The sequence below is a fragment of the Typopeltis vanoorti genome, chromosome 8, assembly GCF_054136105.1.
Source record: "Typopeltis vanoorti isolate ZY-2024b chromosome 8, IOZ_Tvanoo_1.0, whole genome shotgun sequence".
NCBI classification, from domain to species: domain Eukaryota; kingdom Metazoa; phylum Arthropoda; class Arachnida; order Uropygi; family Thelyphonidae; genus Typopeltis; species Typopeltis vanoorti.
The window spans coordinates 141,416,276-141,540,210 of NC_143556.1; the positions used below are offsets into that span (position 1 = coordinate 141,416,276).

Below are 123,935 nucleotides of genomic sequence, written 5' to 3' on the forward strand. Positions count from 1 at the left end.
TATTTAAGGATTTCTTTACATATGATTTCGTATACAAATTCATCTGCCACATCAACAAAATTGTCATTTTGTTGATGTGGGTCATTTTGATAAAACTGACATCGGCACTTCTTGCACTAAGTCACCGATATAACATAAAATTCCTGATATATACCCTCAGGGTTGTTTAGGATATTTGGATGGAACTGCATGAAACCTTCACATCATTCCTAACTGCGTATCGACAGTTTTCCTCAAAATTATATTTCATATTTGAAAGCCACTTCTTGGCGAATCAATCCACCTACATCTTGGTCTTCCTCTGGATATTTTCCTGCCAGCCTAGAAAAGAACATTTGCTTTTGCTAATCTTTCCTCAGCCATTCTGTTTAAGTGCTCATACCATCCGAGATTAGCTCTGCTCTCACATTCCGGAATGCTAACAATATGAAGTTCTTTCCTAATATCCTTATTTTTATATGATTCTAGCATTGATACCATCGGTTCACTCCCCTAATCCTTCTCAGGACTCTCATATCTGCGAACTTCAGTCTTTGATTAAGTGCTTTATGTTTAATCCAGATCCCATCCATAAGTTAAAATTGATTTGAACGCAGTCGTGTATACAGCTAATTTAGTATTTTGACTAATTTCTTTCTTATTCCATATGAATTTATTCATCTGACTTCCTACAATACCAGCTAATAATTCTGTTGTCTATTTCCATATTTAATTTTTACAATCTTCACTAAAAATTGGGCCTAAAATAGCTGGAATGTTTTACTTATTCTATAGGTTCACCATTCAGGATACAGTTGATATTTTCAAAGTTTCTGCCTACTTTCACAGTTTGTCTTTTTCTTGCTGATTTCCTTGCCAAAGTAATTGCAGCAGTTATCAGGAAATTCTGCAGACTTGAACTGGATTCATTCAGAAATATAACACCATCTGCATAAAGTGAAGAGCCAAGTTTAACATCAGCAATTTTGATATTAGATTTAACACTGCTTTCCTTCATAATATGATCCAAATAGATAATGAATAACAGTGAAGATAATATGCACGATTGTCTGACACCAGATTTAACATTAAACAACCTTCCCGTACTTCTTTCAATTCTAATTCCCGTACTTCTTTCAATTCTAATTCCCGTACTTCTTTCAATTCTAATTGCTAACTTACAACTCAAATATAGACTATGTGTTGCTCGATATAATGTCCCATTTAAACTGTGTGTGTAGATTTTTCATTGATATATATATATATATATATCAATGTACACCATTGTCTGGAATGGAATGAGCATTCCATTCCCCAATGCTCCCTTCTGTGCCAGTTATGAGAAGCATCATCCAGAATACTCTCTTTCACTCTTGTCCAACCAAAAGAGTACTGACTCACTTTAAATTTTGAAGTTTTGAACTTTGCTTGATTAAAATACTTTTCATAGGTATAGGTTTGTGATATAGTTTTATTTTTGCATAGATGTGCACGTGTTTTGAGAATTTTCGGAAATATTCTTTTGGGATTCGCATTTTCAGCGTTAATCTAAGTTTATGTATACAAATGGTTGACAGAGAGCATACCACAGAATCTGCAACAGTATAATTTGCAGCGCGCTACATTGAATTCCTGAGCAAAGAAGTCCACTTTACTTATCTTGCATTTCTTCCACGATGTGCAATATGAATATGTTTTTAAAGTTTTGTCCCACTTTATGGAGAGATCCACAGCCTCGATTTTTTGAGGGATCGGTTTTAGAAACACCTTTTTTTTTTCTTTTTTTTTTTTTTTTTTGAAGGACCAGCTTTAAAACTGTTATTCCGCAAACCGTCAGCCAGATAGTATACTGGGCCGAACTAACGGTAGTGTTTTAGGAGGCAAAGAGGTGATCTGGAGTACACCTTTTCCGATGCTATTCTGTCATATGCGCTTGGAGGGACATTGCTAAGACTACGACTGGAGGAAGAGTAAACTGAAATTCTTGATGTGTTTAGTAAGAAACTATTATAGTATATTCCATTCTCCTGTCGATTTAAATTCAAATTTAAACCCTTTGAAAAAGATTGAAATTTAAATACTTGGAAAAAATTAAAATACGAAATAAACAAATTAGTATAGAAATGATTCGAGACAATCATAAAATGGTGCGTAGTGTTTAATGACATCCTTCATTATCACAGCAATCGCGTTTTTACTTTATTTTAATTATTATTTTCATGCATGTCTCAGACGTTATTTTATCGAAATAAAATTTAGATAAAATAACGTTAGTTTTGACGTTAAGATGTAAAAAAAATATTATTTTAGCATCTTTACCGCTGTGGATTTTTAGTAAAGGTCACGAATGCCAAATATCAATAAAATGTACGCGGTGAGAGATAAGAAAACAGCATGCGTTCTTATAGACCAACAAAAAAGAACAGAACATGCGCTACAAACATTTCAACGTACGAATTATGTTATATTTAATACTTAAGAAATAAAAATTCTCAACTTAATGAGAGCGAGATTTATGAAAAATGACTGTAATATAAATCTTGACATGAGGATAAGGAAGTTATTTTGCCTCTTTATAAGGCACCTCGATTATATTGAGCAGATTTGGTCCCTCAATTTCAAGGGGAGAAAGTAGCAGGGGATAAATAAGCTATAAGAGTAACAAATTTTATATGTGGATTATGGGATTTATATTATGAGGACAGATTATATGTGGATTAATCTGGTTAACAGAGAAAAAAGGGAATTATATGATAGAGGTCTATAAACTTCTGAATGGGTGTTACAGGATATCACGGGGGCATCCATGGAAGTTGAGTTCGTTCGCAGTCAAGATGGAGATAAGAACTAGGTTTTTCTCTCACAGAGCAGTCAGTGAGTGGAATAATTTGCCCTTAGGGGTAGAGAGTGCATACATCTAGTGTGAATGAATTTAAGGGAAGGTATGACAGCTGGTTTGGGTGATTTATAGCCTCCCTCGATAAGTTCTCGACTCCCTGGAGGTCTCAAATAATAAGAATGATGTAAAATACAAAAGTTTACAGAATAGTATAAATCTACCCTAAATTTAGGCAAGACAAAATATGATTGCTCTCGTCATAGCAAATCCCATAACGTTTTGCTTTATTTCTCCTTTTCAGAGATGAGGCTTCCTTTAATGTGAGGCCATGAACCCCTCCATCCCTAATACAGCACTGATCATCCACAAATAATTAAACTGTTATTAATGACTTTAGCTAGAGAGGTTGAAGCTATCTGTAAAACATGTATCACTTAAAAAAACTGACTTTGCTGCCACGTATTAAATAATACAATGCTTTACATTTAACTGAAGCACTTGTACCACATGCGAAAAAGTAAAAACGAAGATGGCCAGGTGAAGACAAATTCAGTTATTGAATTAAGGCTTCATCTTAAATGGACGCACCCCACGAGAATGAAATATTTGGTTAAACCTTAGACTAATTTATTCTTACAAATATATTAGCTTGCTGTTAAATCGTTAAAATGAGGTTCCTTCAGTTTAAAAGTTTCCTCTTGGATACAACGACCCTACAGGATCTTTACAATTTAACACACGACGAGCATTGTTTCATTAAAAAGACAGACTGACAACCTTCGAAAAGCAAGCGCTTTGTTTGTAGAAGGCTTTCATTCTTCCTACAAGTGTCCTACACATTGAAAGCCCTGCCTAAGGCTGGGCCTCATTCACGAGGTCAACAGTAACAGCTGATGCTATTTAACCATATTTTATAAATGGATTTCTCAGATGCGATCTTTTATTTCGCCAATCTGCTAGTCACATGCTGAGAGAGTGAAAACAGTTAGTAACAAAAACAGAGCAACTGCTTTTGATGTATTCATAAGGAAAAAGAAGAAAAAAGGTGTTTTGAGAAGACGAGTTTTTGGGGGACTCCTCCCGTGTTAGTCACATGCACACTCACATACATAATTGTGTCCCCACCTGTTCACCTTCCTACAGCATCCCACAGCATCTGTAATGTACACAGATTGAGCAACAGACTCACAGGAGTGGCTATAAAAAGAACTGTAGGTGGGTTACGTAAGAGCAAAATCATGGACTTTATTTTATAAGTAAAAAAAAAATATATTTCATTGAAGGGAACAACTAGTAGTTATCAATAACTTAATCACAAGCTGTACATGGACTAAAAAAATTAAATGACGGCTAGGATGCTGCATACTACTTTGTGTGCACAATCTTCTCATTGACTCATTAGCAATCATGGCCCTTCTCAATTCTGTCCCATCACACAAGCAGACTCAATCTAAATATTTAAATATAACTATTGAGAATTTTTTTTTTTTAGAAATGTGGCTATACTATTGTCCCCAAAGTATTTGGATTTACCAAGCGCTACTTGCCCTAAAAAGGCTTGTGACTACAACTAAAGATTTTTTTCTTTTCTTAAGGCAAGCCTACTTAGCCGATGGTATACAAAGATGGAAGGTGTTTTTCTTTCCTCTCTTCCTTCCCTTCCTATCAGCTCGAGTGCTGACTACATTAAACAGGTCAGTGAATATATCAGAGAGATAATTCTAGGAAAGAGGATAAACGATCTTATCGCGCTTAGGTCAGGTCAGATGCTCATAAACCATTCAGCACTTTACAAGTAAAAGGACTTGGATTAAGAATAGGGTATTAACTATCATATATTTACTATATCTCGGACACGATTACACCACATCTGCAATAGAATGAAATTTTGTACGTTCTTCCACCTTCATGGAAAGGAAAAGAGCCATTAAGCGCACTTCTCGAAAGTAAACACTGGATTTGTTATTACCGCCAACATTTAACGGAAACTAGTCAATCTTAAACATTAGGCGATCTAGGATGCGGATTCCCGAATAGGCTGAGGGTTGTCAGTAGTGAGAGATATTTCTTCCTCCCAGAAGACGTTAAATATTTGTTCGGAGTAAGTTGCTGACAATAAACACTAGAAAAAAGCGTGGAGTGCTTATAATTACGTCAATCAAAACTGAGCATGTTCATCATCTACTTTGTCGGCTTTGAGGAAGGATTGAACCAGCATCTTTGGGAGAAACAATACTATCCTCTCAGGATGAGAAAAGGAGGCGGCGGCCAGCAATCTGAGAAACTGGTAGCGTAATATTAAGAAGTAGAGTATTAGTATAAGACTCTAAACGCTGCAAACCGTTATAATAATGCGTGAATTATTATTCTAATAATTAAGCAAAGAGTCAAACTAATTAAAAAATATGTGATCCACATTAGCCTCATTAAATTAGATCAGTTGCATTTCTCCTATGACTTGGTAAATCCAAGAAAGTTAATTTCAGAATAAAATTTATTTGCGTTTTTAATATAGCATTCGTACCCCTAAAAGTAAAATCAAAAATTATTTAAATCAAACAAGAAAATGGAATAATAATTGAATTGTTAACCAAACGTCAAACTGTTAATCCAGATATGAGGTTGAATGAAAAATACATAAAAAGAGATATAAAATTAAAAAAAAAAAGTGAAAGGTCTTGAAGAGACAAGGGCACCACGAAAAAAAGATTTATAATATAAGTTATTATCAACCTTTTCTTAACTTCTGGTGGATTTAGAGGTTGGAAAGGTTTCTTTCAAATGAGAAGAATGACATCTACTCTTCCTTCCTCTTGATTTTTGATCAATTTTTTAAACGTGAACGAGAAATTCCATACTCTGTTTGAAGAATACTGTGCTGTGTGTGGGGGGAGGGGGGGGAGGCGAATTAATCCGTGAGATTTAACGTTTTCTATTAAATTAATCGGCAACGAAACTATAATACTTAAAAACGAGGTTTGTTTCTTGTGTGCGCTCAAGCATATGCATTTACTCCATTACATATGATGAATATACCACAAAAATGTTAAAATGTATTTTAACATTTTAACCGCATTTAGCCTTCATTAATCATGTTAATGTGTTAGTAACACTGGCACACCACCGATTTTCCCGCAGTCCATAGCCTTGCCGGATTAGTTGTTTTGTGTAACAACGGATGTTAGGTAATAATAATTGGTCAGAAGATTCCATTAATAGCATGGTTAACCCTGTTTGCTTTCACAACTAGAACATGTTTCGAGTAATTGGGCGAAAATTCTTTTGTCGATCCATTTTAAGACTTACTCCTGCCAGATGGTCTTAGTTCATCTGAAAGTCTTGTGAAAAATTTAAAAACTTTTCGTAACTTATTTCTAATCGGTTGTTCTCAGCCACTTCCTTAGCCAACTGATATGCTCTCTCATTTCTGCAATTCCAGTACAGCTATCCCAACAGAGCTCAATTTCCCATCAATCTACAATTAGAACCCTTTCTAGATTTCTTGCTTGTTCTATTAATGCCAAGTGGTTTTTTCATGCTCTCTGTAGTGATCCTACTGTCACTGGAAATGATTAAAGTCTTTTGTTGAATTCTAATTCCTGGAAAAAAGTAGACCGCAGCTGTGCTGTCAGATTTAATTATACGGACAGACGGGAGTGAAATTTAAAGCCATGCTCTACTACTAAGGCTAAGATTTAGATTACAAAGTGAAGCGGAAATGTGTACATTTTGAAATCGAAGTTGGCATTTCCATTCTGTCTTGTGGAAGTAATTTCATTGTTTAGGTAGAATTTTTACGTTTTTAACAATCCCTATTCAATTGGTAAAAAGACGATGTCTCGAAACAGAGCGCTTCCGTGTCCTCTAATTATGAATATGATTACAAACAGTTGGACCGTCAATTTCGTTGATTGCTCCTGGGCTTTAGTCTCCAAGTGGGTGCACCATGCGTCATCAATGATAAAAAGGCTTCCATATATATGTCTTCAGATATCGTTGCCATAATCTCCAATTTAGCCTCGATTTCTCTAGAAGACTTTTTTTTTATTGATTTATTTGCAAGCTTTTGTGAAAGTTGGATTTAAAGCTAATAATTACTCCCTAGTGTTTAATCTCACCGACTAATTTCCCCGCTCAAGAAAATCATTGTGTGTGGTGATAGTTTTATTGGGTACATGACATAATCTTACGACGAAACTCTTGTATGATTAAATGTTTCACTCGAACTCAATATGGAAAAGGTTGATTGTGGGCACCATAATCGGAAAATCTGAATAATTCAAAAACGAACCACTTTCGACTCGGGTTATTTTAGTAGAGTTACTTTAATAGAGGAATCGAATGACATGTTAGTACTACTGTTTTCATTATTTCACCTGTAACTACATGAAGTCCTTAACTTATTGCTTGACTCTACCCAATCCACTATATTTTTGTCTATTTACTGTGCGTGCTACCCACACAGTAAACGGTTTGCCTGTCTTGCAAGCAAACCGTGTTTAGCTAGCTCGCTTTCATCAAAAAAAAAAAAAAAAAACTATTATAGTGACTTCTCATGGCTTACCCAGATTCGAACTCAAAGAGCACACGTACCATCGTCCTTCCGACTGGGCCACATAGGCGCAGTTTTATTATTCCATTTTATATTTAATCACGATATCCCAAGCCAGCACTGTGTGTACGAATGAAATGGTGAAGGGCAAACTCACGAAACATGCAATGGCCAAGGCGTTTGATTGCTTTAAGTAAGAGGATCATTTCCAATTTATTTTTCAAGCGACACACTCAAGCGACAAAAATGAGTTTCGGAAAGTTAAGGTTACTGTATAGGAAGTGAAGGCCATCAAAATACGAGTGGAACTGGTTTCCACCCTCCCTTCTTAATGTTTCGTATAATTCAGATAAGAAATTCTTTATGAATATTCTCCTAAGCATCTTGGATTAAATAATTGGCGTTTCATACCTACCTACTACTACTGTTCATGATGGGGGTAAAAATGTGGTTTCGGCTAGTCAGTGGCTCTTTCGATCCCCTCCCCACCTCTCTTGCTGCTATTCTGTGCGATGTCATTACGACTAGAAATGCCATCATGTCGGGATGTTTACAATAAAATAAATTTTCTGCTTGAAAAGTAACTCTCTGATCTACCTGCAGTCCCATTCACTGCAGGTAGACTAAGGAAACTCGTAGAGCCAAGCTGAAAGCGTGAATGGTTTCAGCTTGGCTGCTTGTTTAGATTACACCAAACCAACTATAAGGAAAGTACAGAGTGGCTGTGAATGGTCTGAGATCTCTGGCGGGATTGCATGCGGAATCGTTGCCACAAATTTTCTCTTTATTCTACTACTAGAAAGTCACCGTCCCACGCAAACCGTATTTTGCACTTCCTGTAATTTTACGCAGAAATGTTCCTCAGAAAGAGCCAATTTAAAAAATACTATTCGATATTATTGATCTTCTTTGTTTACATCTGTGCATGGTAAAGATTAGTGTCATTCGTAAGGAATGTTTGTGAACAAGCATTTTTATGAAGTGATTCCACCAAACACCACTGTTCTACTCCTTCTTGTAGGTTGCACATCAAAGTTTGAAGTGAAATTTCTATATTTGACTTTTTTTTCCCCTTTAAGAAATCCGATTTCGAATCACGGAATTTGCAATACCGAATTTCCTTAGCTGATGAAATATGATTCTTTAAAGATTGTATTACGAAGTCTTGAATATTAACACCATGCCATTAAGGAATCAGCCTAAACATCGTCAGAATACGACTTATAGGAGCAGTCCAAGATTGCATCTCTTTAAGTTGATGTCCACTTGCATATTAAATATTGCGTCATTTAAGAGAAAAGTAATTTTTATTTTATTTTAAATTTGCTTGCCATAACAGTGAATAATTTTAAATTTCACACTTCGCTTTTTAGAGATTATAGTGTATATGCGGTGGTGGTGGTGGGGATTCACACTTTAAAAATACCTTCAATCGTTTAAATTGAGCCTTAAAGAAAAACTGAGTTTTGGGCATTACATAAATAAAAATATAATAGATATACAACAAAATTCCATCCATATTTTCTCCGTAGCGTGGGCTCAATGAATCGTATTTCGATATTAAGAGTTATCCTGTTACTCATTCTGCCCAGGCCTAATATATATATATAATGATATAGTCACCACTTTGGCAACCCAGCTCTGAGCGCGTATCAACAGCACACTCGTCGATCAAACTGTTTGCACGTCACACAGCATCTGTGTGATTTTTGCAGCATTTCCTTCCTTCTTATTCACGCTTTTCCTCTCTTCCCATCGTTACTGCTCGTGATGGTTTACAACCTGATTAAAAACTTGATTTAAGTGACGTCATGTCCCCCTTCACTTCCTGCAATGATAACAGTGGCGTCGCTGCTTTCTTCAACGATGCTATGAAGTTAGTTTAGGATTGCGATATTCAGAACCGAGTTATTGTGCTCGCAATATCTCCAAGTTCATTCAGCATCATTAGCACATACAAATTAAAATCTGTGCGAACTGTTATTACTGTTACTTTTTAAAGGTCATTTTGCCTTTGGTTTCGTAACGATTTTTTAGGTTTTGTTAAAATGTTTACTTGATGAATAAAGACCCGTTTTAATTTTCGCTCAGAGTAGTCCATGATAGCAAAACTTTGTTCGGGCTGTTTACACACATAAACAGGGAATGCGCGTAACCTATTTCGATTTTCAAAGGGTGTTACCAAATAGCTAAAACAGGATGTGAGTAGATGAGCAGAAGGAAAGTCGCATAAGTTCGTTTCTAAAAAGAAAGTTGAGGAGCCCTTTGAAGCTGGTTCTCGATTTAGTCGATCCTTGGTGCAGGTAAGACTTTTCATACAAAATCAGATTGGGTTTTTAACCCAACAAGTTCAGAGCACTCGAACTTAGCATACAAAGGATTAGTAATATAATATAGCCTCAGGTTGTCTGCCGTATTTTCCTCTCCCTTTCATCCGCCGGTTAAAAATTGCAGTAACCTTCCGCCAATGATGAAACTTTTAGACTAGCAGTCAAGCGAGTCTTAGAAAAAAATAATGGACGACCTGCGCACATCTAGAAATACTGAAGCGAGAGATAAGTTAGTCGGGTTGCACTTGAAGTCTACATCGAACTTGTTCGCCTCAAAGGAAAAAAAAAAATCTTTGATGTGATGGTTCTCAAGTTAGCTGAAACTTTGGTGCTGGATAGCAGGTCCAACTCCTTTAGAAATTTGTTTCTTTAACTCTCATAATCCAGGAAAATCGATTGTAAAACCCCGTTTCATACAATAATAGTAGTTAAATTTGGGCACACGAGATGATATATCAGTGGGTCTGCCTTCATCTAGTCAGGAATTGTCGGTTAGCTAACTTCAATTACCGATTAACAAAAGTTAGGACTAATGAGTTCAGCTTATTGCCTTTCGAAAAATAAAAGCATTTGGAAGATTTTTATTTATGTAACTGTCCTTCACAATGTACGTCACTGCTCCCCTCCCTCCTAATGTAGGAATCCCCTCACTTTCGATTTGTTCGACACTGATGGCTGAGTTTATCATCTGCGTAAGGTACTTGACGCCGTGTTTTCTTAATAACCAGCTATGCTAATATGTACGTGGAAGTGTAAAAACGAAGGTGCTCTGAGGTAATTCAGCCTTGAAAAGCGTTTCATTTTCCAGTTTTGGATTCTCGTTCATTGATAATTTGATTCGAGCAACAGGAATCAAGTAAAAGGCAGTAGCCGTGGAATTTCGTCATGTGACGAGTCGCGACGTAGTTTTTATTTTTCTTTTCAAAGTGTTAGTTGAGACAGTAAACAAATTATGCCGCAATCTCATCGTTTACTTTCCGATCCTACATCGCTGGACTCCAATTCCGTTACCTAAATTCCGTTACGCTATGCACTGATATTCAGACCTGCCTCGTATTTATACAAACTATCGCACATAACATAAAATATTTCTTTGAAAAACCAGAAAAAAAAAAATTCCGGTTCAGTAATATTTTTAGATCCATGCTTTCTGTTCTTACAAATTGACAAATTGATATGCCCACCCAAAAGCGTAATTGATTAAAAAAAAAAAAAAAAAAAAAATTGAGAAGTTAACATTCTATTTTCCCGTATGATTATCCTTCCCCCTCACATACGCACTCTTCTACACTGCTGATCCAATTACAACATTTTTTTTTTTCCAGATTGGTGGATTGCTTAAGACGACGCCAATGCAGCTAAGCCTAGACGAGTATCTGTCAGTAAATCGTAGTTAGCGCATGAAAAATCTTCCATTTCGGGAGGAAATACTCTGCCACTTGCATATGAAACTACTAATTCATGTTAGTCCAAACGCCTTTATAAATGTTCCTTTCCTACTACGACGGGGAATCGAAACTCAAATCTTCCCATTCAAAGAGAGCGGTCGCAACAAAGCACGCTTCTCTTCCATTACTGAGATCGGAGCTCACCTCTCTTCTCTATAAATGATCTACTGAGTATCTAATACACCTCGTGAGGTAACAGCTCAGCTTAGATTTAGAATACGACTGCTACAGAAGAATGAGTGAAATAGAAATAAGTAAAATGATTTCTTTGGATTAAAAAAAAATTGAAGAAAACTGATCATATAAAATATCGCTACAGATGACATTACTGCAGTTAGCACAAAGCTTCTCCGCTAGGCGTATGTGGAAGTAAAATATACCAACTACAGATAACAATGAAGTCTGAGGAATACGAGATTATGGAAATGAATCACAGTTGAATTTGGAAAGCAATAAATACTCCTTGTTGGTATGTTTTTAAATCTAAATATTAGTTTCTTCTAGATTTTATTGTCCACACAATTCACTCCCCATACTTAAAATGGCATCACTTCAAAACATGCAACTTACGTTACGTTTTTTCGGATTATATTTTCCTTATTTTTATTTATTATTCCCCCCCCACACACACAGATCCACCTTTCAAATTACGGATGCATATTGTGTATAAGTGAATGCAGTATATATTTTAATTTATTTTTGGTAGACCATTTGATTTTTTTAAAAAAAAACTTAATTTATCAAATAACAATTCCTCCTCTCATCTTTTGGAGAAGAAATAGTGAGAAGAATATAAACATTGGATTGGCTTTGAGTTTAGAAGACGTGCTTTGTTGATCCTCAACACGTAATGCTCAACAGATATAGCATTACGAATTCGTTTCCAAGGGTCAAATTCTCAACCAACATTTCGATTTGAATGAGCCTGGACTTAAAGGGAAACATTTTCTGAGAAAATAATCCGAGAAGCGATGCTCTGAAGATTGCTTTCTCTGCCACTACAAGAATATTCTATTTTGCTCTAAGTTGTCTAGACAAGAGTTTCTATCGGGCAGCACGGTTTTGTACACCCTTCAATTTCCGAGATCGTGCTCCTTGCGAATTTTTCTTTTTCCGGAAGTCAAGATAGTATCGAAGGCAAAACATTTAATAACATCTTCGATTCACAAAACAGGATTAATGCGATTTTTTCCCTCTTCCAACAATGAACGCTGCACTCATACCATACTCCGGTCACGAGGAAACAACTTCGAAAGAAAAGCACGAAATCGCAGAAATGTCACCATGCTGGGGGAAATCTCACATATCGTTACGCTTTATATTATTATTGTCTGATAAATTCATAATTCTGAAGTAAAATATGAAGGATTTCTGCATGATAACTATGACTACCAAAATGTTGATCAAATCAAATATTTTCAATGTCGATTTTCTTTAACCAGTATTCTAAACCAGTACAAGAGCAGTGCTAGAAATCTTGTGTACAAGTTCGACATCCCTTCCACGAATAAAAACATTGCTTTGAATGGAGGTCTGCTCTATTTTCTGTAAGTATTGTGGAAAAAATTACTTTCCTGAAAAGCGATTTGGCCTAAAATTTCATTCGTTACTCTATTTAAACATCAGGATTAGAAAAGTTGCATAAAATATATTTTTTACATACACCTGTATATGAGCGTCCATAAATACGAGATCCTAAAACTAGTTTTAGTGATATCATTCCTATAAATCGCCACTTCTATGACCACCTTTCCCTTCGTGATTATTCCCTTTCAAGTTTGCGACGAAAGCTAGTTTTGCAGCTTTCAAGGTTACTTTAAGCAAATAATCACGTCTGTTAACTCCGTGGACATATTTAGTGTGATATAAAAATAGAAAACACATCGCTGTGAACAGATTTTAATGATTTTCCTTATAAGCTGCCAGTGTACTTGAACAATAGACCTGAAGTGTCGAATGGTTTGTCCCCATTCTTTCTTTTAAAGCGTGCTTAGTCCCACTGCTTAAGATTGAGGCCACCGCCATACCCTGATAATGAGAACATACAGTATACAATGCTCAAGTAACCAGAAAAAATAAATTCAAAACAAGGAATGCAAACTCCAACATATTTTGAAAATTCGTTACCTCCATATGATGCTGTAAATTTAGCACAGACGCATGAGTGAAGCCTCTTTATGCATACTACAGGCTTTGTTTTCATATTTTAGCTATTTTTAATGAATTGGCTGAACTTAATAGTAAATATACAATAATCAAAAGTAATTTGAATATTTAATTTCCTTTGCAAAATATAATTTATCATATCTGTTCTGCAAGTTCTGTTATACCTACCCAACACAATGCGGCGAAATTGTGATTAATTGAAATTGCGTTAAGATTAATTACAATATTATAGTAATGCTCGAACCACTTTTATAGAATTGTTTGGAAATGTGAAGATACTACGATGTTTACAAATTAAGTTATTATTTGCAACCACCTGATGGAATTCGACTCATCTAGAGAATCATGTAGTAATTAAGTTTTACTTCAATCATAGATTTTTTCGCAGTGTAGCTAACCATTTTTAAGCGAAAATTTTATTCTTTACATGCCTTCAAGTAATCTGAAAAAAAAAGTAACATTTGATATATCGCTTCAATGGTTTAACTAAGCTTTATGAATAAATGTTCGAAACGTGGAATATTATTTGAAGAAACACTCGATTTGAGTTTGGCAAACAAGTTTTACAAATGAAGTTAATGTTGCTTATTATTCTGCTCGAACGCTTGGCATGTGGAAACAAAAAAAAAAAAGTTATCCATTATGGTTAGCTAAAGCTTCAACTTACATTGTCTAGCAGAGCGAAAAACCACTTTCAACAGATCATTCAACTGCCTGCGATGAGATAATAAACAAAATTTATTTATTCGGGAAGACACACACACACACACACACACACACACACAAAAAAAGAAATATCGAAGTTCTTAGTTTAGGGAGAGTGTGCGATAATTAAAGTCATTCACAGTTAAAAATTAGTTTCATGAATCTATAAAAATGTATTTAACGCTCCTCCTCTCTCCCTTCGAGCGCTATTTTCATGTTTTTCCATGAATGCATGAGTATCACGTTTAAGAGAAAAGCAGTCTATTTTTAAACTAACACTTCACCTTAAATAATAGTATTGAAATGACCATGAAAATAGTAAACCGAAGAAACCTGTCTTACCTCATCTTGTTTCGGATTACATGACGAGTCCCTGTTCCAAGTTTATCTGCAATTAACAAGTCGCCACTTTCTCCCCTGTCACTTTCATTCACCGCCACCTCACAGCTTCTGTTTCTGTGTGTGTGCGCAACACAATCGCATGCTGCACTCTTCTCGCTCGTTGAGGCTTAACCCCCACTACGACTTCGTCCGACAAAAGTGTGCTGTCGGCACGCACGAGGCCAACCTCCCGTGATTACGAGAAAACCCGGAGTATACACTTGCCCTACACACATACATACACGCGTGTGCACATACACCAGTGGTGCCGTAAAGCTGTCGTCATCAAGCACTATCCAACACGCAACAAGAGCACGCAACACTGGTTAGGCTTCCTCATTACTTTCTTCATTGGCATATACGAGGGGATTCCAAGGTCTGGGAGCTTGGTTGGCAGCACCTTGGCGAACTCCCAAAAGTGTCCTCTCAATATTCTCTTTCCTATTATATTCTCACGTCACGGTTCTATAAGTCCAAGATGTGATTATAATTATCGTCATTAATTAGCGAGATGAACAACACGTGGAGTAGAATTCTGACTCATGCTAAATGTCGTTTCTCATTAAGCGGATAAAGGTGAACTCGTTGCGTGTAATTTCTTTAAGTCTTGACTACGAGTATTCATGATGGCAGGTTCAAAGAGAGTCATCTAATTAACCCATTTTCAGCGCAGAATCTGCAATTAATTGGATTTCTTTATACAGAGAATAAGTTGAAAGTACATTGAAAAACCTTTAAGAAAGGAATAAATAAACGTTTCTCCCTAAGGTTTCGTTATTTCTGACATTTAAAAAAAATACTCTATGATTAATCTCCATTGAAGCAAATGTGCACATCAAAATTATTATAAAAGTGATTTTCTTTTTTTTTTCACCAGCTTTACTATTGAAACATCTGTCTAACTGGAACCAAAAAAGTAATATATCATATGACCTTACAAAAAAAAGTAGAGAACTATTTCAGCAGCCTGATTACTCTTCATAAGAAAGTTGGTTTCTGTCGCTTCGCTTCCAGTAGGATTATGTATGCACATTTTACTACTGTAGTAAAAGTCTCATTTCATAGATGAACGTGTACACGCTACGCGATTCTAAATTAAACCGACTACCATGATAATTAAATAAGCCATATGGGAAAAAAAAAGTTCGCTATTTGATTGCGGAGTTGTATTATCTGATCCTTTGATCTGCAGATTTTGAAGAGCAACTGCAGATCTAGGATTGGCTTGCTGGTGGATTGGAATAATAAGCACCTGAGGCAACGAGGCTAGTATAGTGTGGAGGTTAATTCCCCCATCGGTTCGCTGTTTTTCACGAAACTTTTTTTTTCCCAGAAATTTTTTTTTAAATTTCCAGAAGAAAAAAAAACATCACTGCCATAGGAGGTTGAGAATCTCGTCTTCACTCACCTTTATAATGAAAGACGTTATTCCAATCTACTTTCTTACAACTGAAGGACAAAAAATACGTTGTCCTTGCAACCCCGTTACTGACGCCCAGTTAAAAGTAAGCAAGGTCAGAAAATTGTAAGCCTATCGTATATTTTAGTACTATGGGGTGGGTTAAGGGTTAGATAATCCGGAAAGTTTCCTCCAAGCCAAATACTTTTTAAAGCCCTTCAAGCCTCCAATAAAGCACGATGGGAGTTTAACACCAGAAATGAAAACCATCTGCCTTCTAAAGATGTTCGCAAACACCCATATCGCAAGGATTCAACCTAACAGACTGCTCGAAAAGCGGAAAAGCAATCTTTTCCAGGCCTTTTAAAAAGTCGACTTAAAACAGAAAAAAAATATTTCCTGAAAGGGCCTTGTGTTATAACTAGTCTCGAACTGTATGAAGAAATTCGAAATATAACATATTAATTCCAAAAGAAATGAGTAATCTATTAAAATATTAAATTTTATGAAGTTCAATAATTTAAAAGGGCCTCGGTCATTTCTTGACACTTTCGAATAGCCTGTTAATCCAAAACTATATAACAGTTTTCGATAAACTGAAAACCCTACTTAAAGTGAACTGTTAACAAAAACAGATTCACCTCGCCAGATCAACTTGAATCTGCAAGTTTTACAGCTGGAAGGGGGAGGGGGGCGATAATTGGTTTAAAGATTTATGTTGTTTAAATATTTAAGATTTAAATTTTAAAATATTTAGCACTAAGTGTTTTATTTTATTTTAGTATAGTTACGAACCTTTTCTAATAAAAATCTTGTAAACATTGATTACAAAACTGTCTATTTTTTATTTGTAAGGGAATTAATTATCATTATATTCATTTAAAAAAAACCTTAATACAAAGTAAGCATTAATTCCATTTTTGCAGCATACATATTGAATAAAAAATGATTAATGTTATACAAATTGCAAACAGATATGTTAATGTGCATTTTCTGATTGTTATGGTAGTCACTGTTTTCAGTAAACATGCACACGCACACCAGAGTAATATTGCAGTAACTTTACGACGAACATCGAGAGAAGAGCGGTTGAATGCTTGAAAAGATTACGTAGCTGAGAAGAACATATCCGATCTCTAGAAGAGTCTTCAAATTATCTAATTAAATCTCTGAAGTTAAATGACTTGGCTGAAATGCCCAAATTGTCTGAGACGCCTGACAAACGCCGAAGCAGGTCGCCTCCTAGAAGTGGAACCTGGAAATCATAGCGAAGTAGACAACTGAGTTACGTTGGCACTCCCAGCAGGGTTTATTCTATCGCTAATTCAGCTAAGCAGAGTGAGGACCCTCTCTCGCCGAGGAAGGGACCATGGAGCACTCCTATGACTGACCTTCCTCTTGGGTGATGACAACTCAGTCACTCCAACGCCTGCAGAGTAACTTCGATCATCTCCATGAGGAGACCAGCCACTAGATCAACAAGGAATTGTTGAATGAACGTGAACCAAGCGGCAACCTGCTGGAGTAGTAAACTTCTTACTGCAAATGAGATAGCATATCTATCCCATTTGCAGTAAGAAGTTTACTACTCCAGCAGGTCTGAATATGCATCGACGAGAACAACACGTTGCCACCTCTGCGACTCCTTCTGCAACTTTAATATTTCGTTCAACATCAAATTATCAAAATGCCTTCGTCCAGCCGGAACCATCATCTCAGAGACACTTTGTCTATTCATAATGTCAACGAGCTTTATCACCTCTATCGGTACTGGTGTTCATCGCCTTACAAAACATTCTATTGCGATTAATGCTGAAATTGGTATTGAACGTGCAAAGGTACGATGGGCTGCTGAAGATAAACATCTCCTTGTCTTCTGTGAAGCGTCATTAGGAGCAGAAGGTATAGTAAATATTAATGAAATTTTGGCAGAGGATCTGACTAAGCGAACAATAGCAGCAATCAGGTCGCATTATAAATTACCATCCTACAAATAACTGGTGATGCGAATGCAGCCCTCTGTGTTAGAAATTCCCACAAGAGCAGGTAATACCGCCATATCTCCTACTCTGTGGTTATTATTTTCTTAGTAACCATCTCAAGAGAGGAGTAGGATTAGTAGTATGCTACTCCAAGCTTCTTCAAGGACGTCTTGCAATATTTCGAGATCAACCTCCTCTCTCTCTCTCTCTCTCTCTCAAGAGTCACAGGATTTTAAGGAAAATTATTAGAATGTCACTCAGCGAAGTATCTATCGCAACTCAAATGAATCATTTTTAGAGTCAGAATGTGATGTGCCAAGAAATATATCCACCTTCTCAGTAAAATATCATTCTACGTCACCTGTTCGATTCAGGTAGAAAGAGAGCGAAAGCGTCTTTAAGAACAAATGTAAGCATTACACAGAAGTGCAAGGACGATACCGGATGGAACATCTCCTTTTCCCTCTCCAAGTGAGATGCATGAGGGGTTTACCTGCTTGTCAAGGATTTTATCTTCCACTCCACACCATATCTACCTAATTTAGTCCTTCATTCTATCTCAAAGTTCATTCCATAAACAAAACTCTTTCCATTATCTTTCTTTTGAAGAAATAAAGGATTCACATCCAGCTATTTCATCAGTCGCGGGACCAGACGTAAAAGCCACAGCAGTAAAAGCTGCGGCTTTTACTGCTGCGGCAATGAAGACTCTTTACACTGGTTTTTCAATAAATTAAAGAACAAAGGGAAAAATCATATGATAACTCAAAAAATGAATTTTTATGTTATTCAATGAAAAGCAGTATTCAGTAACAAATGGGAACATGAAGAACGGCCTAAAACGAGAGATCAAAGTAACTGTCAAAGTGCCTCCATGAGAAATGAGGTCATACCTCACAGGAATAGCACTCACAACGATGGTTCACACGTTTATGATGGTGTTCAGGTGCTCGGTAGGTAATCACAACCATTGCTCCTGCATAACTCACTTAAATCCTTCAAGTTGTCGAGAGGTGTTGAAAGCAGCAACACATCTAACTAGAGCATCCTGGACATGCTCAATAAGATTAAGGTCAAGACGCCTGGTTGACCAGTCTATACATGCAGTAATCGTTTCTTGAAGATATTGGTTCACGAACTTCGCTCGATGAGGAAGAGCATTATCATCTTGTAGGATCAATATGTTCCCTATGACACTACATACGGACGAACATAGGGGTTCAGGACCTCGTCTCTGTAAGTTTCAGCATTCATGTTTCCGCTAGCAAGCACATACAGATCGGTGCATCCACCCAACGAGATACCTTCCCCAAACTATCGCATCACCTCCATCATAAGCGTCCCTTTCACGGATATTAGAGGATGATAACTTGCCACTGGGTTCTTTCCAGATCAGGTGTCATTTTGTAGAGCAAATCAACACTCGTCTGTAAGCAATTCCGAAACTCTACTGCTATTGGGTCCAGTTGACGTGGAGTCTGACATATTTCGAAGATTCTCTCCTGTGGCATGTAGATAGGATCATGCAATCTACTAGTCGCCAATTATGAAGTCTTCTGTGCACAGCAGAAGCAGACACCTGTATTTCTGTATCCGACACGAGGTCAGATCGTAAATGATTAGCGGTAATACTCTTGTTTTGCGAGCAGATAATCGGAGAGATCGGTCATCTACTATGGTTGTAGCTGGTGATGTTCCTTCAATATCTCCGGAATACTGTGCGACTGTTGGAATTGATTCCACAGTCTGTGAACCATAGAACCGCTCACATGCAGCCATTTGACCACCTCCGCCTTATTTTGATGGCGGAAGTGGTCAAAATGGTGGCGAGCCGACCATGATGGCTCGTCACCTGAATTCATAGGTTAATTTATGTCTTGTTGCCATATCCAATAATTTTGCTATCACAAAATGTCCTGTTCTCACTCCAGACACAAAATGAAAAACAACTCGCAAACGCCCCCTTTTATAGTGCGCTTCATTTAAATATACAGCTACAGCACCCTTTATTTGTACATGATAAGCAGAGGGCATCACTTTTAACTAATGTACCTGGTGTACAGATGTTTTCCCCCTTTTCTTTCCAAGGTATCGTGATTTTTTTCTTTGTTTCTTAAGCTGGAGATCAGTGTAATGGAACTAATTGTGTTTACCAAATGTATATCATCGTATCGTTGCCAAGCTCTTCCAAATAAGAAAAATACATCTGCACCCTCTGACTTCCTTCCAGTTACAGCTGTTTCTGCTTTCTTTCGTCTTTTTCATAAAATGTTAGCTAAACGTTTTCAGCCATACATCGAGCATGATTACAGTTTCTCTCTTCTTCATCTGCTTCTCTGGGCCTACGTTAAGAGTTTGACAATGTCTCCCTTCTACTTCTGTTGCAGGATGTCCAGAAACTGTGCTCGCTTTCCTATGTTTCAGAGATTTATTCTACAAATTCCCATTACTCTGGGTTCCAGATCGACGTCCATCCCACCATTTTGGGGTTTTCATCAAGGAGACCTTCTTTCTCTCTTGTTTTCTTCAAGTGCATCATTTATGAATTTCTTCACTCTCTCTCTTCCAAGCCATGTTGGCTACTTACTTGGGACAACCACAGTTAAATCTATAGTTTGCCTATAATCTTACCGTCAATATCTATTAAAGGAGCTTACTGGAAATGCTCCACCAAGCAATCCAAGTCTTCCCAATGTGAAGCCTAGACATCAACGTGACAAAGTTGAATACTCTTTCTGTTGGCCCCTCAGGTAGAGACAAGAAAACGAAGGTGGAGAACTTTGAGTATTTCCTGCATGGCATATCCTTGTATTCTGTTTCGATTCTGGAGGGGGAAATTCCTTGCTGATCTCTCTGACAGGCCACTCCCCTTTCCCATCCATTATAGGATATTTTCTCTCTTCTTTCCGAAAATCCCCACTTAAACCTCAACAGCGGATTTTCAATCTGAATTACTTCCTTCTTTCGAGACTCTACCTCAGGTTAGTCCCAGGTAAAGTCTCTCTCTCTCTCTCTCTCTCTCTCTCTCTCTCTCTCATTCTCTTTATTTCTTTCAGTGCGCCTTCCCGGATGAATGTAGCTGTTCTCTCAGCAGTTCACTCTTGGTTACGTCTTCATCACAGTGTGCTATTAGCCTTTTCTAACACGCTACAGTAAATCATGAAGTTCATGAATTCCCTCGTTCCTATGCTTAGTGTCTAGATTTATGCCTACCCAGACTAAAGAAAATTGCTTTCTCCACTTCAGAATCATATCATACCCACTAGGCTATCCGCGCGGTTAGCCTAGTGGCTTTGCGCTTCGCAACCATATGCCTGGGGAAGGAGTGTCCTAGGTTCGATTCCCGTCGGAGACGTGAGGAGCTGAAGGATCTTTCTCAGCCATAGCCAAGTTAGCCGGTCTTGGGCGCGGGTAGTAGGGTTTTTTCCGTCAGTTTATCTGGTGTTTTTCATCCCGCAAGCAGGCAAACCGGCCCCGTGAACACACAGGGATACAGCCAAGAATACCTTGAGGCATAGGAGTGACCATTCTATCCTCGTATTTCGGTTACGAAATCCAAGCATGCTTGGAAGATTGTGGCCTTAAAGGCCTGTTAAAGCCATTGGGATAGACTTCAGAATCATATCTTGCTGATTCTAGGACTTCATGTATTGAATGTTTATCGATATTCCTCGGGATGGGTGCTGGATGGAAGGACACCGATTACAATTACCTCAGCTGAACAAAGGAAATGGGCTTTAATGCAGAAACATTCAGTCGATGGAGCTACAGTACAAGAATCTAAACATGTTCCCTCTCAAACATCTCATTTCTGTTGAGATGGACAGGACTCGCCTCCTACCTGGATTTGAATATATGATAATTAAAAATATTTTTAATTAAAACAAGAAGCAGTGCTCTGTTGGCTCGCGTTCGTACAACTTTGGGAAGACGTCATGACAAGAAAGCAGAGCAGGCTGTTACAGTGTAAAATCTTTTGCTCATGTTACTCAATGTTGTTATCGCACACAAATGAGTAGGTGACAAAAGACACGATGCATTAGTGAGGGTTGTAGAGAATACGTTAAAAACAACAGTTAGATAACAACTATAGAACCTCGCGATAGAACTAACATTGGATGGAGGAAGCCTGATCTTGTAGTAAAAAGAAGAAATAAATTAATCGTAATCGATTTACACGTTTACAGGTAGATATTATCCTTCACAGCACCGTATGGTGACGTTCGGTGCGTCAATCCACCAACGGGTAGCACTTACAGTTGACACTCTCTGCTTTCCTCTCAGTATAGTATCACTGGTTGTTGGCCTAGAACGACCCAATTTGTCAGCAATTTGCCAAACAGATAGGCCTGCAACATGGCATCCTATCACAATGTCTCTTTCAAACTCTGCCAGTACCTTCTCGCAGCTATTTCACCCGGGCAAAGTTGCATGCGTCGCAAGTCGAAGACGATTTGTATATGTACTGCTTGGAAAGAATTCAACGGACAACTCCATGGGCACACTGTATGTGATTATATGATGACATATTGTTTAAGAAATACTTTTTCTCGGTTATTACTGCTACTGAAGGTGAGAAAACCCTTTGGCTTTTTTGAAAGAGTATAATATCTTCCATTGCACAAAGATATACATGCAGATGCAGTATCGAGTGAGGTGACAGCAGAATGTATGAATGATTTGATGGAAATGCTGAAAATGCATCCACAGGATTCGACAAAGCGTTACAAGAGATTGGTAGCAAGATAGTACTGCTGGAGGAATATTCGGATGGAAGGTTGACAATTAACATGTAGAGCAGTTGGTGGAGGCGGTGGAATATCTCGCAAATTAAGACCTTATAGGGCTAGTAATACAGACAGTTGCAGAAGCAGGAGGAGAAAAAACCTGAAGAAAAGCCAATCCTCTCAAAAATGCTTACACGGAAACAATTGTAAGAGACATTTGCCTTTGCTAATTAAGGCAGTTCGACTGTTTTAGGAAATTTATCCCAACATATAGAGATTTAGCAAGCTGGACAGAATGATCCACGCAATGCTTGCTACAGAGAAATTATGCAGGAAAAAAAAGGGTAAACTGCGCATGTGAGTTGGGCGTAGCGTACAAAATTTTAATGACTTCCATTCCTACTGTCTACTCACTCTTGATTATAAGCCTTGACTTTCCACAAATTATGCACACGGCGAGTCATCCCCTTTTCAGTTCCTAAATTTGAAGAATTCGTTGTTATGGACCTAGCCTCCCTTATCTTCTCTAATGAGTATTCCCATTAATAAAGCAGTTCCGTCGAAAATTACTCTTCAAAGGTGATTATTTTCCAATTACTGGTTACTGATTACTTTATATTAGTTTACTGGTCACTGCAAAGAACTGTACGGATGTCATTACACGTATTTATTACAAACTATACTGCATAGAGTAATTTTGTTAGAATTCGTATATCGTATCATTTTACTATAAAGAGTAAAATTCGTTAAAAGTATAATGAAACATTTATTTTAGTATTGAGTCATGGTTAAATATTAACATATTTAATATTGTTATATATTTAATTTAGTTAAATATTAACATATTTAATCTATATATGTTAAGACATTGACCCTGACTTAAGCAAAGAAATGTATCTTTTTCAGGCTTACAAGCATGGAGTAAATTCCGCAGAATAATACAAGTACATGCTAAAGCAACAGAAACTCTCAACTGGCTCTACGTTTTAATGTAATGAGTTCCTATGTTCACTTCAGAATTATGCCGTATGGCACTAGTGATGTTTCATGATGCAGAGCGCAAAATGTTTCCTCAAGCAACGCTATCTTAGGCTGCAGCACCACAACCCACCAGATGTTGACACCTGTTGATTTCTTGCACTGTCATTGAAAACTTGTTATAGCTACTTGTAACATAGTTTATTGAATAAACTATATTATAAATAGCCATAAATATTACAAACTTCATTGTACCATCTCTTTCTCTCTACGCATTTGTAACTTTCCTTACCTTAAACCTTATACTGTATTTGTATCTTTATATATCAGTGAGACAGGACTCGAGATATATACCTCTCTTGAACATGAAGTTCCTATAGAATCAAGCTCTTTCATTACAGACCCTTAACACGTGCATTTAATCGGATGAAAGATGTACAGTGTCTTGGTATTAACGTTGCGTTTTCTGTCATGGCTGCTGTTCTTGGAAGAACGGTATATATCCAATACACCAGTGAACATAACTGTAGCGATCATAATTTTGTGATATAAAGTGAAGAGACAAGAAGAATTATTTTGATGACAGTCATTAACTATTCTATGCTAAATATTTTTCTCAATTTCGAAAAAAAAAAAATTCAATCAAACAGTACTGTGCACCATGTAAATATCCGAGTTTGCTCTTGAAGATATTCAAAAGTAAATGCCGACCAAAGTTATACAATTATAGCAAAACAACAAGATTACTCAACTCGTGATTTTCTCAAGGTGATCTGGCATTAATAATTTCTTTATATAAAAAGAATAATAATCTCTAAAATTTTCATTTTCTCTTGGGTGACACTCATTTGCCCCAACTTTTAAAAATTGGTAAGATGCTACTCTTCACCAGTTGTTATACAGAGTGTGGTGTGTATTTCTGTGATGCGCTAGATAAAAATGAATTGGAATATCACAAAGAACTACTGATATCTCTTATTACTTAGCATTTATTGGTTATTGTAACTGGTATGTATATATGAAATGTATTTCAACTGTTGAGTTTGTGTAGGAACTTCAAAATTAAATCCCCAGTCCAATCTAGGAGATCAATTTCTGTTTAGTTCTACCAAAGCCCAATTTAAAAAAATAAAATAAAATAAAAGCATAGAAAAATTTACACTACATTATAACTAGAATCTAAAGCATGTCGTTCTGTAGACTCAGCACAATGAAAGTTACCACAGGAGACTGCAGAAAACTACTTGTAACGTTTCATGACATTAGAAGAAAGACCAATGTAGGTTCAGTGTAATCATTGACAAGAGGAAGCCTCATCAATGCTATTTTGTTTACATATAACCCTAGTTATGGCTTCTAAGCAAGATCCAGTAACAGTGATGTTAATTGCAAGCATAACTCCCTTATCTTGGATCGAAATGTGGAAGTGTTCAAACAACTCAATGCTGTTGATTTCTGTGTAAACAGTCACACATATACTGGTTCGACGGTTTATGACACAGAGACAAAATTCTGACATTCTTTGAAGATAGTAATTCCAAGAAGCAAATTGGTGTTAGTAAAATTACGAAATATGGTGAGCACAGAGCATGATTGAGTGATGGAATGGTTTCGATTTCAGAGTGATGGGCTAGACTTGGGTAACCTGATTATAGAACAGGATATATTGCCAGCCTGGTTGGCCGAGTGGTTAGCGTATCAGCTCTCCAGGCTGCGGGTCGAATCTCGCCGTGGGCATGGATGTTTGTGATTGTCTGTGAAAACAGTGGTGGTGGTTGGCAGTACAATGAATGGCTTATTATTGGCAAATTAACTTTATGAATGAATCAAAGGACTACAGTAACACACTTTAAGGACGGAAAAATGAGCTAATGAATTTTTATTTGATGTATGAAAACTTACACATGTTTAAAAGCATAGCAGAATGATGTGTCAGAGCAGTAGGCGTGCATCTAATACCGTGGCGTCAAGTAGTGGAGATATTTCCCTTTCAACACCACAGAATCATAATGAATCGGTTATACACAGTAATCCTGACTTTCGTGATTAGCTCTAAAACCCCACTAAAATTCTAAAGTTGGCCTCTTTGGACACAATACTATTGCACCATTCTTTGTAACTACAATACTTAATAAACCTTTCTTTTCTCATTTCTATCTGTACTGTATTTCACTAAATTATGTATCAGCAAACTGCGAACCTGATCCAGTCTTTTATTGTATGGCCTGCGAGCTAAGAATGGTTCCTAAATGAATTCAATGACAGAATCATGAAACTGCTGTTCCACTATCTATAGAATAATGTTTATGTGATGCAGCCATGCTCATTCCTTTGCGCATTGTGTATGGCAGCTTTCGCGCATACATGTACGTTAATTTTCATCGCTGGGCGCTGTAAAGACGCAGCTCGTCCTTCCAGTGGTAACTTGACAGTTTTGAGCGCCACACGTTTATTAGTCGCAAGTACGAATTTTCGTTCGCGAAAATTGGTACAAATTTGTATGTATTCAAATTTGGTGGCTCGGAAGACATTTTCGAAGACGAGGTGTGAAATTCGTTACAGATGAGCTTTATCCAATGAGTACTTGCAATCAACTTGTATGACTGCGAACACTAATCTGAACCCCGATTAAGAATGTCTCATAAAAAAGAAATCCATACTTCGAATTTCCCAAAAATCTGTTTGTACACAATTATATTCTGCATTATTGCATGACACTTTCAATGACTCATTGCAGGAGGGTACTCTGCACAACTCACTGTCTTCCCTGCTAATCCCCCATATACTCAGCTAACGCCTTTTTGTTCCCATATATAAGGAGTAGGTGAGGCCGTTTTTAAGCCCTATCTAACTTTAGGAGACTGAGTGGGCAGTTCAATCTCCACTGGTAACCAATCAGAGATAGCTGACTCAAGGCTATCTCCCCCATATACTCTTACCACAACATTGCTTCCTACTAATACTACCACAACCACCAACAGCTGCAACAGTTTTTTTTTTTGGGGGGGGGGGGGGAGTTCTGTAAACTGTCTTCTTGGCCAATTTGCCTGCATGCAGTTTCTGGGAGGTAAAAACTCTTCTCTCTCTACAAAAATAATAATATATATTTTTATTATATTATTTTTTATAAAAATAATTTTATATATAATAATAATAATAATAATAATAATAACACAATCTAACACAACAAAATAACAAAACCCTAACACAATATATTTAATGTCTGAAAATAATGTGGGTTCTACGGTCGATTTTCTTGAGTTTACAGGACGAAAAACCCGAGTTTCCGGGAGGAAAAACCTGCTTGCCCGAGTTAGTCGATCTCTGGCACGGGCAAGCAGGTTTTTCCTCCCGGAAACTCGGGTTTTTCGTCCTGTAAACTCAAGAAAATCGACCGTAGAACCCACATTATTTTCAGACATTAAATATATTGTGTTAGGGTTAGGAACCACGAGATGGCGGCACATTTGAGCCGTCTCTCTTCACTGCGTACCGCTTAATTAGTGATAGCCTTGGGCCATCTGTCTCTGATTGGGTACCAGTGGAGATTGAACTGCCCATTCAGTCTGCAAAAGTTAGATAGGGCTAAATGGCCTCGCCTACTCCCGTATACGGGAATAAAATGGCGTTAGCTGATTTTTTTTTTTATAATAATAATAATAATAATAATAATAATATATATATATATATATATATACAGGGTGTTCGGGATAAATTTGACATATTTATAATTAATTATATTTTTCCGTAAGTTACATGTATTAACACACACTTCTCTTCATTTAAAAGTTTGGACCCTTCTTCATTCACATACAAGATGTCAGAAAGGATGGATAGCTGGAACCCACCTGAATCATGGAAGAGAATAACTTGTATCATGATGATTCGTGCCCGCCATCAAAATAAGGATATTACGACTGCTGCCCAATGCTCCCTGAATACAGTAAAAACAATCAGGCATGAACTAGAGACTTGCAATGGTGACTACGAGGATGTAGCAAGAAGAAAGATCCCTAGCAGACGATCTGATTGCGTTCGTACAGCAGAATTCCTCGCAAATCTGCAGGAACAGGTGTTGAAGAACCCTGGCATTGGAATTCGGGCTTTGTTCGTGGAGTTGCTAACTGTAGTCAAGCCCTGGATAACAAGGGTAGCCAATGGTAGGCCGTATGTATGGCAGCAGGATTCGGCCCCTTGCCACACCTCTGGGAAAAGTCAAAAATGGTTGTCTGAAAATTTCTACGACTTCACCAGTCCAAATGTTTGGCCTCCAAACTCCCCAGACCTTAACCCCATGGATTATTTTGTATGGGGCGCAGTTGAAAAAGACACCAATCGCACTTCCAGTAATACAAAAGCCCAGTTAATGGATAAAATTAAAACAGTTTTTGCGGCCCTTCCCAGGGAGACTGTAGCATCAGCTTGTTCGAGGTTCCGAAGCAGAATTGAAGCTGTGATCGATGCTAATGGTGGTTATTTTGAGTAAATCTTGTTGATAGTATTGTAATTAACTCTGCCTGTAATGTTTTTTTGTCAATTCATTAAATTTAATAGATACAAAGAAGATTTTCTTTTTCCTTACGAAACTGTCAAATTTATCCCGAACACCCTGTATATATATGCATCATGTAAGATATCCTCGATTATACTCGATTTTACGCTCTTGGCCTGCGAAACGCAAAATATTTACAATTCGACTCTTCTCAGAAGGTCGACAACCGTTGTGTGGCACTCTGGAATAGAATATGTGGGTAAGTTTTGTGCAGTGCAACCGCTATTTAAATTGAATTGCTCACTTTTACTTCTAAAAGATTAGTGTAGTATTAGATGAGAAGGAAGTGCCGTAGCTGCAAGCGAGAAACAAATTTACGTATTACTTTAAAAAAAAAAGCCGTTCTTATTGTTCTTATTGCCTTAATGCAAACAGAATAAAGACACACTAGGATGGAATTTCCTGCTCTGGTTCTCTGATGAAAACAGTAAACTCTTGTTTTAACCAGGGAATACTCCCTCCTCAAAAAATTAAATGCTGACTTCTAAAAGACTCCTCATTCGATGGATGCTGATGTAAATAATGTTCCAGAAAACTTACAGATGGAACTTATTGAGCTTCAGACGGATTTTGTGTTAAAATCACAAATTAACAATATGGCTTTGACGGATTTTTATAAATTTTATTTAGTGGAAGAAAAATATACAAATTTACGCGCCTTTTCAAAAAAAATCATTTGTCTTTTCGGCAGCACACATATGTGTGAACAGTTTTTTCGAGAATGAAATACAATAAATCAAAAATTCGGACAAGAATAACGGACGAAAACCTCGAAAATTCTATGCGATTATCCTTAAGTAATAAAAAAAAAAAAAAAAAAATCAGCTAACGCCTTTTTTTTTTTTTTTTTTTTTTTTTTTTTTTTAATCCCGTATATACGGGAGTAGGCGAGGCCATTTAGCCCTATCTAACTTTTGGAGACTGAGTGGGCAGTTCAATCTCCACTGGTACCCAATCAGAGACAGATGGCCCAAGCCTATCACTAATTAAGCGGTACGCAGTGAAGAGAGACGGCTCAAATGTGCCGCCATCTCGTGGTGACTAACCCTAACACAATATATTTAATGTCTGAAATAATGTGGGTTCTACGGTCGATTTTCTTGAGTTTACAGGACGAAAAACCCGAGTTTCCGGGAGGAAAAACCTGCTTGCCCGTGCCAGAGATCGACTAACTCGGGAACCGGTCGAAAAAAGGCTTAGAAAAATTTCCTCTAGTCGCCGACTAGACTCGAAACCAAAACTTCCTTCGTGCGGCCTAGCGCGATGGTGTGCAAACGCCACATCCACTGAGCTACACAGGCTCTCAGTACACAGGCCTTAAGTAATATTAACGTCAATATTGATAGTCTCGTAGTTCAAGTACAAGGCCAATGTTCACATTAAATTGTTATGTCGTTCATTATATTATAAAATTTATGTAGAGCTTTATACCAAAGCATTATATTATAAATAAAGGAAATATGAAGTAGCAACTTGTTTTAATTAATTTAATATTAATTTATTTTATTTAATGATTTGGTCCGGCCCTTGACTCGAAGACAGAATGATAATTTGTCCCCCGAACTAGGAAAGGTTGCCCATGCCTGACCTAGACAAAAATCACTTAGAGGTAAGGTTAGAAGTTTACCGTTAACACAGAAATGTTATAATGGTGCAAAAGGTATTCCTAGTTGATGCATAGGTTTCCATAAAAATAACACTGAAATTATCAAACTAAAAAATGAATAATATGATAGAATTTAACTTGAGTGTAAAAGCTAGATAATTCGGATGAGACTGCCGCTTGCATTGCAAGGAATGTGAACAACGAACTAATTGGAGATTCCATTTTAGTATTAAAATCTTTCCATTCTTTTTGTCCGAATTTTTGATTTATTGTATTTCATTCTCGAAAAAACTGTTCACACATATGTGTGCTGCCGAAAAGACAAATGATTTTTTTTGAAAAGGCGCGTAAATTTGTATATTTTTCTTCCACTAAATAAAATTTATAAAAATCCGTCAAAGCCATATTGTTAATTTGTGATTTTAACACAAAATCCGTCTGAAGCTCAATAAGTTCCATCTGTAAGTTTTCTGGCACATTATTTATATCAGCATCCATCGAATGAGGAGTCTTTTAGAAGTCAGCAACCTTGTATCAAATTGCTCTATTGTGCACCTTGCATTAGAATAATCAAATACTCATTTTCAAAATAAAATTGCACGATTTTGGTTAGTTGTTGGGTTGTAAACTTTCCCATCATTAAGTTGTTCTAAAATATTCCCTTAAATAACTTAAAAAATTAAATAAGAAATTTAATAATCAAAAACGTTATTTACATTTTAAATCCTTTCATCTTATGGGCCACCTTATAGTTTTCAAAAATATGATACTAAAAACGTAGCAGAACAAAAGAGCAGCATCGAAAGCTATGGCAGCATGGAACCCAGCAAAGATAACCTTTATATTGATGACAGGAATAAAACTTAACATGTAAAATTTCAAAATTAAAACGAATAATTCGAAAAATAACCAGGGAGTTGGGGAAAGCAGAAAAATTTACAAGAATTGAGACAGGAAAGGAGAATTTAGAAGAAAATAACAGGAAGGAAATCACGGTTGGTCGTAAGTTGTCAATGAATAATAATAACGGTAGTGATGAAAATAATGTAAGTCAAATAAAATATAAGAAAAAAATCATATGGCAGAGCGATTTGACATTTAATTTAAATTTGCATTCAATGAAGGATGTAACAAAGGCAACAGAAAACCAAACTAGTTGGAACTAATGATTTTAACTAAAGTTTTAAGTAGTGACAAATATAGCACAAGAGAAGATATGAAAGGCTTAAGGAAGAAGCAAGAAAGAAAGGTGAAAAATTAAAAATGCTTAGTTTATTAGTGACACCTTAACAATATGTCCTCTAAACTTCAACTCTTTATTTATCCACCGTCTGAAAAAATTACTAGATTCATAAATTTTCTGGAGAACAGTTCATCAATGAAGTACATACAGCTAGATGCATAACTTTACACGTTTCCATATTAAACCAGAACCCATTATATTTGCTCCATACCATCAGCCTATTTAAATCATCCTGCAAGCTCATTACATCATCTTAACTATTATACAGCCCAATTTTGCATCAATAGCAAATAACTGAATATTTCCCTTCAAAATCATTTCCTGTATAATTTATGTGCAAATTAAACTAATGGTCTAAGCATGGAACCTTGAGGCACACCAATAGTCTCCTGCTTTCTCCTGAATGCAGGTCTCGATATAGTACTTAATAGTATCTGTCTATTATACACCCTCATATCCATCCCCCATATGAGAATGGTTAGTCTGTTGCCGCGGTATGACAGAGAGGAGTTTAGGAGGAGGGCCATAATTGCAAATGACATTATGCGTAGGTTATGCAGACGGTGTGGTGTGGTGTGGAATTCGTGGACGTGTGGAATGAGTTTGAAGGGCGAAAGGACTTATACAAGATGGATGGATGGATTTGAATGGACTTGGTGTGCGGAGACTGGAAAGAGTGTTGCGGAATGAAGTGAAAATGGATATGCAAAACCAGGGAAACTAGAACTACCAAGGAGGGGGGGGGAATGGATATGCAGACATCAGTGAGACAGATGAGTGTAAGAATGTATATAATGTACCCGAGCCAGCACTAAGGACAAAAAATGGGAATGGGTCATTTAGAATAACTTATCAATATAGGGGTGGGACTAAGGGATCACTGCATTTCATGTATACTAATGCCAGGAGTATTAGAAACAAGAAGGAAGAATTTTTGGCCTTGATTGGCTCTTGCTGGCCACAGGTTATTGGCCAGGAAGAGCCATGGCTGACGGAAGAAGATATAGTTAGTGGGATAGAATGTGTAGGTTATAGTGTGTTTAGGAGGGACAGAGAGAATAAAATGGGGGGAAGGGTATTATTAATGATAGCTGATGAACTGCAGCCAAGGAGAAATGAAGTTGTATCGCAGGATAGTGAAAGGAGCTCATTTGAGGCTATTTGGTGTGAGATTGAGACTGGCAGAATAAAATATACAGTTGGGTGCTGCTATAGACCAGGTGATGGAATAGATGGTGGAGATAGTATGCATAGGGAAATTGATGAAATGAGTGGAAGGAGGGTAATTATTATGGGGGATTTCAACTATGGTAACATTGATTGGAAGGAGAAGAGGACACATGTGAGGAAGGAAAAGGATTTTATTCAATTATTAAGGGATAACTATCTGAGACAGCATATAATTGAAAATACTAGGGGTGTGAGAGTGCTTGACCTGGTAATAGCATCTGAGAATTTGACTGTAATGAATATGACCATGTTGCCACCTATTGGTGAGAGTGATCATAAGGTCTTGATCTGGGAGGTGGCTAAAGGTGTGGAATTTTCGATTAAGACAGGGTATATGTGGAATTACCGTGCTGGCAAGTATGACAAGCTTAGGAGATTGCTTGGATCAGTGCCATGGCATGTACAACTGCAAGGGCTGGACGTCGATAGAGCATGGGAAGTGGTCAAGGAGCATTTACAGGAGGTAATGGCTGATTGTATACCTAGGGTCCGAATAGTAAAACAAGTAGGGGTTAAATGGATGAATAACACCATTAAGCTTGAGCTGCAAAAAAAGAAACAACTGTGGAGGGAATTTAAAGAAAGGGGTGACCTGCAGGCACATGAACGGTATAAAGTGCAGGCCAGAAAGGTAACGAGTGTGGTAAAAAAAAGCAAAAGCGGATTATGAAAGGAAACTAGCTTTGCAAGCAAAAGAGAATCCAAAACAGTTCTTTCAATATGCTGCAATCAAGAAAAAAACTGTACACGGTAAAATGATTTTAAGGAATGACGAAGGTAAGGAGGTCACTGAATCAGTCGATATAGTGGAGTTACTGAGCGCGCACTTTGCAAAAGCATATCATCCAGGTGGTGACATTGAAAAAATGAAGGAACCATTAGTTTATACGGGAATAGTGATGAATGAAGTGGAGGTGACTAGTCTATTACAGAACCTTAATGTGAACACATCTGTGGGATTGGATGGTATACCGGCATGGGTCTTGCGTGAAGCGGCTAAAGAATTATCAGTGCCCTTGACCGTGTTCTTTAATCTGAGTCTCAGATCTGGCTTAGTCCCGAAGGTGTGGAAAGAGGGGAAAATAGTTTCACTGCATAAAGGAGGATCCAAGACTACGGTTGCAAATTACCGACTGATCAGCATATCAGGAGTCGTTGTCAAGGTCTTAGAGAAAGTAGTCAAGGGAAAAATACAGGAATGGATTGATGAAAACGAGATACTGTACAGAGGACAGCATGGCTTTGTGAAGGGTAGATCATGCTTCAGTAACTTGCTCAAGTTTTATAACAAGGTGACGGCTGAACTGGATAAGGGAAATGGGTTTACAGTGATACTGCTGGACCTGGCAAAGGCGTTTGACAGGATACCACATGGAATACTAATCCGTAAACTACAACATATGGGAATGGATATAGGGTTGGTGAGGTGGATAGGTGGTTGGTTGATGGAGAGATATATAAGAGTAGTTTATTCAGGAGTAGAGTTCAAAAGACGGCCTGTGACTAGTGGTGTGCGCAGGATTCTGTTCTTGGACCACTGCTGTTTAATCTGTTCATTAACGATATAGGGAAGGATCTAAGTGGAACAATTCATTTGTTCGCTGATGATGCAAAGTTGGGTAGGGCAATAGTGAATGCAGAAGATGTCAAAGTCTTGCAGGATGACTTAGATAGATAGGAGTTCTGGGCTAAGGAGAATGGATGTCAATTTAATGTGACAAAATGTAAGGTTATGCCTTTTAGGGTGAAAAGATTAGCAGCAGTATACCACATTGGTGGAACTGTACTCCAGGAGATTGATGAGGCCAGGGACTTGGGAGTGTTGGTGGATAGGGACATGAAGTTTAGGGGACATATTGCAAAAGTAGCTAAATCAGCTCATCAACTCACTTGGTTGTTGAAAAATACCTTGACGAGAAGAGACAAGCAAGTTATTGTACCTACCTCGTCTCGAAGGAAATAAGACCTCATCTCGACTACTGCGCCCAGATTTGGTCACCTAGGTTCCTTCTTGATGGGGAGGAGGTGGAAAGGATCCAGAGGCGAGTGACTAAGATGATAGCAGGTCTATGGAATGAACCATATGAGAACAGGTTGAAGATTTGTGGGTTGCAGAAATTAGTTGATAGGCGGAAAAGGGGAGATATGATTGAGATATTCAAATTGCTAAAGGGATTCTATAGGATTAATTCAGAGGATATTTTTGAGATCAGGACTGGTGGTGGGAGAACTAGGGGACACCTATGGAAGCTGGGCAAGAGTGTGGTTAGCAGGGGTGTTAGAGCTGGGTTCTTTACTTTTAGAGTGGTAAATGAGTGGAATAAGCTGCCAGAGTCTGTTGTGGGTGCTATGACGGTGAACGAGTTCAAGACAAGGTATAATAGATACTGTGAGAATGTAATCGCATAGTTGTGTGGACATGATATTTAGGGCCTCCCTCGATGAGTCTAAGGACTCCTGGAGTCTCCCGAAATAATAATAATAATAATAATAATAATGATAATAATAATAATAATAAAATGAGACAAACTTACTAAGGCTAAAGAAAAAAATAAATAAAATAAATTTCAGTTACAGAAGTAGTATAAGAGCACAAACAATCGAAAGTAAAATTAATAGTGAGAGAAGGACAATCAGTTATTTATTTCTTTTTTGGCTCAGTTATTCTGATTAGAATTATATGTATCTGTTTAAAAAAACTAAAATTGTAAGCTTTTACTACAGTAACACGATCAGAATGAATAAAGTTTCACAGGTGTGTGTCACATTGGGGAAAATCACGTGAAAGAAAAAAAAAAGCAGTAAAACTGATATTCCAGTAGTTAATTATTTTAGAAAATCCGAGCATGATAGAAAGAAAAAAAATGCTTGTGTGTGTGTTGTAGTGTTTTGTGTATTCCGTGAAGTAAAAAAAAAATTGTGTCTTTTTCACTTTATTTAATTTCTCTATGTTAGAAATACAATATTGTAAATAATATTTCAGTCATATAAAAGTTAACATAGAAATTAGCAAAGTATACTACAGATCTAATATTCAACTGAAATATAAGAAAACGTTAACAAAGAGTTCCAACCCAAACACACGATTTCTCACCTAGGTACAACAAATTGCGACCGGAAATGAGACATATCTTTAAGATAAAACTAATGAAAAATCCACAGTGTGGGAAAATAAATTCACACACAATTTATTTATTTATTTTGTTCAGTTTAATATGTAGTTAACTGAATTTGAAAAGTAAAATAGTGAAAATAATTAATCAATTTGAAAAAAAAAAAAAATAGAGAGCCATATCAAAAACTCATCATCGAGAGATGTGAAGTTACCGCTCGATGGCGAATATTATTCATGAAAAAGACACGTTGAGTTTACGCTGACTACAGTGGGAAAATAACATAGTATGACCCCAGTGCGAAGGAACTTAACGAAGACTAACAAACGGACAGAAAAACTAAGGGAACAAAAGTCAACTGGCTATTCAGGAGATTTACAGAACTTTCGTTCTTTCAATCCTTCTGTTTTGTGTGTGTGTTGTGCTGTGGATATATGGTTATAATTCAACTATTTTGGTATATCTATTGGCATTCAGAAAACCTCGCTAGTTCCAAGATGCCCCATTCTGGAAAAGAATGTAAATTAATCTTTTTTTGTTTAACTTAAACATAACAAGTGACATTTGTAATTTCTACGACCATTACTCGTATGTTTTGGTAAGCGCAATTCTAATTCTAACACTGAATAGTTTTTCATAAGAATAATCATTGGGTAAATACATTAGAGAGTGTCACTATGGGATCATTAGAAAGTATCACTATGGGATACATTAGTGAGTTTTCATGTTTAAATATGTGTGATTGAGGGGACAACAGCATATAATTAATTATTCAGAAAATGTCTAAATGCTGCCACCATCTCTTTTGACTCTAAACTAAAAATTTCCATACTCATCTGTTAACAAGAAACGTAAGTGTGTATGTGTATGTGTGGGTGTGTGTGGGGGGAGTAGTGCTTAATGGAGACACCAGCATATAATTAATTATTCAGAACAGGCCTAAATGCTGCTGCCATCTCGACTCTACTCTAAGAATTCCTATAGCAGGAAAGAAATATCACACTTCTTGGAAAAGGCATGCCGCCATCTATAGATGACCAAAGACAAAACTTGATGACAATGACGGATGTGTGTCACCCTGGTAAATTCCAAGATATCTTATCTCTAAACATCACCCACAATTCCACAGACAAACCAAAACACCACATGATGTCACTGACACATGTTTCCCAGAAATTTCCAAACTCATAACGTCACGATTCCTTATCTCTAACCACACCCACAAGGGCATACGCGAACCAAACATATCACGTGATGTTCCTGACATATGGGGGCCCCGAAGAGAAATTCCAAACATTCCATACGCTATCTTATCACTACCATCACCCACAATTCCATACACAAACCAAAACACAAGACCTGACACATCTGCCCCAGGGAAATTCCAAACATTCCAATCATGATGTCACTCACAATGACGTCATCAACTGAACATCCAGTCACGTCACGATTCCTTATCTTATCTTGATCTTGATCTAATCACTAGTGGCCGGTATACTATTTGCCTCCCATCATGAAATTCTGGTTGGATTATGGAATCATCAATCAACTAACGCCTTTTATTCCCTAATAGGGAGTAGGAGAGGCCTTTATACCCTATCTAGCTTTTGGAAACTGAGTGGGCAGTTCAATCTCCACCGGTAGCCAATCAGAGATAGCTGGCCCATGTCTATCACTAATTATAGAAGCCGTCGATGAAGAGGCTGGCAAACAAGTGCTGCCATCTCTTGGTACCTAACCCTAACAAGATATGTCACTGTCTGAAATAATGTGGATACTACGGTCGATTTTCTTGAGTTTACGGGACGAAAAACCCAAGTTTCCGGGAGAAAAAGCCTGCTTGCCTGTGCCAGAGATCGACTAACTCGGGAACCAGTCGAAGATAGGCTTAGAAAAAGTTCCTCCAGTCAGCGACTAGACTAGAACCTATGTCTAACTTCAAGCGGCCAAGCACAGAGAACGCAAGCGCCACTTCCACTGAGCTACACAGGCCTGCTGGATTATTATTATTATTATTCTTATTATTATTCGTGACACCTCCAAGGAGTCCAAAGACTCATCGCGGGAGGACACCTACTGTAAAACTCTCCATCTCCACCAAGCCTCTAATACCAATCCTTGACATAAGTGCATCTACTGGCCGCCACAACTACACCTGTTATTTTTGTCTGTAAATTGCGTGTGTTCTGAAGGGCCGATTTGGGTGTATGCGGGATGAAAAACCCGAGTTTCCGGAAGAGAAACCCTGCTACCTCCGTATGAGATCGGCTAACTCACCATCGATTGAAAAAGTCCATATAAAGATTCCTCCTGTCATGACGAGAATCGAACTTATGCCTCTTTCCAATCGAAGCGCGCAACGTACCATCGTTCTTCCAATTGCGCTATGGAGGCCCTAGTAGTATGATTGGTATCTTGTGAACTGTGCTGTGTGCCTCCATGAATGAGTCATTTTACTGCCTGGAGATATCCGTTAACAATAATAATAAATATATAATACTACATGTACGCCTAATAAATTAGATTCCGTGTTATGCTTTAATGTTGGTATGCTGCTCGTTAAGGCTCCTTTCAATTCTATTGAACAGATGGTATACATAGATCATAAAAAATGTTGTGGAGCTGCTCCTTAGAACACTAGTTTTGAAATGTTCATATTTGCTCAAGGTTTTGGTTATATCCACAGTTCATCATATGTTTTCGAAATAAGACTGAAATCATAGGTGATGGAAATTTTCAGTAAAAAAGTATTCTTTCTAAACTAATTTGACTTAAAAACTAATCTAATTACAAAAATAATAATATCTTCAAGCAAGCAAAATCTACTATTCAGAGAAATGTTTCAAATACGTTCATGCATCTTACATAACTGGAAGTATTTAATTAAACAACTTTAAAGTTGATCATCGATTTGAAAGCAATTGTAAGTTTTATGTAATTGTGAATTAAACGTGTCACACCACCAGATTTCAACGCTTTCAAAAGCAGCTGAGAGCCTAATCGTGAATGGTTTAATTGGGGTCATAGGAGGACCCTGTCTTGCTAACTTAAAACAGAGTAACGTTGAAAGCCAATTGTCGGATATCGGAGATTCAGTGTCATTATTATTTGTAGATATTAGTCGGGGAGTAACGTCGAATGGTTGTGAAGTTCGCTGGAACTTATCAGCCCTAACTAATCATCCACAAACTCAGTTTTATGTTTATCAATAAATTGAGCATTATATTTTATCTCAGGAGTTTGCTCCATGAAAGAATACGGTGACAGCTAATGTCACTATTGTGTGATAATCCGAAATTTAAGAGGGCGCAATCCTCTGTAACATACTTCCGATATCCCACAAGGGCTCATGTAGTAGTCGTACGTTAGCCCCAGTCAACAGCGATTATCCTTTTCTACTAATGCTGGATTATTCAATACTCCGTCTTTCCTTGAAGTATCAGGTTCTAGTGAGGATGCAAAAACTTTGGTTCCTTCATCTGTTCCATCCAAAGCATCTGCATTATGTATTATTATACAGGATATGACTGATGTCAAGTTAGGTGCAGTGGCATTTGGTGGAAATTCTCCTGCATCACCTGCTGCTTGTTTTTCACACAGTACTCATAGTTCTAAGATAAAGGATAATACATATGGATTTTCTGTTGTATACCTCGTTCCAGTGAAACGTCAGTTTAATAAGTAGCAACTTCGTTCACAGGTGCCATAAAGGGCATCTGGAACGAGTTCGATGTTATCACAGAAAAGGAAGATTCATCGACACTTCCTTGCAGATCGACTCTCGTGTGTATTCCGCCTTTCCATGTTGAAGAGGACTGATGCACCGGTTAGCAGTTCAACAAGTAGTAAGTGTGCCAATTGATCTATATTTTATTGAAGATCAAGATTTCTGTAAGAAGACCTTGCCGTTCGTTTCTGGCTCTAAAACGTGTGAACTTTATATCGTGCAAGAGGCATTGAAAGTGCTCTGTAATGATGTGCAGGGTATGAAGACTGAACTGAGTACGATCAATAGAGAAATTAGGATCATCGAGATTACTTTAGCTGATGTAACTAGAACGAGATTAGGTAAGAGAGAGAATTTGGTGAATGAGAGTAATGAAGAGAATGACAGTGATAAGAAGTCAAGAGAATCGAAGAATGAAAAGTCGTGAGAGAGAGGGAGTAAGAAAAAGAGTGATGAGTGAAGGTCATGCAATCGGAAGACTGACGCAGAAGAGTGTAATAAAGGAGGATTTGGGAGACGCCTGTTAGGGTGTGAATGAAGTTGTGAGTGGTATAATATATGGTGATTTAATGATTAAGGGTATGGAGAGAAATTCATCAAATGACTTCGTCATTAGATGAATTTAGGATACTGCAGAATTTAAATTCACATACCGCTGTATGTTTGGATGGGATATTAGCCTAAGTATTACTTTAATGTGTAAAGGAATTGACAATGCCTCCTGGCTGTTTAACTTAAATCTGAGCTCTATACTCTGTGAAGTGGAAAAAAGATAAAATAATTCTTTTGCATAAAGTAAGTTCTAAGAGTGTGATAGAAAATTACAGTCCACTCACTATCTCGGGAGTGGTGGTAAAAGTATTGTAAAAGTTGTTTATAGGTAAAATAGGATGCTCTTTGAGGAGACCAACACAGTTTTGTTAAAGATCTGTGTTGACTTAGTAATTTATTAACTTTTTATAATAGAGTGACAGCTGAATTGGAGAAGGTGAATGTCTACACAATGATACTAATGAATTTTGCTAAGGCTTTTGACAGAATTCCCCATGAAATACGGTTATGCAAATTAGAACATATGGGGATGGAAATTAAGCTGGTTATGTGGATATAGAATGGCTATTACAAGATAGCTAATAGAATCTTAAAATTAATCCCATAACAGAATCAATGATCAAATATAGGAAAACCTCGTTAGACCACATAGCAAGAATGCAGAGAGAAAGATTACCAAAAAAGATCTCAACATATAATCCTAGACAAGGAATAGGGGACGACCAAGAAGAAAATGGACTGAGTCCAGAACAGGCCACTTGGTCTAGAACCTGGATAGGAAGACGACGACGATGACAATGGCTATGGACAGATAACAAAAGTAGTGTATGGAAGAGCAGACTCCAAGATGAAGCAGGTTATCAGCGATATGCCGCAAGGCTTTGTGCTTCGACCATTATTTTTTAATTTGTATATATAAATGATATAGGAGTCGACTCGATATATAGTTGTTTGATGATGATGCAAAGTTGGGTAGCGTAATACTTAAGCTGATGTGGAGACTTGCAGGATGATTTAAATAAACGGCAGTATGGGCAAAACACAATGGATGTCAGTTTAATGGGGAAAAGTGTCAAGTTACATTTTAGGATTAAAAGATTACAAGTTGTGTGCCACATTGTTGGAACTGTAGTCCAGGAAATTGATGAGGCTAGGGTCATGGGGAGGTTGGTGGATAGAGAGTTGAAGTTAGAGAGCATATTGCTAAGGTGTTCAAGATAGCTCATAGAATCACTTGGTTATTGAAGAACACACTAACATGCATATATAAAGAAGTTATTATTCTTCTTTATAAAACATGTCATGTTTTATAAAGAATAATAATTGCTTCCTTTCGTCGAACGCATGGCATGCATGAGATAGGTCCCGTGGTTGTTTCCCCCGGATGTGTATGGAATCGGAAATGTTTCTTCCCTTAGCCTCGGAGGTTTCCCTGTCACTTCCGGTTGTATCTATTTTTGTGCGATGGTAGTGCATATTTGTATCGAGATTTTTGTTGTAGTGGCAGAAGAGTAGGTTTTCAGTTTTCTAATTTTGCTTCTTATGGTGTGGTTTGATTTTGAGGGAATTTTTCTCGTGTTTTGTTTCTTGGGAAGGTAGCTTTGAGTGTTTGATTTGTAGAGTGTTGAATTTTATTTATCTTTAGGCAGCATCAAATGTTGATGTTATTCATTGTGAAATCAGTGCTTTCTCCAATTACAGACAGAGAAACTTCTCCATGTGTATATATATATGCATTTATTTATTATGATCATTTAATAGAAGTTGAGGTAGTTGTGCTGATAGTTTGAAAATGACAAATATTGTAATTAAAAACTACTGGCAGACGATCTCCATTCTGGCATTCTATCTATTAAGGCTGATGCCTGGAGAGGTAAAAGGACAGAGAATATCAAGTTTAGAAGTATTCTTAATTTAGATGACTTTTGGAAAATTGACCGTTGCATTGTTAAAATTACTGCGGAAATTACCCATCTTTGATAGATCGTGTTCGCAGCGTTACAGCTTTCTTTTTGCGCAGTTACTACTGCACACAGTTTTCATACATTTAGCTATGATTTTAAACTTCCCCTTCACATCTGCCCATTTTGATGCTCCGCTGTCAATCCACTGCCAATCATTGTGGGCGGAATTCTCTTTTATGTAAAGAAAGCAGTAGGTACCATCTCTCCGTCGAGTGTTTGAATATGTACAACAAAACCCAACAAAATATGTGTGCAATACCACCGTTGCAGACAGTGTTTGTTCACATTGACCAGGAGCACACTTGCCACCTCCACCAAATTACTACCACTATTGCAAAATTGTTCATGCACCTCACAAATGTTTTGTACAGAATTTCTCACCACCCAAAAAGCGGTCTCCACGTCAAAAAAATAAAATAAAATAAAATATAAAATAATAAATAAATAAATGACTTTGAATGGTTTACATATCGCCAAGTTCTTTGTGTTGCTGCTTTTCTATCCGAGAACGTGTGTTCTGGAGTAAAAACTAAATCCTATTTGTGGATAATCGTAAAATAGTGTTGATCACAATGGGAAAGAACAAAAATTCTTTCAGAGTTCGATAAAGGATTTATTGTGGATGTCTGTCTGGTTGAGCCACAATTCCGAAAATAGCAGAGCTGACTTAGTTTCTCAAAACATGAGATATGCAGTGTGCTTAATCAGTGGCAAAATAACCAAATTTGCTTGCCTAGAAACGTAACTGGTCCTAAGACAGTCTGACAGAAACGAGAACGTCGGATAATGCTTCTACGGAGAAACAGAACTTCCTGTTTTGCAGGAATTGAACGAAGCATTTAATGAAGACTGTTCCCGACCCATATTTCACCAAACTAGCAGGGAGTTGAAGTTTTTTTTTTATTTATTTTTTTTTTTATTTATGTTTGGCCCTTACACAGGAGGTTGGTTGGTCAACCTATAATACATTAGTACCGTGTATGGGTAGTGAGTTGGGAAAGGAGGAATTTGTTTACATTTGATTCGAATGCCTTTAAATTGCATTCCTTGGGAAACACAGCAGGCGGGACACTGTTCCACAGTACAGCAGTTGCAGGGATGAAGGAAGAGGAAAAGAAACTTGTTGTTTATTTCTATGTGGACTGTGAATGGATGTTGTGCAGCAGCTGCACGTGTTCCAATGAGCTTAGTACTGAGCGGAGAATTATTGATGTTATTTCAGATGAGCATTTCCCATGGGAATATTTGTAGAATATACATATTGCAGAGACCATACATCTGTGTGAGAGTGGGGGGAGAGAGTTTGCAAGGGATGAATCATTGATAAGTCTAATTGCTATCCCCTATATTAAGTCGACATTTTGAGAGAGCTTTTAGGGGCTCCACCCCATATGTGTGGAGCAGTATTCAATAGCTGGGCGGATTTGTGATTTGTATAATGTTAATAGCTGTTCGGGGGTGAAGTAACTTCTTGAGCGATAGAGAATTCCAGTTTTTTTGAGGCTGAGGATGCAATGGTTGTGATATGTTTATGCCAGGAGTGGTTTGATGTGAAGGTGACTCCAAGAAGCAAGATCTCAAACTGTCTGGAAATTTGAGTATCGTAAAAAAGGATAGTGGGAAAAATGGTTCTTTTTTATGGGAAATAGCACAGAACTGGGTTTTATTGGCGTTGAAATTTATGAGATTATCCGAACCCCATTGTAGGATGGCTTGTAGATCAGAGTTGAGGGTGATAGTGGTGGTTGATGTTCTGTAGGTTGAGATGAGTTGTGTAGGGTAAGGCTTATCAAGTGCAAGCAAGGAGTGCAGTGTGCTGTCGTCTGCATAAATGTGTATTGGGTTGGAGGTCAATTGCAGTAGGTCATTGATATATAGCAGGAAAAGAGTTGGTGAGAGGACAGAACCTTGTGGGATCCCAGCATTAATTGAGTGGTGAGAGGATAGGGAGCCGTCCACCATAATACACAGTGTGCATTCAGACAATAAGCTGGCAATCCAAGTATAGAAGTCCTGGGTCAGACCAAATGATGGTAGTTTGCCTAGTAGGCCTTTGAGCCAGAACTGGCCAAACCTTTCCATAGCATTTGTCCAGAGATGGGTGACGTACGTGAGTAGATCTCCTGTTGATCAGCAGTGGTGGTCATTTATTTGGTGAGTGTCTTCAAGATAGTGTAGGTGTTGGGAATTGATGATTTTTTCGATTACTTTTGACAGGACTGAGGTAAGCGAGATAGGGCGGTAATTGGATGGTAGTGACTTGTCACCTTCCTTAGAAATGGGCTGAATATAGGCCAATTTCAAGTTTCTGGGATAGATTCCAGTGGAGTAAGAAAGTATATATAGGTTACATAGGGGATGGAGATCAGTTCTGGAGCAAAACCTTTCAGAAGAATTGGGGGAATGCCATCAGAGCCAGGAGACATTTTTATGTCTAATTTAGACAGTAGTTTTCTGATATCTCATCCTGGTAAAAGGATATAGGGATATTGTATGTTGGGTGTCTGGAATGGTTGGAGGACATTTACCATCGTCAGTTGTGCATGCATTTGAAGCAAAGTATGAAGCCAGAAGATTGGCTTTTTCTGTGGGTGATGATACAATAGAGCCATCTGGGTATGATAGGGGTGGGAATAGTGTTGGACAGAAGTTAGTCCCATGCTTACAGATCCAACACGATATTAAATAAACGTTTCTAATTCAGTGGCCAGGAGAAAAGAAAGAAAAAAAATCAGCTAACGCCTATTTGTTCCCGTATAGGGAGTAGCCGGGGACGTTTACCGTATCGAACTTTTGGAGACTGAGTGGGCAGTTCAATCTCCACTGTGAATCAGTGGAGATTGAACTTTGAATGGTTTGAAAGGTTTTGACTTTGAATGGTTTACATATCGCCAAGTTCTTTACATAAGCCGTTTTAAGTCATATCTATCTGCGCTCCATACGCAATGTAAAGAGATGGTGGCGCTGGTAAATCTCGGAGTTTCCCCATGCTCCTCGGAGGCTCTATAATGTTCTATAGAACATTATAGAACCTCCGAGTTCTATAATGTGGTTTCATCGCGGTCTCCCAACCTTTGTTCTAAAAATGATTGTTCAAATTGGAGACTATGGCGTCATGCCTTCACACGCAGACCCCATGGGTACGGAAGCAACACTAGGCTATATGAGACGATGTTTCACTGTTGTGGCATCCAGCCCCAGTGGGCAGGGCATTGATCCTTCGATGCCATCCCTTACCCAATCATGCTGGGGAGGCACCAGATATAACTCTTTTAAAGGAGCACCATCTACAGAACAGTGCAGCAGAGATGCCCACCTCTTGTGTTCTGCAGGTGCTGACTCAATTAAGGTGCCTTGATAATGGGACCAGCTTTTAGCCCGCCTAAAGTCTTCTTGTATTAATGGGCTATAGAAAGTCTCTCTGCAGATAGGGGAAGAAGATTGTTCTAACTTCGCGATTCTGGACAGCTGGAGGCGTGGGATCAGCCATGTAAGTGATGGATCCCCAAGCCCACCATCCTTCACCCTCGCGTGGAAATATGCAATAGGGGTGTCAGGTGACAGTCGGAGTCATGGTCTCACGGCTGAACGGATAGCCGTCCATTCGGGATAGCACCGAGATATATGTCCTACTAAACACCAACTTGTGGTAAAAGCGAGGTAGGAGAAAGTCTTTGCTGGGACTTGAGAGGAGCTTTTCTCAAAGAAGCGATCCCAGCTTCTAGAATAGAAGGGACAAATCTTCCCTTTGGGGTGAACATGATACCAAGGTACCTCCACCCTTCCAGGATGGTCAAAGCATGCAACGGCCTCCCGTGCAGGGAAAAGTCTCGACCTTAAGCTTCTTTTCACGACCAGAGGGGACAAGAGCTAAAGAGGACTTCTCTACATTAATAGAAAGGCCTCGAATAGAGAAAAAGTCAACTGCCCAGTCAAGGAGTTCCTGCAAGCCTACTTTAGTAGAGGCTACGAGAATAAGATCGTCTGCAAAGGCCATAGCATTAAAGGAAGAAGCGCCTAGAGAGTAGCCTATATGGATAAGAAGAGAGTGAAGAAATTCATCTATGATGCAGTTAAAGAAAAGAGATAGAGGATCACCCTGGCAAACACTCCGCACTGAGGGAATAGAAGTCGCATGGGTCCGTGTAGTGATAGTGATGGAGCTACCCAAGTATAGCTCCATAACATAGGAAAACAAGGGTTCTGGACATCCAGCAATAGACAGTGCTCGAAGGAGAACAAGAAGGAAGATGCTATCAAAGGCCTTTTGGAGGTCCAGTGACGACATATATAAAGGCTTAAGGTGACATCGGGAATCAGATAGAAGAGAAGAAAAAAGATATATATTCTCGCACAGTCATCCGAAGGAACAAAAGTTCTATGTCTATAATCATGCTGTATATATATATATATATATGTTGCTGAAGTCGTTTAACTAAGATTTTATGATAGAGTCTAAGTATCACAGGGGAAATGGTAATGGGTCTAAAGTCTGATGTACTTGAAGTTTCATTCTTCGGAGTAAAGATAGTTCTTGAAGCAAGTAGGTATGGTAGTATTGCTTTACTGGAAAGGAGAATGTCCCATAAGTCTTGAAGAATCTTCAACAGCACCTTCAGAAGCCTAGACACAGAAAAGCCGTCAGGTCGGGAGCCAGAGAAATTGGATGGAAGAGCTGCTTTAATCTCCTGGATGGAGATAGGCTGGTATATTTGAAGGACAGGAATGGACCTCAATATCATAGGTTAGTCATCATCATCAGGAAAGTGTGGAGGAAGAGCAGAAAGACCACTGCAGAATTTAACAAAATCATCATGTAAGTCTGCTAGAGGTGGAAGCACCATCAAGGATGGTTTTGGCACATTGTCCTCTATTTTTTTATAGAGGGCCTGCATAGCTGCATAGGCCCTCTTCCTATTTGACAAAATCGTAAAACGAGACGCAGGTTACTGTTGACGAGACTTCAAGTGTTCGGAGAATTCAGCATGGAGGTAGTCATTTAACTGATCTGTGATATCCATTCCCAGAAGGATGAGTCTGGATGAGAGATTTAAGAATTTGATGGTTATATTCCGGAAGAGGAGGATCATCTAGATATGATGTCATTCTGAAAATCAAAGCCTCTTCTTCAACAGCAGGATGGTGGCTGAAAGGTGGAGAGCTAGGGACAGGAGATATTTCCTGTCCCTACTTGTGGCAGATGAGCTGCTAATTCTTGAACTAAGGCCTTTGTAACTGGCTTTCAGTCTATGACACTTGATGGCATCCAAAGATCTTAATGGGAACACCTTAAATAAAGCCTCATTGATTTCCTTTATCCCTTGAGCCTTCAACTTGATCTCATGAGCGGCGAGGATCTTTTCTTCTTCGGCAGTCCAACGTGCTTTGACGCGCTCCGTTCTTATTGCAACATTTGCTTTGGCTTGATGTTTTGTGGCAGATGGGCTGCCAATTCTTGAACTAATTCTTTGTAACTGGCTTTCAGTCTATGACACTTGATGGCATCCAAAGATCTTAATGGGAACACCTTAAATAAAGCCTCATTGATTTTCTTTATCCCTTGAGCCGTCAACTTGATCTCATGAGCGGCGAGGATCTTTTCTTCTTCGGCAGTCCAACATGCTTTGATGCGCTCTGTTCTTATTGCAACATTTGCTTCGGCTTGATGTTTCGAGGCACGATGCAAGCCAAGGCCGACTGTGGTGGAGATTGCACAACTGCAGACTTGACATAACGAAATGTCTGAGATTTGGAACTCCTTGACTGCTGGAACAAGCATGATGAGAACTTGAAGAAATGGGTTGAGTACTGGCAGAGCTTTCTTTTAACTTTCTTTCTGTGGATGCCACTGGGATGGGTGGCAGGATCACCTCCAAACAAGAACCAGACATCTGGAATCACACTCGATGAGTTTCCTGGCTTTGGCCTATAAAAGTCGGAGCCTTCATCTGATGAGCTATTGCTAGCGAGGATATTTAACCCTACCATCCATGCTAATATTGTATAACCCAAACCCATTTTCTCCAATTTATGCAGCAGTCTGCCATGCTGTATTCTGTCAAAAGCCTTAGCAAAATCCAAAAATATCACATGCATTCATTCCCGTCATCTAGTTCAATGGTAACATTGTATGGAATGTGAACAAGTTGCTAAAATATGACCTTCCCTTAGTAAACCTATGTTGTTCATTGCAAAGTAGAGATTCCCTGTCAACCCATTTCTGAATGCTGGCCCTAACCAATTTTTCCAAAATCTTCACCACCACTCCTCAGATACTAATTGGTCGATAGTTGGATACATCAGTCTTTGCACAACCCTTGTGCAATGGAATTACCATACATTCGTTCCATTCCTGCAGAATCTTCCCTGTTCTGAGACTCATATTAAACATCCTGGTCAAAGGAATGGCCGGTTCAGCCGAACATGCTTTTAGCATGCATGCTGATATTCCATCAGTCCCTAATTGCTGAATTCTTACCTGAATATTGCCGAATATCGTGAATAAGAAAATGGAGATGTAAAATATATAAAGCTCTGGCCAGAAAAGTTATTATATGGAAAGCTAAGTTGGTGTGTGAAAAGAAACTGGCTGCACAGGCTTAAGACAACCGAAAAGAATTATATTGCTATGCTGCAAGTAAAAGAAAGAATAAATGCAGAAGAATAACATTACTCAATGCAGAAGAATAACATTACTCAATGCAGATAGCAGCCTAGTATCAGAAGTAAAGCACTCATTATTTGAAGTAGTTCAAATAAAGAGTATATACTTGGACGTATATATACGTCCTGGCCGGTAGCATGGTTAAATGAAGAGATAGAGGTGCATGAGGAGGAAGTTCTAGAGCTGTTACATCCTGGATAAGAATTTGGCAAATGGGACATATGTGATATCATATGTGATAATAACATACAGACACGTATATTAAACAAGTACATGTATATGTAACATAATAATAATTGACATAAGGGTGGTGCAAAGACTGATGTATCTACCTCTCAATTATCAGTACCTCTGGACTAACTGTACATATTTTAGAGAAGTTGGTAATAACTAGCATACAGAAATAGGTGGACAAATAAGAAATGCTTTGCAAGGAACAGCATGATTACTAAAGAGTGGTCATGTCAGAGCAATTAGCTCAAAATTTATAAACTGTTATAGCTGATTTGGATAAAGGAATGAAAACACTATTTATACTGTTGGGCTTTGCAAAGGCATTTGCTAGGATACCACATGAAAGGCTGTTTCATAAGCTGGGGAATATGAGATTGGAATATAAACTATTGTCTTGGATAAGTGGGTGGGTGGGTGGCTGGCTGACAGACAGGTATCGGAAAGTGGTATATGGGCTATGCAAATCTGCCAGATTTAAGGTAACCAGTGATAGGCCACAGGGATATGTCCTGGCCCTCTGTTGTTTAATCTATACATTAATGATATTGGGATCTTCACTTTGCTAATGATGAAAAGATAGGGCAGGGCAATCATAAATGCTATCGATATACAGCACTTAAAAGAAGATTTGAAAAGTCTGGAATTGTAGGCAAATGATAATGGCCATCAATTCAATATCAGTTAGTATAAAGATATGCCCTCAGAGGTGATGCAATACCTAATAAGGATATAACAATACCTAATCTTGGAGTTATTGTGGATAGAAAGTTGAAGTTCAAAGGTCACATAACAAATATTGCATATCCAACTCAGTGGATAATTGCAATATAGACAGAAGAAATAGTGATATGATAGAGATCTATAAACTTTTGAGAAGGTGTTATAGGATATCAGTTGATAAAATTGTTCATTATATGGAAAGTGGGAGAGAGCAAGGGAGCATCTGTTAAAGCTAAGCTACTGTGCAATTAAGAAAGGGGTAAGAGCTAGGTTTTTTTCATAGAACTGTGAGTGAGTGAAACAGTTTGCATGCTGAAGTAGTGAGTGCATCTGTATGAATGAGTTTCAGAGAATGTATGAGAGCTGGTAAGGGTGATGAATGGCCTCTGTTGCTGGGTCATTGATTCCCTGGAGATCTAATAATAATAAGATAACTTATGTTTTTGCAATTCTTACTTTCAATAACACCAATTATAACAAGCACCCTCCTGGTACTTGTCTTTATTCTGCCAATTCCACTTCTCTTCTGTTGACACTTCATACATTGACGGAGATCTTCTTGACTTCTGATGTCATACGAAGTTGGAGTTTGTTTCAATAGGTGCAACATTGAAAAATAACAATAAGTGCAACATTGAAAAATAATAATAAGTGCAACATTGAAAAATAAATAATAATAATAACAAATGACTTTTAATTTGCACTGATTCTCTGATGAAAACAGTCCTCATTTTAACCAGGGAATGCAATGCTTCATCCAGCATAAAATTGGTGTTTTAATGGTGTACCAAAAGAATGTGAAGATTTTATGTCAGGATAGAATCCCAGATTTTTTTTGGTTCTTCACATTCCTTACAATGTCACGTGGAGGTCTCTTCTCAATTAAATAGCTTTACTCTTAAGCAATCCCTATCATATTTATTCACTTTAAGTTTGATAATTTTAACTGATGTGCGATTTTTATGGAAATCTAAGCATGAACTTAGGAATACATTTTACACCATTAAAACACTTCTGTTATCATCATCATCAAATTCCTGACATGTACCCTCAAAGGGTGCACTGGATATTATTATCCCAAGATCCCATGGAGTCAAAGATTTATCTAGGAGGTCCATTTGTTCATACACACAGCTCATCATAACCACACCTTAAACACACTCAAATTCTCTTCAGACAAAACACTCTCAGGCAAGGCATTCCAATTATTCACTCTGCATGCATAAAACCTACTTCTCACTCCCCTGCTCACACCCACCTTATACAGCTTCCAGAGATGACCTCTGGTTCGCTCCTGGTCTCCCACCATTTTCTGTAAAACCTCTCCAACAATGATCCTATAACATCATCTTACTAACTTGCAGGCAGGTCTCTATCATATCACCCCTCTTCCTCATATCCACTGTAATTTGTATATTCTCAACTGCTCCTCTTATTCGACATTCCAGAGATCAGAAACTACTTCAGTCAGTCGCCTCTGGACCCTTTCCAACATCTCTTCATCCTTCTGAAAACAAGATGACAAAATCTGTGCACAGTAGTCCATGTGTGGCCAATTCAAAGCCTTATAAAATGGAATAAGAATCTCCTTACTTCTACAAGTTCGTGTCCTACACATAATTCCCAGAATTCATTGCAGTCCTCACAATTTTGACAATGTGTCCCCTAAATCTTAGAACCTTATCCACTATCATCCCAAGATCTCTTATTCTCCACCTCCAACAATATATCTCCACCAAGTGTAAATTCTACATCCCGTCTTTGTTTTCCAAATTTTAAAACCTTACATTTTGCGATATTGAACTTGTATCACCATTCCCGTGTCCATTCACTCAATCTATTCAAATCTTCTTGTAATGTCACAGCATCTTTACTACTTTTCAAGAGTTCATCCCAACTTTGCTTCATCTGCAAGCAACTGAATATCCCCATCCAAATCATTGTCAATATCATTAACATACAGGTTAAACAGCAATGGCCCTAAAACAGACCCCTGAGGCATGCCACTAGTGGCTTTCCATTTCCAGGATATTGCTCCCCCATATACAACTTGCTGATATCTATCAGATAGCTAGTCTCTGATTCAATTCACTAATCTAATATCCAACTCCATCCGCTCTAGTCTGACTATCAACTTATCATGTAGTAATCTATCAAAAGCCTTTGCAAAATCTAAGTATACTACTGTGTATTCCTCTCCTCTGTCTAAGGAAGCCATCACCTTATCGTAATAAGTAAGTAGATTACTAAAACATGACCTTCTTTTAGCAAATCCATGCTGTTCATTAAAGACAATACCATTGTTGTCAATCCAATTGTGGATCCTAATTCTCACCAGCTTCTTTGACAGCTTAACCATAACACCTGCCACACAGATAGGACTATAATTTGATGTCTGAGTTCTATCATCTCCCATATGAAGTGGCACAATCTTGCCCACCTTCCACTTCTTTGGAACCCTGTGTAAGACCATATTAAAAAATATGTCAAGGCAGATGCCAACTCCCTGGCATATTCCTTCAGAATACATGGTGATATATTGTCAAGTCCTACAGCCTTATTAACCACGCTACTGGCCAAGAAGTCTATAGATGTCAAGGTTATCATGGATGTGAAGTGCATATTAAAATTGTAATACCATTGATATTATATTGAAATATATGATGGATACAAAGCATATGAGGATGCGTATTTGATCCTTAATGGCCAGTAAGGTGGTTTTATAATTTAAGTGTAAGTTAACTTATAGTGAGCAAGTGTTTATAATAACTCTTGCTCACTTACAGTCAGTCTCTCCCTCATCATCAACCGCTCTCAAACTCTCCATGATGTCACATTCACAATAATTAAAAAAAAAAAATTATGAACTGCACATTCAGTATCTCCACTATATCTTCTGCAGCAGTTGTTCTTATACCATTTTCTCCAATCAATGTCATCCTTCCATAATCTTTTTTTTTTTTGCTGGCTACATATCAAAAGAACTCCCTAGGATTATTTTTGGCTTTATTAGCATACTTCACTTTTGCTACTCTTACTAACCAAGTCACCTCTTGCTTGGTCTTTATAATCCTCATGGAATTGGTTATTACCACTTCTCTTAATCTGTCTCCATAATGCCATTCTCCTCTGTATTGCATGTTTAATCTCTTCATTCATCCATTTCACACCTACTTTATTTAATGTTCTGACCCTTGGAATACATTTAGACATTGCTTCTACTAGATAGTTCTTGAATATCATCCAAACTGCGTTGATCTCTTTTTCCAGCTAACTCCTCATTCCATGCTGCACCTGCAAGCTCCTCATAATTACCAGCACTGTATTTCTGCATTGCAGTTATCTTTTCTCAGAAAGTTCCTCACTCTGCTGGCAACCACCCAGGTAATCACTTCATGGTCAATCTCACCAAATGAAGGGTGATTGACACCTCATTTATAATTACATCCTCTAATGAGATGATCAAATCCAAGATACTAAATCCTTGTGGGCCCTCTGTTACATACTGTCTGAGGTAGTTGACCCTCAAACCTCAAGAAACTCATTTTCTTTCCTTCCAGTTGCTATCCCATTTTCCCAGGCTATATTGCCTTAATTGAAATCACCCATAATGATCACCCTTTTCTTATTTGCTTGGCTAATTTGATTATACATTTCATAGTCACCACCACCCACATTACCAGGTCTATAACAACATCCAACTAAGTATTTCATTTTGTTCACCTCTATCTCACACCTACTGCCTCAAAACCACTGCCACTATCTCTGTCTTGCATCTCTACCCTCTATGGACATTGAGTCTGTTCACCCAACAATTTTTGGGTGAACAGACTCAATTAGTGCGACCATTTCATTTGCCTTGTTTCTTACATTTCTAGCATTTGTATATAAACACAGAAGCTCATTCCTGGATCTATAGCTGGTTCCACTAATACTACTTATTTGATGTGATATCTCCATGCTTAACTTAAGCCATTTCTTTTTCTTCTTATTCATCTTCAAATTCAGCTCTTTTCCCTTGATCCCAGGTCATCCCCTTTCCTTTTTGTCTACCCATGCATCCACATCCCTTGGAGCATCTACCTTTCTCAAGCTGTGTTCCTCTGACCACCCTGAGTCTCCCCGTTTCTCTGTTTTTGTCTTCCACACCTGTTTCTCTTATTCTCTATACTGATGCCACTCACATCTTCATTCATAACCACCTCTTCAATCTCTCCTGTCTTACTCTTCCATTCTTCTACATTGCTTCCCACTCAATTAGATTCATTCTCTGCACTTGCTTCTCTACCTTCCAGCAGCAATCTCTCCAAGTAATTCACACCAAAAACACTCAAATGCAGTCCATCGCTACTATACAGTTCACTTCATCCTTCAAATTCTCACATTCAATTTTATTTCCCATTTTATATATGGGTACTATGAGAGCTCTACTCCAATCATCTGGAATTTGTCCCTCTGTCCAGACCTTCTGAACCATGCAGTGCAGCCACTGCAAGACTTTTATACCTCTATACTTGAGCATTTCTGGTTGAATATTGTCTACTCGTACTGACTTGCCACATTTCAGGCTTTTGATGGCTTTTCTACTTCATGTATGGATAAGTATTCCTGAGTGAATGCCCGCTGAGTGTTTTTTATACCAATGTGCTGTCACTGATCGTTTCATTTAGTAATTTTTCAAAGTAATTACTCCAAACTTCAAGGATATCTTTTTCTCCAGTTTTCATGTCACCTTCATCATTTCTAATTCCTTTTACAGGACTCTTTCCTCCATTTCTAATTTCAACAGTCTCCAGAATATCTTGCCACCTTCCTGATATTTAGTTTCTATGTTCTTACCAAAGTCTTCCCATGACTTTTGTTTAGCTAGGTTTACACAGTGTTTAGCTTTCTTACATTTGTCTCTGTATTGTCTAAGAGCACATGCTGACTTATTCAACAGGAACAAAAGTTCCTATTGAATAAGACAGGAACAAAATAAGACAGAACAGACAACTCTTCTCTCCATGTGAATTTGGGCACATTTTTATGTTGGAACATCATGTTAGTAATAAGTAGTCCATGTTCTGAGCAGAAATCCAACAGATATTTTCTATCATTATTAGCTTTGCTCTTTTCCCCAAATTTTTTGTATGTCTGACAATCATTTCCTACTCTGCTATTTAGATCCCCAACAATGACCAACTTTTCCTTTTTCATTGCGTCAGTTGCTTTCTCTAAAGCACAAAAAATTCCTCCATCAAAAAATTCCTTCTGTGGGACGATAGGCACAAATAAATCTCATTGTCCAATTCCCCATTCTGATATTTGCCCACATCACTCTACTTGATGTTGCCTGCCATTTCAAGAAGATTAGCCTCATATTTTGTGTTGACTACTATAGCTACTCCATTTCTCCGACTGTTACTGCCTGAATATAACATTCTGTATTTATTGCTCAGAAAGATCTCACTTTTTTTTTTTTTTTTTTCAGTCACCCCATTATGTCAATCTGGTATTCATCCAATTCCTCAGCTAGCTCCATTTCTTTGCCATCCAAGCTTCTTATTTCCTTATTAAACATCTATGTTAAAGGTAAACTTCTATCTTTAACTGTCAGTGATTTTTATCTAGGGGTTGAGAAGGTGACTGAAATGATTACATAGTGATTTGTTTAATACGCAGCACATGGAAGTCAAGTAGATAATAACACCTTGGGAGACAATGCTGTTTACTTTTAGTTCTAATACTCCTCTTGGTGACCATCTCAGTCCCTTATTGTTTTTCTGCCTATTTCTTCCCCTTAGCCCCATCCCCCATCCCAATAAGAATAGAAGAACTAGGCAGGCAAATGGCCAGGTATGCAATTATTATCCCTTTTAATATTTCTCACAAGTGAAAACCAATTTTGTCTGACTTGTATCCTGAATGGACAGTTCAAGTGCTTCACTACATTTTGAATTGAACTTAAAGACAAAAGCTTCTATCATATTAATTATTATTTTATGGTTTATCTACATTCAAGTATCTGTACCAACATTCTTTTTTAATGTTACTTTCTGCCACAATAGCTTAATAGTAACTTTCATGGTATCTTATTAGTATCTAAATTGTTCCTAGTTGAACAATGACTTGGAGTTGATTACTGAATTTTGTCTGAGATTAACTCAAAGTTTCATTAAATATCTGGAGTGAACATTGTTGTTACCTGAGTTTCTACTCTTAGCTATACAGATCATGGATATCAATACTATTACTCAATTCAATCAATACTATTATTCAATTCACTCATTTCATCATCTAAGAAACCACTCAACACTAGTGGTTTCTTAGATGATGAATCCAAGCTGGAATTATTTAATTTTGTCACTAATATATTACACTTTTAATACATAAATTCAATTCTTATTTAATGTACACTTTAATGTTGAAATTAACTTTGTTAGCAGAGATTCAGCCTGAAAAACCACATTCATCCTGGACGACAATTCATGTTACATCGATAACAATTATTTGATTATTGCTTTGTAACCTGTAATAATAACTGCTGTTGTAGATAAAACAGCATGACAATCTCATCAAATGACCGATTACTAATTAGTACTGTTTATGAAAGGTCACTAGTTAACTAATTATAGTGATATAGCTGAAGATGTTTGAAAGATGAAGAAACTGAAAAATATTAAACCTAGTTGCAATTCTGAATACAATCCTGATAAGTTTTATAATCGATAAATGATAAACACAATTTTCATGCTAGGAATTTATCAGATTCATTTTGCCTGGAAATGCATGAATACATCCAATCTCAGTTTTTTTTGGAAAAAAAGGTCTTCAAATTGGTTGATACGATTGAGACATTTGAATTACTGAAGGGTTTCTATAAGATTAATCCAGAGGATATTTTTGAGAATAGGGCTGGTGGTGGGAAGACTAGGGGCCATACATGGAAGCTGGACAAAAAATGTGGTTAACAGGGGTGTTAGAGCTAGGTTCTTTACTTGGAGAGTGGTAAATGAGTAGAATAAGCTGCCAGAGTCTGTTGTGGGTGCTATGACTGTGAATGAGTTTAAGGCGAGGTATGATAGATATTGTGTGAAAGAAAGGCGAATAGTTGTTCTTGACATGATGTTAGGGCCTCCCTCGATGAGTCTGTCGACTCCTTGGAGTTGCCCGTAATAATAATAATAACAATAAAAATATCTAGCCTAAGTATTTTGTTTCTCAACCATTATAAATAATTCTATCCAATATTATTATGTAATGAACTATCTAAAATGTTTAAATCCAATAAATGACTTAAAAATATATTAGCCATTGACCAGATTGCATATTTTCAATTAAGCAAATGTGCAGGTGCACACACATGAACTCTTACAATAATCTGGTAATCATAGCATTGTTATACTTCACATAATATATTACATATCATCATCATGCTTGTCAAGGATTTAGGCCCCTACAGAGGCCTGTTCCAGACTTAGAAGTCATCGTTGAATCTCTTAACAGTTTACTTAACAGAAAACTTAATAGTTTTCTTTTTCCTAATGGTTTGTAATTTAAGGCTTGTTTTGGTAATCTTTCTGATTTCATTCTTTCAATGTGTTCCATCCATTTATGTTTATATTTAAAAATTTTTTTCTATTACTGATTCCTGGTTTAATTCTTTCATAAGTTCTTCATTTCTTTTCTGATCGAATACAGTATACTTTGCAGTTTTTCTCATAAACTTCATTTCAGTTGTTATTAATCTTTGTCTTTTTCTTTTATTGTCCAAATTTCACTTACATACAATACGATTGGTAGGGCTAATGTATTGTATACTTTTAGTCTGGTTTGTTTTTGAACTAGGTTAGTTTTAAATATAGACTTAATTACACCTGTTATTTTTAAATATTTTGCAATTTTTAGGTTTATATCTTTTTCATTTTTATATGTAATCATACATTCTAGGTAGTCAAATGCATTCACCTGTTCTAAAATCTTGTTATCTATTACTATTTTAGTTCTTACTGAATTATGTCGTTTAAAGGCAATCATTTTATTATATATGATGATGTAAAATAAAGGAAGTTAGATTTCAAATTATCAACTGCCAGGACATGTTTATTTCCTATTCAAGATTCAGAGACCTAGATAAACTTAACTTATCTATATATATATAGATATCACATGAATAATCATACATAGAAAGCAGAGATCATATGCAGCAAATTTATAAACACACAGCTATACAAATGATTTTCTATGTATGTAGTAGATAGATTACAATATTCAGAGAGTAAGAAAGAAAAGCTTATATCTTCAGCACTGATTCCAAGTTATTCTGCATTATGTGTTCTGTAAACAGAATTTTCTGTGCAGTTAGTTTACAAAAAGTAATGTACACCTTATTCATAAAAGGAGCTAATTTACAAAATTAGGGTTTCATTTAATCTTCACCAGGAGGAACTGCATCCTCTATTCTTTTGATAAATTTTATTCGTAACTCAGTTACTGAATTATCTTTCAACTGGTCTTGAACAAACCAAGCTGCCACTTCCATTTGAACCTATAACATAGTATAATTAATATAAATAAGTGAAATCTGGCATTAACAAATTAAGAAAATTATGAGTCAACATGTACTTCACTCCTTATAAAAACTTCATATAAATTCAAATCTAATTTTGGCTGTGTTCAGATGTAATAATAATAATAAAAAAGTTGTAATTTAATTATTATTATTATTCAGGCCTCCATGGAGTCAAGAGACGCATCGTGGGAGGGCTTCCTAGGAAACACAAAGTTTATCATACCTCTCCTCGAACTCATCGATCATTCCTGCTCTCACAACTCTATCAGGCAATGGATTCCATGGTTCAACCACCCTCCACGCAAAGAAGCTACTCCTCACCCTCTTGCTCACACCTTCCTTTCGTAACTTCTAGAGATGGCCTCGTCATCGCTCCTTCCTGCAGTTTCACATAGTGAAAGAACTCCCCAGAGTCAACCCTGTAACTACCTCTCAACAGTTTAAAAGTCTCAATCATATCACCACTCCTTCTATTACTAAACTCTGTAGTCCACATTCCCTCAGCCGATCCTAATAACTAACATTGTAAAGTCCTGAAACCATCTTTGTTATCTGCCTCTGTATCCTTTCCACAGTTAATTTATCTTCTTCAAATCCTGGGGACCAAATTTAAGAAATTAGTCTAAGTGTGGTCTGATCAGGGTCTTATGCAATGGAATGATATTTTATTTCTACAAGTCAGCATCCTTCTCAGTAGTGCAGCAATCCTCTGGGGCAATCGTCTTCTGACTGCCTTCATTTCCCTCACCCTCTGCTCTGGAACAGTCTTCCCCAATGACAACAGATTTTCAAAAACACACATCAACACAGTTCTCTCTTTCTTCTAACCACCTATTCTCTCTCACACACACACACACACACACACACACACACACACACACACACACACACACAGTGTTATGTCACAGGTCTCGGGACTTCTCATGTGTGGGGCTGATAAAAATAAAAAAAAATTCATGTGATGCATTAATGTTTGACTTGTTGTTAACACTATGCTGGTGAAGTTTTTCTTTTAGACATTTTGAATAGTTATCTGAAAAAAAAAAAAAAAAAAAAAATCAACTAACGCCTTTTTATTCCCGTATATACGGGAGTAGGCGAGGCCATTTAGCCCTATCTAACTTTTGGAGACTGAGTGGGCAGTTCAATCTCCACTGGTACCCAATCAGAGACAGATGGCCCAAGGCTATCACTAATTAAGCGGTACGCAGTGAAGAGAGACGGCTCAAATGTGCCGCCATCTCGTGGTCTCTAACCCTAACACAATATATTTAATGTCTGAAATAATGTGGGTTCTACGGTCGATTTTCTTGAGTTTACAGGACGAAAAACCCGAGTTTCCGGGAGGAAAAACCTGCTTGCCCGTGCCAGAGATCGACTAACTCGGGAACCGGTCGAAAGAAGGCTTAGAAAAATTTCCTCTAGTCGTCGACTAGACTCGAAACCAAGACTTCCTTCGTGCGGCCTAGCGCGGTGGTGTGCAAACGCCACATCCACTGAGCGACACAAGCTCCAATTACTCAATAGGATGAGCAAAATCTGGATTAAAAAAAATCAATTACATCATTTGTTTTCTGTAATTCCATGCAATTTAAAAAAGTTATGGGTAGAGAATACATTGCACACCCAGTTACTTAGCCAATGTCTGCATCCTTATTTAGTGTTAACCATAATGTTACAGTTTCTTATAAAGTTTAGTGATGGATATAATCAAATGAAAATTCAGACCTATGTAGTTTATGGAGTCTGAACATGTTGAGCACACGAATCATTATTTTAACCTATACATATAGATTTGCAAAATATAATTGCTTCTTTTATATATTTTAATAAAGTAATTACTAAAATTTTATTCATGCATTTAAGCTTATTATTATTTATTACATTTACTTGTAGTTAGTGGAATGTGAAGGAAGCCAGATGCCCACAATAGCCATTATTCGGACAATGCCTTCTATTTACTGATGAGGATGCACTTTAACACTTTCAGTAACACCCATTCTACTTATTTATTCATCTCCAAGCGCAATTATAGTCATCATATTCCTGCTAAATACACTGTTATTTAACTTCTGGGAAGGGGATGGGAAGGTGGGAACTGTTTGTTCTCTCACTTCATACAACCATCAACACTCAGATGCATGGCATCTTTATGAAACCAATTCCTATTACTGATAAAACAATCTCATACATTAAAGAATCCACAATCATGCATGGTACTAAAGTCTACTTAACCAGCTTGCTGCCATTGCTCTAATTATACAATCTTACCGGATACTTATGAAATTAACTTTATTAATTCTTGATTTAGCCAAAATTGATATCTCATAATCCTATGAGGTATCTTGACCACCATAACAATATGCCCTCTGAACTTCAACTCTTTATTTATGCACCAACTCCAAAATCCTAGCTTCATCAATTTCCTGGCTGAGTGATTAGCGTATCCACTCTCTAACCAAAAGACTGCAGGTTTGAATCCTGCTGTGGGCATGGATGTTTGCGATTGTCTGTGAAAATACTACTGGTGGTGGTCAGCGGTAGATGGCATTGGTGTAGATAATGAAGGTAGTAGCAGTTCATTGCAGTTGGTGGACTGAGTGGAGATGGAGAGTTGTAGAACAGGTGTCCTCCCTCGATGAGTCTTTGGACTCCCTGCAGAGTGTCGCATAATAATAATATTAATGGAGTAGACACAGATTTTAACCCATTATCTTTGTCCCATACTATCAGCCTATTTAAACCATCCTGCAAGCTCAATTACATCATCTTAACTATTGCACCATCCAATTTTGCATGAATAGCAAACAACTGAATATTTCCCTTCAAAATCATTTCCTATATAATTTACGTACAAATTAAACTAATGGTCTAAGCACGGAGACTTGAGGCACACCACCACCAGTCACCTGCTTTCTCCCGAATTCAGGTCCTCGATATACTACTTTATAGTATCTGTCCATCATCAACCCTCATATCCATCTCCCATATGTTCCAATTTGCATAGCAGAGTTTCATGTGGCATCCTCTCAAATGCCTTTGAAATTAACCAGTATCATCATATAGCCATTGCCTTTATTCAATACAGCTGTCACACAAATGTATAAAACAGCTTCATAAAGCCTTGCTTTGTGAAAAGTCATCATTGCCCATTCTTGTAATATGCAAGTGATAGTCCACATAATCCCATGGCTGCATCTGCACTGAGATTCTGCAATATCCTAAATACTTTCAATTCATCAATCTCTATTCTCAAATAAGTACCTGTTACATCAATTACAGCAATATCCTCTCGAATGATAGACCTCTTACAAAGTGGTCATTCAGCAACTCAACTATTTCTAACATGTTGATGTTTAATGGAGAAAATGTTTAAAGATAATAATTAACTAAATTTATTTAGCTAATTAGATTACTAAGACAATATTTCACCTTGCTCACCAAGGCATCTTCATGGACACAAAGAAATATATAGGTACAGCAATAGGAAGGCAAACACAGACTTAGTGTAAAAAAGAGGGCTCTTATATTCCTAACTCAACCTCCTTGGGTGTGATGAAATCTTGCTGAAGGTCTCAAAATAACAGTCTTCTGGTTTTTTGGTAATATGATGTAGCCAAATTTGTTTAGGCATGAAAAACGTCGCAGTACTCTGGCAGATTCTAAAAATTCAGATTCTTCTTCATCTGCAGCTTTTCCCACTTAAGTAGGGTCGCTGAAAAAATATTTGTTACTGCCTTAAGATGTTTTCTTCTAGTCAAAATGTAGTCAATCTGTGAAGTGTTGTTGCCACTTCTAAATGTTATCAAATGCTTTTCCTTCTTACAAAAAAAGGAGTTCACAATTGCCAGATCAAAAACTACTGAAAAGTCCAAAATCCTCTCTCTCCTCCCTGGTTCATCATTCCCATGGCTGCCATGCACCCTTTCACAGTCCCTATTCTGTCTCTTCCGACAATCACCATCTCGTTTTCTTCCAGTTCCCTCATTTCTTCATCTAGCATGTTCCAGAATTCATCTTTCTCTTCTGCTGTACAGACAACTTGTGGGGCATATACACATAAAAGGAACAGTTGCTCTTCTCCAAGACCCAGTTTCATTCACATGATTCTGTCGTTCCTCCTACCCACTTCCAGTACCTCGCCCTTCATTCTGCCACACACCACAATTCCGACACCATTTCTTCCCTCTTTATTCGCTCCAGAATAGAACAATTTATACCCGTCGCCTAGTTCCTTCACCTTTTCTCCCTTCCACCTTGTCTCTTGCATGCATAAAATGTCCAACTTCCTCTTCATCATCATGTTTGCTACCTCTCTTCCCCTTCCAGTCATGCTTCCAATATTCAATGTTCCCACTCGCAACATTCTCTCCACAACATTCTAAAAATTAAGATTCTCAAGCTTTATATCTGTTTCTGCAAAGGAGAGAGATTTTTTCCCCACTGGATCCAGTGATCCATATCCATGGAATGGTATGCCACACCAGGAAAAAAAAAAAATTGAAATCACGAAAGATTTCAATCTTTGAACATTTGAAACTTGATGATTCATGTTAAAATGATAATTTTAACATGAATCATCCCATTGTTGGCACTGGCATGTTGTGAATCCTAGCTGTCAGGAAGATTAGCAGAAATCAAGTTTTGGCATACACATATCTGAGAAAAGCAAATTCTTTCTCCACCAACTTGAGAACAATGGCCTGAAAATAAATTCTATACGACATAGCTAACCTTCATTCCTTCTCCCCCCTACCACCAGCTTGAGAGAGTTCATGACCAATCATAGTGGATCACTACACAAGGACCATATCCACTCTCATTGAGCAATGATAGTTGTTTTCCAACTTAACTAGGACTGCCCTTTCTCCACCTCTCCTTCAGAAAAATTTGTAGAAATTACTTTTCACGAATAAATTCCACTAACTTTTAAATTTTAAATTTTTCTTGAATGAATGGTCTTTCAAAAACTATAGAATAAGCAATTTCACTTAATATGAATCTTCCTCACTTTTAAAGATTACGAATGTATAGTAGATTACTATTGTCTTCTTCTTCTTCAACCTTTTTTTTCTGTCCCCTGCTGGACGAAGGTCTCCCCCATGATTTTCCAGACCACTCGGTTTTCTGCCACTCCCATCCATCTCGCTCCTGCAATTTGTTCAGTTCATTCCTCCACCTTCTTCTTGGTCTTCCTCTTAGTCTTGCTCCATCCATTGGTCTCCACTCTGTTGTTTTTCCAGTCCATCTCCCGTCACTGCATCTGGCAATATGGCTAGCCCATCTCCACTTAGCCTGTTCAAGGTGTATTTTAACAGCCTAGTCCACTTAGATGTATTTTACAACATCCATGACAAACTGTTTGAGATCTTATCCAGGTATTTGTCTTCCTATCTCTTAATGTTATTTTTAGCATACTTCTCTCCATGCGATGTTGTTTGTTCTCAGCTTTTTGTTCAGGGCTTCTGTTAAAGTCCATGTTTCTCCTCCGTATGTTAGGACAGGAAGTATGCACTGGTCGAAAGCTTTCCTTTTTAGACTCATAGAGATGTCACTTCTGAATACGATTCTCATTTTCCCATAAGCCATCCGTCAAAGGGGAATTCTTCGTTCAATATCTTTTCTTTGGCAATCCTCAAAGGATAATAATTGGCCAAAATATACATATGAAGTAACTTGTTCTATTTCATGGTCTTCAACTTTGATAGTTCTATGGTTTATGTATTTATTAATCATTATTTTTGTTTTTTCTCTATTTATTTTTAATCCAATTACTTTGGAGGCTTCATTTAGCTGATTTAGCCTTTCTTCCAGATCTTCAAGATTATCTGCTATTAGGACAATATCATCTGCAAATTTCAGATTATTATTATTTGATGCAGCCTTTCTCCATTTATGTTTATTCCTTTTGTTTTCCAATCAAGGCTTCTAAAGACTTCCTCTAGTGCAGCTGTAAATAATTTGGGAGATATGGTGTCGCCTTGCCGGATGCCTTTATTGTAGTATGATGTTTATGTAGATGATTACTGTTGTGGGCAAGTTAAAAGTTTATATAATGTTAAACAAAGTAATTATCTTACTTAGCAGCACATATATTTCATATCGTAAACAAAATTTAAAAAAATAAAATAAAATAAAAATATATATGAGAATAACAGATATTTCTTCAAATAAAATCCATCTTGAAATAAATATTAACTCACAACTGTCTGGAAATTTGGGTATCGTCAAAACAGATACCTGGAAAAAATGGTTCTTTTTTATGAGAAATAGGACAGAACTGGGTTTTATTAGCATTGAAATTGATGAGGTTATCCGAACCCCATTGTAGGATGGCTTGGAGATCGGAATTAAGGGTGGTGGTTGATGTTCTGTAGGTTGAGGCGAGTTGTGTAGAGTAAGGTTTATCAAATGAAAGCGAGGAGCGTAGTGTGTTGTCTTCTGCAAAAATGTGTATTGGGTTGGAGGTCAACTGAAGGTCATTGGAGTTTGTCAACTGTGTCCTGTTGTATGTTATTAGGGTGATCATGTTCTACTTGTATACTTTTACTGAAAAAAAAATGCAGATTAAGTGTTTAAGTGAGAACTACATTGACAGTTTCTTTATTTAGGGTTTCTGTAACAGTGACACAAGAGTTGATGTTGCAGAATACTAATGATAACCACTCGGCCAGCCAGGCTGGCCGAGTGGTTAGTGTGTCTGCTCTCCAGCCAAAAGGCTGCAGGTTCGTATCCCACTGTGGGCATGGATGTTTGTGATTGTCTTTGGAAATACTAGTAGTGGTGGTCGGAGGTAGATGGCATTGGTGTAGTTGTGGTCAGTTGGTGGATTGAGTGGTGGTGACAGAGTTGTAGAGCAGGTGCCCTCCCTCAATGAGTCCTTGGACTCCCTGGAGGTGTCTAATAATAATAATATATAATAGGTTGCATAATTATATGATGTTAAACAAGGTAATTATCTTAACTTAGCAGTATATATATTTCATATCATAAACAAAATTTAAAAAAAATAATACTTTTAGTGTGGTGGAGATATGTAGACGATGTCTTCATAATTTGGAGGGACACAAAAACAGCTCTTTTTGACTTTTTAACCAAAATTAATTCTTTTCATCAAAAAATACAATTCACTTTGGAACTGAAAAAAGATAATTAACTACCATTTTTGGATACCCTAATCAAGAAAATAGCATATAGACATATCAAACTAACAGTCTACAGCAAACCAACACACACTGGACGCTACCTTCATTTCAAGTCAACTCACCATATTTCCCAGAAGCTCAGCATAATACATATGCTCAAAAATAGAGCTACGAACATCATCTCAGAAGAAAAAGAACTCTATGATGGAATTACTCATATATCAGAGACATTAATAAAAAAAATGGCTATCCAAAGAATCTAATCAACAAGATTCTTCATAGAAACCCCCATGACAACAACACCCTACCATCACTCAATACAGTTCATCCTTAGTTATTCCTTATGCAGATACAGTGTCCAAGAAGATCACAAAACTTTTTAAACCTTTCAATGTCAGAGTTGCATTCAAACCAGTCATGACTGTCCGTCACGTTTTAAGATTGCCAAAAGACGCTAATCCTTTCAAAAGTACATCTTGAACGCTTCTTAAGCAAGAAATATAAACATAGTTATAAGGATGTGTTATGAAATAAACAAAACTTGGCAACTTTTTAATATGAGCATGAAGCCCACAAGATGCTCACAGTCAAATGTTAATGAATAAATGCCACTGCAGCATTTTCAAACACACTGGAGTGTACAACATCCCATGTGCTTGTGGTCTAAACTATATAGACAGACGTCGAGAAGCCTCGAAATCCGAAAAAAAGAACATATAGGAGATGTTAATAACAACAGAACAGACAACTCTAGTCTATCCCATTATTTTGCGATTACTAACCATACCATTGATTGGGATAGCAGCTCCATGCCTTACCTAGAAGAAGATTTCCGTTGTAGAAATTTCAAAGAAGCCGTTGTAGTTCTCCATTCTGGAGAAAATCTCAACAGAAACCAGAAAATGATAATAGCTGACATATGGAAAACCTTAATAAGATCACTCGGTCTGCCAGAGTTTAATTTCGCTCAAAACTACAGAACATGCTCTCATAACAGTGATTAACACAACAAGCTCCATGCGTGTAATGTTACGAGTTCTGTTTTAATGTTTAATTTATACAATAGTGTTACTCCGTTTTCTCTGTACTAGCCACTTTGAGTTTTTTCTTTTACCGTTATAAGCCCTGAAGAAGCTAGACAGGCTCATCAGCGAAACTTGTTGGTATTAGATGTTTATAAATCATGGTCAATTAAAGATCAATATATATTACAATTTAATTATATATTTGAATGACCAAATATAACCTAAACAATATAATAGGTTGATTTTTCTTAAGGCAAATTATAAATAATATACTTACCATCTGAAGAGCTCCTTTAATGATTCCAACAAATACATTAGAGTACTGAAGATTATTATGGCCCTCTGGTAATTCAACAAATTCTGTTAAGGGGTTATTTTCAAACACTAAAGAAAATTCATCACCTGCTGGTCCCCAATTACTAATTATAGGACAAACACCTAAGTACATCTTGAAAGCTTCCTAAGCAAGAAATATAAACATGGTTTTAAGGATGTGTTATGAAATAAACAAAACTTAGCAACTTTTTAATATGAGCTTGAAGCCCACAAGATGCTCACAGTCAAATGTTAATGAATGAATGCTACTGCAGCATTCTCAAGTTAAAATTCATTTAACTTGATGAAATTAAAAGCAAGGGCATATATTTAGGATGTGCCTGGTGTGTGGTTCAACATCTACTGAATAGCAATATCATCAATATTATATTTTTGCATTTATTCCTGTTAAAACCTCCCCTAATTGTTTCCTGGCTTCACATGATTAAAATTAATCTTCATTAATCTAATGTTTTATGAAGTAGACACTTTTTGACATGTAAACATTGCATCACATATGTGTCAATAGTCTGGGTGTGTGTGGTCACAAATAGAGACACCTTTGATCCCTTTGAACAGATGTACAGATGATATAATGGTTCAAATTCTTAGCATTCCAATGGTTTTAAACCACCCAAAAGGCAAGGCAGGGTGTGCGCTGACATAATAGCACACAGAAATCAGTATCTGTGACTGGTTATTGTGTCAACCACGTTCAATGTGGTTGACACAATCTAATCTAATTGAACGTTGTCATTTGTCATGAGTTGCTGTTTTTGTTTTCTGAGTTACACCTGTTTTTGTGTGAGTGAAGTGTGAATTGACGTGTTTAAGACACCAATATAGACAAGTTTTTAATATATAGTTTCCTATAAATAATTTATAACTTTTTTGCCCATATGTACAATGGGAAATAGTGTTGACGATCCACTGAATATCCTGTTTTCTGCCAGAGCTTTCACAGATTGTATAATTATAGTCAAAGGAAGTTGGAAATTAAGTATAAATAAGTAATTTCACCTTTTCTTTGGTTCAATCTAGAAAAATAATAATTTCTTGATTACTTTTTCTGATTTCTGTGCATATTATATAGCTGTATCAAAATTCAAATTATTCATGTTTCATTATAAATTAAAGATGCCCAAGAAATTATATTCTTGGTTTAATCCTTTATCCAAGTGTAAGCAAACAAAGTTTGCACCTGAAGAAATTTCAGGACTGGGCAACTCGCATATAGGGGCTAATGACTTCACATCGCTTGCCTTAGTATCCCATAATGCAAAGCACATATCCTTATGGACATGTATAATGCTATGCATTATGGGAAGGGTCACTACTCAAATCAGTTTCAACCTTTATGGAGGTCTCATCAGTGGGAGCAAGACCCAGAAATGATACGATGGTTGAAGAAATACACAAGTCATATTTCCATATACAAGTAGCCAAAAGGTGTCACACCTTATTATTACTCTGGATTAATTGATAAATTAAAGTATTCAAAGTTATCCGAAAATTAATTGCACTGGACCAATTAAGATGAGCACTGATTCTTTATGCACTCAAAACTTTCATACATCAATAAAAATGCAATCATACAGTCAAACTGACGTGAATTTTGTAGTGTTCGTTGCATAAATCACACAATAGCAAACCTAACTTAAATGGGCCATTGGCATCATCTAACCTAACTTAGATGATGTCAATGATTAAAACTAATATAGTATCGGGCTTTATGTTTCTTCAAATAATCATCTAAAAAGTAATGATTATTGAGTACTATTGAGCTGCATTTGAGGTGCATGAGGCAATATATATATGTGGGCAAGAAGAATATAAGAAAGGAGGAATCTGGGAATCTGTTCACATTTTGCTTGAACAGCTGTGGGTTGTAATCTTTGGGGAAGGCAGAAGTGGGGGAGACTAAGGGACTTTGGGGAAGGCAGAAGTGGGGGAGACTAAGGGACAGAAGTAAATGGAATGAAAGAGTAGGCAGTGAAGTTGGTTTAGTGAGTTTCAAGATGGACGGTAAAAGGGTGTTTGTTAACAGTTAATATATTCTGATTAATATATTTTTGGAATGCATTCCAAAAATATATTAACACCGAACTAAAAGATGCTTAGAAATTCCTGATTTCCTTTACTGCCTTGAAAATTGACTTTTAATTTTGCTCATCAGCTAAATTTCCTAATCTTCATCCTTCTTATCCAATTTTCCTAACAGTGAGGTCATTTTCCTTGGAGATTTCAAGGTTCACAACAGCAGCTGGCTCTTCCACTCTTTATCTGTGCTTTATCTTGCACAGATAAAGCAGGTAGAGTGGCTGAGTAATTTGCCATCACCAACAACCTTACACAAATAGTACATGTCTACCAAAATACTACACAAATCCCTATGCATGATGAGATTTATCTTGTTAGAATAAGACTAACTTCAACTCTATCTCTTGGCACAATCATATTACATATATTGCCTCTTCTACATACAAAAAATTAGGTTTTCTTTTTTCCTTGAGGTGTTACTTTAACTCCAAACAACTTTTAATTTTATACAAATCACAAATCCATCTGACCACTGAATATTGCTGCCATACCCAGGGTGGTGCCCCTAAGTGCTTCCTAAAGATACTGGACTCTGTGCCCAAAAGAGCAGTCAGATTGCTTAATGATCCCTCACTCGCTCACTTTCACACAGACACTCAGTTCCCACTGTTTATATCTTCTACAAATACTTCTACAGCTGCTGTTCATCAGAATTATTATTATTAATAATAACTCTGATGAATAATACCCCACCCTGTCAAATCAGTGCAAAATGTGTGTTGCAACTAATCGACATGCCCCCACAATGCATCTCCAAATTCACATGTCTACCTCATCTAATGTTCTTGTAATAAAGTTACAAGAACATTAGATGAGGGAAAGGCATATACTGCAATTTTCTTAGAATTAGCAAAGGCATTTGACAGGGTGCCACATGATAAGCTGATATTTAAGTTGCAACACATGGGTCTGGATGTCAGATTGGTCAACTGGATTCAGGATTGGCTGTCTGATAGGTATCAGAGAGTTGTGTATGGTGGAGCAGTTTCAAGGAGACAGAGAGTTACAAGTTGGGTCCCACAGGGCTCAGTACTAGGAACTATACTGTTTAACCTTCATATAAATGACATTGCCAGTGAATTGCAAGGGGATATTCAGTTGTTTGCAGATGATGCGAAGCTGGGAAGGATTATTAGTAATAGTGCAGATGTGGTAGCCCTGCAAGAGGATTTGAATAAGCTAGATAGAGCAAATGAATGAGGGTGTCAGTTTAATGCAGCAAAATGTAAGGTCTTAAAGTTTGGGAAACACCAATGGGATGCTGCATACTCTATGGGAGGAGTTATACTGGAGGAAGTAGGCGAGACAAGAGATCTGGGGTTAATGATTGATAGAAACTTGAAGTTTAAGGGACATATTGCAAAAGTGGTGAAGGTAACACAGAGGATTGCTGCAATTATGAGAAGGACACTGACCTGCAGAGATAAGAGGGTGATCATTCCATTGTATAAGTCTCTGATCAGACCACACTTGGACTATTGTTCTCAGATTTGGTCCCCAGGATTTGAAGGGGATAAATTAACTGTGGAAAGGATACAAAGACAGATGACAAAGATGGTTTCAGGACTGTACAACATTAGTTATGAGGATCGGCTGAGGGAATGTGGACTGCAGAGTTTGGTGGATAGAAGAAGGAGAGGTGATATGATTGAGACTTTTAAACTGTTGAGAGTGGTTACAGGGTTGACACTGGGGAGTTCTTTCGCTTGGTTGAACAGTGGGAAGGAGTGATGACAAGAGGCCATCCCTGGAAGTTAGGAAAGGAAACTGTGAGCAATAGGGTGAGGAGTGGTTTCTTTGCGTGGAGGGTGGTTGAGCCGTGGAATGCATTGCCTGATGGAGTGGTGAGGGCGAGAATGGTCAATGAGTTTACCGAGTGGTATGATAGACTGTATATTCTTAGGAAGGACCTCCCACGATGAGTCTTTTGACTCCATGGAGGCCTGAATAATAATAATAAAATAATAATAATTTTACTTATGTTTGCTTTTAACATTATTATATATACTGAGTGAAAATTTCATTAATGATATTTAAGTTTTATTATATGATAAAGAAATTCAAAATATATACATATATTTATCTGCATTTATTAATGCAATTGTACACTTAGTATTATTGGAACCACCATGTGGTCAAGCAATAGCATAACAAAAGGAGACTTAAATGCATTTAACTAGTAAACTTTAGGGATTTACATAGAAATAATATTACATGTTCTAGTGGAAAGTCTTAGACATTGGTTATGCATTATTACTAAATAGCTTAGGGAAATAACAACGTAGACGTATAAGTGTTCTTATGCTGTATACTATTACAACGTGCACACACTATAGTAATGGCAACCATGATCTCACTAGTATTGCTCTGAATTTTAGTAACAGGTATGCGCATCAATTGTGAATTTTAATTCAGAACAGCTGTTGCTGAGTAACAAGAATGATAGCCACTAGCAAGCAAGCAAGAGAGAAGAGCTAGATAGGAGGAATAAACTACCGAGTTAAGTTCTGTGATCTTTTAAAAGTTTTTGTATGCATCTTTAACTACTCTCCAGTGAGGAATTTAAAGCCTTCGTATATTAGTGAGAAAGTTATATGCTTAACGAGAAGCAAGTTATAGATGTTCCAAGGAGAAAAATGGAATCTGCAGTAAAGTTCTTTTTATTGGAAGTGCATTTGGAACTGCACAATTAAGCGTATATCATTTCTTCAGCAAAATGAAGGGAAGACATGTTTAAGAGAACTTGCTTACTAAAAGACATATGCAAGTATATTAGTCATGTGAAATCTTTAACTTTTATGTGTATTCTAGGCAATTTGAGAAACAAGACAGAATAAATGAATGAGTAAAAACAAATATATAGAAGTAAATAAAACAAAGATAATGATAGCAAGTTTACATACAATCAAATAAAACTATAAAACTTTCAGCTGAAAGCTATGTTCACTTGGTTTTGTATTAGTATTTGATTATCCCTCAGAAATGAATTTTAACTGAGAGAAGGTCAGAATGCTTTCTTGAGCTCATATAATCTAGACTGGCCATGTAGTTATCTTCTGTGTTTAATCTGAATTTAAGAGTTAAATACATATAAACAATCTTGTCATAAATACTGCTAAAACTTCTGCACATTCCTGTGCTGCCCACAGAATTGTGCAAACCTGTTTCCATTAGTGGCACTGTCCTCACACTTTATGATGCTGTATAGATTAACATGAAGTGGGAAGATTATGAGAACCATGTAGCTTTAATAGCACTTCACAAGGTTGGATGGAATGCAGCCACCTGTTATTTTCAATACACTCAAGACACTCGGGATCAGTAGAATGTTTGTGTATCAGACTACTAATTGTTATAACAATACAGAAGATGTATCTGACCACCAAAAAACAGGAATGTTCTTTGAAGGCATGCCTCTGTGTAATCGTGTGAGAATGCAGAAGGCTATGTCATGAAAGTTAAACATTTCACAGAGAACAATATCACGTGTACTAAATGACCTAGGGAATAGAGCCTACCATTGTTCTACTAGATACTTCCTAACACCACAACTTATATGGCAGGTGATAAAATCAAAGCCACTTTTCCAGTGGTATGCAAACAACAGACACAGAGATATCCACTTGACAGATGAGACATTTTTCACATCGAAGAGGGTTTAACCACCAAAATGATTGGTATATGTTCCAGATGGTTGCATAGCACCCAGTATTCAGAGAGGTCATCACCATGCATCAGTGATAGTTTGGTGGGGGTATGCAAGAAAGGAGTCAAAACATCTGCCATAAGTGTATCAAGACATTGTGCTGGAACCAGTGGTAGGACCCCCGAACACATTGTTTCCCGGTAGGCAATGGACATTCCCACAAGACTCAGCCCCTGCACACAAGGTGAGGACCACGCAACAATGGTTGGAGGCAAATATGCCCAACCACATATCACCATTTGATTAGCTGTCTGGAAGTCCTAATCTGAATCCGTTGGGCTTCAAATTGTGGCTGGAGTAGCCTGCAAGAAATGATACCCCGCCATCGCCAGTCTGAAAGTGGATTTGGAGTGAGCAGCGGCAGTATTTCCACTGGAAGCTGTGTGTATCACCATTGATATGTGGTCTCACAGACTTCAGGTGGCATGAAGACAAAAAAAAGTGGATATTTTGAAAATGAGTGCAAGTATACACATTTTATACATGTGGCTTGTATGTGCAGGAAGCTGTAAATGATTTACTGATAGATTAAAGGTTTATGCACTGTTCAAGTTGTAATGGCTAGACTAGGTAGTACATAAGAATTTACTAATTGTAATTCTGTAGAGAATATGAATGTTAGATCTCCTTAGAGAGATTAAGAGAATTACTTAATATACAGAATTGAATCTGTTGTATATATTGTTAGATCCTGAATGAAGGAATCTTGCAAAAAAATCATTCATTCAGAATCCAACATATTAAACTTACTAAAAAAGAGAAATACCTGCACATCAGCTAAAATTAAAAGTGAAACTTCTTCACTTTATGTATAAAATTTGCATTCTTATTTCATGTAAGATATATTTAATCTATTGTGCTCATATTAAGATTTTATTAGAGTATGTTTTATAAGAGGAATAATCTGACTTAATTTAAGCCTCACTTAAGCTGTGTAAAATTAACTGCGAGTCATCAAATAGTTACTAAATAATAATTCTTGGAAGGTATAAAACTACACATGTACAGATAATGCTGGCAGCAGTTGCTTAAGCGGAACACGTATATTGATGTGAATTCTGGGAATACAAGAGCATAACAGCATCAGGAAAAGGCAAGGGATGAACCCAAGGGGTGAAAAGATATGAGCCGTGTGCAAAGGGGACTCCGAAAAAAAGAGGGCGCTCTATCGAAGAATATAAGGGGACGAGCACCATATCGGGGGGGGGGTCTCTTGTCGTATCGTTTTCCTGTTTGGTGGCTCGGAAGTTAGCGGGAGTTCGTGTAAAGGGGGGGAGTGTCTGTGCTAAGATAAGATGTCGGACAGCAATAGACAAGAAGTAACCAGATGTACACATGGTGCTGAAAGACGCGAAAAAAGTTCGGTAAGGTGAAATTACTCTATTTTGTGTGTAAAATTCATTAGAAGAGAGAAAATTGTTTGTGAATGTAAAAATTAAGAATAGTACTCTAAAGAACTTTGTGGACAGTCTCTAATTAGAAAGTTAACTTCCTTTGAGAGTAAGAAGAATTGTTTAGAAGAGATCTTTAGTATTGTATGTGATAGGATTAATTTAACGTGATCAGAATTGTGGATTTTAGTAACTGAGTAACATTAGAATATTTGTTTATATTATTTTATGAATAGCATTGCAGAAAGGGATTTAACTTAACTTCATATCATTTGCTATCTATCCCAATATGCAGTTATTGTGTTTCTCATGCTATATGACCTTTAATTAATTTAGAATATGTTAACCTCTTAACTCAAGTTTCATTTAGTATTGAGTCATAATTAAGTGTATGAATTTTTTGTGTATGCTGTTTAGATATTCCAATAAACATGTCATATTTACCTAAACCTGAGTCATGCCTGATTACGATTCCAAACTACCACTTATAAAAATAGAACCTATTTTGGCGGGAAGGAATTAGGAAGTGTATATAATTATAGATTTAGGTCACGACTGCAGTCTGAATCTATACAGCAGTGGTTAGTAGTTGGAAGGGGTTCAATCGTTCGATGCTGTTGGCACACTCTCCCTCGATGAGTCTTTGGACTCCCTAGAGGTGTCAAATAACAATAATAACAATAAAGAACGGCTAAGAGTCTAATATTGTCTCCCTGAGTAGGAACCTTTTCTACTATAGGATACTGGCTGGTGCAGCATAATAAAAATTTGCCAGTATCCGAAGAGGAAACAGTCTTAGATATAAATAGATGCAAGCATATTAAAAGCCCAATATCTGAAGTAAAATAGCGATAGAAAGATAGAATAGGAAGATATAAGGCAGTAAAATATAGAGAAAGCAACAACATAACAATAGAGCAGCTGATAAGATTTTAATTGAATAAGATTTTAAATGAGAAAGGATATAATCAAGTAAACAGACTAATTAAATATGAATCATATAAATAAAATATATAACAATATTCATATGTTTACAATAAATGTTTTAATTTTTTTTATATACCAGAACTTCATTCTTTGAAAAAATACAACTTGTTGATCACTGAAGTCAATGCACCATCACGGGTACGAATTTGAAACCTTCTTACCAACCATTAAACAAAAATACATGTATATATAAATACTGTTATTCGATATAAGAGTTGGGAGATATATATATATATATATATATCTTCTTCTTCCATTCAGGTATTAGGCCTAGTGGCCTGTTACGGGGCTATCCTTAGCCCTTCTAAGCTGTATCTGTCCCGAGGATAAGATGGCTAGCCCCATGCCTCCTGGTGTGTCCTATGTCTGTAGCTGTGTGTGTTCACAGGGCTGGTTTGCCTGCTTGCGGGAGGAAAAACCCCAGATAAACTGGGGAGAAAAACCCTGCAGTCCATGCCCAAGCCGGCTAACTTGGCTATGTCTGAGAAAGATCCTTAAGCTCCTCACATCGGCGATGGGAAATGAACCCAGGACACTCCTTTCCCAGGCATATGGTTGCGAAGCACATAGCCACTTGGCTAACTGGCTATAGCCACTCGGCCATATATAAAGTAAGTTGGGGAACTCCTCACCATTCTCAAGCTGGATGAAGACAACTTAGTGAATTTCAATGCTGTTAAAACTCAGTCTTGATTTTATAAGGACGAAAGATCCTACTTCACTTCCTCATACTTTTGATAATGTTTCACTATCTCTTTAAGGTCAGTTTACTCCTTCCTTCCTTCCTTCTTTAGCTTGGTATTGTGTTTTGTTTGAAACACTGCTCTTCTGCTCAAATCATAACACTTTATAAATCTCAAATCTGACTAACTTGACAATACTGTTCTCACATTTGGGGTAGTGTACTCAAAATCTTCCTAAGAATATGATTTTATTCATAGGCACTCTTTCTGCTTTTTTTTATTATTTTTTTATTTTAAATAAGCTTTCATAGGTGCTGCTCTGCTGAACTAGTTGCTATCATTCCTCAGCTTTCCTACAATTACATAACAATCTGAGTGGCCACTTCCATGCATGGTCTAAGTCCAAATATAGTTAACCAATGTCTCATCATCTTCCTTCATTCCTTCTGCCCCTGTTCTTTGGAACAGTCTTGCCATACTGTTTTCCCCAATGAGCATATTCCCTCTTTAAGAAAATGTTAGTAGATTACTTCTTTCTCCTCAGTCACATGCCTACACGCAGCGCTGTTATGTTGTAAGTTACATGACCTTTCATGTGTGTATGGTCAAAACACGCACGCACACACACAAAAATGACAAGTCCGTTTTAAAAGTTCTTTGCATCACAGATAGGATTCAAACACAGGCCTTTCTATCTAATGATTGCTGAATACTGACTGAACTATGGAGACTCTTTCACATAATTGGAACATTATTAATATTGTTGAGCATTTTACGATGCAGAAATGCAGGCAGTCAACAGCTGAACCAATGAGTAGCCATAATTATTGTAGAACATCAGATTAATTTTAACATAATCTAGTTCTTGCATAAGTCGGTCCTCAGATGAACTAATCACATAATTCCTATAGTTCATTTTTTAATAATATAAATACTAAGTTTCTGAGTGGTATATGTTGATGAGTTCATATAGATATATCTTCTTACAAAAGTGGATTTATAGTAGACTAAAATGTTGAGAGCTAACTACAGTATCAAGGAATGAGGAGTGTCATTAACCATGTTACTAGCCAAGACATCTATAGACGTCAAGGTTATCATGGATGCCAAGTGCATATTAAAATTGTAATACCATTGATATTACATTGAAATATATAATGGATACAAAGCGTATGTGGATGCATATTTGATCCATAATGGCCGGTTAGGTGGTTAACAGCTGCAGTTTCAACTGAAACTGCCCTGATATGACAAAATGGCAAGCTCATCATCATCATGAACAAAATACAGGGTGGCACATAAGTCACAAAGGGATTTATACATTTATTCAAACATTTACCTATTTTTCTTATTTATTAATTATGTTTATACTTTTTTTTTTTTTGTTCCTGGAGACCTGGAAATTGCTATATTTTTAGTGAAGATGGCAAATTAAATTTCGAAATAGACAGCAGAATTAGCAAAGCTGGTATGGTAGGAAATCAACTAAATATATGTGGAATAAGAAAGATTAGTCAAAACATAAACTAGCTGTATATAAGACAGTGTTCAAACGAATTGTAACTTAGATCTAAGAGCTGGATTAGAAATAAAACTCTTGATCAAAGACTGGTAACCAAAGATATTAGTCTTGAGAAAGATTATGAGACTGAACAGATGACATCAATTGCAGTATCATATTAAAAATGAGGATATTAGGAATGAACTTGATATTGTTAACATTCAGGAATATGTTAGCAGAACTAATCTCAGGTGGTATGGTCACTTAAACAGAATGCGAGAAAAAAGATTAGCTAAATAAGTGTTCTTTGCCAGGATGGCAAGAAAAAGACCCAGAGGAAATCAAGATGTAGGTGGACTGATGCAGTAAAAAAGTGTCTCAGAAGACAGAACTATAAGATCTGATAATATTAGAATATTGACAGATAACAGGCTAATCTGGAGGAAAATTGTTGACAGGAAGTTAGTAATGATGCAACTTTTTATGTAGTACTATCATAGGATCCTGTACCCCCCCCCCCCCCGAGTGTATATGTTAGGAATTTGATGATGACAACGATGATGAGCACCTGGAGACACAAATGTCTCCCAATGTTTGGCTTCATAAAGATGGGCCCCTTGTTCCATGCCTTATGGTCCATCCTGTATGCATATTCAAGTAAACTTTCCAAACCCAATCTAGCTTGACTAGAACCAACTGCATGTCCATCACTTATATTTAAAAGTTGTCATCAAAAGATCAAATATCTAATGACAGAATTATGTTTGTTAAACTCTGATCCATCCAGCTCTTCCTTCCCAGATGTTTCATTAACTTTTCATTTCACAGGTTTAGGCCTAAATGCTGGGTGGAACTTATGTTAGGGATTTAATGGAGTGAAACCAGCACTAAGGAAAGGATTAAAACCAAAGTTTAATGTTTTCATATTCCTCCTGCTTAAGCCTATTATCCGATTATGATAGAGAGGTGATGAGTTCTCGATTTGGATATCACACGCAGAATCAAATGGGGGGGAGGTTACCACCATGCTCCACTGCAGCAGCCCTCAAAAACCAACACAATCCAAATTAACATATGTTAAACTTCCCAAAATATAGGAAACAATTTTCAGGAATTCTGTGTTTCAACTATCATCATTCTAGAGGGTGTGCTTCCTAGTTAGGACTCTAGGCCAAAGTCTACAACTGAGTTTCACTTCGTTTTGTATTGTATTCTCTGGAGATGTCTCTATGATGAGACAAAAAAAACACTGGAAGCATTAAACACTGGTTCTAATCCTTTCCCAGTGCTATTTTCACTGTATTTCAAGCTTCTCACATGAATAACCTTTTATTTATATTTTGCATTCACTCAAACAGAGAAATGGTTTTAGTTTCTCTCTAATAGTGCACTAATTACTGCATGCATGTGGTGCATCAAATGTTACATACTCGTGTTATCTTCCAGCAATTTAATTTTTATCTTTGTGTTAACTTAACATACAAACATTCATTCTATGATGATAAGAGACACATACTGATTAAGAATTAACAAATCAGATTAAGCTACCAAGAAATTATATCCTTGTTTTATCCAAGTGTAAGTAAACAAAGTTTGTGCATGAAATACATTCATGACTAGGCTACGTTTATATAGAAGCTAATGACTTCACATTAATTGAATTTGTAAGGATAAACCTTGGTAACTTTTTGGATCTGTTTCCCACTGATGAGCCCACAATAAATGTCAAACCAGCTTAGTAGTGTCCCTTTCCATAACTTATAGCATTCTTTATGTCCAAAAAGGGCATGTGCTTTACATCATGGAATACAAAGGCAATTAATATGACGTCATTAGCTTTTATGTTTAGTCATGAATGTATTTCATGCACACTTGGATAAAAGGATACAACAAGAATATAATTTCTTGGATAGTTTTAATCTAATTTGCAATCAAGTGAAAAACCTTTTCCACAAGTATTAAATCAATTTGATTGAAAATAGATCTTTTCTGTTGTATTTTGAATCTCTCCCTCTTTCTAATTGTTTAAAAAATTTACATCCTCTATAAGGTCAATTTTTATGCAGAGTTATTATTTATTTATTTATTTTAGTTAGAATAAATTCTTCAGCTAATACACTATTGCATACATAACTATTTATTTAATCATGTATGTAATCGACATATTTATGCAAGAGAAACAGATGAAGTCCTAACCTCATATGAATTTTTTGAGGTCTGCAAACATAGCAAAATATTTTTAACTGCTATAAAAAAATACCTGAATTTTAAGTGCAGTATCTCTGAAGTCATAACACTTGCCAAGATTAGTACGTCCTAAGTAATCTTCTATTAATCTGAGTCCAATGCTATAACCCCTGAAACAGTAAAGTTAAATGTATTCAAAATTTTGTTTTAAATTAATATATAGATATATTATACATTGGTACACAGCTTTAAACATCTTTCTCAATCTCTGTTTTATATACATATGAGTTTTAGACAGCACTTATAGCACATAGTGAATGGACTAAAATAGGAATGTGTCCTGTCATTTTTTATTTTGTGTTGCAATTATTATTATTATTCAGGCCTCCATGGAGTCCAAAGACTCATTGTGGGAGGTCCTTCCTAGGAAACACAAAGTCTATCATACTACTCCTTGAACTCACTGACTGTTCTTGCTCTCATCACTCTATCAGGCAATGCATTCCATGGTTCAACCACCCTCCATGCAAAGAAACCATTCTTCACCCTCTTTCTCACAGCTTCCTTTCTTAACTTCCAGAGATGGCCTCATCATCGCCCCTTCCCGCAGTTCCACCAAGCAAAAGAACTCCCAGGTGTCAACCCTGTAACTACCTCTCAACAGTTTAAAAGTCTCTATCATATCACCTCTCCTTCTTCTCTCTACCAAACTCTGCAGTCCACATTCCCTCAGCCGATCCTCATAACTAATGTTGTACAGTCCTGAAACCATCTTTGTTATCTGCATCTGTACCCTTTCCACAGTCAATTTATCCCCTTCAAATCTCGAGGACCAAATCTGAGAACAATAGTCCAAGTGTGGTCTGATCAGGATCTTATACAATGGAACGATATTTTATCTCTGCAAGTCAGCATCCTTCTCAGTATTGGAGCAATCCTGTGGGTTAACATCACCACCTTTGCAATATGTTCCCTGAATTTCAGTTTTCTATCAATCATCACCCTCAGATCTCGTGTGTCCCCTACCTCCTCCAATCGAGAATGCAGCCTCCCATCGATGTATCCAAACTTTGAGACCTTACATTTTGCTGCATTAAACTGACATCGCCATTCATTTGCCCATCTATCTAGTTTATTCAAATCTTCTTGCAGGGCTGCCACATCTGTACTATTACTAATAAACCCTTCCCAGCTTCACATCATCTGCAAACAACTGAATATTGCCCTGCAATCCATTGACAATGTCATTGATATAAAGGTTAAACAATACAGGTTCCAGTACTGAGCTCTGTGGGACCCTACTTGTAACCTTCTGCCTCCTTGATATTGTCCCAAAATACACAACTCTCTGATACCTATCAGACAGTTAATCCTGAATCCAGTTGACTAACCCAACATCTAAACCCATGTGCTGCAACTTAAATATCAGCTTATCATGTAGCACCCTATCAAATGCCTTTGCAAAATCTGCCCCCCCCCCCCAAAAATGGTAGTGTAAGCCTTTCCCTCAAACTGCTCTCGTCACTTTGCAATGGAAGAATTGTGGATTAAAGTAGTCTAAGAACATTACAATATCTGATCTTGGTTATGCTGATAATTTGGCTTTATTCACAAATAATGTGGAAGAAAAGAATTCCTTTATTGCTGCAAATGAGGAATTTGATCATCATCATCATCATGCTTGTCAAGGATTTAGGCCCCTACAGAGGCCTGTTCCAGACTTAGAAGTCATCGTTGAATCTCTTAACAGGACATCCTGGTTTTCTTTTTCCTAATGGTTTGTAATTTAAGGCTTGTTTTGGTAATCTTTCTGTTTTCATTCTTTCAATGTATATCACCCATTTATGTTTATATTTTTTGATTGATTTTTGCTATTACTGATTCCTGGTTTAATTCTTTCATAATTTCTTCATTTCTTTTGATCGAATACAGTATACTTTTGCAGTTTTTCTCATAAACTTAATTTCAGCTGTTATTAATCTTTGTCTTTTTGTTTTATTGTCCAGATTTCACTTCCATACAATAGGAGTGGTAGGGCTAAGTATTGTATACTTTTAGCTTGGTTTGTTTTTGAACTAGGTTAGGTTTAAATATAGTTAATTACACCTGGTATTTTTAAATATTCTGCAATTTTTAGGTTTATATCTTTTTCATTTTCATATGTAATCATACTTCCTAGGTAGTTAAATAAATTCACCTGTTCTAAATTCTTGTTATCTATTACTATTTTAGGTCTTACTGGATCTTGTCCTTTAAAGGCCATTATTTTTGATTTTTCTGTTGATATTATCATGCCATAGTCTTTTACTATCTCATTTGATAAGTGATGACTTATGTCCTCTAAGAGTGGAGGCTTTGGAAGGCAGTGACACAAATGGTTTTGAAAACATATGGTCTGAGGTAGAAGTGGCCAAGACAGGATATTTAGTGGGGTGTTGCTATAAACCAAGGAGCACAGAGGGTGGGGACCAGGAGATGTTCAGGCAGTTGAGCTTGGCAAGTGCAAGAAGAATGATTGTTATGGGAGATTTTAACTACAACAGTTTAAGCTGGGAAGAGGAAAATGCAAGTAGTAAGAAGGGGATAGAATTTCTGGATTTCTTGAGGGACAAACGTCTTTGGCAGCATGTAATAAAGGGAACAAGAGGTTCAAGAGTTTTGGATTTGATCATACCATCAGAAAAGCTGATAATAAGTGAGATCACATCTCTCCCACCAGTCGGAGAAAGTGACCATATGGTTTTGACTTGGAAGGTGAATAGACATGCAGGAGTATCAAAGAAAAGGGAACATATTTGGAATTATAAGGCAGGTGATTATAATAGCCTTAGATATCAACTTGGGGAAGTTCCATGGAGTGCAGAATTGGAAGGCTCAGGATAACGTTAGTGCTTGGGAAATTGTGAAGGAATATTTGTTGGCAGCAATAGTAAGCTGTAATCCAAGATAAGGCCACGACAGCGACTAATATGGTAAGGAAGGCAAAACTGGAATATGAGAAGGGATTGGCATTAAGATCCAAAGAAAATCATAAGGAATTTTTTAGCTATGTGGCCAGTAGGCAAAGAAACAATTGTGGAAGAATGACATTGCGGGATAAAAATGGGAATAGAGTGACTGATTCAGAGGACATAGTGGAGTTGTTCAATGAGCACTTTATTGGAGTATTTCATCCCTGGAGGAGGTTGTAATAATAGAGGGATAGGGCAGGTTCAGAGTTTAGAGGCGCAAGAGGAGAGTGTGTTCCAAATACTGAGTACTCTGGATATCAGTAAAGCTGTTGGACTGGATGGTATTTCACCACGGGTTTTGAGAGAATGTGCTAAAGAACTGACAGCTCCGTTGACCTGGCTTTTCAATAAAATTCTGGCTGCGGGAAAGGTACCCAGAGAATGGAAGGAAGGTAAGAAAGTGCCGCTGCATAAGGGAGGTAGCAGACTGAAAGTGTCTAATTATAGGCCTGTTTGTGTCTCATCAGTAGTTGTTAAGGTCTTGGAGAAATTAGTGAGGGACTATATACAGCGTTGGGCACATGAGGGTAATGTTATCTGTGAGAATCAACATGGATTTGTTAAGGGGTGCTCTTGCTTTAGTAATATGATTGCCTTTTATTATAAAGTGACAAGAGCAGTTGATGAGGGAAAGGCATATACTGCCATTTTTTTGGATTTTTCAAAGGCATTTGACAGGGTGCCACATGATAAGCTGATATTTAAGTTGCAGCACATGGGTTTAAATGTTGGGTTAGTCAAATGGATTCAGGATTGGCTGACTGATAGGTATCAGAGAGTTGTGTATGGTGGGACAATATCAAGGAAGCAGAAGATTACAAGTGGGATTCCACAGGGCTCAGTACTGGGACCTGTATTGTTCAACCTTTATATGAATGATATTGTCAATGGATTGCAAGGGGACATTCAGTTGTTTGCAGATGATATGAAGCTGGGAAGGGTTATCAGTAATAGTACAGATGTGGCATCCCTGCAAGAGGATTTGAATAAACTAGACAGATTGGCAAATGAATGGGGATCGGTTCAATGCAGCAAAATGTAAAGTCTTGAGGTTTGGGATCCATCGATGGGAGGATGCATACTCAATTGGAGGCACTGTACTGGAGGTGATGATTGATAGAAAATTGAAATTCAGGTAACATATTGCAAAGGTGGTGAGGGTAACTCACAGGATTGCTGCAATACTGAGAAGGACGCTGACCTGCAGAGATAAAAAAGTTATCATTCTGTTGTATAAGACCCTGATCAGACTGCATTTAGACTACTGTTCTCAGATTTGGTCCCCAGGATTTGAAGGGGATAAATTGACTGTGGAAAGGGTACAGAGGCAGAGAATAAAGATGGTTTCAGGACTGTACAATATGATTTATGAGGATCGACTGAGGGAATGTGAACTGCAGGGTTTGGTGGATAGAAGAAGGAGAGGCGATATGATCGAGACTTTTAAACTGTTGAGAGGCAATTACAGGGTGGACATTGGAGAGTTCTTTCACTTGGTGGAACGGCAGGAAGGTGCGATGACAAGGGGCCATCCCTGGAAATTACGAAAGGAGGCTGTGCACAAGAGAGTGAGGAGTGGTTATTTTGCATGGAGGGTGGTTGAACCTTGGTATGCATTGCCTGAGAGAGTGGTTGGAGTGGCAATGATCAATGGGTTCAAGGAGTGGTATGATAAACTTTGTGCTTCCTAAAATCAACCTCCCACTATGAGTCTTTTGACTCCATAGAGCCTAGATAATAATAATAATAATAATAATAATAATATTTGAATCTAAGATATCTTTCTGTAAGTTATCTTCAGAATAATGTAATTATTATTTGGTCATCAGCAAAAAGGAAAGTGTTTAAGATCACAGTAGGAGAAAGTTTAATACCTTGATGGAAATTTTTATTCCATTTTATTATTATTTCATTTAGATAAATATTAAAAAGAGTTGCTGAAAGGGGACATCCCTGTCAGACTCCTTGGTTTATTTCTCTCGTACATGATAGTACATAATTTAATCTTATTTGTATTTGATTATTTTCATATATACTTATGATAGCTTTTTTAAATATTTGGTATTTGTCTTTCTTTTAATATATTAAATAAAATGCTTCTTTTAACTTTGTCAAATGCTTTTTCAAAGTCAAATTGTATTCCATTATTTTCTCTATTATTACTTTTTGGCTAAAGGCCATGTCTATACATGATTGTCCTTTTCTAAATCCATTCTGTACTTCTAAAATAAAGATTTCAGAATATTTATTAGTTTGTTATTTAAAATTCTGCTATATATTTTATAACAGGAATTTAGAATATTCATACCTCTATAATTTTTAAGGTCATCTCTAGTACCTTTTTTAAAGATAGGGATCAAAATTGCTTTTTTTCATTCTATCAGTGGGTTACTTGTTGAATACATTTTATTTAAGAATAATAAGAGTCTTTCTTTGAACCTTATTCATGCACGTTTATATACTTCTGAATGTAACTTATCTTCACCAGGTGATATTCCATTTCTTGTTTCTTCAGGCTGATTTCTAATTCTTTTTTAGATATTTCCTTTCATTTTCATTAAATGTTTGCCAGTTATCTTTTTTAAAATACTTATCTGTCCACAATTCTCTATAGAAATTCTTCTAATTTCAATTTGGTGTTTAATTTTATGTTTTCTTTAGTATCTGTACTTAAATGTTTCAAAATCTTATATACATTAGGTTTATTTTATATAAACCATGTTCTAAATTAGACACAAATTTGTTCTATGATTCTCTATGTCCTTTTCTGACTTCTCTTTTAGCTATGGCTCTTATTCTTTTACATTCTATTTCATCTTCTAATCTTTTAATGCTTAACCATTTATAATATGCTTCTTTTTTTGATTGTATCATCCATATTTTCAGTTTTTTCTTTTTATTGAAAATGTTTTGGTCTTTCCTAAGCTTTCATTTGCTACTGTATTTAGTATCATTTTTATATTAAGCCATTCTATTTCTATTTCTTCATTTCATTTTATCTAAACATTGGTTAATTCTTTCTTCATATAACTATTGTTGACTTATAAGAGTTGAACTGATAAGGCCTGATAGGAATGATTAGGTGGATCTTCCTCAAAGTAGAGGATAGCTCTAGCTAGAGGACCATGGGAGTGCCAATTCTCTTACAATCAAGATGATTGCCCCTTGTGGCTCTGTTGATCAATGAATCCTCATTCAATACATTCGGACCACCCCACCAGATAGGGGATCCCCTATCTGTCCCCAAGAGGAAATGCTCTCTAGAGATTACAGGGTCCCCCCCGAAAGTGAGAAAATCAAGATAATAAAATGAGACCTTTGTCTTCTTTAAAGAATGTACTTTAGAGCAAGTCTTCCAAGTTCAATTGTCTTGGTAGCTGAGTGAAATGAGAAATGTAGTGGGGAGACGATTAGAGATAGCTTTAAGAGTGTTCAAAAGATTATGGAAAGACAGCAGATTATCAACAAAAACAAAACTTAAAATCTGCAATAGTTTGGTTCTCTGTATTTTGTGTTATGAAGCTGAGACATGGGCATCATGTAAGAGTGATAATCGGAGAATTGATGCTTTTTAAGGAGTATTTCAAGAGTGAGATGGTTTGACTTTGTGGATAATGATGAGATACATCAGAAATGTGGTCAGCCACCATTAAGCACTATCTTATGTAAGGAAAAGGCTATGCTGGTTCAGCCACATTGTCAGAATGCAGGACATTTGGTTGGTCAACAAGATTATGTTGAATGATCCCGAAGGTGTTAGGAAAGAAGATAGGTCCTGAATGAGATGGATTGCAAACAAGACCTAAACAGAAATGGCATTCAGCAGTGCTCGAGGAACTTGTATCATTTTGGATAAATAATAGTCATGCTTAATTATTTAATATAAATATATCCCATAAAGTTTTCACTATTATTATTATACATATTTTCATATTTTCTATAGAAAATATGAAAATAGTTAACTTAAAGGTATTGAATTATACTATGATATATTGTGTTCATGCAACAGAAGCAGATGCAGTCTTAACCTCCTATCAATCCCCTCCCTCATTAACCTATACTATTTTTTAAAATGAGAAAACAGGTGTTTGCCATAACAGAAGGAAATGTGAAAAGAAAGAAGCAAAGATGAAGTTTTATGCATGACATAGCCACTGTATCTGAGATTAATAAATTAACCAAAATAATTATAATGAATTGTTTAGAAGAAACCAAACAGATTCTATTTTTCCCATCCTTATATTTTTTATTAAAATACAACAATGATCCACGACTAATGATGTCTTAAAAAAACATTGATCTCCTTCCCCATCTGCAGTGTAGTGAGAATAACTTCAGTGCCAAAACAAAGGTCCTGTCTCATTTTTTCATAAGAAAGAGAACATTTTACTTACCCTTATCTAATAATAGTCAGATCTCTGATCTTGACTATTTCCCTTTCTGGACTGCTTTATACTTTTTTCTCAATCACATTCCAAGCCTCATAAGCTTCTAAAAATTTCTGTTCTTCTCCATTCAAAAACACTAATTTTGATGAGTACAACTCCTAATGTTATATGCCTCCAAAATTCACTGAACTTTAAATTACTGTTCTCAACATTTGTCATGTTTTATCAAACCTCCCTAAAAAATGCTTAATACTATCAAGAGGGGGAGTCTGGTTATTAGATTATCCTTTTCTGAGGCACTGTTTCTGTTTTATGCTTTCCACAGATGCTGTTATAATGAATTGATCGTGGTCATTACTCCACTTTCCTCTAAAGTAAAACTTATAAACAGTTCATGATCAACATCAATAGAGTTCAGCCTTGAACTTTTTTTCCCCACTGTTCCATTCCATCTACCTATTCTTTCAGAATAAACTACTTAAGTACTGTCCTTCCCCCCCTCCAAAGGCTATTATCTCCAGCAATTCAAGAACCACATCAGCAGGTTACTTCTTTCTCATTAGCTAAATGCTTACAGTTGATACTGTAGTGCTGTGGGATTTGAAACTGCTTATGCATGAAGAACCAATATACAGTGGATCCTGCAGATCTGAAGAAACACTTCAGACTATAAAATTTCAACTTACAAATAACCCTCTATACTTCTATACCACTATGCTGCATAACAAAGTCATTACAAAGCGAAAAGAATCATGATTTTACATGAATACAACTCAGTTAGCTGAGAAAATGAATTGAGCCAATTACAGCACAATACATCACAAGAACTTTTTTTTTATCTATACTAATACTAACATAACTCATAGACATCATGAAATATACACATACACAAAGAAATATTAAGCATAATATAAGCCACTTATATTTTGTGATGAGCATCTATCTTATCACATCATCAGAGTGAAAACACAAAAAAGAATGGACAGTTACATGAAGTGAGAATGGAATAACATGATATAGAGATTTTTTTCTGCTGCTTCCCAGCAAGTCGCATGATACTGATTCACCATTAGGTGGCATATTGTGTGTGTGCATGTGTGTGTGTGTGTGTAGAGTGGTTTTATCGCTCCTGAAGGATAAGTAACGTTTTCTATTTTAGTTAATAATATTAGCTAAACTTAATGTAGTTTTTGTTTTAAACGGGTGTGTGATTGACTCAGATATTTAGTTTGTAAATAAATCTTGCATTTTTTTTTTTGTTTAAATATGATACTGTTGGCATGGCACCAATACATGGATGAACAGTGGTGGCAATACTTCCAAATTGTTGGGCGATTTGAATTTGAAGGGTTTTGTGTTGTGCAGTGCAGTGCAGTGTATGTGATATTTGTTGAGAAAATTAGAGAATATGTGGAAGGAAATTGAATCTGGAGAGACAGTGTGTGTATTTAGTGTTTCAAAAGTGAATGTCTATTAGGTGACAAGAATGCAGCAAATGTTAGCAGAGTGGACAGTACCAACAGTAGGATGGAAAATTATGCTATTAATGTCGAACATGTGGTTGTGGAAATAGAGGAGAACAAAATGAACATTAATAAAAGAAATAGCGCACTCAAATGTTATCCTTCAAAGGACAAAGTGCAGAACTGAAAAATTGCAGAAGCAGAAAGAGATTAGCAGGACTGAAAAGAGAAAGAAGCAGGTAGTCTGAGGGAATAATAAAGACTGATCAAACAAACAAGAAAAACAAGAAGAAAATTATGTACAGACACTCAGTGATCAGGGGAGAACTTAATGAAAGTGTTACAAAATTGTTTTCCTGGGTGCAAGAATTCACAATATTAGTCACGCCATCCAGATGCAAAAAGATAAGTCGAAGAAAATGATTGTCTTGGTTGGCACAAATGATTTGAGAGGCAAGGAGTATTCTATGAGGGAGGATGTAAAGGAGTTGTTAGAAAAGGCAAAAACTAACGAGAGAGAAGGTGAAGAATGTAAGACTCCTACCATACTATGATAGAAACTAATGGAGGAGAAGACAATTGGGAGCTAATGAATCTATACATAGATTGTGCAGAAGGAATGATGTAGGATTTGTGTATCTGTGTATTTGATGGAAAGAAGGATTTGTAGAATGCTGATGGATTACATCTAAATGGTTTTGGCATTAGGTGATAGAAAGAGCTTTGTTCACCAAGCATGAGGAAGCACAAATTCAGAGAAAAATTAAGCAATTAGGGTGGAAGCAAGTAAGTTTGTGTGAAGGCACCCATGAGGTGAGTGTGTGTAAGAATAAACAAGTGTAGAAACTAGTCTCTCGAGTCAAAATATCGAACAGGATAGTTAATGCAGGAAGTAAAGGTGGGTGGGGACCTAAAGGGATGCTGCAGTTTCTATATACTAATGCCAGAAGTATCAGAAACAAGAGGGAGGAGTTTTTTGGCATTGGTTAGTACAACGTCACCAAAAGTTATAGGCATTAGTGAGACTTGGATAACAGCAGGTGATGTAGTTACAGGGACAGAATGTGAAGGGTTAAGTATTTTCAGGGAAGACAGAGAAGATAGGATGGGGGAAGGAATACTACTGATGAAAGCAGATGAATTGCAGCCGAAAAGAATAGGAGATGGGATGGGAGGACTGGTGTGAGATTAAGGCCACTAAGACAAAATATACAGTTGGTTGTTGCTATAGGCCAGGGAGTTCCACGGATGATCTGGAAGACATGCATCACCAAATTAGTACAACGAATATAGGTTATATATTGAGTGATTATTATGGGAAACTTCAACTATGGAGATATAGACTAGAAGGAAGAAAGATCACATGGCAGGAAAGAAATAAAATTCATACACCTACTAAGAGATAATTACTTAAGGCAACATGTGATGGAGGGTACTAGGAGTAGGAGAGTACTCGATCTGGTCATACGATCAAAAGAGCTATTCATAACCAAGGTGAGCACCTCCAACTAGTGAAAGCGACCATGCATTCTTCCTCCATCACATGTTGCCTTGGGAGATTGTAAAACATGAAGAATGTTCTGTCAAGAAGAGGAATATGTGAAACGACAAGGCAGATGATTATGACAAGCTTATGAGGAAGCTTAAATCTGTGCCTTGGCATTAAACACTGCAGGGTAAGGATGGGAGATAGTTAAGGGTCATCTAGAGAAAGCAATATTAAATTGCATACCTAAGGTAAGGAGGGTTAATCAGATAGGAGTCAGATGGACGAGTAGCATCATTACGCATGAGCAGCAGAAGAAAATGCTGTGGAAGGTATATAAAGAGAAAGGAGACCAGAAAATTCATGAACAGTACAAGGCTCAGACAAGAAAGGCAATTAGCATGGCAAGGAAGGAAAACTCAGATTATGAGAAGAATCTAGCTGAGCCAAAGGAAATCCCAAAGAGATCTTTCATTATATGGCAAGTAAGGGGAAGAATGACTATGGAAGATTAACCTTAATGAGTGATGATGGTCATGAGGTGACAGAAGCAGATAAAAAGTTCCTGATTGACCACTTCATCCAAGTGAGGTTACTGCTTTAATTTATGTGACAGACATTAATGTGGGAACAGAGGTTAATGAATTGGAAGTTCTTAGGATAATGCAGAATCTCAATGTAAATAGAGCTGTCCGATTAGATGGGATATCAGCTAGGGTACTGCAAGAATGTGCAGGGGAACTGGCAATGCCTCTGACTAGGCTCTTTAAATTAGGTTTCAGCTCGGGAAAAGATCCAAATAATCCCCTTGCATAAGGAAGATTCTAAGACTGCAGTAGCAAATTATGGACCAATCAGTATCTCAGGCATGGTGGTAAAAGTACTGGAAAAATTAGCCAAAAAAAATTCAAGAGTGGTAGATAAAAATATGATACAACATGAGGGGCAACATAGTTTTGTGAAGGGCCTTAATAATTTACAAACTTTTTATAATAGAGTAACAGCTGAGTTGGATCAAGGAAATGGCTATACAATGATTTTGCAAAAGTATTTGAAGGAAACATGAAACTCTGTTATGCAAATTAGAACAAATGGGGATGGATATGACACTCATTAAATGGATAGGAGGGTGGTGAACAGATATCAAAAAGTGGTATATGGAGGGGCAGCATCAAAGCAAAAACAGGTAACTAGTGATGTGCTGCAAGGTTCAGTGCCAGGACCATTGCTTTTTAATTTGTACATAAATGATATAGGAAATAACCTAAAAAGAAATATTCAGTTGTTTGCTAATGATGTGAAATTAGGTAGAGTAATAATTAATCATTAGCAAAGAAATGAATATTTCCTTTCAGGACGATTTAAATAGGCTATCAGTGTGGGCAAAAGATAATGGGTATCAGTTTAATGTCAAGAAATATAAAATTATGCATTCTGGGATAAATAGATTACAAGCCATGTATCATATTGATGGCACTGTACTCCACAAAATAGATGAAACCAGAGATTTATAGGTAGACAGAGAGTTAAAGTTTACAAGACATATTGCTAAGGTAGCCCATAAGATTACTTGGCTATTGAAGAACACATTAACAAATAGAGATAAGGAAGTTGTTATTCCTCCTTATAAGGCCTTGATATGCAAATATCTGGATTACTGCTCAAGTCTGGTCTCTTGAGTTTCCTAAGAATTAGGAAGCAGTGGAGCGGCTTCAGGGGCGAGCAATCAAGATGGTGAGTGGTCTGTGGAATGTTCCCCATGAAGATAGATTGAGGGTGTGTAGATTGCAGAAGTTGGTTGACAAGAAAAAAAGAGGGGATATGATAGAAATAAATATTTCAGTTGCTTAAAGGGTTTAATAAGACTGGTGCAGGGGAAATGTTTCAGCACTTGTCCAGAGGGACCAGAACAAGGGGTCATCCCTGGAAGTTGAATAAAAGTGTGGTTAGTAGGGGTGTGAGGACAAGATTTTCTACTTGGAGAGTTGTGAATAAGTGGAATAGGTTGCCAAAGTCATTTGTGAGTGCTTTGTCTGTTAATGGTTCAAGGACAGGTATGATAGATTATGTAGATAGTTTGGGTCTCCCACACTGAGTCTTCAGACTCCATGGAGGTGATCATATAATAATAATATTAAGATGAATGTTTTTCCCATAATTTTCTAAAGAGTTCATTTCTGTAGTAATTGAACTGTTTAATGGTAAATGTGAAACAGTCATAATATTTTACTTCATTATCTGTTATTCTGTACGTAGTAATCTGAATTCCTAAGTATTTAAAATTCATCACCTATTATTTTTCTGTTTATACCTGATTAGTAGCCTACTAATCAGACATGCAATAACATATGCAACTGAAAAACAGAAAAGAAAAGTAAAAGATTGCAATTCTAGTAGGTAAGAGAGAACTAACTAGTAATAAGATCAGTATGAGAGAGGAAATGAAAAGGGTTGTTGGAAGAATCGAGAATGAAGAATATGAAAGTGAAAATTATAAGTATATTACCTGATATGATATAAATTAATTAAGAAAAAGGGCTATGATGGCAAATGATTCAATGCATATTAATGGATTATCAAAAAGCCTTGTGTACTGAGCAAGCACAATTTGTTCTTTTGAGTTCTACTGAAGAATTAAATAAAAAAAAACTTAATGCATACAGTGAAAACTCGATAAGAAAATAACTGATACGATAATGTTATTTTTGACTACCGAATATTATACAAGGAAACATATAAAATTGGGTTTTAACTGGTCGGAGATTTGTACAAAGATATAGCGTACTAGTTTCGCCGACTTGACTGTTGGCTTCATCTGGGCAAATAAAAAACAACAAAACAGCTTAAAACAGAACAGAAACAAGCTAAATTATCAGGTTAAAACATAATCAAATGCTAAATATTATCAAAATTCAAATGAAACATTACATCAAATGCATGGAGCGTGTGTATTAGCAGTCATTGTTATAGAGATGCGTTATGTAATTGGCTGCAAAGTTGAACTCTGATGTGCTGAATGATCTTATGAGTGTTTTCCAGATGTCACCAAGGATCATCCCTTGGTTTCTGTTAAGGCTGCCTCTTGAACAGATCACTATTGCAGCTTCTTTGATGTTGTGGGTATGAAAATCTTCTTCTAAGTACGGCATAGTACTTTTATCCTATTCAATGTTGTGACTGGTATTAGAAAAATGGAGAGATAAACCAGAATTGTCTTCTCTGTTGTTGTTGTTAACATCCCTGATGTGTTCTTTTTGTCTTATCGCTAAACTTCTAGAAGTTTTCCTATGTAATTTAAACCACAAGAGCAGGGAATGTTGTATACTCCAGGATGTTTATAGAAAGCAATCTTGTCCTTAGGTGACCGTAACAAGCTGTGAACTGTCTTCATTGGTTTGAGAAAGCCACTTGGATATCATGAGGTCTTAGAAGGTTTGCAATTTTCTGTGAAACTGTGCCAGCAAAAGGAAGTGGAAGAAGTGGAAATGGAAGACCTGTAGTGAGATTCTTAGGTTTGCTGTTGGGTGGGGTTGGAGAAAAGAATCTTTTTTTATCAATTTTTTTTGGATAACCATTGTTTGTTAAAGTTTTGAAGATAAGATCTAATCCATCTTTTAAAACTGTGTCATCTCTCTTATGATATAAACTACCCTGTTTTTCATCGTATGTATAGTACTCAACTTTTGTGAAATATGGTGTGATGAAGAAAAATGTAAGTAACGGACAGTGTGGATCGGCTTTAAATCAACATTGCCATCCATTTGTTTTGTTATTAATGTGTCTAGAAATTGTAATTTTCTTTCCCTTTCAAGTTCTAAGGTAAACTTGATTTTTTGATGAAATGAGTTTATTAAAGTTAGGAACTATTTGATTTAGCAGAACTATTTGATTTCCTAACTTCAATAAACTTGTTTCATCTAAAAATTAAAAATTAAAGGGAGGAAACTCCATACGAATAAATAAATAAATAAACCTCTATCCTTGCCTGGCGTTTATTAAATACCTTGTTCTTGTCATCTTTGCCACTTCGGACAGACTGGATGTTTTGCTATGATTAGAATCCAGGAACATCAAGATTATATAAGATTTTTGGAATCTGAAGGTTTAGACCTTGCTTCTCATGCCATCAACACCAGACAGAGTTCACTGAAGACACACTAAGGTGATGCTATACTACAGTATGTTCAAATCTATTTTTTGAATTGTGTGAAGCCTTTAACTAATGCTGTTAATTGTTTGTAATTTTTTTTAATTAAATAATTATACATCTATAATATATCATACATCAACTGCGACTGAGACACATGATATCATACACATGCTGTATAACTCGTTCTTGTATTTATAATTTAAATATTACCAATTCTTCTGCCTTCTCACTGAATGAAGCTCATGACATATTGAGTGAAATATATAGGAGTGATAAATTCTATTTAGTTTCCTCTTACATGTCTGAAGCCATTATTTAGAACATTATATGTCCAGTAACTGAGTTTCATTTTATGAAGTATGGGGAAAGGACAAGAGGGCATCCTTGGAAGTTAAGAATGAAAGTCATCAAGAAGAGGTGAGAGTTAGATTTTCTCCTGTAGAGAGGTGCATGATTGGAATGGATTGTCATTAGATGTGTGTGCAAGTAGTGCGAATGAATCCAAGAACAAGTACAACAGTTGGTGCAGGTTGCATGTGGCCTCCCATGAAGAGTCCCAGACTCCTTGGAGGTCTCTCTTAATAGTAACAATAATAATGCTTATTATTACACAAGCATCTCCATGAAGTCTGAAGACTCATCATGGAAGGCAAACACTAACCACTATTCACAAAATACCTGTCATATTCCATTCATTTTAGAAATTATGGACTTTACAACCGTGTTATAAAAAAAACTCTTTCAATATCCCAACATTTCGATCTTCATATTAAGATCATCATCTGGAGCATATACAAATATACAGGACAAGCTAAGTTACATTACATACAGTAAGCTAGAGAAACAATGAATTGAACACAAGTTATTCTACTGGCATGACCTCTAGTGAAAAAAAAAAGATAAAAGAATTATTTATAAACTACATCAAGCTAAATTCTATTTCTGATAACATAAATAAACATTCTTTCTTACAGATAGTTTTCTTTCAATAACAATGATGTCCTGCTTTTAGCATTACAATTGTTATTTTTGATTTAGGATCCTGGATTTTCTATAGTCCTGTTTATAGTTGCTCTTAGAGAGGAAAGTTCCATTGGTCGAATATATGCCTTCCACATGTTTGGGATTTTTAGACCATCATTATTGTTCAGATTGGGGTGGTTGGTAATAATCTCACAGGCTTCCTTAAATTTGCATTCATACTATGTTTTGGTGTGATGTAGACAACTAGTGCTTTTCCAGTCAATTCTATGTAAGGTGTTCAAGGGCATGATCCGAAAGGAAAAACAGAACACACTTCTGTTTCTAGATACACTTGTCACACGTCTTCCTTCTGGCAATCTTTCCTTCACTGTTTATCGGAAACTGACACATACTGGCCAATATATACACATAAACTCCTACCAACACAAAAACTGGGCGTCATTGATACTCTAAAAAACAGGGCTCTGAATATCTGCTCCAGTGAACAGGCATTGAAAGACGAATTTAAAGTTATCAGCAATACTTTAAAAAAAAATGGGTACAGCCAAAACGTTATTAACAAAATTCTCTACAAGACCTCAATGAAAAACAAAGACAAACCAGACTACAATAAAACTATAACCATTCCTTACATTAAAGGGAGATCAGATAAAATAAACAGAATACTACAAAAATACAATTCAAAGCCACCTTTAAACCTCCTGCAAAGTTAAAAAGCTTACTCAACTCATCCAAAGACCCACTTCCTCCGCTGGCCCACTCTAGAGTATACTGTATTTATTGCTTGTAACATACCATATATAGGAGAAATAGGATGCACAATTCCTATCAGACAAAAAGAACATAAATGACACATCAAATATAATAATTATGGTGAAACTGGCCTTTCAGATCATGTCCTGAACACCTTACACAGAATTGACTGGAAAAGTACTAGTTGTCTACATCACACCAAAACATGGTATGAATGGAAATTTAAGGAAGCCTGTGAGATTATTACCAACCACCCCAATCTGAACAATAATGATGGTCTAAAAATCCCAAACATATGGAAGGCATATATTCGACCCACGGAACCTTCCTCTCTAAGAGCAACTATAAACAGGACTGTAGAAAATCCAGGATCTTAAATCAAAAATAACAATTGTAATGTTAAAAGCAGGACATCATTGTTATTGAAAGAAAACTATCTGTAAGAAAGAATGTTTATTCATGTTATCAGAAATAGAATTTGGCTTGATGTAGTTTATAAATAATTATTTTTTATTTTTCACTAGAGGTCATGCCAGTAGAATAACTTGTGATCAATTCATTGTTTCTCTAGCTTACTGTATGTAATGTAACTTAGCTTGTCCTGTATATTTGAATATGCTCCAGATGATGATCTTAATACGAAGATCGAAACATCAGAATATTAAAAGAGTTATTTATAACACGGTTGTCAAGTCCATAATTTCTAAAATGAATGCTGATCACTAAAAGAAAGGGTCATATTCCATCTTTACTCTTTCACTGACAAAATCAACTGCCTAGCAACTCATTTATCTCACTCCAAGTAAACTAGTCCTCATGCTCTTGCTTACCTACTACTCATATCATCATCAAATGTTTGATATGTACTCTTGGGAAGGGAGAGGTAACAGGATATTATAATGGTACTACACAAAGAGATTACATCATCATTATCATCAACTTCCTATTTATAAGTTTCTCAAAATTAATGTTATCTGTCAACAACTCGAATATCAGATCTCACATTTTGGTGTTCTAAGGCACTTCTTCCTATATCAATTCATCTAAACATAGTCTTTTTCTGCATTCCCAACAAAAAATGTGTTTTGCTAACCTTTCTCTCACATTCTGTTCAAGTGCTTATACCATCTTAGATGAGCTCTGCTCACAAATGTTTGAAAGCTAATGTCAGGTTCCTTCCTAATATCCCCATTCATTAATACAGTTCTGCCAGTGATTCTATCTGCTCACTTCCCAATTTCTCAGAAGATGTACACAGGTAGTTTAGTGTTTTGATTAATTTCTCTCTTATTTCACATAAATTTATTCAGTTAATCTTCCTATGTTGTGCCATAACACCAACGTCAATTTCTATATTTGTCTATTTTCATATTTAGTTATACATGTTCACTAAAAACTGTGCCTATATAAATGAAATGTTTTACTTATTTTCCATTCAGAATGCCTCTGATGTTTTCAATGTTCTAGCCTATTTTCATAGTTTAAGAGCTCATTTTCATACTAATCTACCAGAGTTTGTATTCAGTTAGTTAGAGAATTCTGCAGCTTTCTGGATTTATTAGAAGTAGAATTTGTTTAGATGACTTCTCAACTTTGTAAAGAAATCAAAAGAAATGGTTTAGAAGGGTATAGGAAATTCCTCTGAAATTCTCACATTCATTGTTATTTCCCTGTTGACAGATGGGTAATACAAAAGAACTACCACAATCATCTGAAATTCTCAATTATGCACGACCACTGTAAAACTTTTATACCTCTATATACGAACATTTCTGTTGAGTATCATGAACTCCAGCTGTCTTTTCGAAAACCTTTCAGGATTTTGGTGGCTTTTTCAATCTCAATTATGTATTCCTGATTTCATTCCTCCTGACTATTTTCTACCACTGTTTTGTCACTTCTCATTTCATTCATTAATCTTTCCAAGTAATTATTCCAGACATGGTGTTCATATCAAATTTATCAGCTTTGATTTCTTTTACAGTTCTTTCCTCATTATATTGATTATATTCCAAGCTTTTTTCCCCCTCAATATCCAGAACATTTTGACACCACCTTCCTGATATTTATCTTCTATATTCTTACTTAAGTAAGAATATAGAAGATATATTCAGCTTCCCTAGCTGAACAAATGTTTTAAAACTTCAGAATTTGTCAATGAGTCTCCAAGATTTGATTCTGATCTTCAGCCTGTCATTTTCTCTTGAATAATATTTGTATATATAAGTCCACAGTCTATCTCTGAGAGAAATGAAATCTAGACGATCTCCCTGGAGAACTGCTGTGCAACATTTGCACAGCAGTTCTGTGCAAGACTGTCCTGATGATATATCACATCAGTCTGGAAACTGTACTGGCAGAAACACACCTCTAACTTGCACATCATTATTCCTGATCCAACTGCCAGAATAAAGAGTTTTGACCTTCCAAGTTGCTTCACAAATGGACTGATTCTCCACACTGTGATTGTGGAAATGTAGCCCAGACCATTAACCACAATGTTAATGACTGTCATATGTTCTCTTATCCTGGAACTTATATGGACTTTTTTTTTCATGTTAAACCTAAAACTTCATTGTGGATTCACAATATGTTAAACTATGATGTCTTTAATGTTTTATGTAATAGTGCCACCTATTTATTCTCTTATCATTCAAATGGATAACCTCTAAGAGCAGCTTGACTTGATTATTTTTAAAGCTTTAATACACACTTTTCAGTAAGATATTAAACTTTATTCTGCTCAAGACTAAATGATGATCACTTCATATTTCAAATCCTGTATACTCATGTCCTGAACCAGCATGAAGAAGGCTTTCACTAATAACACAATCAATGAGACTTATTTTGTGTCTTCTCTCCTTGAACTTGTGCACATCTTTATCCTGGAACATGGTTTCAGTAATGAGCAGAAAGTTCTGAACAGAACAGCAGGTACTTACCATTATTATTAACCTTGCTCCTTTATTCAAATTTTCTCAAAATTTATCATTATGTCTGGTATTCATTTCCTATTCTGCTATGAACTTTTCCTTTTTTTATCAACTGCCTTCTTTAATAACAAAAAACTGCTCCACTTCTTCCTTATTAAAATCTTCTGTGAGATCATTGGCACAACTGAATCTCATTCTCCATTCTGATGTTTGTCTGCACCACTTGTCTTGATATTGCCTGCCATTCAAGAAGCTTATCCTCGTGTTTAGTGTTGAATACTATACAGCTACTCCTTCCTTTCCCTGATCACTATTGTCTGAATATGACATCTTGTAATGGTTATTTAGAAGAATCTCACCTATTTTGTCTTCTTTATTTTGGTAATTATGCTGATCTGGTACTTCTCCAGTTCCACTTTTCTGTTGTTGTTGACTCTTATGTTGATGTGATCATGTTGAATATTGCTAAATGGTAATTTGGAGTTTGTTTCAGTAGCTGAAAAAACATCAGAGGATTTTGCTGAATCAGGTGATGTCCAAACCAGTATGAAATTCAACCGTACTGTATCATCATTTTGTATTTTAGTTTAAGCCAATAAGAATATAATTTGGTTGACTAAATCCCAAATCTGGTTAGCTAGCACCCATCCTTATTCATTCAGTATCTAAACAGATATCTGCTAGCAGGGTGCACCACAAGAAAGTAAAAAATGGACATCAGGACAAAAGTCCTAGTTTGTTTTCTACATTTCTTAAAAGGCTATGTGGAGATCTATTCCCAGTTATATAGCTTTAACCCTTAAGCAATAATTTTATATATAAATGACTATTTCGTGGAGGTCATCGCTGGCACCCAATATGAACTTAAGATCCCAGTTAAGCTAAGATTCATCTATGATGCCAATAGACAATGATGATCATTACGATGACAATAACATAACAATAATGGCTAAAGGAGGAGTTCTGAAATATGGCGGTAGATCAGAAAATAGCATGATCAAGTAAGGGGGGGGGGAGAATGGCTGTAGAAAGAAGCGATATGAATAAGGTAGCAATGAATGAGATGCATGAAGTTGTAAAAAAAAAAAAAAAGTTAAAAAGGGTTGCTAGTTGGAATTACGGCAAAAGCAACTAAGGTTACAAGGCTTGTGCATTGTCAGTTAACTGTGCATCTGTGTTCTTCTGACCAATTTGCCTGTTTTGCAAGACAAGATATAAAACTCTGCCACCAATGAATGAGTTAAAAAAGATAGAAATGTTATAGAAAGAGGTTCACTGAATAAAATGTTTGATAGTGTGACTATATAAAAGTCTGGTAAATGGCAAATGAGAGAATAAAAAATACATAATACATAAGAGTAGGTAAAAAGAGATAGCTTAAGATTTATAGGGATGAATGACAGCATGGAAGAAAAAAAAAAGTTTTGTCAAAATGCAAAATTCTGCAAGGCTACATGAACCTGTAGGAATGCAAAGAGAGCAAATGAAAGATGATTACAGTAGAGGCAATGAATTATTTGAAAGCTGATAAAATCCAGTATAAGAGGATGTAAACAGTGTTGCAAGTACTGAAAAGAAGAGCAAACTTGCTACAGCACATTACAAGTAAGATGTAACTGCAAATGTTTGTGTAGAGAAATGGTGTTCAGAATGTCGATATCTGAGAATGGGAGAAGAATCTGTATGAACAGATTGTATTATTATAGATGTCAGTTGAAAGTCTGACAAGTTTGGTTAAATAACATACAGCAAGTGATTGCAAATGTTTTACATTTGCAAGTAAAGAGATCAAAAATGGTGAGTGTAGAGGGATCCTCCTGACAGTTGTTAGTGAGGACAAAGGTAAGTTAACACTACATTGCTTGTTAATCAATGCAGACAGACAGTCTTATGCTTTCCCCCCCCCCCCACCTAATGCCAAAAGTGTCATGAACAAAGGAGAAGAGTTCAAGGTGAATTATCCAAAAATTATTGGCATAAGCCTGACTGACAGCATATGATTTACTACTGGTGTGCACGTGTTCAGTGGGGGGAAGAGTAGTAATATATCAGAAGAGATGACTCCAAACAAAAGTTTAGAGATTAAGTAATAACTATGGATATGAGAGTAGCAGTAGATTTGGAGTGAGCTGGAAGTTAACAGGATAAATATATAACAGTGTGTTACAGACCTAGAGTTGCAGAGGAAAATGAATGCAAAACATATGTGTAAATCAGTTCAGTATGTGCAATATGAGTATCATGGTTTTTTTTTTTTAACTAGGGACACAACAGAAGAAGGAAATAGCATATAGGAGGAAGGAAGAAAAAAGAAAAGCTGTTCAGTTGATAAGAAATGTTTACTTTCAACAGCATATGATAGAGGAGCTCGAGGATAAAGGCTGCTGAATGTGGTGATAACTTTGGGTATGCATTCTGATGTTATTTGCATGCTTCTCCAGGGAGTTAATGCTAAATGGATAGCATCTCTGCTTTGCAATGAATAGGATGCTGTGCATTTAAATCCATATTGTGCATGGATGTTTGTAAAAAAAAAAAAGTTCCATGAAGGTCTCACTCAGCAGTGAGCAATTATTTTCATCGTCCATTATGATGTCACTACCACTCTGCTTACTGAAGAAATGATGCAGTTTGAAAGACTGCAATGTTTGGTCACCAAAGCAAAATTTCGAGATTATCTAACTCTGGTGTTTATCTACAGCATAGATGGCGAACCTATAGCACGCGTGCCAGAGGTGGCATGTCAACGATTTACAGGTGATATCCTTTTATACACTTATAAATTCAACTTTATTTTTAAATTATTACAATACGTACAAATTAAATTTTGTTTTACACAAGAGAGCAGCTATGAAGACGGGCATATGATTGGTGTGGTCTTAACAAAAGATCATGCGACCCAAAGACAAAGCAACCAATAATTGTTGAGTTGAAATGCTCATTCTCTTCAACCGAATTCTATAACATCTGAAATGTCATAACAACATCCACTATATATTTCTTAGTTTTATCACATTCACGACGGGGCGTTGTTTATTGTTCCGACGAAACTTCTCATTACCAGCAGGCTCAACTCACACAAAGTTTCAACCCTTGGTTGAATTTTATTCTTGCTTGTTTGCTTTTGAACTGGCAAGCGAACTCACACACGCATTATATGTATAGTGACCATATTTTTTTGGGAAAATAAAGGAGATATCAGAAATTGTTTCATAATAATAATAAAAAAAAGATTGCGTTTATTTGTTTCACTAAAACTAAAAAGCTTTATAACGCTTATTGTAAAATATAAGCATATACATAGCATTTTAAATAATCATATTATTACTTTAAAAAAATTTAATTTTGATACTTTTCACAAGAATGAACTTTTTTTAATAAATCAGGTACGTGTTTTAAAAATTCATAAAACTGTATACAATTCATGTCAAAGTTACATTTGGTATAAAGAATGTTTCGATTTCTAATTGGGTTTTTTTCAATGGTTCCCATATTGTTCACTAATGAAAATACTCGTTCAGTGGGAGGGGGGGGGGGACATTAGATCCAGGTAGACATAAGCATAATTCAACAATTTTTAAAATGTTTTTAAAAGATACCTGTTTATCTGCGAAATATTTAAAAATTTCAACACATCCACGTCAGCAGGACTCATCATTTTGTCGCCATTCTTCGATCTTTTCACTGGTGACATAACTTTCAATACACGAAACTTCATCAAATGGTTTGCCGTCATTTATGTTTAAGTTCCAATGACTGGAAATGAACAAAACACTTTCCTCGATCTTCGCCCGCAGAGATTTCCCATAGTAGGACACATTCAAATACTTCCATTTCCATGAAACAGCTGTCCCAGTTATTTAAATAATCAATGCAGGTTTGGTAAAATTTATGAATTGCATCTTTAAATATGTTGGCATCAATATTCAATTTACTATTTCAATTCACAAAATAAAGGACAAAATGACCATTTTAGAAAAACTTAAAGGACTGTCTTCTTAAATAAAGGACGTATGGTCACTGCAATTATATGGCATGTTTCAATTTGTAGTAGAATTTTATTTGAAGTTAGCCTTTGTGATCTGTGATAATAACATCGAGAATTTCAAATGCAATAAAACAAACACTTATTTCATGTAATTGAAAAATTGGACAACAGATTTTAGTTAGATACTGTGTTTAAGTGCAATATATGGTTTTGCTTGCATCTATACAATTTGAGAATAAAAACTGCTCTAGCTAATGAATCACACTATTTTTTGAGAAATATATTACACAGACTGCCAAAGCCTCTGTACCTTATTAGGGATACAATAAAACTACACTTGTTTTTCTTGCATCTGCAACAGGGAGCAAATGCTGGTCTTCACGCTTGCATTTGTTATCATTCAGGGACTGAGAGGTGTGACTGAAGTCTGATTAGCAGAATAATGAATTACTGACCATTTAAAACTATATATTTAGAAATTTATGTACATTTAATCATACAAATGCAACATTTATTTTACAAATGATATTCTGTCTTTTTCAATTTAGCTACTTGAATACAAATTCTACCCTATGGTTCTTCTTTATGAACTGGTCAATAACATCGTCATAAAAAGCTGGTTGTAACTTAATTTTCCCAAGCAAGACACACACTTGTAAAGGCTGGCTGAAGCTCACTGGCTACAGCTACTATGACTGCGTATGGCCTGTGTTTAAGATGACGTGAAGGGAGCAGAAATGGCTATGCGCATGCATGAAATCACAGTGCTGCAGCGAGGACCTGGAATCTCCCACAACCGAGCAAGCCAAGGTAGCTTTGACTAGACGAGCAAGCATCGGCCTTCGATACACAATGCAAAGCTCAATTATTGCCGAGCAAGCTTGAGATGTTTTCTGTCTACAAAAATAAAAGTCTAAATGGAATGCTTATAAATGCATGCATTTATTAACAAATAAATTACTTCTTTCTCAAGTAATGAGTTTGTGCAGCCAGCATGAAGAATTTGCCCCTGATCTGCAGTATAATGGCTGTTGGGGAGGGCATGTTGTTACCATGGGGAGTGAGTTACTATCGCCTCGACGTGAATATGTTTAAACATTTTTCTTGAACGAAGTAATATGCAAAATTTTTTGATATCTTTTTTCGTAAAGTAAAATCAAGGGTGCGAGTTATACTCGAGGGCATGTTATATTCGAGTAAATACAGTAAGCATTTCTCCGATAAGTTGACATCCTTCTGCTGCTTGCCCTGCTCAGCTGACTTCTCAACCATTTTTTTCTTTCTTTTTTTTTTCTTTCTTTTTTTTTTCCTTTCTTTCTTTTTTTTTTTTTCAAACCAACAGCATTAAAATCAATTTAATAATACAATAATCAATTTTACACTGAATAATATTATAAATTGGTATATATTATAAATAAAATAAAATATTATTTATAAAATATTATATAATATTAATTAATTTGTTTAAGTTAAGGGATATTACATCCCATATAGTTTCTTAGCCGAATAAGAAACTCAAAGAGTTTCATGCCGAATATAGTAGGAACTGTATAAAGTTCAGCGATTCCAAGCGTAAGCAAATACCTGGATACTGCAGCACCTGACCCTAAAGGTAGTGCAAGCTGAGGCAACTCGTGTCAAAGGTGGAGCAAGCTCCGATCACTATTCTTGATATTTACCCATAATGTGAACTTAGCTCCTAGGAGCTGTATTATTGTTCGACATTATGAAAGAAGGTCACTACCCAGACCGGTTTCAACCTTTATCGAGGTCTCATCAGTGAGTAGGCAGACCTAGTTAATATCAAGTTTGTAGCAAACAGAACTTACAACCCTTCTACGAGTTTTGCCATGAGGTGTCCTAATAAATTATTAGATATATGAAGAGCCAAAGGCTTCAATTCGGCGACATATAACTTGTTTAAGTTAAGGGATATTACATCCCATATAGTTTCTTAGCCGAATAAGAAACTCAAAGAGTTTCATGCCGAATATAGTAGGAACTATATAAAGTTCGGTGATTCCAAGCGTAAGCAAATACCTGGATACTGCAGCACCTGACCCTAAAGGTAGTGCAAGCTGAGGCAACTCGTGTCAAAGGTGGAGCAAGCTCCGATCACTATTCTTGATATTTACCCATAATGTGAACTTAGCTCCTAGGAGCTGTATTATTGTTCGACATTATGAGAGAAGGTCACTACCCAGACCGGTTTCAACCTTTATTGAGGTCTCATCAGTGAGTAGGCAGACCTAGTTAATATCAAGTTTGTAGCGAACAGAACTTACAACCCTTCTACGAGTTTTGCCATGAGGTGTCCTAATAAATTATTAGATATATGAAGAGCCAAAGGCTTCAATTCGGCGACATATAACTTGTTTAAGTTAAGGGATATTACATCCCATATAATTTCTTAGCCGAATAAGAAACTCAAAGAGTTTCATGCCGAATATAGTAGGAACTATATAAAGTTCGGCGATTCCAAGCGTAAGCAAATACCTGGATACTGCAGCACCTGACCCTAAAGGTAGTGCAAGCCTTTGGCTCTTCATATATCTAATAATATTAATTAATTTTCTATTAATTTTTCCCCTACTAAAAACTGCCCAGCACATCAGCAACTTGCTTTGTAAATTTTTGGCACGCGCTGGCATGACAGTAACTCAATTTGCAAACTTTTGGCGTGTGCACATAAAAAGGTTCACCACCACTGATCTACAGTATTAAAATTTTACATCATTAAAAAATAAAATTCTCGGCATTAAAATTTTATAGCCTATCCAACATTTGGATAACTAATATCATATTAATATGATATTGATGGATACTACTATATCCATCAATATCAATTAATAAAAACATCAGTATTAACTATATTAAATTCTATAAGATTAATGAATGACTTACATTTTTTCTAATCGTGTATTGACTTCTCCATCATTTTCATAATCTTTTAAAAGCTGTGCAACAAGGGAACCATAAGTAAAGGTAAAAAGTTCAACATTCTGAAAAGACAAATGGATTATTTTTAAGTTGCTTTATTTCACTTAAATTTACCTGAAATTTAAAGATATATGGAAACAGAGCACTATACTAATACCAATCTCACAAATTAGGTCATTCCAAAAGCAAAAAAAGTATTTCTTTTGAGATAAAGAATTTAATGTGAGACTCTTTTGAGATAAAGAATTTAATGTGAGAGTTTGGAGGTGCAAACCCAGGAAAACTAGATATTAGGGAGGATGCAATCAAGCATGTGTCTGGCTATCCCTGTGATAAATAAGCATGTGTACAGAAACAATTATGTAATGCTGAATGTAACTTCCCAAGTTTCCAATTAGAATGGGTTAAAAATGACATTGCACAAGAGTAATTATGTGTACAAGGGGATGTTGAAATGCATTTACACACATGCAAGAATTATCAGGAATAAGAGAGGAATTTTTGGCAGTGGTCAGCTCTACTTGGCCAAAAATTACAGGCATTAGTGAAACCTGGTTGACAGAAAATATTACAGTTATAAGTAGAGTGTAAAGGGTATTGCATTTTCAGGGAGAATAGAGGTAACAGCACTGATGATGGATTATTGCTGGATGATAGCTGAAGAATTAAAACCAACAAAATTAGAAATTAAAGAGGATTTTAGAGATGGGGGCAGATGGTTCATTTGAGGCTGTCTGGTGTGAGATACACTTCAATAGGGATACAGCAGTACCCTATTAGAGTACCCCCACTGGGGGATCCACAGGAAGATGTAGATATCATGTATCGGCAGGCCGAACAATGATAACAGGACACTAACTATGAGGACATAAACTGCAGGGAGGAAAGGGGGCATGGCAAGATGGAAAGTGAAATTTATACAGCTGCTAAGGAGTTTGAGAGTGTTGTATCTGATAATAGCATCAGAAGATATATTCATAAGCAAGGTAGACTGCCTCCAATTAGGAAGAATGACCATGCAGTCTTGTTCTGGGAAGTTGCCAAACATGCTTTCTAGACAGAGACATGCCAAACATGTCTCTGTCTAGAAAGGATTTATGTTAAACTATACAGCTGATAACTATGACATACTTATGAGTCATCTTGGAGAAGTACCTTAGCTTGAGAAGCTCTGAAGAAAGAATGCCAGTAGTGCCTGGGAAGCGGCTACAGATTGTTTGAGAGAAGCAGTATCACACTGCATACCCAAGGTCAGGAGGATAAACCAAGTGGAAATTAAGTGGATGAGTAGAGATATAAATGAAGAGCTGGAGGCAAAAAAAAAAAACTGTGCATGGGATATAAAGAAAAAGGTGATCAGCATACTCATGAGCAGTACAAAGTACAAACAAGAAGAATGACTAGTTTGATAAGAAAGGCCAAATCAGAGGAGAGAAAATTAGCTGAGCAGGCCAAAGTAAACCTAAAAGCTTTTTTTTCATTATATAGCAAGTAAGAAAGAAAATGACTCTGATAGGATGATTTTAAACAATGTTCATGGCAGGAAGGTGACAGAGGCAAAAGAAATAGTTGAGTTGCTGATTAATCATTTTGCAAAGGTGTATCATTGAGGTGGAGACTTTGCACTTGCTGATGTGACAGAGATGCATATCAGAATTGAGGTAAATGAAGAGAAGGTGTTTAGCATATTGAAACATATGAATGTGAACAAAATCATGGGATAAGATCACATATCATTCTGTGTACTGCATGACTGTGCAAGAGAATTGGCATTGCCTCTGATGAAGTTGTTCAATCTAAATTTCAGCTCTGGAAGGGTTCCAGGGGAGTGGAAAGAGGATAAGATAGTTCCATTGTATAAAGGTGGATCTCCAAGACAGAGGGCAACAAACTACAGATCAATTAATATATCAGGAATAGTTGTTAAAGTATTGGAAAAGTTGGTTAAAAGTAAAATCCAACATTGGGTGGATAGCTATGCAATACTCTATAGTGGACAGCACGGCTTTGTAAAAGGTAGGTCCTGTCTTAGTAATTTATTCACATTTTATAATAAATGTGACAGCAGAATTGGATAAAATAGATGGCTACACCATGATATTGATGGACTTTGCAAATGACAAAATGATATATGGAAAACTATTATAAAAGTTGAAGCAAATAGAAATGGATATGAAGCTAGAAGCATGGACAAGAGGTGTGGCTGACAGACAGACAACAGGGAGTAGCATATGGTGAAGTGGAATTGGAATCTAGGAGAATGAGGGTTACTAGTGGAGTACCTCAGAGTTCTGTACTAAGGCCACTACTCTTTAATTTATATATATATCAATGATATAGGGAAAGATTTAAGAGGGATACTCAGTTGTTTGCTGATGATGTAAAACTAAGGAGAGTAACAGTAGATAAAGGTAATGTAGATATCCTGCAGGATGATTTAAATAAATTGGCATTGTGGGAAAAGGTTAAAGATTGTCAATTTAATGTTGCAAAATGTAAGGTTATGCACTTTGAGTTTAAAAGGTTGCATATGGTGTATCATATTGATGGTACTGGATTGCAGTAACTCTGTCCACATGTTGTGGAACAGAGAATTGAAGTTCAGAGGGCATATTGCAAAAGTTGGTAAAATGGCTCAAAGAATTACTTGGGTGTTGCAAAACGCGTGAACAAGTAAAGATAGAGAAGTTATTATCACTCTTTATAAGGCAATGATTTGGCTATATCTTGACTATTGTGAATGAATAGATTTGGTCACCTGGGTTTCTTAGGGATCAGGAGGTGGTAAAGAGGATTCAGAGACAAGTGACTAAGCTAGTAACAGGTCTGTGGAATGCTCTCTATGAGGAAAGCTTGAAGGTTTGTGGGTTTCAAATTTTAGTTGATAGGCAGAAAAGAGGAGACATAGAAACTTAGGATATTAAAGGGGGATTTATAAAATTGATGCACAAATAATGTTTCGATATATGACAAATAGAGAGCTAAGGGCCATCCATGAAAGTTGTGTAAGAGTGTGGTTAGTAGAGGGTGTGCAGACCATATTTTATTTTCATGGAGAGTGGTGAATGAATGGAATGGATTGCCAGAATTTGTTGAGGTCCCTGACAGTGAATGAGTTTAAGGATAGGTATGATAGGTTTTGTGTATAATACTTTGGGTCTCCAATAAGTCACCAGACTTGATGGAGATACTTTACAATAATAATATATACAGCAATCCCTCGATTGTGCCTAATGCGTTCTTTAAAATAGGCGCATTAATTGAAAATGTACTAATCGAATATAATAACCTATGGGAAAATGTATAATTCGTTCCTCAGATTTATTTTTTGACCCTTACTTTTTTTTATAAAAGAATTAAGGTATATCTCAGGGCCTAGTTAAAGGAAAAACATGAAGCTGAAAGACAATAAAACATATTCAGAATATAAATTTATTATTCTGCTTCTTAACAAAGAATTGAGCTAACGTAGTTGGGCAGGCATTCTGTTTCTTTTTTTCATACAACTGATGATATGGCCCTATTGCCTCTTTTGAAAATTTTACTGGTTCTCTCTTCACTAGGGTCAGTCTCTAAGCATTGCTGCTTAAAAACTTCGATTGTACAAAAAATATTTTCAAATTGTTTCTGTGAAACCTTTTTTTTGGGCTTGCCAGTGATTAAATTTTCTTCATATTCTTCAGGATCTTCCCACTGTGTATCTAAATTTAGTAGGTCAGAATCACTCAACTTCTCAGAATGAGATTTAATTAACTTGGATTCATTTGAAAAGCCTCTAAAATCATTTGCACAATGTGGAAGAATGTGTTTCCAAACGGCTCGCAATCATTCCGATTCAGATTTGACTAATGTAAAAGGGCTTTGCAACTTTTTTTGAAAAGGAGTTCATATTTAAAGCATTCAGTATTGTATACTAAAAGTATACAATACATTAGCCCTACCAGTCCTGTTGTATGGAAGTGAAATCTGGACAATAAAACAAAAAGAAAAGATTAATAATAGCTGAAATGAAGTTTATGAGAAAAACTGCACAGTATACTCTATTCGATCACAAAAGAAATGAAGAAATCAGGAATCAGTAATAGAAAAAAATTACAAAATATAAATATAAATGGATGGAAAATGTTGATAGAATGAAAACAGAAAGATTGTCAAAACAAGCCTTAAATTACAAACCATTAGGAAAAAGAAAACCAGGACGTCCTCTTAAGAAATATTCAATGATGACTTCTAAGGCCAGAATAGGCCACTCTAGGTCTAAATCCTTGACAAGCATGATGATGATGACCATTGTATATTGATTGGTGTTTATTCCTGGGTTACTACAGATTTTAACTTCCTTATTAGATCATCTATATATAGGATCAAGACAAGGATGCATACTCTCACCATTACTATTCAACCTTTGTAGCAAAACAATAATGAAAAGATCTCTAGAAAAGTGGAATGGAAGCATTAAATTAGGTGGCTGAATAATCACTAACCTATGCTACACAGATGACACAGTGATAATAGCCACAAACAAACAGGAATTAAAATCCATCCTAAATCAATTAGAATGGGAAAGCTTAAGCCATGGTTTAGGAATAAATTAAGATAAAATGAAAATAATGATTTTAAACAATGCAGAGGAAATAGATATAGGAGTTTGAAATTGACAATTTCAACTATCTTTGAGTGATAATAACAAAAAAAGATGTATGTAGAAAAGAGATAAGAATAGGCACTAGATAAGAAAGCAATAACTGACTTAACTAAGATCTGGAAAGATAATCACATCTCCAAAAAGACCAAAATTAAGATTGTAGAAATCTTAGTTTTTTCAATCTTTCTCTATGCTTCTAGTCATGGACAACGATAAAAGATGATAGAAGAAGAATTGAGGTGTTTGAGTTCTGGTACTGGAGAAGAAGGTTAAGAGTGTCTTGGACAGAAAAACAAACAAAAGTATCCTAGAGGAACTGAATATCCATACAAGACTGACAAACATAACTGACAAGAGAATTGTAAAATATTTTGGACACATATGCAGAAGGGAAGGCAACTACCTGGAAAAAACAGTCATCAAGGGTAATCCATGTGGAAAAAGAAAAAGAGGAACCCATAAACAGATGGACTGACCAAAGTCATGAATCCTCAGACATGAGGAGATTCAAGAGAGAGAGAGAGAGAGAAATTAAATAAGGTAGGAGAAAGGCTACATCCTTGTCAGACTCCCTAATTAGTTTCCATTTTTTCTGCTATTTATTCCTTGATATTTTTGATTGCAATTGTACTGTTATATAGGCTCTTAAATGCATTTAATAACTGTTTTGGATAACCTCAGTCTCCTATTATATTCAATAATTTTTTTCTGTTAAATTGGTGAAAGGTTTTTCATAATTTATGAATGCCAGGTGAGTATGTTATTAGAGGAACAGGCTGTTCTTTTTTTTCTTTTAGTTTAAATAAAAGCGTGGTAAGTCTTAATGTGTATTATCTATAAATCAACTGATAAATTTATCTATTAGTTGATCTCTTGCATGTATAAAGTGAAAATTAGAGGAATATTGCTCTATCCACAGGTTCCTCCTTAACAGCTTAATGGACCATTGGAAATCTAAAGCTAACATTACATTTTTTCCAGTCTCAGTCACAGGCTGCATCTGGTGGAAAGTTTTCATCTAGATATCTTCGGTTTTTCATTACTACATCCAACCAGAATGCACAGGATCATCCTAACAGTCTTTTCAATTTCATTTGTAAGCATATGTTCAATTAATTAGAGTTTCATCCATCTGAATAACACGCCAAGTCCTCCCATTTCGTCTCTCTTCTCTCAAAGTAGAAAGGGGAAACACGGCAGAGATTAAACCAGTCTACTACCCCTTGGTAGCAGTGACCAGTAAGTTTTTCCACTTGTGCAATAGACAGGTCGCTACACCACAGAAATGCAACCTCCAAAATACTCCGTACAGAAAAGTTGCTGTGTAAAACTTGACGTAGCTTGGAAATAGCAAAGTGCTTTTACATTGATTTTTACAGAGGTCAAGTCTCATGAGATTGTTACAAAAATAATCTTGTATGTCTCTATATATTTTATGCTAAATATTAATGTAAATAACCCTATGGGAACTAACTGTACCTACTGCTTTACAAAAATTTCTAGAATGTCAAAAACAAAGGCAATGCTTTGCCACCGGAACTTTGTATAATAGCTCTACATAAGGGTATAAGAAAGTTGTTTGCGAGCTCTGCACATAAACACCTTCTAAGTTAGTGTCAAAGAGATTGGCAACGTTCAGATAAGTTTCTGCTGCCTGACAAGATAGGATTAAAGGAGCGCATGGAGGAGAAGAAAGAACGGGTCAGTCTTAACAGAAGATCAAGACGTCATGCTGAATTCTTCAGGGATTACAACCCTTCTTGCAAGGTCCCAAAGAATGTGAAATAAAAAGGGACTGAGCCAAACATCGTGGTCGGCAGAGAACCAGGGAAACGACAGTTAGAGGCAGAAGTTCCAGGAGTAGGATCCAGAGGACTGAACGTTACGGCAACCCCATGCCAGAGGAGAAGAATGGGAATGACAAGAGAACAGCCAATGTAAATACCCAAAGCATTGTCTTTTTGCCACAGGAGGTCAACCGAAGCTAAAAGCTGCACAGAGATCTTCAAGCCCATATGCTGAAACCTCTTGCCTGAGCTTTTTGAGTACCAGGAAAATTGAAGTCCAAAGCCCACCAATATCCCAACGAAATGCTCCAAAAAGCAAGACGCTCCGGACAGAAGCCTAAGGCCCAAGATGAAAGGAAAAGCATAGGGACTTTAGTGCAGGACCTTTGGATGAGTGTGCAACACAGAGCCTCTGTAAGTTTGTTCCATCTTTTGTTGTACATTCTTTTTGTAATCTAGGAGATACGTTATAGATGGACTGATAAGAATTAACTTAATAGTAATAAGAGGTGTCTATAAGAGAGTCCTCTGATTTGTTATTAATTGGGATATAATTTGTGAGATAACTTGGCATAGCTAGTTAACCTTATTCAATAATTTGATTTAATAAGCGGAGAAGTAATTGAGTAATTATGTTGTGTAGTTATTTAGTATTGAAAAGGGAAAGCTTGTTTCTTTATGCTAAAAGTCTAACGGATAGGTAGAGAGAGTAACCTCCCTATCATTTAATTAATGTACTTTGTTATTTATGTAAATAAATGAGTTTTAATTATATGTCAAGAGGGTGCTGCCTGATCTTTTATTTTACAATGCACTGTTCCTAAATAAACTTCGATCTATGAGCAGGAAATAACTAAGGCATTAAAAGTGTAGTTTAAGTACTTAAGAACCCTGCCTGTTTATGTAAACTTTATTGAAGGAATATATGCTAGGAGAGAGAGATCTACCAGACGTATTACTGAGTCGTATTACTGCCGATATAGAATACTGGTGGCTCAGTCTTAACAAATAAATTTTCCAGTGTTCATAGGCATACAACTAGTAAATACGAAAGGTGGATAAACATAGTACGCAACGGAATAAGTAAGAGAGGTTACAAAAGCAAAAGTGCACTGCTATATAGAATAAAAAGTTAATACCCCAGTTTACAATATAGCCAAAATGCATTAGACCTCATTCGTTACAGCTGTGAGCTCAGCCATGGCTATCGAAGTGAGTGAAGAAGTTGTTGAAACGACGAACCGATTGTGTTGATTGGCACCCTTTCCTCTTGCACTTGAACCCAGGATGGTGACGGTCCCATCTCGCATTTTCCTTCTTTCGAATGACCATCTTTGTCTCTCCTCCACATCCCAATCTTGTACACTGAGGCGTAGCAGCTTCATCTTGAAAAACGGCCTGTTCTTGAAGCCAGATTGCTGTGCTTTCCTCACTGTTGATGATTGAGTAAAATACTCAGCTTCACATCTTGACATTTACTATCCCTATATATACAGCCAAGTCTATTCCCTCTCACGATGTGTCCCCTCCTACAGTAGGTCACACTTCATATGTGACATGCATTGGTAAATCACATGCTATACAGTATGTCACAAGTAATACTTGATACTAAGGGGTAGGTCACACGTCATACGATTACCGAAACATCTATGAAGAATATATAAAATGCAGGCTAACAAGGTAATAAGCATGGTAAAGAAAGAAACAATGCAGTATGATAGAAGAATGGGCAATCAGGTCAATTAATTCAAGGGATTCTTTGTTTAATGGCAAGCAAGAGGAAGAATAATTATGTAGAGATGATACTAGTAAATAGTTATGGTAGTAGAGTGACCACATCAAAGTCCTGCTATTTATAAACATATGTAAATGGTAGATCATTCCAATCCTGCAGTTTATTTCTAATCACCCCAATACCTTAACACAAATACAGATGCTGGTCTGTAATTAAAAATGTCATAGCACCAGTTTTGTGCACTGGCACTATTTTGCTCTCTTTCTGATGGTTTGGTATTCCTTATTGAAAACTCACATTAGATAACTAGGCTAAGGTCAGCATCAACTCTTGAGTATTTCCAAAAAAACTTAGCAATATGTCATCTAAATGTCCATTAACACCATTAGTTAGTCAATTCTAATTCCTGTGGCACTTGTCTTCAGTGGATACATTCAATAGCAAAACTTTATACATTTAATTTGATAGTAAATCAGAGTAAGATGAGTTGTAATTTATTATTATCATAAAAAAGTATCCTACGTTCAAGACTAATCAAAGGAGGTAACAGTAATAAGCAATCTGACAGAGATAACATCTTGAAGGAGGTAGGAGGAGATGAGAAATCCAGGAGTGGTAGACAGACTTAGTTTAGGGGTCTGCCACAACTGTGAAAACATCACAATGGATGAAATTAAAGATACCAAGAATTTATATATTTGATTTAATCCTTTATCCAAGTGTAAGCAAACAAAGATTGTGCTTGAAGAATCTTCAGGACTGGGGCAACTCATGGAAAAGGCAGTATCTTCAGGACTGGTGCAACTCAGGGTAAAGGTGGTAACCACCTTTACCATGAGTTGCCCCAGTCCTGAAGATTCTTCAAGCGCGATCTTTGTTTGCTTACACTTGGATAAAGGATTAAACTAAGTATATAAATTCTTGGAATCTTTAATTTATAGTATAACCAAGTGGAAAAACTTTCAATCACAATGGATTATGTCAATAACGAACAGGACACTGACATGACATGGAGAAGCAAAGAGATTATGGTTCTTTTGTACAAGGCCACATATGGGGGTGTTCAGATTTGATTGAGTGGTTTTCAAGAGAATGAGGATGCATCGGAGAGGATCCAGAGAAGGATTGCAAAGTTGGCGTGAGGTCTCTGGAATGTGGGATACGAGGGGAAACTGAGGGAATGCAACTTGCAGAGCCTTGTGAATAGGATAGGGGGACATGACTTGGACATACAAGTTGATGAGAGGTTGTTAATAGATTGTGGAGAAGACTTTCTTAGAGTAGAGGGAGACAAGGGGCCTACCCTGGATGCTGTATAAGGAGGGTTTAAGCAGGGGAGTGAGGAGCAGGTTGTTTGCATGGATAGTGACTGGAAAATGGAATTTATTATAATTCATTATATATGGAGAGTTACTGGTGAGAGGAATGCATTGCCTCAAAGTGTGACAAGTGGAAAAAACTGTAAATGGATTTAAGACATGATTTGATAGTTTTTTTGCAGGGGAGAGGGAGAGAGAGAGAGAGAGAGGGGGGACCTCCAATGATGAGTCCTTTGACTCAATGGAGGTCTGATTTAATAATATTTATCCTATCTCATTTTAAACTGATTCAATGTCTGTGCACTTACCAACATCCAGCAATGAATTTCACTCGCTAACAACCCTCCATGCAAAATAAAGGCATGCTTCACTTTCTTTTTGCACACTTACACAATTTCTAACAATCTCTTGTCTCTGTTCCTCACCCTGTTCCAACCCTTTGAAAAATCTCTCTAGTATCTCTTAGCCTGGTTGGCTGAGTGGTTAGCGTATCCGCTCTCCAGCCAAAAGGCTGAAGGTTCGAATCCTGGTGTGGGCATGGATGTTTGTCTGTGAAAATGGTAGTGGTGGTGGTGGTCGGTTGTAGATGATGAAGGTAGTTGCGGTTGGTGGAGATGGAGAATTGTAGAGTAGGTACCCTCCCTCGATGCGTCTTTGGACTCCCTGCAGGTGTTATGTAATAATAATATCTGGTAAACTCCTCTTAATGTATGTCTCAATCATATTACCCCTTCCTCTGCTTATTTATTAACGCTGTAATTTAACATTCCTTCACAACCTGACATCATAGTCCATATTTCAAACTCAGCACTGCTTTTTTACCCACCTTTGAACCTTTTCCAGAACTTCCTTCTCTGCCAGAAATTTCTAACTTTCACCCGCAAACAAAAACAGCTATATACTATTTTCCTAAAGTGCACAGTAGTTCAGATGTGGCCTAATCAAAACCTTGTTTAGCAGAATAACCATCCAACCTTCTTCTTCTTACTGTAGTGATAAACTGTGCAGTTTATCCACTAGCATTCCAAGATCTCCTACTTCCTCTAATTCACCAATATGCTAAACAGCCAAACAGACATGCATTTCTCAGTTTAAAAGTGCAAACCCTTACATTATTGCTGTTGAACTGATTCCTCACTCATTTTCTCAAATGGCCAGTGTATGAAAATCACCCTGAAGCACTGGTACATTAGCATCATTCTTAATAGTTTTGTCCAGTATTGTTAGCAAGAAAAAATGAAAATTAAAAAGATGTGAAAAGAAAAGTAAAAAAATTATTTACTCATATTTGTACTTCATAGTATGATAATGTTTCTGGAATAAGAACAGCAAATTAAGTATAAAACACAGTTTATTAAGCATAAAAAAATAAATAAAATGCTTACAGAAATGATTTCAATAAAAAGTTCATATAGCAAATATAAAAAAGTTTCATAGCAAATATCATAACAAAAACATAGTGAAAACCTGCAAATTTTATTAAACAACCAAGCTTATTTGCATACTATATACATGTGTAAAAAATTACTGAATATTACAAATTTCTAAATGTACTTCATGCATATGTCAACATCTCTGTTAATAAAGATGTCAGTAAGCAGTACCACTGTGTACTGTTCATAAAAAACTGTTTCTTTCGGAATTTCATCATCTGCAACAGTTATATATATCCACTTACCAACTGCTCACGATATCATTAATAGATTAAACAGCATTGATTGAAGAACAGAATCTTGTGGGTTCTGTGGTAGTCTGTCAAATGCCCTTGCAAAATCCAGAAATATCACCATATATGAAACACTCCTATTCATGACTCCAGTTACCTTATTGTAAAATTTAAGTAGATGAATGAAACAAGACCTGACTTTAACTAAGGTTGACTTCTATACAGAATCATATCCTTGTCTACCCAATCCTGTAACCTATCTCCCCAAAGCTTTAACCACTCCAGAAAAGCAAACAGATTTGTAATTTGAAACATATATTTACTTTCACCTTTCTGCAATGAAACAATTCTGTCCTCTTTTCCCTCATTAGGGAGCATTCTAGATCCAAGGCTCTCATTAAACAACTAAGTCAATGGAAATGTTATTTCTGTGGCATGTTCACTCACAATACAAGGTGAAATCTCATCGAGAAGTTAAGTGATTAAGGTAGAAGTTATAGTCCCATCGTAACGTGTACCTTAATCACTCTTACACCATCTCAATCCAGTAGAAGTTGTAAGGCAATAATCATTGTTTTTTTAGCTAGCCACATAACAGAAAAACTCATTTGGAGTTTTCTTAGCCTGTTTTGCTAGTCTTCACCAATACTCAAACTTCTGCTTGCTTATTATAATTCTTATCATTATCTTATATTGTTATTATTTTATCATTATATTGATTATATTGTTATAAATGCATTCTACCTTTTCAAGCTTGATCATTATAGGGTTTTATGTAACTGTTCACTTCTTCCAAGTTTATATTTTCTGTATAATCTTCCCTATTAATTGTAATTCTTGCTTGATTTCCTTATTCTTATTTTCCTTAATTTTTTCTCTATTTTTCCTTATTTCTTTATTTAAATACCCTCTATTTAAGTAAACAAATTACTCAAACATCATAAAAGGTTTCACAATAACTTTCATGTATACATAATTTATTTTCAATGCAACTGAACATATAAAAACATTTTTGACTTAACCTGCATTAACCATTTGCACAATACCTATACTTCTTAAATCATTCACTATCAGGGCACTCACAACTATCTCTGGTAATCCATTCCACTCATTCATTTATTATTCTCTAAGCAAACAATCTAGTCCTCACATCCTCTTCCAGACATGACTCATGGTTCTCTCCCTCTCTTGCTGCTCATCATCCAATGAAAAATTTATTTTGTATCGATCTTATAGAATCCCTTTAATATTGTAAGAATTCTATTGTGTCACTTCTTTTCCATCCGCCAACTAAAAACCTTGCAACCCACACACCTTCTGCTATCCTCATAAAGAGCATTCGGCAGAACTATCACCAGATTGGTACTTGTCTCTAGATACTGTGCACCACTTTCCGATCCCTAAGAAATGCAGGTGACTATAGCAGTGTAGAATAGTTGAGATGCAGCCAAATTATAACCTTATAAAGAGGAATAATAATCTTTTCATCTTCACTTGTGAATGCGTTCTTCAATATTCAAGTACTCCTTTAAACTATTTTGCCAACTTCTGCAATATGCTCTACAAACTTCTGTCCGATTATCACTAGCCTCATCAATTTCTTGCAATACAGTACCGTTAGTGGGATATGTAGGATATAATCTTTTCATTCAAAGTGCATAGCCTAATATTTTAAACAAGAAATTCACAACTATTATCCTTCAACCACAATGCCAAATTATTTAAATCATCCTGCAGGATATCTATGTGACCTTTACCAACTGTCCTTTCCAGTTTTGCATTATTAACAAACAGCTGAAATCCCAACCCACTTAACTTATTCCCTATAATATTAATATAAAAATTAAACTGTGGTTCTACTAAAGGGCCCTGAGCACCAGAGGCGAATTCTCCATGCTTGCTGTGCAAGCTCATTACTTGAAAAAGAAGTAACATTTATTTGTTAATAAATGCATACATTTATAAGCATTCCATTTAGGTTTTCAGCCTTGCACGGCAATAACTGAGCTTTGCGTTGTGTATCGAAGGCCGATTTGCTCATCTAGTCAAAGCTGCCTTGGCTTGCTTGGTTGTCGGAGATTCTAGGTCCTCGCAGCAGCACTATGATTTCATGCGGGCACATAGCCATTTCATGTCGTCTCACTCTGTTGCTTAAACACAGGCCATACGCAGTCAACGTAGCTCTAGCCAGTGAGCTTCAGCCAGCCTTTACAAGTATGCGTGTTGCTTGGGAAAAGTAAGTTACAACCAACTTTTTATGACGATGTTATTCACCAGTTCATAAAGAAAAACCGTATTGTAGAATTTGTATTCAAGTAGCTAAATTGAAAGAGATAGAATATCATTTGTAAATTAAATGTTGTACTTGTATGATTAAATGTACATAAATTTCTAAATATATATAGTTTTAAATGGTCAGTAATTCATTATTCTGCTAATCAGACTTGAATCACACCTCTCAGTCCCTGAATGATAACAAATGCAAGCATGAATTTCAAGCCCAGCATTTTCCCCTTATGAGCACTTCACTAGTGGTCTCATTCTCCGATTTCACTGCACCATATGCTACTACCATCTAGTGTCCGTCGCTGAGCAACCACCTCCCTATCCATGCCACAAGCTTTACATTCATTCCCATTTGCTCTTGCTTATGTAATAGTTTTCTATGCAGTAAGTATTCTGTCAAATGCCTTTGCAAAATCCAGCAGTATCACGATGTGACCAGTTTCCTTTATACAATTTCACTGTCACTTTATTATAAAATGCAAATAAATTACTAAAGAAGGACCTAATGAAGAAGAATAAGGTACACAATAATGAATAAAGCGAAGAGAACCTGTCATAAGCGTTACGAAACACACTGATAACCGATTTCAAAGACACAGATGCATATTCATAGTCCCACTCCGATTCCCATGTGCCACCCTCAGTGGTCAATATACGGAATTGCATCCCGTGCTTTACCTAATCTATGTTGCTATGTTAATCGCTGATAACAAAGAACTTTAGTCACGACAAACTATATAACACTTACAATTTTCTTCGGGTCACCAATTCGTGTCACTTGTTTTGACATATTTAATCTTTGAAAGAATAACGCATGTTTCTAAAAAAAAAAAAAAAAAAAACACTGGTTTATGCAATGACAAAACGTTTGATCAACATCATTTCCTCCAAAATCAAAATTCAACCTTTAACAAATCCACCACTTCGTCATTTAAAAAATTCATACTGACGACAAGCAAATTACAACACCAAACACTCCATTAATAAACACGGATTGATATTTCATACCAACCGCTCTTTGGCGCTTTCACTCTTTATTCCAGCACAACAATCATAGAGTAAAACAGAAATTACAATTACATAAGGTGGCGAATTTTGCAAAAGTGATAGCAGTGAAAAAGTAGAAATTCTGAAATAAAGAAGTTAAAGAACGTATAGAATTTTATTCAACAAATTTACAACACCAACACTCCATTAATAAACACGGCTTGATATTTCATACCAACCGCTCTTTGGCGCTTTCACTGTTTATTCCAGCACAACAATCATAGAGTAAAACAAAAATTACAATTACATAAGGTAGCGAATTATGCAAAAGTGATAGCAGTGAAAAAGTAGAAATTCTGAAATAAAGAAGTTGAAGAAAGTGTAGAATTTTATTCAGCTCTAAAATCGTTCCTGACAAAATTAGCTATAAGTTTTTTTTTTTTTAATTAAGTAAATAATCTTAATGTTTCACGTTTTCAAACCATTACGCTGTACATATAAAAGTGACAGCTCAAATAAAAATAAAAATAAACTCTATAATAACCAATATTCTTTCAATTTTTGATATAGACGCAAGAAGAATCCTGTTGATAAATGGGAAAAATAAAGATTGATTTAGAATCATTGGAATTACGTCGAGGAATCTATAAAGGCAGTGCACATAACATTATGACAATTACTTTTGTTTGTTTGTGTGTACTGAAACTGGTTTGTATTTATCATACTTATGAGCTCCAATATAAGATCCATATTCTTTCCCGAGTTATTTACATATTCAGGTCTTGTTATGAAATTTACATTTTGAAATAAATGAAAAGATCATATCCTCATAAAATATTTGATATATGTACTCAAGGGATGTCAAAAAAAAAATTAATTAATCCTCTAACGCATATTATTATCTGTGGAGAGTAGATTAAGCCGTTATAATCCTTTCTGACTTTTGGAGAGGTGGTTCAATTTCCACCAGTAGCCAATCAGAGATAGCTAGCTCAAGACTATCGCTAATTATAAGGCGGCATTTGGTTTTCTGAAGGGTTGGTCATGCCTTAGTAATTTACTAACTTTTCATAATAGAGTAATAACTATGTTAAATAAAGGAAATGACTACAAGTTGATTTTGCACAAGCATTTAAAAAAATATCATATGAAACACTGTTATGCAAATTAGAACAAATGGGGATGGATATGACACTGGTTAAATGGATATGAGGGTAGCTGCTGGACAGATATCAAAAAGTGGTATATGAAGGGGAAGAATCGAAGCGAAAACAGGTGACTAGTGGTGTGCTGCAAGGTTTGGTGCTGGATTCTGAAGATATAGAGATTTGAGTAATTAATATTTGCTTCGGAATCCAACATGATCTTCCATCACATAAGCAAAACTTGTAAATATTATTTAATGTAAATCACTTGTTTATAAATTAATATTCATATAACTACCTTTAAGTTCTATTAATATTTAATTATTTAATAAAGGATATGTATTAATAGTGAAAAGACTCTGTATTAAAATATTATTAAGTTTATTTTATTTATTGCTATCTTAATATTATAGGAATTTGTATTCAACATTTTGACTGCGTATTAATTGAAGTGTAAATATTCCTTATTTGTTCCTGTATGTAGAGGTATAACGTTGTGCAATGCCTCAGTTTATTTATATTTTGTTTTAGTTGTCATGAAGACGTATGTAAGATAGCGAGCGCGAGTTTAGAAACAGAGCGTGGGAGATCGGTATTGAAGGGCTGGAAAAGGATTTTAATAGAAGTAGAGCACGAGAATAATTTCGGCGGGAAGAAGGGATATATAAGCGAAGAACAGAGAAAACGATTCATTCGGATGGAATCGGAAGAGATTGATTCGGGGAATCAGAGTGCGATAACAGCGAGTCGGCGAGTCACTCAAGTTGCTAATTAAAGTTTACTAGTCGAGGAGCGAGTTAGCTAGTAAGTTGTAGAACAACAAATAAAGCAATGGAAGATAGCAAAGTGACAACTGGATGACTAGCTATACTTTAGTTGGCATTTAAATTCAGGACCGACTTTTCAGGGACACACGGAAACTTAAAGCTTAGCACGAAGTAACTAAGAGAATAAGTAGAGGCAGCAAGGTTGAATTTAAACGATAACTGTGTTAAGAGATATAGTGCCTAAAATATTAATTAAATGCCAGAAGTATAGGCAATTGTGCGTAAAAACTTCAAGTTAAAGAATTACTGTGTGTTACCTTAGTTCAAGAGTTATTAGTAGAATACTAAATTGGTCAAGTGATGTCAAAGCTAGTACAAGCCTTTTGATCTGAGCAAGAACGTTTAACTATGTGAATTGCGACCATTAATTTATTCAGTTATTACTAAAAAGATTTGTTTTAATGAGTGTTGTTAATTGTTTTAAGTGTATACAGTTATAAGAAATGTTCGTATATAAGTAGATGAACAAGGAAGATTACCGGTAAGAATCATCCAATTATTGATATTCCTATGCGGAGATATGTGTGTGTTTCTTCCTAGAATATCCCTATATTAACAGTAACTATTGCGGAGATTAGCTGGAGTATGGAATTAAGAGTGTATACTTGTGAAGAAGTGTTACCGCCCTTTTATTGTATTTGGAACTTAAGTAACTATGAGATATTCATATAATTTATCACTAAGGAACTTTATGACATTGAACTTTATTAAATAGTTAAATGAATTTTGTGAAGGCTGTCTTTCAGACAACAGGTTAACCATTGCCTGAGATAGTATGACTGTATTACCAGATGAGCTAAAATGTTTATAATACCTTATTCAGCGATTTAAACTAAAGTGTATAAATTGTAAGCCTAAATTAAATATTTGTTTTGTTGATCTTAAGTTTTATTTTGCCTGAATCTCTTTTACTGCACCGTTCATAAAATATTCGAACCAAAGAGGGTGAATTATATAAGTTAAATAAACTCGGCCTGTATACATAATAATAACATATTAAAAGGGAAATAGTTGAGAGTTGGTTATATTTCAATTCTTGGACTAATTTAGATATAGAGTGGAGCAGTTAATAAATACAAATTTTCTCTATATTTGGATTAGAAATCAACTAGCAACTTATTTTTTTGTTTAAGAAAATCGTAGTGACAAATATGTCGGATCCAAAGTATGGGTTAACACGAAATAGGATACAACACTAGGACCATTGCTGTGTAATTTGTACTTACATGATATAAAAAATAACCTGAAAAGAAATATTCAGTTGTTTGCTAATGATGAGAAATTAGGTACAGTTGAGTTAATGAAAAAACTGCTTTTAGAATTCTAGTATTTCAAAAAAAAAAAACACGGTTAAACCGGTTTTCGAATTTTTACAAAAAAAAAATAATAATAATAAATAATAATAATAATATAATTAAAACAGTAAAAAAATATTCATACATATTTAAATAATTTTCACTTTATTTAATATTTATAGAACTACAAAAATATAACAAAATAAAATATACTCCGTACAAAACCAACTAATAATAAAAAAACAACTAAAATAACAAAATTCTGTACAAAATATAAATTTTTATTTTATTTAGTAATTTTTTTCAGGAAATATGATTTCAAAAAACAAAATGTTCACTGAACGATTACTTAATCTTGTTCTTATTCTAGATACAAAATTTTCTGAAATAGAAAATACTCACTCACTGGCTACTGAACTTGGTTTTATCGTTGTCAAGGAATCAAATAATAAATCTAAATTCTTCGTTCTTTTATTGGTTGTCTCAAATACTGAAAATTTGGCCTTCAGTGTCTACTGATTTGACATCATTTCTTCAGGTTTCCCAAGAAACCTATGAATTGATTTTTCCGAGACTTCTTTTAGAGCATTGCCCAGATTAATAGTTTCTCCGTCTCCGATATATTCATTAACGGAATCTGTTTCCGTACAAGAATTTGGATATATTCAAGACAATATTTTTCCAGATAACTTAATAATATCGAGTTTTGAAGCTAGTGGAAATACATCAGATTTTTTTGTTGAAATGATTTGTGGATTTTGCAAATGTAAAATGGGTCACCAATCCAACTTGTCTTCTTCGTTGAATTCGTACTTCTAACGCATTTAATAATTTGAAACTAATTTCGGTCTTTAAATTTTTTGTTCATTTAACAGAAATTCAAATATACCTTCACTTGTTAATAAATTGGCATTTCGCCGCCCTGAGGCCTCAGGACCAGTATGTCTAGTCCCAATACTTTAGAAAGCTCTACGAGTTTAAGATATTGAGCTTCGTTCCACATATCAGAAGCAACGATATCATTCAAAGCTAAAATAATACATTCTTTTAATGTTATACATCTTTCAATTATGGCCTATAAACTATTCCATCTCGTTTGGCAGTCAAGAAGCAGACTTAATTCCTTTCATTTTTATTGTTTTACATAATTCTGAAGGATGCTATCTCTCGCGGGAGATTTTCTAAAAAAAAATTGCAAATTTTTCTGATTTCGGAAATTGATCATTTGTAATTGTCAGACAACGTAGGGAATCCACAGTCTTACCTAGAGCAAGAGAATTTTAAAAAAATCCTCGCCACAGTCATCTTCAAACTCTACCTAATCTTCCGATTTCTCACATGTATGTTACATGTGAGAAAATATACATCGGTCAGCTAACGCCGTTTTTATTTCCCATATATAGGGAGTAGGCGAGGCGTCTGTTCACATACATCGGTTTCAAGTCAAAATCTTAACGTTTTT

At 36.3% G+C, this 123,935-nt stretch overlaps 1 protein-coding gene across 2 annotated transcripts; it reads right to left on the minus strand.

The window, feature by feature from the left end:
• Positions 1–57,148: 57,148 nt before the first annotated feature.
• LOC150104393 (trafficking protein particle complex subunit 3-like) lies at positions 57,149–119,323 on the minus strand. Of its 2 annotated transcripts, none has more exons than XM_090396975.1 (6): positions 119,300–119,323; positions 118,968–119,039; positions 104,746–104,843; positions 78,759–78,855; positions 66,093–66,275; positions 57,149–57,621 (listed from the first exon to the last, which is right to left on the minus strand). In XM_090396975.1, exons 2-6 carry the CDS (start codon positions 119,007–119,009, stop codon positions 57,502–57,504), a joined length of 540 nt encoding a protein of 179 aa, XP_090253101.1. In that variant the 5' UTR covers positions 119,010–119,039; positions 119,300–119,323; the 3' UTR covers positions 57,149–57,501. The 2 variants fall into 2 exon arrangements, with proteins under 2 accessions (XP_090253101.1, XP_090253100.1); XM_090396974.1 differs by lacking the exon at positions 119,300–119,323 and adding an exon at positions 119,232–119,290.
• Positions 119,324–123,935: the final 4,612 nt, after the last annotated feature.

Coding starts and splice junctions, on each gene's coding strand:
- LOC150104393 (XM_090396975.1), bottom strand. CDS start 119,009: ATGTCAAAACAAGTGACACGAATTGGTGACCCGAAGAAAATT. Junction 78,856..104,745: donor AATACACGATTAGAAAAAAT/GTAAGTCATTCA, acceptor TTACTGTTTCAG/GGGTTATAGCATTGGACTCA. Junction 57,622..66,092: donor TTAAAGGAGCTCTTCAGATG/GTAAGTATATTA, acceptor ACTATGTTATAG/GTTCAAATGGAAGTGGCAGC.